A 134190-nucleotide genomic window follows, 5' to 3' on the forward strand; every position below is an offset into this window, starting at 1 on the left:
AATTCTAGTTGTGGTACATGCTTTCAAGCTATGTGAACTCGGAAAAATGTTTTCTTTTAAAATCTTTTAAGATCTCAAGCTCATCTTCTAAAAATGAGAATGACACACATCTGGGTTCCTGTGAAAGGTAAATGTCACGTTAAGGAACTTAATACACAGTAAGTGCTAAAGAAATGGCATACTTTTGCAAACATGCATTGATACTTCAAAAAAAATCAACATCTTCATCTTTTCCTATTGTTTTAAAGGTACAAATGTAGGGGGAAAGAAGGTCCATAGAGAACTAGTAACTAACTCTAGAAAAGATGTAATTGTTTATGTTCTCCTAGTAGCTTGCTAATTATTTTTGTTCTGAGAATCTTCATTTTCTGCTGTTGTTTTAAAGGTACAAATGCAGGGAGGTATCATGCCTCCGTAGATGAGAACAAGTAGCTAAGTTTAGAAAAGATGTGATGTTTATGCCTTCCGAGTAACTTACTAATTCTTTTTTTTTCTGAGAATAACCTTTCTGGGATCCTTCTTATTAATTTACATTTTAGCGAATCTCCTTGTACCTTGGAATTCTCCAGTTTAATGTCAACAGGTCAGTTACCAGAACATGTAAGAACGGTTTTTAAGAGTTCCTGGTAGCTAACAGAAACCTACGTGTTTATGGATGCTCTTCATGTGTGATGATTTTCCCAACCAGTTGTGCCTAACAGGACTGGTTTCCTGCGACACTTGGAACATCTTAACATATTCTTCACCAGGCTTCAAGATTCTGAGCAGGAGGAAACCCGGAAAGGAATGCTTTCTGATGTGGACGTTCTGACATCAGCAAAGGAACTGGGCACTCATTCAACAGCCAAGAAACAAGACGGGAAGCCAGTTTGCACAAAATTGCCTCTTTTATTTGCGTGTCATTTAAACCACTGTGGACTGACATCCTAGGGGAAACAGCCACCCTATTGAGTCTGTGCTACTTTTGTGAGATGCGATATGCGTCTCAGCCGTCTGGAACAATCTGGGCTATTTCTCCACGTCGTCTTCCTCAGCAAGCTCTGGGCAGGACCCTCGGCTCCCGGGTCCCACTCGTGACTGTATTATCTGGGATGCAATGAACGGAAAACCCAAGAAGCGGCTTGAGCAGAACAGTCCACTTGCAGCTAAGTCTGCAGACACAAGCTCCAGTGGTGCCCTAGCAATTTCATCCAGAACCTGGGCTCTGTTTTTTCCCACCCCGCCTCCCTCAGCAGCTTGTTTCTCACTTCACAGCTGCGAGGTGGCTGCCTTAGCGCAGGGAATCCCGCTTTCAGCCCTGCTTCCTGGGGAGGAAAGGCAGGGGGAAGGCCCAGAGCCCCGCCCTATGCACGTCCAGCTTCAGCGGTCAAGATTATTCCCAGCCACCATGCCCGAGTGAGAGCTTTCTCTTTTTCTCTCTGGGACCAGAACTGGGACACAGGGCCTCCCTGGCTCTCAGAAACTCAAGGCAAGTGTGACTGAGATTCTCTGACGGACTGGAGGGAGGCACTCGTGACTCATCTCCTGGGCTGCCCATACTGCTTCCCAGAATATCAGAGCCTGCTGATTAAAGAGGTGGAAGGCCATAGCAGGGAACAGAGTTAACTCTAGTGCATTCCCCTGCTGCCGTTTCCTTTTCCTGCATTTCTGAACTTCTCTTTTCCACTTCTGATATCCCCAAGCTCCTGGATGGAATCAGCCCTGGGGTGGAGAGCTGGAAAAAGTCACAGCTGAGGGGCAATGTCTGACTGGAATGACCTTGCTCCAGGGTCCCTACTGGTCACCTTGGAGGAAGTATCTGAAACGAGGAGCCAATCTAGGTTATTCAGACTTGGAGGAGGTGGACTTGTACACTTACAGACTTCCCAGGTGGCTCAGCAGTAAAGAACCCGCCTGCCAATGCAGGAGACATGGGTTATCCCTAGGCAGGGAAGATGCCCTGGAGAAGGAAATGGCAACCCACTCCAGAATCCTCGCCTGGGAAATGTCATGGACACAGGAGCCTGCATGAGTCCAATACGACTTAGCGACTAAAATAACAACAACAGCAACCTGTACACTTACAGCGGAACAGTTGTTCACCTGAGAACTCACAGAGCTTCTCTGTCCTGGCTCCAAACTCACCCTGATCCTAGGCCTGCGGTATTATCGTCGGGAGTCTGCAAACCAAACTAGCAGGCTTGCCATGCCCACTGCTCTGCTCTGCCAAGAAGGGAGAGTGATGCCTGAGGGTGGAGGGGAGGGGATCCCAGACTCTTTCCTTCCTTCCTCCCACCTGTGGCTTCAGGGCACCTCCCTCTGCTGCTCCTTCACCCCATTAGCAGCGGCAGAGGCCACATGCAGCTTTCCTAACACCTGAAGCTCCCACTTGGTCGGGTGGGCATTGAGACCAGAGCACTGGTAGAGTGGCAGTTCCTCTTGATTTCCCGAACTTGTCCCGTCCCCCAGGCACAGAGGCAGGAGAGCTTCCGGAAGCTGCTACCTGGGTGACACCTTAAGAGTTCTTTTCTCGCCCTTTCTATGACCTAGGTAACAACTCTGTATGCATTCATCTCTACGTTAAATTATACTGGTATGATTTCCATCTCTGACCTGACTTGACTCAAGTGGCATTGCCATGAAGTCACGGGCAAAGGAAAGGTCAACTTTACTAAGCCTCCAGAGAGGGCAAGTGAAGCCACTGCTTATCATCACATTGTGGCCCTGAACATACAAACACACACACACACACACACACAGAGCCCTGAGGCCATGAGCAGAGCTTCCCCGGCCCTCCACACACACAGACACATATACACCCTCTCCCCCCCACCACAGGAGCCCTGAGGCCATGAGCAGAGCCTCCCCTGCCCTGCTCCAGGGAGCCCAGCTCCCTAAGGACCTGAGCATCCACCTTTTCCCGGAACCCCTTTCTAAGCAGGAGGCCTCCCTCAAGCAAGAAGCAAATGAGAGCTGTCTCGTCACCACCTATTCTACTGGTGAATTAATATGTCTTCATTTCTCCATTTAGGAGTGGAATGGCTGAGTCATGTGACAGCCCCTTAACTTTCTGAAAACCTGCCAGACTGGTTTTCAGACAGCTCCACCATTTTCCATTTCCATCCGTGGCATACTAGGCTTCCAGTTTCCCCACACGCTCACTTCGGCGTTATCTCTTATCTGTACTTTTGACTGGAGCCACCTCAGGGAGCATGAAGTGATATCTAAAGGAGATTTTAAGTCATATTTCTCTTACTGCTAATGATGTACACCATCTTCTCGCCTACTTACTGGCCACTTGTATATTTTCTTTGGAAAAACTCTATTCATATCCTTTGCCTATCCCTAGGCTTTGAAATCTATTTTGCTTTTAGAAAGACAGCTCTGTGTCAACTGAGTGTATCCTGCGTTTTAGGTTAGGATTTTGTCTACTGAAAGCTCGGTCGTACTAAGTTCATCAAGGCTTTGAAAGAGCATCTACTCAGATGACCCATCGGCCACCTACAACCTTATCACTGAAGACAGAGAAACTACCCTCCTAGACCAAGTTACCTATTTCTCTCTCCTCTTTCAGAAACTGAATCTCTTTCCTTCAGTGCACCGTTACTTGCAGAAATCCAACACCAAAACCAGACGAAGGGAGAGCTGCTGACCACTGCCCTCCTAACCAGGGCACAGATGCTTAGTTCTTAGCCGTGGCAGGCTTCCGGATGGCTACCTACTGCAGAGACATCACTTAGTTCTCTCAACCATCTTAAAGAATATATATTCTTAGGATCTGCGTCGTGCAGCGACAAAGCCGAGGTTGAGGGGACTTGGGCCATTTGCTTAACAGGTCGGAAGGCCAGAAGGTGCAGCCAGGGATAAAGAGGTCACTCCAGAGCCCGAAATCTTAAACTCTGCACGCACCTTCCTCATCCCGAGATGCTCAGACGATTCCTCGGGGTGGCTCGGGGTCCAGGAGCCCGAGTTCATCGTTCCCCGCCTTAACGGCGACTATGGTAACGCTGTAACTGACGGTGCGGGAAGGTGGAAGCACTGTCCCCAGAACCATTTCCTCCTGGCAGTCCAGAAGGACCAGAAGGTAACTGCAAGCGGCCCGCGAGCTGCCCCGGGTCGGACAAGCCCAGCCCAGCACCAGGCCCCTAGGGTCCCGCCACGGATGCCGGCCTCGGGGCAGGAGGCGGGGGCTCGCCGTCGCGCGCAGCCTTCCCTCGGAAGCCTCTGCTACCCCCGGGTACCTCGCGGCCCCGCGAATGCACCTCAGATCCCGGCCCCTCTGCCCAGGGCGCTCCGCTCTGCCCTGCGGCCTCCCTAACCCGGGCCGCAGCTCTTCGCTTTCGCCTCGCGCCCGCCGGAAGTGACGAACCGGAAGCGTCGCTCTTCCCACGGGGGGGCGGGGAAGGAAGATGGCGGCGCCCAGCAGCCGGTGAGGAGAGAGGACACGGGGCTCCCGGGGGCGGCTGGACTCCTGCGTGATGGCCGCATCCCCGCACACTCTCTCCTCACGCCTCCTGACAGGTACTGCACCCCACCTCGGGCACGGATTTGGGGGAATTCTCTTCTCGTTGCCACGTGCTACACCGTGGTTCCGCCTGTCTGCAACCTTGGGAGCCCTTGGCGAGGTCGGCTGGGGCATCGGTGAAAGAAGTGACCTTCGGGGCGGCCTGAAGTGAAGGGACCTCGGAGCTAGGGCCTAGTCTTGCATTGGGGCTCCGGTGGCCCGACACCGCGTCCATCTCCTAGCCCCCGGAGGTGGGTAGGGGACGCGATGTCTGGTGCTTCTTTCAGTTTTCAGAGGCTGGAGGCTCAGGAGAGAGGAACCTGGGGGCTCCCCGAGCCTTTTGCCTTCTCAGGGTCTTAGGTTCTAGCGATGTGTAAGTTACTCGTACGCTGCGCTTGTAAGGACCTGGCAAGTGCTTTGCTTCAAGGCCGCCCCCCTCCCACCTCCCCCAACCCGGAAGCCTTGTTCCAATATAAAGGGTCATGATGACAGTAATAAAGACGGTGATCACCTCTGACTACGGGCCATAACCATCCCCCGCCCCCCAGGCTTTTGTCTTTCTACCATTAGCGTGGTCCCTAATAAATCCCACCAGGCCAAGGACCTGTCACAATTATACGTTTAAATGTAGATGTGCTTTCTTGCCCTTTGGCTGGGTCTCAGCTCAAATGTTTTCTGTTAAGAGAGGCCTGAGCACACTGCCTAGGTAAAACTCCCGCCCCTCTCTTATCACATCACCCTGTTTCCTTCATCATGGTTAGAACAGCCTTTGATTGCTTCCTTATAACCGATTTACTGTGTTTCTCTCAACTGCAAGATTGAATCTTGTAAAGGCTGGGACGGTTTCTCTCTGGTTCATCTCTGTGTCCCCAGTGCCCGAAACAATACCTGGTGTGCATTGTTGGTGCTGAGTAATTATTTATGAATGAATGAAATTTATCCTGATGGAGACATTAAAGAGGAGGTTGGACATTGTTTTGTCCCCAGTAGTTTAGGGTGATAACTTATGTGTGAGAAATGTGTCATTGGTTGTCCATATTGAAGATGGACTCCCTTTGGAAATCCCAGAAACTTTTTTATTGCCTGAGCCATGGGACTTGTGCGGCCTTAGTTGCCCAACCAGGGATCAAACTCAGGCCCATGGCAGTAAAAGAATGGAGTCCTAAACACTGGACCTTCAGGGAGTTCCTATCTGACAATGTTGATCACAATTACTGTGAAATTCCTTTCTTTTCTTTTCTCCTAATATTGTTATTCTGTGTGTCTCATTTGGCTGTGTGATCTCAGGGCTTATCAACTGTATTTTCTGGAACTGAGTTTACTCCTCTATAAACTGAGGCTGTTCAGCTAGATGATCTCAAAGGTCTCTTCTGGTTCAAAGGATGCGAGGAGGGAGAGAAGTGGGAGTGTGTATAGATGATGAAAACAAGATTGGCCGAGATTTGAGCGTTGTTGAACCTGGGCGATCAGTAATGGGGGCTCATTGGATTCTTCTGCCGTTGCATATGATTGGAATTTTCCACAATGAAGCATTTTGTTTGAAGGGTCTGTGGTTCTTTTTGAATTTGTTACCTTCTCCCATCCCTGACTGTAAGTGTTTGATTCTGACCTTAGACACTCATTGGTAGAGAGCTCATCCTTTCTTAGGGCTGGAATTATCTCCTCTGTAGGGAGGTTTTTTCCAGCATGCATTGTTCAAGATGGGGTGCTTTTCTGCTTTCATTTCTGTATTTTCAGCTTCCTATAGGAAAGATCTACCTCACTACTCAGAATTTCCCAGTTCAGGAATTGGGCTGCTTATGGTTCAAATGGTTTGTTGCTGGATCTGTCTTTTTGATGCTGGTATTGGAGGAATTAATAGGCAGCTTGGCTTCCTGAACCAAAAGATCTGCTATTGAGTGGTCTGTGCAGCCTGCTATGATACACTTGGAAGATCTACTGTAAGTGCTTGGTATAGAAGCAGCATGGTGGGAAGCAGGCAGAAAGGTACACTGGGACTATATCAGGTGTCTGCATGCCCACCTGGGATGGTCATGCCCGACTGTTCTTCAAAAGGTTAGTGTTTTATAGCCATAGAAAACTTTCAGAACCTTTCATTTCATATCTGTGCACTTCATTTTTAAAGCCCTACAATCTTGACTCTGTTGATGGTGAATATTGGATATGATCATTTGTGTCCAGATTTTTAATGCATTTGTTATAAGCCATGTGTACCTTCAAACCTATATTTCTTTACACAGGGCCAAAATGTCTTTAAATTTCTGGACACTGATTGTTTTGACTAAATGAAGTATTTTCATCATTTAAAAGTGCTGTTTCCAAGCTGGTTTTGTTTCCATAAAGTCTCATTTTTAGTCCACATAATCTTGAGAGATATTTTCCAAGATGGTTCTTTCCCTCCCAGGAACATACATTTCTCATTTGGACCAGTGGAACTCACAACTGGTTTTGAAATTAAGGCGTAGAACGATAAAACTTGGTGTCTTCTCTACATAACGTTTTAATATTGAAATCCTGTTATCCCAAAGAACAATGTCAAGGCAAGAAAGGAAAAATACATACCATCTAAAAAGAAGATAGACTATGAGAGGACTAAATTCAAAGGAAATTTCAATCAGTGGACTGATTTCAACACTACCATTCCTTCCCGCACACATATACAGACACCACATATTCGTGGATGTGGAAAATAAGCATGTCGTATTTACCTGAGGGCTGAGGATATGATTTCAGTGAAGAGGGGAGTTATCTCCAGTCTACGATAACTGCTGTGGTTACCATGGAGTGATGATAGCTCTCCTTCCTCCTGTCCAGGTGAGCGATGTGCGCGACCCAGTCATCAGCCCTCATCTCATTCATCTATGGAAGACAGTCTGCTAGGTGTTGTAGCAGAGGTCAGGACAGAGTCCCTGCTTTCAGTGAACTAAAGAAAAAATGATGTAGAAACAATCTGCATTAAGAAGTGCTACAAAAAAGAGTGTAAAATGATAGAGTACTTGAAAGAAACTTGGACATTTGACAGACAGAGTGGAGACAGGATGTTGCAAGCGAGGAGATGCATAATCAAAGATGAACAAACTGAAATCGTGGGGGTGGGACAGTGAGTCACACATACATGTTTGGGCAAATGATGTGTATTCTGGGCTTCAGGAAGAAACCCTCTGGCTCTGTGGGACTGGGATTGGAGAGGAAAGGAGTTCACCAAAGTCAGGACGCGTGGTTTGCATCCCACAGCTCTACGGTATCCAAGTGTGAGATGATAAGGGTCTGTATCTCTCAGTGGCAGGGAAAGAAGTGGACAGATCTGACCAGTGTTTCCGATTTGACTGGAGAATGGTTATTAGGTGATGAAGGAAGAGTTCAAGGTGGTCTTGGAATCTCCAGTAGGCGATGGTTGTATCTGCAGTAGAGGACAGAGTAGAGATAAGGGTGAGACTAAAGTGTTCTGAGAGACATATTACAAGCCATCCACGTGGAGATCCTCAGCAGATGGAAACAGGCCTAGCAACTCTAGAAATGGCTTGAAGATTAAAAATTACCCTAGGGTTTCAGGAACGGAGAAGTGATGGGTAGCTGAGAACCAGGAGTCCTCAGGGTCATGGAAGCCACAGGAGAAAAGATTTGAAAGAAGCGGGGCAGGGGTGGGGGGTTGTCTGTGCTGTGTTCGTGTTGGAGGCTTTCCCAGGATGGGGTTTTACACAGAAGCATTGGGTTTCTTGATATTTGAGAGAAGGTTTAGAGACGAATGACTAAAAGCCACATTTGGATACACCAATAATAGCTTTTTCCTAACTAGCTTGATAGAGTCACACTTTAGTGAGAGTGATTTCCTCTGTCTTTTAGTTGGCTTACCCAATATCGCCAAAATATTAATCTGAAATTTATCTTCCGGTTTACTCTTTATTTCCTGGAGGAGGAAATGGCAATCTGCTCCAATATTCTTGCCTGGAGAATCCCGTGGACAGAGAAGCCTGGCAAGCTACAGTTCATGGGGTCGCAAAGAGTTGGACATGACTGAGTGACTACACTGTCACTTTTAATGATTCTGAGATGAACAAGTTCCCTAACTCTGCTGGAGAATTGCACTAGGACAGTGAGCAGGGCCGATCGATAACCGTTTATTCATGAGTCTGGATCAGATCGTTTCAGAGTTCTGACCCATCGCACACACACTGCCCACTGTGGTGCTGGCTCTGCTTCTGGGTAGGTCCAGTCATCGCTTGGTGAGCCATAATGGCCGTTTTAATTTTTTTCCTCTTTCTTTGATAGGCTGGGGAGGAGGATGCATCTGGTATCTAGAAAGAAGAGCCACGCGGGAGTCACCTCGTAGGTTCCTGCATCTTCTCAGGAATGTCAATCAGCAGTGGGTCACATTTCAACACTTTAACTTCCTCCGGCGCATGGTAGGTTCAGAAGACCATGCTCACTGGGCTATCTGCCTTTACTTTCCCTGTACAAGGGGATTTCAGAAATTCCTGTTGTCAGAAGAGCTGCAACAAGTACTCTTTGAAAAGACTTTTGTTTCCTGCCCTCTTAAGTTTTTCCACAATTTTAACTCCTTGTTTTGATTATGCTTAACTGAAACCATAATAACTCTGGTGTCTTGAGTTTTAAAGTATGATCTCGACCTTATTGATTAAGTCTGGAGAAAGATGGAAAGCTGCTGGCATGTTTTGAGCAGGCCACAGTTAGGAAAAGTTGAACTGTTATAATTCATCTTTTTAAATTCTTTAAAGTTCTGTGAATACGTCAGTAATACAGAAATGATTGCTTTAAGAGTAGGACCTCCCTGTTATCTTACATCAGCAGTAAGATTCAAACACGCACTTCTGAACATATTCAGACAGATTGAGTTCTTGTGATTTTCTGGGCATTTTACGGTGGGCGTTCATAATATAGCTCCGTCTGTTTGTAGACCTTGGACCAGGTTGACTCCATGTTGTCGTCAGTATGGTAGCTTAGATTTGCCACTTTCTCAAATCATAAAGTATTGTAGAATGAAGAAACCACAGCTAAAAACTCATAATTTCAGTGCAAGCATGAAAGAATAGCAAATTCATAATCTGAAGTCCTATTGGACATTTCTCTCATCTTTTTTTTTTTTTAGCCTTACAATGTCCATTTTAGCTTTTAAAAGCTTTTAACTTAATAAAACTCCTTTTGATGATAGATTTTAGTTTCCAGTAATAATCAGACTTGTAAAATTGGGAATGGAGGATAATGGATATTTAGAAGAGAAACTCAAATACATGGGGTGCTTTTTTTTTTTTTATGTAAACAGGACTCTCAATTCATTCCTGAGTTTGTAACTCCTTCCTCAGACAAGTGTATGTCATTTCAAGCCTTCGCAATGAAATTGGAAAACGTCACTTAGCTAGTTATCAGGAAAGGGCTTCAGTTCTAGGAGCATCTGTAACTAACTAGTTTTCTATTCTTGGCTCTGTCAGATTGTTTCCAAGCCTTGGTTTCCTCATTTGAAAATTAAAGTGAGAGACACTAGTAATGGTCTGTCTTCTTTCACAGTTTTTGAGAAGAACGAATGAGATGTGTCTCCTATAAACTCTAAGGATATATGTTGTTTAAAACTGTAAAGTGCCTCATGGATGTTAGCCACAGTTGCTCCTTTTTGCTAGTTAAGTATCAGAGGTTGTCTGAGTCTTCAGCCCAATTCTGTCCACACACCCACTGTCCTGATGGTACTGAGCCCTGGGTTGTGGCCCCCTTGGAGCCTCTCTCTGCACTGCTCGCTGGGCAACAAGGAGAATCAGCAGGTAGACTTGGGCTCTTGAGTCTAGAAAACTTTACACTGTATTTGGAATGTTAAACCTGCAACTTCTGAGTCTGTGTCGGGGGAAATCCTGGGGGCGATGAATAAGAAATCAATTTATCTTTCTTTCAGGGAACTTAAACCACTAGGATTTTTTCTAATCATAGAATCTGAAAACCAGTTAATTGTCCTCTCCATATCTTAGGAGAGTGACCCCCACGCAAGACACTCTAATAGGAGTTATTTCAGCGAGTATTTATAAAGATGCAGGAAAATCTTTTTAAGTACTGCAGAAGCCGGATTGGTGTAAAGTATTACTGAATGGCCACTTTAGAGCATTTGGGGTCGCAGTTTCCTAAGTTATGTTTACCTTTTTTTTTTTTTTAATTCAGTATGTCACACAACTAAACAGAAGCCTCAAGCAGCAAATAAAACCGAAGCCAGAACCAGCAGAATCTCCTTTCCTTGAAAAAACTTCTTTGGATGAGACCAAAACCGAAATATGCGAGATGAGACCTCTTGTACCCCCCAGCCTGTCTCTGTCCAGAAAGCCAAGTGAAAAAGCATTGATGGAACTAGAACCCACCTCAGTAATTGAGGGCTCCAGAGCTCTGGGGAAAGAGACGAAAGAAGAGAAGCAGTGGAAAGAGATGAAGCTGCGTGCGGATGATTTGCCAGGAATTCTGGCCCGGCTGTCCAAAATCAAACTCACAGGTACTTTGGGATTTTTTTTTTTTTGTCTCGTCAGTCTTGAAACTATTCTTTTAGTTAAACAAACTACTAATTTTATTACTACCCCCAAAGGAAAACTTTAAACTGCAGGTCCTCTTATAGTATTTATTCCTCTCTTCAGCTTAATTGGGATTTGAAATCAAAATTTTGGAATTTTGTTTATGCAGAATTGTAAATAGCATTACCCTGAACATATTGTGGGCTTCCTTGGTGGCTCAGTGGTAGAGAATATGCCTGCCAGTGCAGGAAACCTGGTTCGATCCCTGGATGCAGTGGATCCCCTGAAGAAGGGAATGGCAACCCACTCCCAGCATTCTTTCCTGGAGAATTCCTGTGGACAGAGAAGCCTGGTGGGCTACAGTTCATGGGGTCGCAGAAAAGTCAGACACAACTGGGAGACTAAACAACAACAAAACATTGTACTAAAAAGAGTCTCTTTTACTTGCAGTTAAACGGAATGTCTGTCCTGCTTGTTTTGCATCCCGATTCAGTTCTGAAACCAGGAAGGGCTTCATTGCTGGGCTTGATGTGCCATGAGCCCACAGGCACTGGGACCCAGCTCACTGCTGTGGTTGCTTCTCATAGGGCCTCTGGGATTGTCCCACGTACCCAGGGATGTAGATTGCTTCTCTGCAAAGAGGTTTGGTACCAGATGTTTTTGCTGAAGCCTAGCAGACTGCAGCAAATTTTATTGTATCTGCTTGAGTATTAACCCATGAGTCATGTCGTTGGGTTGTTACAGCCACCCTGGGAGTCTGGCCGAGCTTTATCGTCACCTCATCTCACAGCTCAGCCTCAAAATGGTTTATTCTGTGCTAATCCTGTTAGAAGGCATGTTCTGGCCCACCCTGAAGACTGAAGGCCTGGTCTCTCCTTTCCTTCTTGGATAAGAATGGTGGTGGTTCAATTGCTCAGTCGTCTCTGACTCTTTGCAACCCCATGGACTACAGCCCACCAGGCTCCTCTGTCCATGGGATTTCCCAGGCAGGAATACTGGAGTGGGTTGCCGTTTCCCTTTTCCAGGGGCTCTTCCCGATCCAGGGATCAGACCTGCGTCTCCTGCATTGCAGGGGATTCTTCGCCACCAGAGCCACCAGAGAAGCCCTTGGATGAGAATAAGGTGAAGAGTACAGGTGGGGAATGGGTGGATAATATAGTAACATTGCGTATTCTTCGAGGACAGAAAGTGGTCAGTAATGTTAACTGAGGCAGAATTGGGAAAGGCACAGATGAGATGGAGCATTTTCGGAGTATAGAAAATCAGGGAAAGAGTAGTGCTTGTTTGTTTTTCGAGAGAGTTGAGCCTGAAATTCAGGGTAGAAGGAAGTGAAGAGATGATTTCTTTCCTCAGCCACCAAGCTCACCTTAAATCTTTTTTGGGGGAGTGACATAGACATAGGAATTTGACAAAGGAGCTGGGGAATCACAGGAAGACTTGCACAGGGTAATATCTGTGTGTCTCACGATGGCTGAGCAGTCCTCACATTCCTGCAGAAGTTATCTTGTGTCACGTACACAAACAGTGTGCGAATCATGTGTTGACATGTTAAGAATGACCCCAGATACGATCGTAAGGATGTCACCCCCAAGATGAGACCTCTCTGTCTGCAGGTGTCGGAAGCGAGTTCCCCCAGTAGCGGGACCATCTTTCTCTGTGTGCACTGCAGTATCTCCCTCCCACCCGGCACATTACTTCTCGTATCACCCCACTTCTGTCAGTAATACCAGCATTCTTCACTTCTCCCAGACGAGAAACCCTGGAGTCAGTCTTAATTCTTTGCTCTCCATTGAGAGCGTCATCTCCAGTCTCGCCTCCTTTGTTAGCCCTGCGAAGTTCCGCACCCACTCTCCGCGGGCTGAGGTCAGGAACCCCTGAGGCATTTGGTCCTAACCCTGTCTGTCCCATCTTCCTGCCGCACTGACTTTCCTTTTCTCATCTACTTGTAACCCACTCAAGAGTACCTTCCCTTCACGGTGCCTCCTGCCTGGACTCTGCCCGAGTTTACAGGAATGTGGTAACCTGGAATGATTAAGCTCCTCCCCAGAAACAGGCTTTTTCCCTTTCCCCTGTCCCCCGTTCCCACCCCTGTCCTAGCAGCTGGGCATGTCCCTCCTCCCTACTTTGGAGACCAGTCTGCCCCCATATCCAGTCTGCTCCATCCTCCTGCCTCCTTGGAGACCAGTCTGCCCCCATATCCAGTCAGATCCTTTCAAGGGTTTTCCCTTAGTCCTGCTGTGGCCTGCTCTTGGCAGTCAATAAATAAAGAACATCAGCATTTCATCCATCATATGCATGAAAATATTTCTGTCACGTTTTGCTTTTTCTGTGTATGATGTTTACTTGGTGATGTTTTGTTCTGTTTTATTTTGCCCGATTGGAATTGTTAACTTTCATGTATTAAGCCTTACTAGTTTTTTTAATGCTTAGAAATATTTTCACCACCCTGAGGTTTTTTTTTTTTCAGGCACTTCTGTATTTTTACTATATTCTTTAAGGTTTGCAGACCATGTCGAAGGTATTTCACTATAAGGTGTAGGGGTGACTGAGAAAACTGGTGATAGCACTGTTGAGCAAGGCTTTCCTCTTTTTGTAAATAAAGTTTTATTGGCACGTTGGAGAAGGCAATGGCACCCCACTCCAGTACTCTTGCCTGGAAAATCCCATGGACGGAGGAGCCAGGTGGGCTGCAGTCCATGGGGTCACTAAGAATCGGACACGACTGAGCGACTTCACTTTCACTTTTCACTTTCATGCACTGGAGAAGGAAATGGCAACCCACTCCAGTGTTCTTGCCTGGAGAATCCAAGGGACTGGGAGCCTGGTGGGCTGCCGTCTATGGGGTCACACAGAATTGGACACGACTGAAGCGACCTTAGCAGCATCAGCAGCAGCCATAGCTATTGGTTCTGTGCTCATGGCACACTACCTCGGCAGACCTGAGTCATTGCCTCAGAAAAGTCATGGCCTGGAAAGTGAGTGTAGTGACCTCTGGGCCAGAGTCCCTGCTCTCAAGTCATTGCTCTTACTAGTTCAGTGACCTTGAGCAAGTTCCATACCTCTGTGCCTCAGACATATCTGTTTACCCATCTGAAAAGTGGGATTAGTAATGATAACTTACTTCCTAGGGGTGTACTGAGTGTTGAATGACATCTGGAAACTGCACAGAAGTGACCATGTTAAAACCTATACACTCGTTTCTTCAGTTCAGTTCATTCGCTCAGTCGTGTCCGACTCTTTGCGACCCCATGAATCAGAATCATAGCACGCCAGGCCTCCCTGTCCATCACCAACTCCTGGAGTTCACTCAAACTCATGTCCATCGAGTCGGTGATGCCATCCAGCCATCTTGTTCTCTGTCGTCCCCTTCTCCTCCTGCCCCCAATCCTTCCCAGCATCAGACTCTTTTCCAGTGAGTCAACTCGTCGCATGAGGTGGCCAAAGTATTGGAGTTTCAGCTTTAGCATCAGTCCTTCCAATGAACACCCAGGACTGATCTCCTTTAGAATGGACTGGTTGGATCTCCTTGCAGTCCAAGGGACTCTCAAGAGTCTTCTGCAGCACCACAGTTCAAAAGCATCAATTCGGTGATCAGCTTTCTTCACAGTCCAACTCTCACATCCATACATGACCACTGGAAAAACCGTATCTTGACTAGATGGACCTTTGTTGGCAAAGTAATGTCTCTGCTTTTTAATATGCTATCTAGGTTGGTCATAACTTTTCTTCCAAGGAGTAAGCGTCTTTTAATTTCATGGCGGCAATCAGCATCCGCAGTGATTTTGGAGCCCAGAAAAATAAAGTCTGACCCTGTGTCCACTGTTTCCCCATCTATTTCCCATGACAAAAAATAAATTCATCACCCGGTGCTGTAACTTGCAGGCCCTTGAGTTTGCTGCCCTGCCCTTGGAGAACTTCCAGCCCTCTGCTTGGAAGACTGGATGAATGATTGTGTTGAGACTAAGAATGGCAGTACTGAAGGGAGGAGGACCAGGTGTGAGGGGAGGGCAGTACTGGACACACGGAATCGGAGTTGCCCAGGGAGCACTAGCTCTGAAGGACGGGACCCCCGGGCTGGAAGAGCATGGGGTCTTCAGCATAGGGTTGACTTGAAGCCATGGTGGCAAGCAGGTCAGGTGTAAAGTGGCCAGAGCAGAAAGCCGAGGACAAGACTTTGGGGCCAGTCCACTTTTAAGGACTGGGCAGAATGTGTAATGGGGCCTGCAAGGGAATATGTGGTCAGAGGAAGGGAAACAGGGGAGGGCTTCATCACGGAAAGGGCCCATAAAGGAAGCGATCAACACTTAAATGCTAGAGGTCTCCTAAGAAGCCTGGCCATGAAGTTGTTTTATCTGGCAGTTAGGAAGTCAGCATTGACAGGCTGCTAAATCAGGAACTAATTATCAGTGTTTCTTCTTCTTCGAGTCTCAAATGAGGTACTTTTGAATATTTAATTTAGAGTGACGTCTTAAAGTTTGTTTTCATAATGCTTAGTTCTTTAAGGGTATACGGGAAAGGGTGATAGTTGCTTTAGGATCAGTTTGGGGGGTTAGCGGGGAGCATCTTCCTTCCTTTCGTGTCAGCTGTTGTATTGCTTTTTCTGTTCTGTACCTTTAGAGTGTTGTGTATCCAAGCAGGGCTTCATCCTTAAAACATGGTCTGAAATCTCCAACCATGACTAAATCGCTCTTTTAGCGGCAATTTAGGGTGTATGTAGGGTGTGCGTTGACTCATCAGTTTGCTGAGAAGCACGCATGGCACATGTGTGTGTTCCCATGGCCCTTCCTGAACACCATCCCTAGGGGTCAGATCCCAGAGCCCCGGAACAGGACCCAGAGCTCTGCACCTTGGCACGGGTGCATGATCACATGCAGGTGGTCCTGGGCCACCCTTCGAGAAAGCGAGGGAGGCACCGTGCTGGCAGAGGGCCGGCCCAGACCCCCGTGGTCTGGCGGGTGTGGGGGGCTCGCCCCCTCCTTCCCGTGAGAGCCTGAGCAACCCTGGCCACGACTGGCATGGGAGCAGCTGTGGGGGGCGGGGGGAGGTCTGGACCACACAGGAGAGGTGTGCACGGGCGAGATGCACACGTGGGCCAGGGAGCAACCTCCCCTGCAGCCACAGATGGAAAAGTCCCGGCAGTAAACGTCTCTCGTATCATTTTATATATTCCCTGCCCCCGGTTTCTGGATGAGCTAATTGAATTCAAGTCATTTCCTTCTGCTTATTCCATTTAAAGAGGCAACACCCTTCGAGTGACCCCAACTCTCTTATTTGACCTCTTATCTCCCTATTTATTTTATGACTTGAATCCATACATGTCTTGGAGTCAGAAGGATTTCTTTTTTTTTTTTTAAAGAAAATCCCTGGTGTTTATCAATTGGTTTCTTTTGGACTCTTTGCATCTTGGGCAATTCATTTATAGCTCTTGATAGCCAAGGCAGAAAGAGCTGGGAGCCTGTGATCACTTTGATAGAACTTGCCTTTCTTCCTTCGCCTCGTTCGTGTATAGCTGTAACACACGGAGGATGATAAGCGGTAGACTAAGGAAGAGCCACGTAGTGACCGTGTGTCCCATTCATTTGTAGGACAGCAGAGTAGCAGCAGGATGGGGCTTTTGCATTTATACCAGGATCTGGGCCAAAGTCTGCAAGAGCTAATGCCATTTAAAGATTTTTTTTTTCTATGAAAGGAAGTAAGACTGAGTTTATAAAGAAGTTATAGTGTGTCTCCCTTGAGTTTTTCTTGCCAGCCGAGCTATTTACAATATGTTTTTGGAGTTTGTTGCAAGGACCACACTGGGGTGAAGAAATTTTATTTGGATTAGGATCATAAGACACTTTGGTGACTCAACCGAGTTAACACTTAATATGGGTCAATAAAAAGCAAAAATTTTTTCCTGAATAATGTCTGTGCTGAAAAGCTGCAGCACGTTTTTTTTTCTGAGACCAGAACACTAAAATTGTTTATTGAAGCTAATAGATCAGTCTGCTGACAGAACTGATGTGAACTGCAGCCTACCAGTTTTTGGACTTCTTTCTCCAGAACGTAGAATGCTGCTTTTTATTAAAAGGAAAAAAATAAAAACCCCAACAATAGAGGATGCAGTTTTATTTTAGGTTGCTTATAGTTTTTAAAGGTCAACATACTATAATTATCAGCTCTCAGATACCGCATAAAGGATTTTTCACATTTTCCTAAAAATATTGTGTTATAGTTTCTTAAATTTTAATATATATTTTGAAATAATTACCTTAATATTTATATGCTTGATAAATGTTAAAGCAGTATTTTCATTATTGAGTTTTATTTTTAGAACAGATAGAAAATACAGAGAAGCCAAAATGGGAAGGATGGGACTCTCCTTATAATTCTAAATATAATCATCCAAGTGATACCTGTTTTGATGATTTTGGTGTAGTCTAGAATGTTTTTCTGGGGCTTCCCAGGTGGTTCAGGAGACCTGGGTTCGATCCCTGGGTCGGAAAAATCTCCTGGAGAAGGGAATGGCTACCCAGTCCAGTATTCTTGCGTGGAGAATCAATCCCATGGACAGAGGAATCTGGTGGGCCACAGTCCATGGGGTCTCAAAGAGTCGGATACAACTAAACGACTAACACGCACACACAGAATATTTTTCTATACATGCCATTCAAATACTTTTGCTTTTTAAATGAAAATAAGATCATAATGTAAATGTTTTCTACAGTTCAAAAAAAAATCCTAATTCTGTGAATATCTTTTTGTGCCCCTGTTTTTGGTGGCCTTTTCTTTTAATAAGTGGTGTTTTGTGAAGAAGCGCATGAGAACGCCCCCCCTGTGTGACGTGGCATCCCTGGGTGCCTCTTTTGCGCTTTCAGCTCGAGGACGGAGACTCTCAGTCTGCTTCTGGTAAAACATTCCTGTGGCCTGAAGGAGATGCAGAGGGAGCTACCAGCAAGGGAACTTCTGCTCTAAAGAGGTTTTTCCAGTGTGGTTTTGAAACCACCGTGCCAGCACCCTGCTTTCCAAGTCTGGTTTCTCTCATGGTCTGCCTCCACTCTCAGCACACAGGGTGTCTGTGCTCAGCGTTTTCTCCAGCACCCCTGGCAGGCATGCCCGCTGTGGGGGGCCGTGTGGGTGGGGGCCTGCCCGTCGGGTTGAGGTCGTTCGCGTCACCTCTGCCTCGTCTCGGTGAGAACAACATCAAGGAGGGCTCTGCATCCTCTCTGCTCCAGCCCCTTCTCTCACCTTTCCAGGCGGCGCAGCTGCCCCAGTGCAGTCCTGCTGTTGCATAAAGTGGGTCCAGGTCACCACGGTTCACCCTGGCCTCTGCTCCTCACTCCTCACCCTCCACAGCAGCCAGAAAGACAGCGTCCCCTCAGATAGCCTTTGTCCCCCTCCCAGACAGCATTAGTGGTAAAGAACCCACCTGTCAATGCAGGAGGCATAAGAGACTCAGGTTCAATCCCTGGGTCAGGAAGATCCCCTGGCGAAGGGCATGGCAACCCACTCCAGTGTCCTTGTCTGGAGAATCCCATGGACAGAGGAACCCGCTGGCCTACAGTCCATAGGGTCACAAAGAGTCAGACGCAACTGAAGCAGCTCAGCACACACACAGGTCCATTTTCTCACCACTTGGTCATTTTCTGTTGTTCAAACAGTGAAGGGCACAAGTCACCCCTCAGCATCTGTCTTCTGCTTCATCTCATCCGCACTGCATTTAACAAACATTTCTTGAGGGTTTTAGTATTCACTCTTTACCTAATTTATTGCTGATGTAGGTTTTTCTCTAATTTTCATTTTTATTCCATCATTTCAGTTGGTTTCTGGTGGGAGTGGGCCATGCAGATGTTTCAGCCCGTGTTCCAAGTTAGATTAAAACGATTTTTATCTGGGCTATTCTGTTTTCTGATGATGTCACTGCTTGAAATACAGTTTGAGATTCTTTCCCAGCTGAGCTCCCAGAGAAAGAGCCCAAGATTAATTGGATTGATTTTAAGTATGAGATGGGTGGTAGATGCTAGAGGAATGTAGAGCTAAATTTCATGAAATGATAACCATTCTCAAAAATGTATTGACAACTTTTATGAAGAGAAGGAGAAAAAGCTATGAGTTGAGAATGGGCTCAGCTGCATGTAACTGAAAACTTGAAGAACAGTGACTTAAGCAGATGAAGGGTTTATATACTCTCTTGTATCAAGGAGTCTGAGATTAGGAGTCGAGAGCTAGTGCTCAGGGATTTTTTTAACATAGTTGGCCCCTGCTCTTTGCTCTGTTATCATTAGCTTCTGGCTTTTATCCTCAAGACCACAAGGTGGCTGCCACTCCCCCATCATCATGTTGTATTCCAGGCAGAAAGAATGAAGAAAGGGGATGATATGGAAAGGCAGAAACCTCCTTAACAAGACTTAGCTTTTTTAGGGAATTCGCTGGTGGCCAATGGCTAGGATTCTGTGCTTTCACTGCCAAGGGTGCGGGTTCAGTCCCTGGTCCAGGAGTTAAGATCAAGCAAGCCGGGGCAGGCTTTTTACTTGGGAGGGGAAGGTTTTGATAGGAATATCTCCTTACGTTTCATTGTCCAGGGCTGTACAGCAAGCATGGCTTCTCTAGCTAAAAGGGACGGGGTAAAGAATACCTCTATCATTTAAAAAAAGAGCATCTAAGTCCAGCCTGGTCAAAGCTGTCTGTAGCCAGCTTCCCTATGTCCTCACAGCGCCCACCAGGCTGTCTTTTTATGCATCACGTCCCCTCCCAGGAAGAGGATGCGGGCTGCCCGGCTTTCCACCTCCAGTTTTCCAAAGACAGTAGAACCACACCTCTAGATCTGCTGTGGGACCACACCACACATGCGGTTCCCATGCAGCATGTTTAAATAAAGCTACTTTGCCTTCTCGACATATACTTCCCCAGGGATGGTTATGGGTGTGTGCCTGTCTGTCGGCAGTCTTCCCCTGCTGTCTTGATCATCGGGTACATGTTTGAGACTCCTCCTGTGTGCTGGGGAATTGTCTGCACTGGACTGTGCCATGGAGGAAGACCAGCTGACCCAAGACTACACTGAATAGTTCAGGTTCATGGTGAAACTTCAGCAGAACAAAGAAGCGAGCCAGGCGGCCCCTCTTTCACTCCTTTGTTACACTTAGAAGTCACTGAGGGCCTGTCATCCTGTTAAGTTGTCTTCTTTGCCCCGGATTCCATTATCCTCCTGGAGAACTCCACTCCCTTTAGTGGTTCTGAATCGCCACGTGTGGTCTGAGCTACTTGGAGTGCTTGTTAAAATGCAGATTCCTGTGCCTCGTCTCCATAAACTCTTTCATGCTAGGTCTGGGATGGGGCCTAGGAATCTGTATTTTAAAGAAGGGCCCTGGTTGGCATGGTCCCCAGAACCTACTCTGAGAAACTATTATCCAAAGAACTCACTCAACACCCTCTCCACCACCTCGGCTTCATTCTCGTCAAAGCACCTTGCTTCCCATTTCAAACAAAAATAGCGCTTTGGTTTTCATCAAGTGGGAACTCTTGGTTTATCTGGATTCTCACAGGTCGTTGCCTTCTCTCCTCTGCCTGACTCTTCTCCCTGCCCCACCTCCTATCAGCAGCCAGCTGCATCACTCTGGACCGGGGAGTTCTCTTAGGTGCTGCACACACGCAGGCCTCCCCGCTCCCTAGTGGCTGTATTAACTGCATCTCTGGAGGGGACTGGACGATGGCTCCCCAGCCCTGCAGGTGCCTGATTATCATTCTGGGGTGTCCTCGAGGGCTTAGTTTCTAGTTCAAAGTGAAATGTGGTAGCATCTCACTTATTAAGGTTAAGGAATGAGAACTTACAGAAGTGAATTTAAAAGAGTGCTACCAGGTTATCTCTTTAAGTGCTTAAAAAGTTTTTGCACAGTAGCATTATTTTTTTATATCTTAAGCAGGGGATGGTAAATTTGGAGGTTAAGAATGAAAAGAGGCGTGCTAACATAGCAGTGTTTTGTGGAAACACAAGGCACGTTTTTTCTGTATTCACATGGGTGGTGCTCTCTGCAGAGGAGGTGGGCAGGCCGGCTGGTGCTCCCTCACCCCATGGCCCTGTGTCACTGTTTGTTCTGCCTCTTGCACTCACACCTAACCCTCCTCCCCACTCCCAGGCTAGCTTCTGCTCATCCTTCATCTTCACCTTCGACCTCCGTTTGAGCAGGTGTCTAGGTCGGGAGCCCTTATCTGTCACAGCGTCCGTGACTTCACCCTCTGACGTGCTTTCGCGCTGTGTTGTTGTGCCTGTTGGCTTGTCTGAATCTCCACCAGCCTGTGGGCACCATGAGGCAGGGACCACATTCATCTCCTTGGCCTGTTGCCTGCCCAGGGCCTCACTCCTGCCCTGCACATAATAGATACTCAAAAAATAGAAGCTGATGGGGGGAAAAAAGCTGTAATGAACTCTCTTGTGAAAATTTGTAGAATTTAAAACAGCTTAGCCTTTAAGGACAAGTAGTCATTTTCCTGTGATGTAATAGTTGAATGTTTTGTTGTTGTTCAGTCGCTAAGTTGTGTCCAGCTCTCTGCGACCCCATGGACCATGGCACGCCAGGCTTCCCTGCCCTTCACCATCTCCCAAAGTTTGCTCAAATTCATGTCCACTGAGTTGGTGATGCCATCCAACCATCTCATCCTCTTATCGCCCCCTTCTCCTCCTGCCCTCAGTCTTTCCCAGCATCAGGGTCTTTTGCAATGAGTTGGCTCTTCGCTTCAGGTGGCCAAAGTGTTGGAGCTTCAGCTTCAGCGTCAGCCCTTCCAATGAATATTTAATGGCAGCTGTAAAGTATCATACCTGCAACCGGTGACCACTGTGTTTCATATTTCTGTCTGCTTTTCACCTTGTCACCCTCACCTGTTGTCATTGATATGAAACTGAGAAAAATCTTCATTATTCTAGTAAAAACTGCTCAACTAACAGTTTCTTCTTGCCAAACTGATTTTTCAAAAGGACTGTTTTTACTTCTTAAAAGCTTAATAAGCATCAGTTTTATGGAAACTTTTTTTAGTTAATTACAAAGATCATAAAGTGTTGGTTACTGAGTGTACTGAAAAGAAATGTTTTTTTGTTGAAAAGGAAAACTAAAAATAGGATGACAAAGTATGGAGAAACTTCGATGGTTCACGGAAAAAATGTGATTGAAAGAACAATCTTAGGGTCTCACTCAGTGTTGCCTAATTGACTTGGATGCAAACAGCTCTTCTGGATGTGTTTCTTTATACAGACCTGGTGGCTGTTTCATTTCCCTCTTCTGTATGCCGTGGATGCAAACCAAGTGTTTCCTGGGGAATTTCGTGGGGACTGAATTGAGTGCTTCATTTTAATAATAGTGATGCTCAGTAAATTTGAAGTTAGGAGTTTCAATTTGGTCCTGCATTTTTAAGACCACCTCTGGTCACCGAGTATGAAAAAAATAAAGAGGAAAACTGGAAGGCCCTGCAAGTTCCTAGTTTTGCAGCTGTGTTATTAAAAATCTCCATTGGAAGTCTTTTATCTTTTAACCCGACGTGGTCATGGTTTGTAGTCAGTTACTCTCTGATTGATTGTGTTTAATGTAGCTGAGGAAAAAAGTACTGTCTCTCATCAATTAACTTTTCATCTGAACGAAACAATAAGCATAAGAATTACCACCTTCCTCCATACATGTGTGGGTAACAGAATTGTCAGAAGGTTCACGGAACGCAGCCAAGCCGTGAAGCCTATGAGACTCACTTAAATTAGAAATTGAGCCATTTGAAGCTTACGGTGTTAACAGAAATGAAAAGAGAGGAAGAAGTCATAAGTACAGCTATCAAGTAAAAAATACATGTTCGTTTGAAAATCAGAAAAGACCTAATTCCCACCTTTTAATTAAGTTGTATAGTTTTGAACTTTGAGATCCGTTAACGAAAACATTCCATTGCTTGGAGCCACCAGTGAACAAAGCCACACACAAATTCATTAACTGTCTGTTCTCTGGCTGCTTTGTACATAAAAGAGATTTAAAGAGAATACACCTCAGGTCTGTAGGATTTGGGTTATAATATTGCATAGTCATTGCTCTCAAAGGATAATGAGATATAATAGATCACAAGGATAATTTGAAATCTATAGAGTATCTCAAACTCTCATTTAGTCAGCCGTTTCCATCTTTCAAGCAAATCTTTTATCAGAGTTGATAATTATCTGAATTGGTTTATTGGAGTTTTGCTTTTCACTCTAATTCTTTTTGAGGCCAGGGCTGAAAACCAGCGAGGCAGTGAAAGAGAGAGATGAAGCAGAATGCAGAGGACCAGTTTTTTAATATCATCTTTACAGTTACTTTTAATGGACAATCTCAGAAAAGAGATAAAGTTCTTTTTAATGGATGATCTCAGAAGGTGTCTGCGCACCTTCATTATACTTGTGTTCAGAGACCAGCAGTTCTCAAAGTATTGAGCCTTTATCAAAAAAAAAAAATCATTCTTGATTAAGCCACTGCTTCAAGAAAACATCTTGCGTACTGGAAAAGGGAAAACCTTTCAGCGGTTGCTTGCAGCTCCGGAAGCAGACCGTGAGCTGGAGCTGGGGCGCCAGGACCCATGGAGCTGCCCTCTGGAGGGACGGAGCCCCCTAGGTGCAGAAGCAGGGGCATGCCTGGTGGGTGGGGCAAGGGGAACTCCTCCCCTCAGCATGGACTCCCTGCTCGGGGATATGTGGCCATTCCCCTTAGGATCTCTGCTGCAGGAGCATCATGGCTCATGTGCAAGGATGTCCTGAAAGCACAGCTGGCCTGCTGGTGGTGATGTAATCAGCTGGGTGGTGTGTATGTGTGTGTGTTTGCTCAGGTGGCTCAGTGGTAAAGAACCTGCCTGCCAATGCAGGAGAAGCAGGTTCGATCCCTGGTTCGGGAAGATCACTTGGAGAAGAGAATAGCAACTCACTCCAGTATTGCCTGGAAAATCCCATGGACAGAGGAGCCTGGCGGGCTACAGCCCGTGGGGTCACAAAGTGTTGGACACTACCGACCAGCTGAGCACAGCTGGTCTTCCCTTTCTTCAGTGGAATTTTATTCTGAAAATGCCTTTCTTTGCAGGACTTGTTACAGTATAATCCATATAGCAGAGAGCCCTATATCATTTGTAACTTGCATGACCCTTGGTCAGGCTGAGGGTTGAGTTCATCGCCCTTGGCTGACTCCTGGATCTCCACGTATAAAATCGGACATGCTACCCACCAGTGCTTGCCTTGCTACTTATTTTAGAGCAGGCCTCTCTAAAGTTTGTTAGTCGTGTATTTTATCAGTAAAAAAATTTTAAGTGCATGTGTGTGTGTTTATAAAATATTTATGCTCTTGTACATAAATGCCATGACATGTCTTAGAGTAATTAACATTAAGTAGAATATTTTCATTGCACCTAGGTTCAATATTGGAGAAGGAAATGGTAACCCACTCCAGTATTCTTACCTGGAGAATCCCATGGACGGAGAAGCCTGGTAGGCTATAGTCCACGGGGTCGCAATGAGTCGGACACGACTGAGCGACTGAACAGAACGGAACGGATATAAATGCCATATGTAACAAAAATGTATAGTTATTACTTGTAAATAAAATTCATGTGCTCTCACTGCAATATATTATATTCATTTTATGATATGCAAAATATGTGTTTTAGAAGAAAGAGTTAAAAAGTGAAATATAAATGAAAGTTGTCATGTTTTCTTCCCATAGCCCTGAAGTATCCACACACTGCTTTGAAGTGCAGTGTTTCCGGGGTTTAAATAAATGTGAAAGAACTTTGGTGTTGCAGAGTGCTCCCCAAATGTATGTTTTGTTTTTGTTATCATCATAGTTAGTCCACAGTTATTAAGGACTGAGCTGTGGTCCCTCCCCTGGATGCTATAAAACTGGGGTGCATGGAGCTTATGTGAAGTGTTTTGTTGTTTGTCAACGTTCCTTAAGGCACTCTTTTGAAACATTAAGTCTAAGCATAGTGGCTGGAAAAATAGATCATCTCAAACCACATTTTAACAGTTACCAAGAGCACCACTTTTTAGGCCCTTAGGATTTACCAGGCACTGGCCTGAGTGCTCTTGTTATGGTAGAAGCTAGTGCGTCTCTGAAAGGTGTCACTCAGTGTGGACAGGAGCGTGGAGGTCCCTTGTGGCTGGTCCCTGTGGACACGTTGCCTGGAGGGACAGGGGCTGAGGGTGGTGACATTTGCACGACTGAAGGTTGTGCAGTGTTGCCTAAGAGATCGGAGTTACACCCAGAGCTAGGTATTTCAAGGGAGTTGTCTTGACTTAGTCTGGAACAGAGGGACAGAGAGACTGAGACCCGTCCCACAGGAGGCTGCCCCTGGTGAAGCGTCCATCCCTCCATCAGGACAGAGATTAGGCTAGCTGACCCCAAGTTCCCTTTGAGCTTTGGCGATCCTTTTGTTCTCTGAGTTACTGAATTGTTTGGCTCCTTTGCTGTAATCACTTAGGCTTATTCCCTATTGAAGGCCCGTGCCTACAGGTGATTTGCTCCACCTCCATCTGCACCGCTGCTGCCGCCCTTCCCAGGCCCTGTCCCTTCCCTGAGGCCCTGAGGCCTCTCCGTGGTCCCTAAGCCGTCTTCCCTCCACTCCAGTCCGTCCTCTGTGTCCTCGAGTCTCGTCTTCCTCAGATGCCACCCTCCTTACAGTATTACTAGTTTTCTCTTGCTGCAGAACAGGGGAGCACAAGCTTTGCAGGTTAATATAGCACAAAGCTACTATTTCATAGTTTCTAAAGGTCAGAAGTTCAGGCCTGACCTGGCCGGTTCCTGCTCAGGGTCCCTCCAGGCTGAAGTCACTGTGTGGGTCAGGACCTTGCTTCTCACCTGGGGCTCAGGGCCACTTCCTGGCCCACAGTTGTTGGCAGAGTCCGTCTCTGTTCATCTTTGGAACTGAGGTCCCCAGACTGCTCTGCCCCTGGGGGCCGCCTGGGCTTCTCTACCACATGGCCCCCAGGCTGCCCACTTCAAGGAGGTTTGCTTTCTTCTGGGCCAGCCAGGGCGTGCCTGCTTGTGACTGTGTGGAATTAAATAAAAAATTTTTTTTTATTATAGAGAACATAAGAGCTTCTCCCAGAGGAGGCAGGCAGACCAGAGACCATATCTGGTGGCTCCTCATCAGTGATGTTGGCCAGTCTTAATGTCAGACCCGGCGTTGGTTCCGAACAGAGTAGAGGGCAGGGCTGGAGCTGTGCTGGAAGTCGGGGCTGCCTTCTCACCCCGTCTCTCCCCAGGTGCCTGTGGAGTTTGTGTGAGGTAGACACCCACCCACGAGCAGGGTTGCTGTGGGCGAATTCATCGGAGTGGGGGTGTCCCTCTTCCCTGGGTATCCGGCATCCCCCCTGGGACTACAGGACAGTGCTCCTGGGCCTCTACTGGATGGGTCAAGCTTCATTGGCCACATTGATTTTCTGTTTATTTGTGAAGGGACAGAATACGAGATTACCAAATAAAATATAATTTCCAGTGTTATTAATGAAAGACTATATTACATTCGCTTTTAATGAGATCCTGGTGTTGCAAAATGATTCCACGTAATGAATCCCCCGGAAATCAATGAAAAGTTTAATTACCGTCATGGCAGTGCTGTGTGAGAATATTGCTTCAGTCAATTTTACAATTTATCAATTTTCTTTCCCTTTCTCTTTCTTTAATTGCTTTGATGAAGTAAAAATACATTCTTTGTTAGCTTTTGATCTTGTTTTGGAAATGTGTTACAAAATTCAGATTTCTTCTTCTCTAGTAATAATGGCCCCTGTCATTTTTTTATGTGTTACCATTTACAATTTGTATATTTTTAAATGAGGCGGTATTTCCATTTTGTAGATTTAATCATTGTTAAGTCTTCCTAAAGCATTGTCCTTTTCTCTCAGTTTTTTTTGCAGACTACTTGCTATCTCTTCTCAGCTCAAGAGTTGACCCATTCGTCAAAAATTCGATGTTCTGTGTTTATTGCTCATCACCCAGTCAAGCTCTGGGGGCAAATAAAAAGAAAAATCATTGGTTTTGTGCTGCTACATGCCCTTTTTGATTTCAAACAAAGTGAATTTTCTTCTTACAGTATTTTTAGTTTGACATTTCACTGATTATGGTACTGTCTTTTCCACCATGATGGTAATTGATTTTTTAAACCTTTTTACATAAAGCACAGTGCAGAATGTCGACCTGGTTTTTTGGAAAGATCTAAGGTTTTTCTTAATATTGGTAACTCTAGATTTTGCTGACGATATACTGAGAAAGTCACCCCTTCTGTGTATCTGGTTCCCTATGGCACTGCCCTTGTTCCCTGTGGATTGACAGTCGAGCCTCTCAGATGGTCCCTCTGTGTGTTGTAAGTCAGGGTGCCCACTGCTCCCAGTTAAACAGCCAGTGATAGATGGCTTCTTGACCAGACGAGTGCAGACTCCTCAACTTGCCATTCTGCAGTCTGACAGCCACCACCCTGCCTCCTCGGCCCCCAGTAAATACTCCTCCTTGCCTGGCGCAGTGGGATCCCCGAAAGAGGCAGCAAGCTAGACAGTCAGGGCGCCTGCCTCCATGGAGTTTATATTCCAGGTGGAAGCCAGAGAGTGACAAGCACTGGAAAGGAAGCGCAAGGGCGCTGTCAGCCTGGAGGGCTTCCTGCACATGAGGTGATGGAGCACTTCTCCCTAAGACATGATCTCTAAGACCGGGCCTGGAAGATGAGGAGGATCCAGCCATGGGAAGAGGCAGAGGGAATAAAAAGTACAAGGACCTCGAGGCAGAATAGAGCCTAACCTGCTCAGCACAATGCCTCACGTCCAGCATTGTTCTTTCTGATTGTGGATTAGGTACACAGTGAGTGTTTGTTGAATGAATAAGTGAATGACTGGATCTGAAACACCCGTCTTAGTTTTTACTCTTGAGTGTAATGGCATTTTTCTATAATAGAGTTTTTATAATTGGAATGATGTTTTGTAAAGCTTAATTTTCCAATGAAAGGTCAGCCTGCAGGCCATGCTGTTGCCGTGGGGATTGGTCTGCCTGGAGGCGGGCTTGCGTGGCCAGGACCCTCCGCCCTGCCTGGTGACAGCCCTTGCTTTGTTTCTCTGTTGCAGCCCTGGTCGTCAGCACCACCTCTGCTGGCTTCGCCCTGGCTCCAGTGCCTTTTGACTGGTCCTGCTTCCTGCTTACGTTTGTTGGAACAGGCCTGGCTTCCTGCGCTGCCAACTCCATCAATCAGGTCAGTGCAGCACCTTTCAGCCAGGTCAGGCTGTCGTCGCTTCTTCTGAGACTGTCATATTGTGGCATTTAAAAAGAAAAAGAACCTTCCCAATTACACCCATAACTGGGAAGGTCCTGTGAGCCTGGAACGCTGTGTATCCTGCAAGGTCTGGGGCCCAGAACCAGTCTGTCTTTTTCTTTTCAGGTGAAAGGTTTTCAGGTATATTCAGAAGCGAGAGCAATAGAGTATCTTTCTCAAATGACCAGGGTTTGGGGTTGGAAAGTGTTTTAGAGCAACTTCCCTGACAGACTCTGTGCTTCCAATTCATAGGGTGCAGGTTTGATCCCTGGTTGGGGAACCAAGATCCCGCATGCCACATGGCACAGCCAAAAAAAATAAACTAATTAATTCAATTCAATTAAAATACTGTATTTTTTAAAAAGTGCTTGAGAAGAGCTGTCAGACTCTCTCCTCTTTCCCACTTCAGGCACATTCCCCAAGTTTACATTATTATGTGTTGTTCTTCCTTTGGTTTGACTCGTTTGTATTTTAAAACCACCACTATGCAAAACAGTGTATTTTAAACAGGCACATCCACCTTAAAAAAATTTTTTTTTAACTCAGTTCTTTTTTTAATTCAGTTCTCAGTAAACTTGGTCTGTGGAATCAGAATATATCAAAAAATTAATTAGCACATTATTTTTAATGCTTCTTCCCCTCCCTATTATTTTAAATGTCAAAAAATTCTCTAAAATGCCTTCCCTCCCACTCCGCCTCCTCCCCAGCCTGGGGAGTGTGTGCCCCAACCCTGTGGCTTTCTCATAAGATATTGTGGTGGAAAAGTCTTGGCTAAAATGTAAAGAAAGTCATTCTCCTAACCAGAACACCCAAGAGGAGTTGGCACGGTTTTAAAACAGGAATTGAAGTTACCAGCAGGAAAACAGCTTGGCCAAGTTAATGCATGCGCTGGTACTCTGCAAAGCATGAGCCTTTTCATTCGGGAACACCTAGAATCAGTGTACTTTTACCATGTGTTATCAGCTGCTTGGAGAAGGGTCAATGCATTTCAAATAAAGTTAATTTTCTGTTCCGATTTTATGTCAGAATAGTGCTACAGGAGGTTCAAGCAGCCCTACCCCCCCCATCCCCCAATCCCCTGCCCCTCCTGTAAACCACAAGTCGTCTCTTCCTGTTGCACCCTCCTGTGTTCCCCAGCGAAGAGATTCATGACTGTTTCACAATGAGCACGTTTTTAATGACTATTTGAATAAAAAGCAGTATAAGCAAATTAGGTTTATGTGACTATTTGTGGGTCTATTTTTCAGAATATTTTTTAAATTATCACTTATATGTATTCAGTAGTTATAAATCTGGGTCATAAGATTAATAATATCAATTGCTGTCTCCTGTTCCAGGTATATAGATTTTTAAATAGAGGCTTTGGACAAAAGTGTGGAGACTCAGAAAATAGCAACACAAGCTCATAAATATCAAATGGTCCCTAGATATTATAAAAGATGACACAGAGTGGGGGACTTCCCTGACGGTCAAGTGGTTAGGACTTTGCCTTCCAAGGCAGGAGATATGACTTCGATCCTTATTCAGGGAGCTAACATCCCACATGCCTTGGGGCCAAAAAACTAAATCATAAAACAGATGTAACAGAGTCAATAAACACTTTAAAAAATGATCTACATCATTTTAAAAAAAATGTTCTACATCAAAAACTCTTTTAAAAAAATAGACTGGCCTTCAGTTGGACCTGCCTGTTCCCCAACCCCCCCCATCACCACCAAAAGGAATAAAAACATGGTCAAGGATTCATAATGGAGTAAAACCATTCAGTTGTAGCAAAGAAATATCTGGAGGAAATAAAGTGGAATGATTTCTATTAGGCAGATGTTTATTATGGAAGCTGAACATATACCAAGGTTTTAGAAATGTTTTAACTTGAAATGCGTTTAGATGGCCATGTTATTTCACAGCTGGTAGAAACTGAAGCAAACTTCAATTCCTGAAGTTTGCTCCAGGGACCGAGTTGGGTTCTGTAGGTTTTAAACTGCTGGGGAAGCCACTGCCTCCACGGGGGGATTCTATCTGTGATGACAAATGCCAAGAGTCTTGTCCTGCCTCCTCCCCAGGCCAGTGTCCTAGCCCCACCTGCCTCATGCACACAACTGTCCCTCTCTTCTTCTAGAACTTTCTCACATCCCCCACAGGCCTCAGCAGTGTTGGGCATGGCGTCCGCCGTCAGTCAGGGCTGTTGGGCACACAGATACTTTCCTCAACCTTTCCTGTTTATCCGAATTGCTTCCCTCCACTTGTCTTGGGCTCTGATTTCATTCAGAACCCTTGTAATACTTAAAACAATCTCACTGATTTCCATCTGATTTCATCGTTATTATAGTGTCATCTTCTCAGATGACAGTATTTTCTAAATAACGTTGGGAATATTTTAATTCTAGTGTAGTTAAGCAGTCTCATAAAATTAAAATAAAGGACCACGAGGCCATTTTCATCAATGCTTTTCTTTAGCATCAAAGAGCACGAGGCTACAAGGATTTGCATGAGCTTTTGAAAGCAGGCAGAGAAAGAAACAGTCAAAAAGGAAGAGCTTCCTGCTTTGTTAAAGGAGCTGGCTGCCCTGCTAAAAGAGTGCAGAAGTGTGGTTGGTGTGCAGGACCAGTCTCCAGCTTCTGATAGAGTTCTGTGGAGTGAAAATGTCCCCTGTCACATTTATAGAAGGATTCAAGTAACATTTCATGTTTTCTTAAATACTTCTCATTGCTGTTATTCATTGAGTTCTGAGTGTTTCTTCTTTATACCCTACTTTTGTGATCTCTCTGTGTAAAAGTAGGAAAAATAAAGCTTTGGAAAGCAGTTCTTAACATTTCTTTTAAGGAAGGAAAATGAGATTTAGCTTCTGATTTATGAAGTCCTGATAAATGCATAAAGAGATACATGTATATGTAAGAAACCACTAACATGAAAATGTAAAAAGCAATTACACGCATGTTTTGTAAACCATACACATGCTTCATTTAAAGCCATAGGGCAGCTTGAGAATGGGAGTGCCTTCCAGGGATGAAAACAATCCATAAAATTCAGCGACTGGAAAATAAAATGTTATAGATGGCCTTGACTGATCTAATCTTGAAAAAAGAGAGGCCAAAAGGAAAAAGCTGAGTGAGCGCAAGTAGAATGGATTAACAAATTGAAAGATAAAAATTATCAGAAAATTATCATCATAACCATTTTGATTGTTTGACATGACAGATACTGTTTTAATAAGCTGTAAGTGGGATTATAATTGCACTCATCTCACATGCTAGTAAATAATGCTCAAAATTCTCCAAGCCAGGCTTCAGCAATACGTGAACTGTGAAATTCCAGATGTTCAAGCTGGTTTTGAAAAGGCAGAGGAACCAGAGATCAAATTGCCAACATCCGTGGGATCATCGAAAAAGCAAGAGGGTTCCAGAAAAACATCTATTTCTGCTTTATTGACTACGCCAAAGCCTTTGACTGTGTGGATCACCACGAACTGTGAAAAATTCTTGAAGAGGTGGGAATCCCAGACCACCTGACCTGCCTCTTGAGAAATCTGTATGCAGGTCAGGAAGCCACAGTTATAGCTGGACATGGAACAACAGACTGGTTCCAAATAGGAAAAGGAGTACGTCAAGGTTGTATATTGTCACCTTGCTTATTTAACTTATATGCAGAGTACATCATGAGGAACGCTGGGCTGGAAGAAGCACAAGCTGGAATCAAGATTGCTGGGAGAAATATCAATAACCTCAGATATGCAGATGACACCACCCTTATGGCAGAAGTGAAGAAGAACTAAAGAGCCTCTTGATGAAAGTGAAAGAGGAGAGTGAAAAAGTTGGCTTAAAGCTCAGCATTCAGAAAATTAAGATCATGGCATCTGGTCCCACCACTTCATGGCAAATAGATGGTGAAACAGTGGCTAACTTTAATTTTCTGGGCTCCAAAATCACTGCAGATGGTGACTGCAGCCATGAAATTAAAAGACGCTTACTCCTTGGAAGGAAAGTTACGACCAACCTAGACAGCATGTTAAAAAGCAGAGACATTACTTTGCCAATAAAGGTCCGTCTAGTCAAGGCTATGGTTTTTCCATTGGTCATGTATGGATGTGAAAGTTGCGCTATAAAGAAAGCTGAGCCCCAAAGAATTGATGCTTTTGAACTGTGGTGTTGAAGAAGACCCTTGAGAGTCCCTTGGACTGCAAGGAGATCAAACCAGTCCATCCTAAAGGAGATCAGTCCTGAGTGTTCATTGGAAGGACTGATATTGAAGCTGAAACTTCAATCTTCGGCCACTTGATGCAAAGAACTGCCTCATCTGAAAAGACCCTGATGCTGGGAAAGATTGAGGGCAGGAGGAGAAGGGGACGACAGAGAATGAGATAGTTGGATGGCATCACTGACTCAATGGACATGAGTTTGGGTAAGCTCCGGTAGTTGGTGATAGACAGGGAGGTCTGGCGTGCTACGGTCCATGGGGTCGCAAAGAGTCAGACATGACTAAGCAACTGAACTGAAGTGGGATTATTTACTTATGTTACACATACATGCATTTTTTAATAAAGATCAAGAGTGTATGTCAATAAGTACATAGGTTGGATTTTAGTAATGACGTACTGTTTTATTTCATGGCTGTGCCACAACTTCTGAGCCAATCCTCTACCATTTTAACTCTTTGCTGCTACGAGTAATGCCACACATACCTTTGTTGTTAGAGGACAAAATACTGGAAGTAAAATTGCTGGGAGGAAGGCTACCAGCCAAAGCATGTGTGAAAATGGTTTAACTCTGGAATGTATGATTTTAGCAGAATAATTAATTTCTAACATTCATGCAGTGCTTTAGCGTTTACAGAGTGTATTTACACAAATTATTATTTAAACCTTACAACCCTGTGGGATAGGTGGCATTATTTCCATTTCTATTGTTAAACATTTTATTTTACCATTGAATTATTCTTTTTTTAAAAGCAATAATGAAAAAATTATTGTGCCATTATATCCCAATAAAAAAGGTGAATCATTGTAAGTAAAAATATTAAATAAATACCATTGCTTTATGAATGTGAAAAAAAGCCACAGGAAGGAAGGAACTTATGCAAATTAAGTGTTTATTGCAAAATCTGTAAGAAACTACAAATAAGTAAAAATGACATTTAAAATTTTGTTTCTCACTTGTGCTTGGCACTGTTAAGTGTGTTTAGAGTCACCGTAGAGAAAAAGCAACAAGCCCTGCCCTTGTGGCCTGTAGCCCAGCACCAAATAGATCCACTGCTTAACATTTTGATTTATGTTATTGCTGTATAGGCCTTTTTCACACACATGCCTTCAGGCGTATATTAATATCTTACAGAAATGGTTTATGTAATATGCATAGTTTCTATATATTTTTCCTTTAAGTAGTGTATCACAAACATCTTTCCATGTCAATATTTGCCTTATAGCATGATTTTAAAAGTCTTCTGTAGATATACCTTGATTTCTTTAATCAATTTCTCCTTGTTTGACATTTTAGGGATTTTCAGTTTTTGCCCAGATAAATAATCCTGAGCTAAAATTCTTGTAACTGAATCTTTGATCCCTGTCCTTCACTATTTCTTTAGATAGATTGCTGAAACTGTGTGATTTAACTAAAAGAAAGTTAAAATTTAAAATGATGTGTGTTTTAAGTGCAGCTAAACTTCTCCCTGAAGGTCTTTTTTTGTTTGCTCTAATCTACTTATACTTCCCCTTGGTGCCATGGGCCTGCTCATCACTGACGCTGAAATCTATGCTGGGTCTTTCGGTTCCTTAGATGTTGCCCTTTAATTCAAGGTGTTCTGATTACTCAGGAGGTAGAGCTGGGTTTTTTTTGTCTAGAAACTTTTTAAATGCTTATTTGCTGTTGCTGTTTGTTAGTGTTTGCCCATTTTGCTGTGGGACATGTGCCTTTGTTCAAGAGGTCTTGCTGTCTGTAGACTGGATTAACTTTTGTCCCGAAGGGTTTGAACATGTTCTGCAGTTTTGGGGGTTTTTTTTTTGAAGTGCAGATGTTTCATATGTTAACTCAGTCAGATCTTGTAATTTTTAATAGAGGAATTCTGAGTCTCGGCACTCCTAACGGTTGGGCAGGAAAATGGTCCTTGGCACCGGGGGATGTTCCCCAGTGTCCCCGTCTTTGCCAATGGGCTGCTGTTGGCACCGACCCCCCTAGTGTGACAAATGAAAATGTCTTCAGACTTTGCCAAGTGTTCCTTGGGAACCACAGTCCCTCCGATGAGAACTGCTGCTTTGATCATTTCTCCTTCTGATTTTACTTGAGATCCCGGCTATCCTTGGGCAGCCTGGCTCACATTTCTTCTGGAGTCACTGCCCGCTGATGGCCAGGTTGACCACACGGCCTGGTTCATGCTGCTGCTCCTCGTGTAATAACTCTTCATGCCCCTTTTGACTCTCAAGTGTTCCAGTTCAGACAGGAAATCACGTCTCTATTCATAGCCCACCCATACTTCACCTCTTTCACTGTAAATGAAAGTGAAAGTCGCTCAGTCATGTCTGACTCTTTGTGACCCCATGGACTGTATAGTCCATAGAATTCTCCAGGCCAGAATACTGGAGTGCGTAGCCTTTCCCTTCTTCAGGGGATCTTCCCAACCCAGGGATCGAACCCAGGCCTCCCACATTGCTGGCGGATTCTTTACCAGCTGAGCCACAAGAGAAGCTCATGAATACTGGAGTGGGTAGCCTATCCCTTCTCCAGCGGATCTTTCCGAGCCAGGAATCAAACCGGGGTCTCCTGCATTTCAGGCAGATTTTTTTACCAGCTGAGCCACAAGGGAAGCCCTTCACTATGAATGAGTTGTGCTGGAAGCATCTTCGTATCAAAATCTCTGGGCTCAGGCGCCGGCTTTTCTCCAGTGCACCGACCGGACCCGGGCCGCCTGGCTTGCCTCAGTCACCCTCTCTGTAGGCACCTGGGGGACCTGCTGTCGCGGTGCGGTGTGAGCGCCTACAGGTCAGACAGAGATTTCCCTCTGCTACCGCGCTGCCATCAGTGAACTGTTGCAGAAGTCTGATGAATTCTTTAGTTCTTACAATATCCCTGGCAGAGATCGAGTGCTACAGTCGTCACTTGCTTGCAGGGTGCATTAGTTGCTCAGTCGTGTCTGACTCTTTGTGACCCCGTGGACTATAGCCCACCCGGCTCCTCTGTCCATGAGATTTCCCAGGCAAGAATACTGGAGTGGGTAGCCGTTCCCTTCTCCAGGGGATCTTCCCCCCCCAGCCCGACCCAGGGATGGAACCCAGAGTACCTGGCTCTATCGATGGGCAGCCTGGTGATTAGAAATGTCTTCCTTCTATTGAGCGGAGGTCGGCCTCCTTCTGCCTTCAGCCTGTGGGTCATCTCCTCCTGTCTGTGAAAGCACAGTGTCCCTTCGTGCATGTGACCAGTGCTCCCAGTCACTTTCCAACTGTGGTTCCAGGCACTTGTGTTGTTGGAGGGGAACGCTAAACTCCTTGATACCAGTAAGTAGGATTCCCTGATCTCGAGCAACCACCCCCTCTTTCCACAGCAGAGAGCGGGCCAGCAGGGTGAAATTGCCCAGGAAGTCATGCTGGAAAAAAGGAGTATTTACGGGGGAAGTGAAGGGAAGTAGCAGGAAGTTTCCATCACAACAGTAGTCACAGCTGATACTTATTTCACACCTGTCAGATGCCAAGTCATGTTCTAAGCATTTCACATGTATTAGCTAGGGTTTGTTTAAATCTAGGTTTATAAGATTTCAGAAACTGACTCTTTTGAAAGATCAAATGGATGACAAATGAATTCATAACCTAGACTTAGCCCTAAGAACTATTGATGTTCTCTGAGATGTTATTTTGGAGAAAATTACAAGAAAGGCCCAAAACGTAAGTCAAGTTTCAGATCTGAGGGGTAGGTTATAATTAGAAAGGTAAAGGCGATAAGGCTCTGTTATCTTTGGGGTCTGGTGTATCTGTGGATGTTGAAGAATTTTTATGAAAGGAAATGAAAGAGATCAAGAGGTGTGAATGAAATGGGGTCAAGAAGAGACGTGTTTTTTGTTTGATACTGACAATGCTTGAGAGACTTTTCACAGCTGAAATAAGGTAAAAAGGAAGAGCTTTGGATAAAGAGCTCTGAATTATAGGGTGGGCAGGGCAGAAGAAAATCCACAGGCTTTTAAACCGCAAGAGGGGAGACAGATAAAGATTTTCCTGTTTTCCCAGCGAATACGAGATTAATATCTAAAGCGTCTCTCTCCGTTTTCGCTTTCTCTGATGTTTCTTTTGTTTTGACTCTGCAGTCCGCCTTAAGCAATAGGAACTGACTTTCATCTTCCATGGTGGACAGAAGTGGTTAGGGAACCCGGTGTTGTATCCTGGGCGAGTCCGACTGATGTCAGCAAGCGCCGGTGATGTGATTTATAGAACATCATGTGTATAAGAAAAATCAATATACGAGAAATGTATTTTTCTCCTGAATGTTGTGACTTGTTGGACTTTGATGTTTTTACTGGTGGGCGACTCCCATTCCCTCCAAGACCTCTGAAACCCACAACTTGTGGCTCATTCAGACAACCCGGATTAGCTACTGCAGTAGGTTGGGTCTGCAGGGTCTCTGAGTAGCACATGGGAGTCTCCAGCTAAATATGTTTTTCATAGAAGGCAAATGATGAGCATTACTGAGCAACATCAGAAAGAAAACTCACATTCACTGCCGAGTCTCTTTTCCTGCATTTATATATATAAAACCCCAAATAGTTCCTAAATTACATTTGATTCTCTGCTCCAGAATGATCCAGCCGAGTCGAGTGAGTTTGGCACTGGAATTCATAACCTAAATACCTCCAGGTGAAGCTCTGCCTGCAGATGTAGAGAAGACAGCCGTCTGAACATACGTTCATAAACAGTGTTTATGATTTACGTGCCACATTAACTGGCTGTGCGGTGGCACCATCCCATTGTGTTGTAGAAGAATGAAGTGACGCTTAGCTGTGTCGTTGATCACGCACCTGAACATGGTGGGGTTGAGAGCAGAATTTGTGGATGTGACCCCCAGCTCGCTGCTTACTCCTCTCCCTTGGAATGTTTTAGTCTCAGCACCACTCAGATGAGGGCCGTTACCACTGAACAAGTCACCTTTGCTCAGGTGACTGCTGGCATTCTCGCTGTGGAGCCCCAAGGGACCTTCATGGACTGGTGACATCTCTGTCTCTAGTGAGATGGGAGGATTTGAGGCACTTATCTCTGTGAAAGTCAAGTGCTCCGTTAATGTTAGCTGTTGTGATTGTTGTTTATATAAAAGTTTGGCCTGTTTTGGGCCCACTTTGAGAATCTAGTTACCATCCATTTGTCTCCAGTTAGGGTCGTAATGGCACCCCACTCCAGTACTCTTGCCTGGAAAATCCCACGGACGGAGGAGCCTGGTAAGCTGCAGTCCATGGGGTCGCGAAGAGTCGTACAGGACTGAGCGACTTCGCTTTCACTTTTCACTTTCACGCATTGGAGAAGGAAATGGCAACCTACTCCAGTCTTCTTGCCTGGAGAATCCCAGGGACAGTGGAGCCTGGTGGGCTGCCGTCTATGGGGTCACACAGTCAGACACGACTGAAGCGACTTAGTTGTGTCGTCAGTTCCAGGAAATCTAAAAAATATCGGTGAAAATATTGGGTTTCCCTGGTGGCTCAGATGGTAAAGAATCTGCCTGCAATTCAGGAGACCCACCTTCAATCCCTGGGTCAGGAAGATCCCCTGGAGAATGGAATGGCAACCCACTCCAGTATTCTTACCTGGAAAATTCCATGGACAGAGCAATCTGGCAGGCTATAGTCCATGAGGTTACAAAGAGTCAGATATGACTGAGCGACTAACACTTGTACTATTGGTGAAAAAAGGTTGATAAATCAAAAAAGCAGATATTTAATTGAGACTCTCATGGAGATAACAGAAGTGAGGCTAATCTGGGTTTCTGGAGCTGGGCTTGGTGGCTGCATCTCTGAGTAGTGGGTCGTGCTTGACTGTGATTTGGGAGATAAAAACCTGTTTCCTCCCTGGCTGGCTCCATCTCACCAGCCGGCTGGGATCAAATTGAGTTTCTTCGCAAATTATCTTTCTTTCCCCCAAATCTTCAGTTATGTTTTGCCTTTCCCAGTAGCTTGTTCTGAATCACATCAGCTTGTCTGTTCTCTACTGTGAACCACAGACCCTCCTCCTCCTGACCCTGCTGTTTTCTAGGTTAGATGGACTCTTTATTGATGACACTGATGTTGAACCTGACCATGTAGACTGACCCTGGGAGACCATCTCATACTTTCTTTGCCTTAGTCACTGCTTTTAAAGTTTAACGCATGAAAAAAAAGTGGATGCTTTAGTCTTTATACTTTAGAATTGTAGTCATTTGATGGTTCTGAATTCCATACCAAACTCCAGACTCTTGAAGAGGAATCAGGGTGTCGGCAGTGGACAGTGGAACAGGTCTGTGAGACCTGTGCTCTTGAAAACAGACTGACTTCTGAGAATCCTTTGTCTCCTGCTATTTCTAACCAGTAAAGGAGCTCCATACTGCTTTAGGCAAGCTATCAGACCTTTAAAATATGTGTGTAAGTGATTAAAGTAAATCCTAAGATTCACATTGCCACGACCACCCAGCCCTGTCTTATCGATTTTCTAAGAAGTTTCAGAAAATACTGTTTGGCAAGAAGGGGAAATTGCTTACCTGTGTGATTAATCTTAAGGAAAACCTCGCGCTGGCGTTTCCTTTAGATGCTATGCCAGATTTCTCCCGGAAGCAGCAATCACCAGGGGGAACAAAGACATTCTGAAGGATCTGAGTGATGGAACGTAAAGATGGGATGAAACAAAAGAGAAAATTTAGTAGTGAATAAGATTTATGTATACTTGTAACACAGAGTATCTTTATACCTTAAAATACACTGTGTAACCTTACAGTGCTAAGATAATATGCTTTTATTCCAATGAGGTTCCTTTAATCCTGGAGGATGTTTACCTGCTAGCTCATAAAAAAGGAAACTAACGCTGAAATGAAAGTCTAGTGTAACATTCTAATATTTTCATTAACGTATCTGAGTAAAAATTATGTTAGTCTGGTGTTGCTTTTAGCAAAACTATGGCTGATGATCTAGAAAATTGCAGTTGTTCATATTACTGTTATTAGGTGAACTGATAAGAAGGATTAAACAGTGCCATGTAAAATTACCTTAAACAGCTTTCTGAAGATATGTGAATAAAGATTTCTCTTCCAAAGTTATTGCTGTCAACTTCTAATTTAAAATAATGGGGATTAACCAAAACATCGGGTGTTAAGCATATAAAACTATCTTAAGTCCAGATTAACAATTCTTATAAAAATATTCAGGGATTTGGTAAATTAGGGTATTAGTAAGGGACACTTGTATCAGTAAGGAACTGAGCATGGATTCTACCCCATCCCCTTGATTTTCACTTCAGTTCAGTTCAGTCGCTCAGTCGTGTCCGACTCTCCGCGACCCCATGAACCACAGCACGCCAGGCCTCCCTGTCCATCACCAACTCCCGGAGTTCACTCAAACTCATGTCCACAGAGTCAGTGATGCCATCCAGCCTTACTCTTGAATAAATGACTGAATGGCAAAATAGCTTATTTAAATAAGCATGTGGTTAACCTGGAACAATCAGACAGGCCTTCAATTCAAAGTCTGACATGTTTTCACAGAAGAAGAAAAACAGTTCCTAAGTTTTTTAGCAGAGAGAGATTTAGCCATCCTGGCTTAAGTACAGTCGGTTTGTATTAAAAAATGACCCTTTCCCTAAGTGCTCGGTGAACATTTAGGCTTCAAGACTTTGCTTTAATGCCTTTGAAAGTCAAGAATATGCGACTGAACTAGTTTTCACTTGCACAGAATTTTGTTTATTCTGCTTAGTTCAAGTCAGAATTATTAAGGGGGGGTAGGCTGTTGAAATTCCCTTGATGTTCCCCTGCCTGGTGGAAAGAAGTTCTTTAGGTAGTAGGAAATGCTCATCCAGCGTGGCCATCTCTTCTTGAAAGTTATTTCCAGGAAGGATCCTCACATGAGTATCGACTCCTTTCACGAGTGATCAAAAAGAGCAGCCCCCAGTGTGGCAGAGGAAGGCAGTTGTATAAATAAGTGCAGTAAAACAGCACAGCACGCCAGCTCTACACAGGGCAAAATTCGGGCCGTGCTGCAGGTGCATGAGGGAGGGCTCGAGAGGGGTCATTTCAGCCTCTGGAGGTCGGAAGAGCCTCCTGGAGAAGGGGCCAGAGCCTCTGAAGGTGAGGTGGGCACTCACCAGGTAGATGCTATGAGGGGAGACCTTTCCAGGCAGCGAGAAGGTCATGAGTCAAGACCCAGAGATGTGAAAAGTCAGCCAGAGGATGCATGTCCATCACAGCACAGCAGAAGCCTGAGACACAGGGTGGGGAGGATGCTGTGAGGTTCCACTGCAGGACTTTTTTGGGGGTGGGGGGTTAAGCACGCAGACTCCCCTGTAGGTGCTGGTCTACCGCTGGTGGGTGGTCATAAAGCCATCACACCCGTGCTGGCTCTCAAGCTCTTGAGAGGATAGAGAAGGAAATGCTAGCTCTGACCCGTGGACGCTGTGTGGTCTGATCCCTCTCCAGCCCCCGCTGCTTTCCACTGCAGGGATTGCAGCTCAAGTGCTAGCCACACGGCAGACACTCCCTGGGCACCTGTGTCATGTGCTGGGCTGACAGGAAGGTCGATTCTCAGAGTCTATGTGGAAAAGCAAAAGATGGGCAATAGATACTTTATCAAGGAGACACCACCAGGCACAGGGGAGGCCCGTGGTGAACAGAGGACCAGGCAGTGCAGTGGCAACGGGCCCCACCTGTCCCGACTCCTGGCCTGCATCACGCCCGCACCGTCCCTTCACGGTGCCCTTCACGATTTGTAACGATGCGTCTGATTGCCCCTGTCTGTTCATCTGGCACAAGAGAGGTGCTCAGAGAGCTCAGTAGGCTGAGGGCAGAGCCCGGGCTCGCTGACCAGGCTGGTGTGCCAGCTCTGTGTCTGCCTGTGACTTGGGCACCTAACTTTCTCAACAGAGGAAGTTGCTGAGAAAGTTAAATGACATGTTTGGTTCTTAGAGAAGGGCCTGGTACTTAGAAAGTAGGCAATTGATGTTAATTATTATTACTTTTTAATGGGCTTCCCTGGTGGCTCAGACAGTAAAGAAGCCGCCTGCAGTGCGGGAGACCTGGGTTTGATCCCTGGGTTGGGAAGATCCCCTGGAGAAGGGAACGGTTACCCTCTCTGCTATTCTTACTAATAGGAATTTATTGAATGAGGAAAGGAGGTAGGCAGATTTTCTTTCTATAAAAAATTGATTTAGCCGTTCTGTGAAGCAAAGCTTGAGGACAAACCTCTTCAGACAGGAAGCAGAGATCATGAGAGCCTGAAAGGGTGCCATTAGAAGAGATATCAAGTTAGAGAACTTGATCCTTAATTCAGTGTCCTAGTGCCGAAAAGAAAAAAGTAAAAATGTAGTCGCTCAGTCGTGTCCGACTCTTTGCAGCCCCATGGACTGCAGCACTATCTGTCCTCACTGTCTCCTGGAGCTTGCTCAAACTCATGTCCATTGAGTCGGTGATGCCATCCAACCATCTCATCCTCTGTCGCCCCCTTTGTCTCTTGCCCTAATCTTTTCCCAAAATCAGGGTCTTTTCCAGTGAGTTGACTCTTCTCATCAGATGACCAAAGTATTGGAGTTTCCGCTTCAGCATCAGTCCTTTCCTTCCAGTGGATATTCAGGGTTGATGTCCTTTAGGATTGACTGGTTTGATCTCATTGCTGTCTAAGGGACTCTCAAGTGTCTCCTCCAGCATCACAGTTCAAAAGCATCAAATTTTCGGCACTCAGCCTTCTTTATGGTCCAGCTCTCACATCTGGACATGACCACTGGAAAAAACAAATACTGGGTAGATGTGGAATGGTGGATAGAGTGTCATCTAGTGAGGTGGGAACACTGAGGAAGGAGCGGGTCTTGGCAAATAAATGATCGTTCAGTTTGGGGGTTTTTTTGTGGGGGGTGCATATTTTGGGTAGAGATGGGTAGAGGCAGCAGGAGACAGAAGGAGAACATGGAGCTGGAAACTGGAAGCTGGCGGTTTTCATCAGACAAGAGTGAAGGAGTCAGGGTAGGGGGGAGCAGCCTGGACTTGAGGACAGTGGAGGGTCTGCAGTCTGTGGGCTGGGAGTGGCGTGAACATCCAGAGTGCTTTCTGTGACGGAAAGATAAAGATCTTGGACACACTGAAGGAAGTTATGTCAGAGACGGGTGATGGATCAACTCAGAGTAAAACCCCAGGTGCCCTCTAAGGGTTTCCCTCCTCCCCCTGGCAACCTTCCTTTCCCTGCTCCAGCCACACAGCTTTTTGCCACCAACCCCTACCCCTCAGGATGTCTCCTGCCCAGGAGTCCCACAGGTTCCTGCACCCACCACCTCCTCACAGGTGTCCAGGCTTCATTCCAGCTTCCGCTTCGGTAAAGGGCACCCCACCCTCTGCACGCCTCTCCTCTCCTGTGATGAGTCCTTTGGTTTCTTGTCTGTTTCCCCCACTTGTAATGTTGGCACCACGAGAACAGAGCCTTGGTTTTATCCTTAAAAATTGGCCGACACATCGTAGGAGCTCAGCATGTGAATAAGTCGGTGATGAATGTTGCTTACTGTTTGGCGAGAGAACTCATGTCAAAAAATGACACAGAGACTTTCCTGGTGGTCCAGTGGCTAAGACTCCATGCTCCCAGTGCAGGATCCCAATGTTCCCAATGCTCCCCATGCTCCCAGTGGTCGTTGGTCAGGGAACTAAGATCCTGCAGGCTGGAACTAAGATCCTACATACTGCAACAAGATCGAAGATCCTATTAAATTTTTTTTTAATGACACAGATAAACGTAAACTCACAACCGTGGTGAGCAGTTAAGGCGTTCAGGACACACAGAGGAAGGTGATCAGGGGGTGATACTGGAAGCCTGTGCTTGACCTCAGCACTCACCTGTGTCTTCTTTTGGATGGCATCTGGGCCTGAGGAGGGGCTTCCCTGGGCACAGATCTGGCTGGGCAACCCCCTTCCCGATAGGCTGCCTAGTTCCTGGGACTCTTAACAGTGTTTATAGGAAGGAGTCTTGCTGGAAAGTGAGTATAGACATGCCTCAGAGGTGAGGGATTTTTTTTCTTAAAGCTGTTCGGTGATTGCAGGGAACCCATCTCAGTTACCCTCAGCAATTTTTTCCATTTTTAGAGGCAGATGCTTTGGACTCTCCTCCTCCCACATTTTACTTCTCATCAGGCTGCGTGGTGGCCTTGATGAGCTGGAAGGCGAGTGCCTGGACGAGGGAGCAGCTGCTACGTTTGGCCCGAATCAGAGCAGAACCCGTGCAGCTAGAACCTCCATCTTTCTTTCAGTAGACACTTGGGTTTTCCTGGGAAATTTCCTGAGTTTTCAGTGTGAAATGTTGGCTCAGTTTTTTTTTTTTTTTAATCCCATGTAGACCAGACAAAACCTGCCAGTGGATTGAATTTTCCCTGAACATTCACGGAAATTCTTTGGGCACCCCCAAGTCTGGCCTTTGAAATAGGACATAACAATTTATATATTATCATTTATCAACACTTTTTTTAAGAAGAAGAAAAAAAAATCTGCCTTCTGAAAATAGAATTCTTCACAGTTCAATGGTGGCATGTACTTTTCTCCCCTTATTTTCATCACGCCAAGAAAAGTGAAGCACAGAATATCTCAGTAGATTAGATAAAATCAAGCCACTGAATCTTTTGTTGTTGTTGTTTAGTCACTAAGTCATGTCTGATTCTTTTGAGACCCTATGGACTGTAGCCCGCCAGGCTCCTCTGCCCATGGGATTTCCCAAGCAGGAATACTGCAGTGGGTTGCCATTTCCTTCTCCAGGGGATCTTCTTGACCCAGGGATCAAACCCTTAGCAGGCAGATTCTTTACCACTGAGCCACCCCTGAATCTTAGCTTGGAGATGAAGTGCCTGGCTTTCTTGAACACCTGTGTCTTCTCAAACTGTACCATAGAAGAGCTCATTATTTTCAACTTAAAAAAAGGGGGTGTGGTACTGCTTTAGCATCCAAAAGGTAGAGTGGAGAAAGGTCAGCTGAAAATTGCTTCAAGAATCAATTTGAAATTTTTCAAATTGGAAATTTCAAATGTGTTTACAATTATTTCTCCACCAGTGGTGGTGGTGGCATTATGTTTCAGACAGTGCCATTAATTGTAAGAGAGTGCCACGCGGCATTCTATGAAATTTAAGTCCGTTGAGCACCACCACCTTCAAAGACAATAAAAATTCCAGCCTGCATTTATCCGTCCCCCTGTGAGAAGTTCCTGCAGTGGATATTGTATCATTCCACGTGAAATTCTTTACCTTAAGCGTCTCTCATTTATTTGCAGTTGTCTGAGGTCAGTTTCCCATTTTGCAGTTGTCAAACAGCTGTCAAATTAAAAGACCAGATCCTGTGTTCATTTACATTTCGTGCCGTTCCATATTAGTGCATTTCTTGGCTTAAGTATTTAAATAGTGATCAGCCTTTCCATGATTAGCCTGTTTTTTTCCCCCACAAATGTCCACCTGCAGATGAAGTATGATACTCTAAGTATCTTTATTCTTTTCTAAGCGTAGTTTTAAACAATTTGCCTGAACTTTTAACAAAATCACTTGAATTAGCCAGTTAATTACACTGTTCCTTTCACAAGAAGAGAAAATCAAATCAATATAAACATGTCATTCTTACTTTTTTTGTCATGCCTGTTTGCCTCCTTACTTTTATCACTTCTGTCAAATTGAAATCTAGTCATCGGACGTAGAATTCTGGATTTGCTTTCTAAATGTGTGTAAGAGTAAAGAACTCAGCATTCATTAATAGTTCATTGATCAAAGACTTGTCTCTAGATGTGCCACTGACGTTTTTACTACGAAGTGTCTGAGGCTGCCAGCAAATGACATTGACACTGTCACCCTCTGTGAAAGAGGTGTTAAAAGGTAAAGTGAGGTGTCTTCAATATTTTAAGAGTTTATTTGAGCAAAAATCCGTGCAAGCTAGGTGACACCAAACCAGAAGTGGTTAGGGGTGCTAACCACTAAGCAAGAACCAAGGAAAGACTTTGCACAGACAGAGGCCAATAAAACCAGGAAATGGTCTGAGATTGGCTGTGGCTGCAGGGATCACCTAATTTGGGAACCTGGCTGGCTGGTTGTGATTGGCTGTTCTTAGGTATTGAATCCTTTACCTTGAGACATTTATAGGCTTAGGCTCTGTTTTGGGTATGCATGCTGCTGAGATATTAGAGATATCTCAGTCTAATGGGCTCCTTGTTTATTGAATTCAAAAGAGGTCCACTCTCTCGGTGGTTGAGGAATACATCAGAATTAAGTAGTTTAAGGGAGAATCACAGTCATAAACGTATATAATTCTTAGGGACTTGATAGAAAACACCTTAAATGGTTTTTGTTAAGTACAGCCATTAGAGATTAGTATGTGGTAGCACAAAAATATTCCCATATTACCAATATAATTAAACTTACACTAAGATCATTTTTTTCCCAATCTATTGTTTCATCTGTTTTTATTTTTTATTTTTTCCTAATCTCTTGTTTTCTTTTTAGTCATTTTATTTTTAATTGAAGATAATTGCTTTACAATTTTGTGTTGGTTTCTGCCGTACATCAACATGAATCAGCCATAAGTATACATATTACCCCTCCCTCTTGAACCCACCTCCCACCCCATTCCACCCCTATAGATTGTCACAGAGCCGCAGTTTGTGTTCCCTGAGTCATACAGCAAATTTCCACCGGTAAAATCATTTTGATCAGTATTTGTTTAGTCCATGTTTTCCATAAACTTTTGTGTTAGGACTTCATTTAACCTCTTTTGGGTTTTTATGCCTTCTACTCTCATCTCATAATTCCTCTTTGCTTTCTGTGACACCATTTTTTAGGTTGCATGTTATGTTTTACACATCCGAATGTTCCCTAGCCTTTGAGCCCCTTTTTGGCTGTAAGGGCATTTTTTATTTATCTTAATCCCTGGCGCCCAGCACACACTGAAGGCTGTTGAATGAGAAAATGAGCTGGCAAATGATCAGGTAGCTCAGTGGTCAAAGGGGCCTAAGTCAACATTGTTGCCCTGGGCATTTGTTATTCTAACCTCATGGCAGCTGTTCGTTCAAAAAAATCACATTTTACAAGGTAGAGAAGAGGATAATCCTATTGTTTGTACAGATTGTCTCGGAAACTTATTAATCATCTTTGAAAGGTTTAGCATTAAGATTGCGATAGAACAAGTTATATTAAAATTGAGTAATACTGCAGGGGCAGATAGAATCAAGCTTAAGTTAATGATGATGTAAAAGTTATTTCTAATAGCACGGTAGGTTTTCTCACACAACACTAAAGAGTGTGTTTATTCCTTTCATCTTTGTCATTTGAAGACTTTTAAAAATTACTCTTCACCAGTTGATATTACAAAATGATTTGGAGGTCGTGAATTATGTGTTCTCTGTGCTTACAGCAAGTAGCTATTAGTGAAAACCTAGTCCACTGATGCATTTCCTCATAGAAGCTTCGTGGGGACTTCCCTGGCTGTCCAGTGGTGAAGAATCCGCCTTGCAATGCAGAAGACTTCACAGTGAATGTTCTGGGTAGTTGAAGGCATCCAGTTCACTCTCAGCCTTTAATATACACACGGGTTCTATCCTGGCCTGGGGGACTAAGTCCCCACATGCTGTGGGGCAGCTCAGCACACACGCCACAACTAGAGAAACCCGTGCATTGCAACAGAGACCCAGTGCAGCCAAAAGAGAGAGAGAAAAGAACTTCATTACCGGAGGGAAAAATCAGATAAAAAACAAGGAACCCCAGACTCTTCACACATCCTGCTGCCCACTCAGCAGTTCCGCTTGGATTTCTGTGAGATGCCAACAGAAAGGCAACTTCTAAAACCCAGCTTCTGGTTTTTCCCGAGAAATGTACTCGGACTGCCCATCTCAGCTGCTGTCAGTCCAATTGATGGTTGCTCAGGCCGGAGACGGGAGTCATCCATGGTCCCTGGTTTTCTCTGAGATCCCAGATTCAGTCCATCAGGACATTATGCTGATTGTGTGTACACACACACACACACACACATACAGCACACAGCTGTAGAGGTTGAGGAGCGGCTGGAGGATGGTTGGTATGACTTGCCTGGGTTATGATAGCCTCTCACTGGGGGTTTGCTGCTTGTCCAGCCTGTTTTCAGCACAACATTCCGGTGCTCAGTCATGTCCGACTCTTTGTGACCCCATGGACTCTAGCCCACCAGGCTCCTCTGTCCGTGGGATCTCCAGGCAAGAATACTGGAATGGGTTGCCATTTCCTACTCCAGGGTATCTTCCCAACCCAAGGATCGAACCTGCGGCTCCTGTGGTTCCTGCAATGCAGTCAGATTCATTACTGCTGAGCCACCTGGGAAGCCCCTGACATCCCAGGGTGACCTAAAACCTGAGTGAGATCAGCCATCCTCTGCTCCAAGCCTGCCAGGGACCCCCCGGGTCCTGGTGAGCATCCCACCTCCTGCCCCCAAGTTCAGTTTCTTCATATCAACCAACACACTTTTCTCATCTTACTTATCTTGAAAAAAACGAAAGTGAAAGTCACTCAGTTGTGTCTGACTCTTTTGTGACCCCATGGACTGTAGTCCATGGAATTCTCCAGGCCAGAATACTGGAATGGGTAGCCTTTCCTTTCTCCAGGGGATCTTCCCAACCCAAGGATCAAACCCAGGTCTCCATCTGCAGGCAGATTCTTTACCAACTGCACCACAAGGGAAGCCCAAGAATACTGGAGTGGGTAGCCTATCTCTTCTCCAGCAGATCTTCCTGACCCAAGAATTGAACTGGGGTCTCCTGCATTGCAGGAAGATTCTTTACCAGCTGAGCTATCAGGGAAGCATCTTAGGTCTTAAGAAACTAGTCTTACGTTTGTAATGTGTTAATTACAAGTATTTATTATTCATTGTACTTTCTTGTTTGTCAAGGACCAAGGTTGTCCTGTCATATCTTTTGTCTATTTTAGCAAGAAGACATTTTCTTTTCAAATGACATGTAAAGGCCTTTGGTGTGTGTAATAATTTGTTGCAGATATTTTTCCAAAACTGTCCTTGACATTGCCCTTTATTTACATTTATTTGTTACTTTGGAGTATGGGGAAGCCTTACATTTTTAAATATTCAAATCTGTCATTTTGTGATGGTATCTCCCTTGGGAAGGCTAACTAGAAAGGCCTTCTACCTTAAAAAAATATAGGTTATGAGGTGGTGATTTGACTTAATATGGTTTTAAATTGTTAGCTTGTCCTTCCAGGGATCATTTTGAACTGCCAGTCTTAAAATAGCTACCATTCTATTTTATTTGGATTTATTTCTGTTTCACTAATCTGTTCCTTCTGTTGTTTCCAAAACCATACCCTTTAAAGAAGCTTATCTTTGTAATGTATTTTGATATCTGTGGGGTCAGGGGCAACTCTCTCGCAGTGCAATTCTTTTTTCAAGACTTTCTTTGGGTGCTTCTCATCAGTTTATTATTTCAGATGAAGTTGAGAATCATTGTTTTGAACTGTTTTTAAGAAATGGGGTTTTCATTAGAACTGCACTGTATGTGCGAATTTATTTGTGGAAAAGGCATCTTTGCAGTCTTCAGTCTTCTTATCCAAAAGCATCTCCCAGCTCCTAAGACTATTTGCTAATCTGCCTACAATGCAGGAAGCCCAGGTTTGATCTTGGGGTCGGGAAGATTCCCTGGAGGAGGGCACTCCAGTATTCTTGTCTGGAGAATTCCATGTACAGAGGAGCCTGGTGGGCTACAGTCCGTGGGGTCACAAGGAGTAGGACACAACTTAGCAACTAAGGGCAGGAAGGTACAGATATAACATGAAACATCATTAGCTAGACCAGCCAATGTGCCGATGGATCCCGGCTCCAGAAAGTTTAAGATATAGGGGAGAAAAGCACATAGAAGAATCAAAAGAATACACAGGGTTGGTTTTTCTCCTGTTTGCTCACACTGGACTGCAAGGAGATCCAACCAGTCCACTGGGTGTTCATTGGAAGGACTGATGCTAAAGCTGAATCTCCAGTACTTTGGCCACCTCATGCAAAGAGTTGACTCCCTGGAAAAGACTCTGATGCTGGGAGGGATTGGAGGCAGGAGGAGAAGGGGATGACAGAGAATGAGATGGCTGGATGATATCACCGACTCGATGGACGTGAGTTTGAGTGAACTCCGGGAGTTGGTGATGGACAGGGAGGCCTGGCATGCTGTGATTCATGGGGTCTCAAAGAGTCGGACACGACTGAGCAACTGAACTGAACTGAACAGAAATGCAATTTCTAAACTTTAGACCTTTTCCCTTTTTTAAACATTCATTCCTAGTCAGCTCTTAGATTTTCAGTTTCTTTAAAATCAAGTCCCAGAATTTCCCTGGTGGTCCAGTGGCTAAGACTCCGTGCTCCCAATGCAGGGGGACCAGGTTCAGTCCCTGGTTAGGGAACTAGATCCCACATGCCACAACTAAGATCCAGTGCAGTCAAATAAATAAAAGCTCAAGTCCCATTTTTTCCCTGTTTTTCTGTCTATATCTGCCTGTACTCAGGTGGCTCTTACCCCCCCATACAAGTATGTTGTCATGTCTTCTTTTACTTCTTTTATGTATTGAGAATAAAAAGGAAATGCTTTCCAGAAATTACTTTTGTTATTACTGGTAGGATTTTTTTCAAACGTACACTCTACTACCTCTCGGTACTGTTTCCACTGTTCATGTGGGCAGGTTTCAGCGGCCCCACTGATGTTTCCCCCGTTTATTCCCCACTCAGCTAACAGAGGTCTCTGCAGCCCAGATCTGCCCTGGTATGGGCTGTGCAGGGTTTCACTTGAAACTGCAGGTGTAGTGATTTGCCACCGTGGGTTGTCTCCCCTTCCCACCAACTCTGCTGTTTGGGGCTCCTCGTCTGCCCCCGGGTGGTATCTCCTGGTCCCACTTCCCATATTTTATGTAAGTGTGTAGTGCATACCTTTATGGAAGCAACTGGTTCATGTGTTTGATTTGTTTTCAGCTATTTTATCTTGTATATGTTGATATTGGTCGCTGGTAAAATGCAGATGGTAATAATGGCATCTGGCTGTATTATGTGCTGGCATTGGAGTTGGGCAAATGGAACATTATGTCTGTTCTTGCAGCCTGGTGGGACATAGATACGCCTGTGTGTGCGTGCTAAGTCGCTTCAGTCGTGTCTGACTCTTTGTGACCCCATGGACTGTAGGCTGCCAAGCTCTTCTGTCCCAGGATTCTCCAGGCAAGAATCCTGGAGTGGGTTGCCATGCCCTCCTCCAGGGGATTTTCCCGACCCAGGAGTCGGGACCCGCGTCTCCTGAACTGGCAGGTGATTCTTTACCACTAGTGCCACCTCGGAAGCCCAGGAAGTAGATACACACACAGGTAACTTGGGTTGAAGGTAGAAAATAAATAAGAGAAATAAAGTTGCATAGGATGTCTCAGAAGAAAGATGGTCTCAGGCTTCTAGAGGTTTAACTTGGTAGAGTGTGCAGGATTTGAGGCTTAGGAGAGGATGGATCCAGTTGGAAGAAGTAACCTGAGCCCGGGCTTCATACAGACGTGATTGGGCAATACGAAGCTGGGAGGCCTCTGATGGCAGGAGACAGGGGAGTTGCTGGTCACAGACCGGAGCCAGGCCATCAAGTGTCACACTCTTCAGCCGGGTCTGCTTCAGTAGCAGAGTCACTGACTGGGAAGAGCCTCGAGGCGAGTGGCCAGTTAGGGTATTGTCACCATGGCCCCAGTGACTTAGGAAACAGGAACCTCAGAGATGATGGTGATAATAAAGACAAAGAAATGGATTTGGGGGAAAAAGGGGCCTTGTCTTGAGAAATTAGTTCACGCTGAGCTTTGACTATACTTGCATGCAAATGCATCTGCCGGCCTGGGTGGCAGCCACCGCACTGTGACCAGAGTCCCCTTCCTCCAGGGACACACGGGGTTGAGAACCTTGAATGAGCTCTGGCAGCCTCCAACATGAAGTCGCCGTCACCCCGCAGAGCCCCTCGGTAGCTGCCATCTATGCTGTCTCTGAGTCCTTGCTTGCCCACTTTTCATAGTTTGTCATAGTTTTATCATAGTTTCTTTGCTTAACATTTTAAAAATAGTGAAACTCAGGAGATGTTTAATACAGTTGTAAATAAGACTGTGACAAAAGGAAATATTTTTCCTGGACTTTTTTATAGTGAGGAAACGATCAACAATGCTTTTTCATAAAATTGGGGAAAAAAATTTTTTTTTTCTAAGAGACGCCAAACTTTCTCTTTAAGTCTCTTTAAGTAGTTAATTCCCTAACTTCTGCTTTCATGGAAATTTCAGAAATGTTAAAATTAGGCTGTGATAATTTTAGGCACATTCGGTCGCCTGAAGATCATTTCTTACGCATTCCTACTCTCATTTGAAGCTCCAGTGTGGTGGTTGGGGGACCACGAACTTGTCAGTTGCTGATCTGATGAGAGTGGGTCACATCAGCGAGAAATGAACGTGGCATCCTTCGTTTTGCATGATTTTTCTTTCTGTAGATGTTTTTTATTGGCACGTGTCCAATTTGACGAGGGAGCAGTGAGAGAGATGGTAGGAGGACTGCTTCTCTAAGGGGAATTGTACCTGTGGATGTCCATGAACTGTTATGAAAGCTCATCTCCCACTAAGAACCTCGCTGTTATCAGAGCTGTAAATATGGGGCTAACATTTAACTGCTGGATGCTGGCCCTTTTCTCATTCCACACAATTCTGTCTGTTCGGGTGTGTTCCCAGAAATCTGCTTTCATCTTCCATCTCATCTGCTTTTGATGTTGTTTAGTCGCTCAGTCCTGTCCAACTCTTTGCGACCCCATGGACTGTAGCCGCCAGACTCCTCTGTCCATGGGATTTCACAGGCATGAATTCTGGAGAGGGTTGCCATTTCCTTCTCCAGGAGATCTTCTTGACTTCATGGATCGAACCTGTGTCTCCTGCATTGCAGGAGGATTCTTTACCACTGAGCCACCTGGGAAGCCCCTATCTAATCTGTTACTAGATTGATTTTGAGGGTTGGTTCCTGTCCCCACTGGAGCAACATGAATGCCATATGCCTCAGGCCAGGGGTCACCCTGATTCTGCCCCTGTGCCTGCCCAGGTGTACCTCCACCCCTAAGTTCTTGTGACTCCTTCTTCCTTGTCAAGTAGGTTATGCTTTAAATAAATATATATTCAGATATATAATTTAAATATATATATATATATATATATGTATTTGCTCTGCTTGTGGCCTGCCAGGCCTCCCGCTGACTCACCGCTTCCTCTGACTTAAGCTTGTTGCTCCACAAATAACCATGATCACAATGATGCTAATAACAGCATCATTTTAGGTCGCCAAGCACTTTATGTCCATCATCTGATTTTATCTTCATAGCAACCCTGTAAGCCAAGTCTTGTTTACACCACTAGACAGATGAGAAAATGGATACTCAGGAACTTCCCTGGTGGTCTGGTAGTTAAGAATCTGCCCTTCAGTGCAGAGGACTCGGGTTCAATCCCAAGTTAAAGTAGAAAATTTAAAAAGAGAGCAGATGCTCGGAGAAGTTACTTGATTTGTCCCAGATCACTTGGCCAAATGACAGAACTGGAAGTTTGCTTGAGTTCAGAGCCCTCTTTCAACCCTGACTCACCCACCAGATTTCCAGCCTTGCTTTGACCAAATCTCAACACTGGGGATACCTGCTCCCAGAGTCTTACTGCCCCTTCACCAGCAGTGGTCTCTGGATCTGCCCTGCTCCTCTGGGGTTTCGACATGAGGACCAGAAGCCTTGCCCCATCTGTCTGCTTTCCACTCTTTCCCTGTAGTCGGAGGTCTTCTAGGCTTAGGGCTGACTGCACTCTTGGTTGGTGGCAGTGACTGTCGGGATGCTCTGAAGAAAAAAGATGCCCTTGGCCTACTGAAGGAAGTCCTGCCAAGTGACCGGGGTAGCTGAGACTCAGCCTATCGGTCATCACGAAAGCCAAGTGCTGGATGGTCCACTGACCAGCATACCATTCATTCAGTAAACCATGTTGAATTAAGTATGCATCTGTCAGAAACCAGCTAAATCCTCCCTGAACCCTAGGAAGTTGAGCTAATGTTTCTAGCGCTTGCCTTTAGGGGAGCTGCCCCTACATGGGGCCTTCCTGCTGCAAGAAGGTCTTGAGCGCAGAGGCCAAGCCCGTCCAGCTTCTGGAGAGGATGTGGATGGACAGAGGGCTGTGGGCGAGCACTGCCTGGCTTTTCGGGGGCCCCTCTCGGCACACAGAGCTGTCTCCTGAGCCCATCTTTGGCCTTCCCCCCTCCCCCCTCCCCCAGCTCTCCGAGGTGCAGGGAAAGGGGCTGAGCAGGAGCACAGCTCGGGATCCTGAGACTCAGAGTTGAACTCATCGTGCCGGGGGCACCAGAGCCCAAACTCGGCCTTCGTTTCTTCCATCATAGCACCTGTCCGCCTGTTCACAGTGCGTGCAGTGAGCATTTGGTCTGGGGAGGCGATGGTTTCAGAGCTTTTCTCTTAGGTTGCAGACTCAAAATCCTTCATCATGAATCTGAATTTCCCCAATCGTAACTCTCTTCTCAGCAGCCTCATCACAGTAATTTTCTTAAGACTGTTGGAGTCTAGAAATGGACTCACATAGGTCATATTATTGATGCACAAGCTGTGAAAATGAAAGCTTTTCTCAGAACTCAGGGCTTTTTTACCCGGAGTGGATTAAGTAGCCCGGAAAAGGATGGAGACATACGAAACTAATTTGTTTGATTAAAAAGAAAAATTTTATACCAATCATAAAACTAGGAAGGCAGTTTATAAGGAAAGGCATTCAATAGAGAATGTGAATGTTATTTCTGTGGTCTATTTGGTATGACATGCTAATGCAAATAGTGTATCCCAAAGAAACTGTGAAGTTGAGGAAGAAATCCGCTCTCCTCCAAGTTAGGCAACGTGAGACGGTGGGAGCAGGGCGTTCTGTGCAGAGAGCAGAGTTCTCATGCTCACAGGGCCAAGGAGGGGCGCCATCCTGCCAACAGCAGGTGCCTGCAGTGTGTGTGCAGAGCCCTTTAAGGATCTCTCATCCGTCTGTTTTTAAGTCAGCTCATACGATGTGCAGATGTGGACCACTGGCCCTTCATTGTCAAGTGCTTTTCCCTCTTCTCTTCTTTTCTTGGTGCCCACGTCAGTGGTACCCGGCTGTGAAACCCGACTTGCCCTGTGTTACGGAAAAGCAGATCCAGTGTTTACAGCAGTTACAGTTGATTGCATGGGGTTAGTTTCACGCCTCTCTCTCTCATGCTGCTGCCACACTGGGTCTCTAAAGAATAAATCAGGTACCTGACTCTGGTTTTCTGCTATAAATAGGTCAGTTGTTGCGTCAGATGCTGCAGAGTGACCACTCTGTTAGACTTGGACAGCTCCATCCTAGCTGTAGAAAGAGCTGCTTCATCTCTTGAACTTGGTGTAGACTTTGTGAATTGGGGGCAGCCCCTTTAGAGAGACTGGTGTTTAGTGTTTATTACACATCAGTGCCACTCCTCTAGGATGGAGCAGTGGGGGGTAGTTTCATTGAAGTGCGCCTTCTTCTAAGAACCCACCAGTAGTTTTTTCCCCCTGATTTCCATGAACGGAGGATTGCCATGAATTGATCTAGAGTTGCTTTTTTTTTTCCTCACCTCGCTCAGAACATAAGCTTGGAGGTGTTGCCGCCTGACCCACCAGCCTTTGTTGGTGGCCGTTGGTCCCTGTGGTCCATGTCACACGTGTAATTTGTTAATGGGCCTCTTGATACTTAGGATGGTGATTCATCTCATGGCACCCGTTGTTAGATGATTACTTGTGGGAATTACGTACAGAGGGGACGTGTCTGTCAGGGTCTTGCCATCAGGGGTCCACTGCCCGGCACCCTGCGTGCTCCGGGTGCCCCTCGGCTCCCCTGCCTGCCTCTCCCTGCACTGTCAAAAGTGGAATCTCCATTCTCACTCTTAGCAGCCATGTGAGGGTTGGATGTTTTCAGTCTGTGAATGTGGCAAACACTAGGGATTTTTGTTGTTGTTGTTGTTTAATGTTGACTCAGAACCAGTGTGTAAGTTATGCGTGAAACAAGTGTTCCCCAATTTTAGAAATGTTCCTTTTCACGTAGACTTGTTTCAGTCTTATTCTTTCTCCTATTGCGTTATCAGTTTTCACTTTGGTTTGAAACCCAATAGAAAATGGCCAGTAAAAGCAGGTGACAAATTGATTTATGAGACGCTGGTTGGGTTTCTTCCCCCCTGAAATGTGAACAATGAAACGTGAACTTCATCTTTAAATGTATTTACACAGGTTGTCACTGATGAATGCACCTTGGTAAAATAGCTCCAGGAATGTTTTTATCCTGTCACCTCCAGTTGAAACGTTTCATGGGGGCCACAGTTTTCAACACACACTAAAAATAGCAGGTTCTGCTCCTGCAGCTGATAGAAGGTGACAGCGTGACCTTCTGGTACCACGTTGTCATCTTATTAATAAAAATGTAATAAGGTTCCTGAAACCATCAAGAGTGAGGTTTTAGGTGCTTATTGGTGATTCTCACAGCGTTCAAGCCATTGCCAAATTAGCCTTGGACCAAGGAGGTTCATTGAAAGAAAAACATTTGGGCTATTGAAAAATAAAGTTTTACTTCCATACCAAAAACCACATTGTAAAATTTAAAACATGTTCAGAGGCCAGCGTCCAGAGCCAGACGATGAAACGAAGCTCTTTGGGGAGGAAAACAAACTGGAGCAGGGATTACAAAGGGAAATGCCTAGACTTTGAAGAGCTGAACCAGGCCTCGGGAGCCGAGGCCTGTGCGTCTCCACATCCTTTGTCCAGCCCCTGAGAAGACTTCACAGCGAATGTTCTGGGTAGTCGAAGGCATCCATTTCACTCTCAGCCTTGAAAATACACGTCAGCCCTTAAGTCGGGTAGACAGCAGCACTAATCATATTAAGCACAGTGTCTGAACTCACAGCGAATGCATAATTAACACATTGTTTTAGGAGACCCGATGTATGAGTCAAGGGCAGGCCTCCACTCACAGTCCTGCGGATGAGGAGGGGGCCGTTCCAGGGGCCGCCCCTACCACCACGGCCAACGCCGGGCGCTAAATCTATTTTGTTACACCTCTAATACGAGCCAAAGCCATCAGACAACCTCCATTAAAGTGTTCGCCACGGAGAGCCCTCTCTGGGATAGTAAATGCTAATTCAGTGTCAATTAGAAAAATGCTCCCAACAAAACACCGCGATTAATAAGGGGGTACTTGTGTTGATTCATCGCTGTTTTTTTTTTTTTTCCCCACCCCTCATTCCTTATAAGGATGCATCTTTCATTACTTTCTATTTATTATTTTAAATATGTTTAGCTTGAAGGCACTTTACCATTTTATCTTTCTTTTAAAACGTAGCCAAATGTTTACTTCTCCATCAATATCCATTTAAACTTAAGCCATTTGGGTCTCACTAATTTAAATTCCTTTAGTGGGCCCATTGAATAAAAGGTTCAGTGTATAAACTCTTGAATTACGGCATTCAAACACACTTTTAGAAGTTTTTGATTTCTATAATCCTCTTCCCCGTTTTGAAGATGTGTAGTGTATATTTTTTAAAAAATAAATCCAGCTTTAATAAACATCCTGTTACCACAACTAATTAACTGAAAGTAAATCTTTTTCTCTGCAACTTTCAGACTTTATACAGATGTGTTTAAATGTTAATAGGCCATTCTATATTTTTATTGGTATACATTTTTTAAGCCATTTAACCGAGCCAAGTGTGTTTAATGGTGACAGTGGTTGCAGTTCTGTTTTGGTTTTTCTTTTTTGATGAAAATCGTCTTTATTGAGCTCACTATTATGAGAGTGTTTATAGGGAACTGGGGGTTGTTGGATGGGACGTGTAGTAGGGTATAATTCAATGGGGTGAACTTGATAATATTCCTTTGGTAACTTGGTGTTTAATTCTCTCAAGTTCTTGCAGTATGAAAATCTATATATTTTTTGCTCCATGTGATGTTTGATTAGTTAATGTTTAAAATTGCAAGGAAATATTTAAGTATTATTCAGTATGGGCATTACTGAAATATGCTAAATCATATTGGTTTGGTTTCTGACTTGTTTTTAACTTCAGAAGAACTAGATTGTTAATAACTGTAATTCATCTTTGCTTAAATGATAGAATCCTATATCTGGTGCAGAGGACTGAAAGTCCCAGGCTTTGTATTTAAATCTTTGAAATATAATCTTGAAAGAAAATAGTTTAATTTGACCAAGACTATGGTATAAGTTTTGAATTAACTTCAGCTCTTTTAAAGAGAGTTCATTTTAAAGTAGATTATGGAGCAATGTATGAATTTAAGCAATTTGCTTTCTACTACTAAATCAGCTTCTCTACTGTAGGTATATGTTTTTGTGAGTTTAATGTTTTGAGTAACTTATTTTCTGAAGACTGTTCTTCCTGTATCTACTTTCCTGGTAGTAAAGTTATACCACTGAGACATTCGAATGGGATCGGCCACGACTCTGCCATAATAAGCATATTTCAGCTATTTATTATTCTTCCCTCAGTTTTCTGATGTTTTTACACACTGGTGGTGAAGAGAGAGAGATAAGATATATTCTAATGTAAAGCCTTAACATTTATAAATGAAAATAAGCCAGACTCACTTTAAATACTCTCTCCCTAGAGAAAGTTTTAAGATTATTGAAGAAAAGTTCAAATGCAGTAAATACATTCTACTTCTTATATTCAGATAGGTCAAGACTAAGAACTAGTTATTTGAGCTAGTGAGTTCTATTAAATAAAAATGTTATGTGTGTGAGTGTGCTTCGCTGAGAATTTATGCATTTTGCCCTATGTTTAAATTATTAATATTCTGTACTTAAAGATAAAAAGTAATTTTTTTTTTTGGTCTTGCACACTTAGGTATTGTTCTATTAATTAGATGCTACTGAGAAGTTACTCTTTTGCCTTCAGGTACCAAAACAGTCTGGTAACAGGGCCACATCAAAGTTAGCACCACCTTCAAAAGTATTTTTAATTTGTTCAAAAGTTGCATTTTTAATAGTAATTCGAATCTTTGTGTGAGTGTGTGGTTTTTAAATTACAGCATGGAACCTTAAAGCCAGTACCTCAAATTTGTTGCAGATGCTGTATATAAATCTGATTTATCCTTTTTTTTTTTATAGTGTAAACATTTTCTGTTTAATTTTACTCTTTTTGATACCTCTCATAGTTTAATAAGCAATTTCACTTAACTGAATTTTTAATTAAAAAAAGATATGAAAATTTACCATATGCTTATGAGTAGATTTTAAAACACAAAAGGGTTATAAATTAATGTTGTTTCATCTTCATTTTAATGCTATAGTTTTGAGCATTTCCATTTTCAGCAGTAATCTTTTTTTCCTTTAGTTTGTCATATACTTACAAGATAAAATGTGAGCTCTGAGCATGCTCATTTGACAAAAAGCTTTTCCTGCAGTCATTAATAAAAAACACGAAGTGTCAGATATCTTTATTTCAGCTTTGACTTGATTATAATTCATGCTTATTATACTTCTTATACCGTTTTATATTTCTGGACAGAAATAACTTCACAAATATTCTTTTGGTGAGAATAAACCATCAAAATTGAGTGACTTATGGTACAAATTATGAATTCTCCAAATAGGGTGTGCCTATTTGGGGATTCTCTAATTTTTTTTTTTTTTTTTTGCATGCGTGAATTCTTGTAAAAATACTTTCACCTCAAATATCTAGATAATTAAATAAAAAGGTTCTTGGAGGAGGCGGGCAGGGTGCTTTGAGAGGGGTCAGTTAAGTACATTACGGATGGATTTATGATTGTACAGCTGGACTGAGTTACGGCAGGAGTACAGAACCCAAACAAAAGTGTTCAGCTTTAAGAAGAGTGTATCTCAAGGTGCATTTCTAAAATCTGTATTTCTACATTTATTTTCTTTTAAGCACCCGTTTTGCATTAGTAAAAATAAATCTTTTTCTGTAGATTTAAGATACAGCCAGGCACATCAGGCTTCAGTTTTAGTTTGCACAAATGAAATTTCTTCTCTTTGATGAAATAGTACTTTGTTTTTCTGCATCACTGTGTAAATAATGTAACCTTTCCTCAGCCGATGAACCCCTTGCCATGAAGAACTATTTATTCAAGTTCCCAGTTTCTCCTACCTGAATCCCGTTGTCTGATTTCTAGTTATACCCATACTGTCTGGATCAGCTTAAAACTTCCTGTGGTAGTTGCGTCCTTTATAATCTTGGCCAGGATCTCACTCCTTGTGGTTGTTTAGGGGAGCTATATGTATTTTAGGCTTATCTGCATAAACCAGCTTCTTTCAGCCTCCTATATTTTTGTTTGCCTTTACCCTGTTTCTTCAAGGCCCTTTGAGAAAACCACTCGTAATCGCCTCAATCATTTTCTTCATTGTTCTGTAAGCCACGTGCCCCTTTAGCAAAAGAGGTGAAGATGCAGGCTATTGGTGCTCAACAAAAGCAAACTTCCTTACATGAAAAGCACGTCTGCAGGAAAGTCCACTTTTGCAGAACTTTAGCAAGAGGTCAGGATGACTCTGGGTGAAATAGAGCCAAATAGATCCGTGGCTTTGTTTTTATTTATTTATTAAAAAATAAAGATTGTAAGCCTCGTTCTCCTTTTTCAGCCTGACGATCGACTTGTATAGGAAACCCTGTAGTCGCGTATTGAGAAGCCCACATAGATTAGCTTGTGATACTCCATAGTCCCAGGTGTCCACACCTGTGAGCCTGGCATCTTCTCTCATCTCCTCTTCTCCTGGGGAAGTGGAGTGGACATGCTGAGGTCAGCCCCTGCCACTCAGGCGTTCAACAGAAGTCAAGGACGTAAAATCCTCTGGACATAAGTGGAGAGTTTTTGCTCCCCAGTTAAATTGCACTGAAGAAATAAGTATCCTGTGAATGAATGTGTTGTACCTCCCTTGGAATAATTCCTCCCCCCTGGGAAAACAGACTCCCCAGGTGGCTCCGTGGTAAAGAACCCACCTGCCAATGCAGGTGACTTGGGTTCAGTCCCTGGGTCGGGAAGAGCCCCTGGAGAAGGAAATGGCAACCCAGGTATTCTTGCCTGGAGAATCCCATGGACAGAGGAGCCTGGCAGGCTGCAGTCCATGAGGGTCACAGAGAGTCGGACACAACTGAGCAACTAACACTTTCACTTTTACTTTTCGGGGAAAACATCGCTGGCATAATTGTAAAATGTTATTATAAGTCAAGGCACTATTATATTCTTGTTATTGAGTAATTTTGCCTCGTTTAAGATAAAATCTCAGGAATGCTCATCAGTGATTGGAAGATTTGAAGCCCAAACACTGCCTCTGTAATGAGCACCTTGTTTTTAATAGACAAAAGCCCATGTAATCATCTACTGGTAAAGGTCACAAGTTTGGGAGCAGAGCAGGCCTAGAATCAAATGCCAGCTCCACTTAATAGGGGTGTTTATATGTCACTACCCACGAAACCCCAGTTTTCTCACATAGAAACTGAGGCCTTTAACGTCTGGGCCGTAGAATTTTTCTCTAAAGATTAAGTGAGGTCTGCTGGGTTTAGAACTTCCTCCTTGGCCGTCGTGCTCATCGTTGCACTTGTTTTCTTGGCCATCGTCTCTGTGGTCCTCACTGTGTCGGCTGTCTCCCATCTTAAAATTTTAAACGTCTTCCTCACAGTTAAATACACCAGCTCTCAGCTTAATCCAATAAATAGAAGTCAAAGGGTGCAAGTTTTAGGCACAGATTTTCCTTTAAAGTTTCTCTGGGAATTTCCCTGGGTGGGCTGGTGGACTCTGGGCTTGGGGAACTAAGATCTGCACGCCACACGCTGCAGCCAAAAAATAAAAGTTTCTCTGAGAATCACTAGTAAAGTAGCTACGCTTTCCATACATACACACACACACACACACACACACTCATTCACTTGGTAAATATGCGAGAAGATTCAATAAAATATTTAAATACCTTTAGTAGTAAAAAACCTAATACTACTGTTGAGACCAAACAGCAGTACAACCAAAGTCAAATGCTAGAAGATAGAAAACCACACTTGGTAACAGCTCAGATATTTTATTTGTCAGCTGATGTACAAAAGTTAGAGTTTATATCACAGAAGACCATTTTGGGGGCATCAGACATGTATAACGTGCAGACTTCTTGGGGGTCCAGTGGTTAGACTCTGAGCTCCCAATGTAGGGGGCACGGGTTCAATCCCTGGTCAGGGAACCCTGACCCCTCATGCCTCTTGGTGCAGCCAATAGAAAAAACTGTATAATGTACAATAAGGGACATCAAGGTGTTGAAGACTGTGTGTGAGATTAGAAGAATGAGTTCTCAGGACCCATTGGTTCCCATAGAGCCAAACGGTCCACTTTAAACATAGGGATAAAAACCTTGTGTGCAAAGCTGCTAGTTGGCAGACACTGGCTCTTAACCTGTGGGTTGCTAAATAAGGCAGCCTCTCCCCACCCCATCCCCTGGGACTCCAACCCAGGACTCCCTGGACCTGAAACCTGAGAGTGGGGGTGGGGGGGCAGCATCCCTTTGGATTGACCCCAGGCCCATGCTGTATTGGTGGTTAGATATTTTGAATTGCCCCCACGATGTATCTATCACTGACATGTTGTGGTTCAAAACTTGGCATCAGCAAGTCTTTTTAGCAAGAAGGACCTGCATTTTATGCAGTTAAATCTTAGCCCAAGAGAAAATCTAGAAGCAACCAAGCAGGGTATGACACACAGAGACCAAAAATGGCACAGACCTGCCTATCTTCATTTTGCCTAAGGTTTATAAAAACGTGTGTATGCAAAAACACTTCCAAGTGAAATAATGTACGTGAAAACATTATGTAAGCTGTGAAATGCCACTTAAAGGTAATTTATTAATAAATCTTTGAGCCTGAAAAATTTCAAACATTCCATAAGAATTGGTTGATTCAAACTAAAAAACTGTTGAATGCTGAGTTTAGGGTGAGGGTAAATAAGTACATAGCATATGCCAGGCGAAGAGGCTATCACTACACGCTTCCTTAATTAACCTGTGTGGCAGCTTGGAGTGCCAGGTATGGTCGTCCTGTTACAGAGACCAGGAAACAATTTGAGGAGACACCAAAAGCCCTGTCTTAGCTTGTTTCCTCTCTGTTCCCCGGCTGATTTCTTACACCCAGAGGAACTTCTCTGCCTCTGACTTTTCTCCTATCTTGGGCCCCTTTGTTGTGGTTTAGTCGTTCAGTTGAGTCTGACTCTTTGTGACCCAGTGGACTGTAGCCCACCAGGCTCCTCTGTCCATGGGATTCTCCAGGCAAGAATCCTGGAGTGGGTTGCCTTTTCCTTCTCCAGGGGATCTTCCCAACACAGGAATTGAACCTGAGTCTCCTGCATCGGCAGGTAGGTTCTTTACCGCTGAGCCACCTGGGAAGCCCCCTTGAGAACCTAGGGAGACGTTAAAACTGCCTCCATGTCTGGCAGGACCCCTTAGCAAAAAATCAAGGGAGTAGGAGAGGGAAGCTCCAATTCACAGCTCATTTTCTTCAGGGAAACTTAAGTCTTTACCCCTGGGAAGGGGCTCTCTTCTGGGCCCAGCTTTTCCCAGGGAGTTAAGGTCGCTAAATGAGACCAGGTGATCACATTGTACCATCAAATATGCTGAATGGAACCAAGGGCACAGACGGCATTCCATTTCAAATACTCAAATGGCAGTAATTCAGAAAGCAGTGATATTAAAAAAATTATGAAACAGGTTTTTCGCTGAAAATTATTATACAACATTGTCACCATGTGACAGACTCAGTGCAGTGAAGAACGCTGCTTTGTAAGTTGCAGTGCTGACGTTCATCAGCGGGGAAGGTGATTACAAAGGAGATTCTGAAACCAAAGTCAGTAGCTTGTTGACAGAGTCCCTTTCATTCAGAGGGTTTTCCAGCTAAAAAAAATTGGGGGATTAAATGATAAACTGAAGAACCAATGACTTGTTTACGACTTCTTTCTAACTAGACATTTCCTTAAGGATCTGTACATTTTCATCCATTGTATATATTTTTAAATGCTTAAGCCTGCCTTTGTCTGGGTTTCCTTTTCCATAATATTCCTCCATCCTGCGTTAGAATTTAATCACGAACAAAATGCCACATCATTCTTTATTCAAACATCATGAAATCATTGCAGATGAAATGAGGAGATAAAGTAATTGGATTAGAAATGGGTGGTTTAAGTTTACACCATTTTATTATATCAGGAATTTTTGATATTTGAGACGTAGTTCCACAGCTGTGCGATCACTTGTGCCTAAGATACTTATCTGAAACCAGGTTCCATGCTTTTGTTATTTTAAATTCCGAGGGAGGATAAGTGTAGATGGTCAAACTATTCACCTGAGAAAGTTTTATCTGAAGTTAAACAACTGATATATCAATTTTAAACAACGTGGAGGTATGATCCTTTATACCTTAACTTGATTCTCTGCTTTCTCTTACTTTGGGTTTATAAGCAATTTAATGAATGGTCGTCATGGTATATGAGCATAATAGTTTTTTCTTTTTTTAATTTTCCATCCATGATGTTCTCCTGACCTTAAAAAATAAATTTTATGTATTGTTTTCCATCTTACAATTATTTTGGCCTATTGTAGGATAGTTTTTTGATAAACTGTTGCATTTTCGCTTAGTTTAACCTCTAACCATTAAGTCATTTGAGAAGAAAAAAAATTGTTTGTTGCCTTAAGAAACTATATCAAAGAATAATCCTGGCTATTTTTACTTATTCCCTGCTTATGTTGATGCTAAATCATAGCATAAGAAATCTTTAGATAATAGATAAAAATTATGTACTGTTACTATAGACATTTAATAATCTAATGTTGGAAGAATTGTGTCATTAGAACTTTTTAATTGTTCTTATTTTGAGCTTAGTTCATTTTAGATTTTTTCCTGAAGAAAACAGTACAATTCAGTCAACTGGAGATTTTGTTGGATTTTTTTTTTTAAGCTGGAAATAAATATGCTGCTGCTGCTGCTGCTAAGTCACTTCAGTCGTGTCCGACTCTGTGTGACCCATAGCTGGCAGCCCACCAGGCTCCGCCGTCCCTGAGATTCTCCAGGCAAGAAGACTGGAGTGGGTTGCCATTTCCTTCTCCAATGCATGGAAGGGAAAAGTGAAAGTGAAGTCGCTCAGTCGTGTCTGACTCTTCTCGACCCCATGGACTGCAGCCTACCAGGCTCCTCCATCCATGGGATTTTCCAGGCAAGAGTACTGGAGTGGGGTGCCATTGCCTTCTCCGGAAATAAATATAAATTTACTTAATTCTTCATAATATTATTTTTTATATATCTTCATAATATTCTTAATTGGAAAACTAAAAAAGATTGTCTAAATAATTTTGTAAATATGATTACAATGAATAAATTATTGAAAAGATATGTTAAAAATAATCCTCAAATATAGTTTTATTTGTACTTTTAGCTACCATCTTATATTAAACAGAGACTAAGAAATGGAAGGAGAGAGGACTGTGGACCTGTCTCCACAAGGGAGAGAGACCTAGCAAGGGACCTAGCAAATCCCTTGTTTTAGATAAAGAGAAGTCAAGAAATTCCGTCTTATTCTTGATTTTGATAATTAAAAATATGTAACTTAAAATTTTTTTGTGTAGTGAAGATAAGCAGGCAAAGTGGAAAAAAAAAAGAAATAGCAGTGAAGCAAATACAATACAAAGGACAAACACAAAGACTAATAATTTCTCGTGTTTTCTTTTTCCTTTTATGTAATTTCCTCTCAGCCTTTTACAGGTTAGTTGATTGGACTGCAGTGCCAACCCTAGGAAAAGCCAGTTTTCTTTTTTTTTTTTTTAATTTATTTATTTTTAATTGAAGGATAATTACTTTACAATATTGTGTACTTTTTAAGTTAAAAATGTGTAGTGTGGTAACTCCTGCAGCTTCCCCTCTGTTGAGGGGATGTATGATGCTTGTAACATTCTTTCCAGAGGAACCAAGTGAAGCTTGGGTGAATGTGAATTTGAAAAACTCTCCTAGAATTTCCCAGCAACTTATTAAAAATAAGCCATTTATTCTCGAGGTTTCTTGATTAGAAATGACAGAATAAAACTTTAAAACTTTGTATTTTAGTAACTAGACTTTGTATCCATCTAGTTGGGTTGGATATCAAATCTACAGGTTACTTTTGTACTTTCCATGAAAATAAAAAAATCAAAGATGTCATAGCTGTAGTTTGTTGAATGTATTTTTTAAAATAACTGGAAGTATTTTAGAAATGCCTATATAGGACTAAATAAGTAAATTGTTAATAAATTACTTCTGTGACATACATTAAAGGCAGTTTTGAGGGAACCTTTGGTTATCCATTAATCTGTATTATTGCAGCTACAGTTAAATTATACTAATTTGTACTAACTAGATTTGTGAAAGCTTCAATTTATGGAATATTTCTGAAGAAATCCACTATTATTTTTCAAATTAAATCAGAATAGTAAAGTGCTTGAAGAGCTTCTTTTAATTAGGAGTCATCTTTGAGTATGGGTACTATGTCTTTGTATGCCCTTATCATGGCTAATGGTGTGATTCATTGAATTAACAAAAATGGTCTGTAATTTTACTCGATGTGTAATACAGAGTACTTGACAAAATATTAATATATTTGAAGACACTTAAACAGTTGATATCAAGTATTTTAAATGCCTGCTGTCACTACCAACACCAAATATTATTTAAAATGGTATTCTATAGAATGAAAGAGTTTTCTACGTGAATGTCAGTTTCACCCTGATTCCAGTATGGATGATGGGATTGACTCATTAAGTAAAGTTTAAACTCATGAAACTTTTATCATAGTTGAAATCAAGGAAGGAAACATCCTTTTTAAAAAAAAAAATTGTCTATAATTCAGATTTTTCATTAATTCTAATAAAATCTTAATTCATGAAGTTTTGGTCTGCTTTGACTTTGGGGGGCATAAGTGAGGCTCTGTGTTACCATATAGAAATCTTTTCTTTTTGTAAAACATGATGTAGATGCTGAATGGTTCTTTGAGTCCGTGTTAAATTGTAAATATTAATAATAATTTTTCATTTACTTGTAATTAAAAGACTTCATGATGTAGACTGCATAATGTCTTCAAACTCAACAGATGTTAATGTCCGAAGGGAAAAGCAATGCTTCTTCACAATCCATTCCATCTAGATCTTTAAAGAGTATAGTTTTTCACATTTCATCCAGTCGTCACTGACACTTGTGACCTTCTGGAATATTATTGATGATACGCTTACATGCTTGTTAACGAATTCTTAAAGAAAATCGAGATAAAAATACAAAGTTACAGTCTCTGTTTGCTTTAGTAAACAACTTGTGTGTTAGAAACTGTCTGTTTTCTGGAAAAAATTAACTGGGTCTTAGAATTACCTTAGTGGTTGCTCATATAAGGAGATGAAAAGCATCGCGTTTGTCAGATAGGGTTTCAGAGCACAGAATGACTCTGTACGAAGCCTAATTTTGCTTTGTATGTGGGACACAGATGTTTTCACCTTTAAAAAGGGATCACAAGCACATAAAAAGGAAATTAAACCTGCTCCCAAGGAATATGTGTGGTGTAGCACAGTTTCGGAGAGAATTTTGAAATCAACTGGCTTAATAAGGGCTGAAAAAGCCCGCAATGCCACTTAACTTCAGTAGCAGAAAGTACAGCTTTCAGAGTGATAGTTCTGGGCTAAATTGAATGCCCTTGGAGGTTTGTTTGTTTGTTTGTTTTTAAATTAAGCTCTTTACCTTGAAGTCATCATAGACTCACATGCAGTTGTGAGAAATGATACAGAGAGATCTCATATACACTCCACTGGATTCCCCTCCATAGTAGTGTCTTGTAAAACCATCACAACATCAGAGTCAGGATACCCACTCGCCTTTGTTTTCAGAATGCTTTTTGGTCCACACAGCCAAATTTTAGCACTGTTTTTTCCTTTCATTCTGAATAAAGAGCAACTGTGCTTAACTATGCATATAAAAATTATCTTTAAAATATATATATATATGATGAGATCTCTGTTCCTACATTGTGGGCACAAAGATTCATACTGTAAAGCCGTTCATTTGTGAAGAGTTGACTCTTAAAGATAAATTTATGTGAAATGCTCCTTTTTTTCCTGCACAGTTTAGTTCATTGGTTCTGTTGACACGTTTTATTTTATTTTTCTAAATCAGAGGAACATGCAGGTTATATTAAGTTAAACCTTTGAATAATTTTGGCAATTAACCATTACCGTAATGATAAAAGTTTCTTTGGACCTCATGCAGCTTTGTTAGGAACAAAAACGATTGGCATGTGGCAAGCACTCCACTGGTTTTAGACACTAGATTAGTAATTTTCAGGTTTTGTGGATATGAAGAATCACCTTCAGAGCTGATGGAGAAGGCAGACTCCTGTCCCCATTTCTAGATGTTCTTCTGTTTTAGAAGGTCAGGGTGGGGCCTAGGACTCTGCGTTTGTAATTAAGCATCGCAGAGTATTCCCGTGCACACAGCCCCTGAACTGCACTTTGAAAAAACGCTGTATTAGACATTGAGACTCTCTAGCATTATACTGTAGAAGCAATAAAATATTTACACTTTTCTCTAAATGTATATAAAGAACATCATCTTCATTTTTTAGAGTCTTGTCTAAATTTGGAATTACTGTTTCTCATCATCTTACTACTTAACCTATTGGAATTTTTAGATTTCTTTTTAAGCTGAGATATAATTGACATGTAGCATTATATTAGTTTCATGTGTATAATATAAGGATTTGATATTTATATATATTACAAAATGATCACCCTATAGTTTCAGATTTGTTTTCCTTGTGAAGAGGATTTTTAAGATCTATTCTCTTAGCAACATTTAAATATACAGTACAGTCTTATTGTAGTCACTATGTTGTATATCAGATCCCCAGGATTTATTTCTTCACTGGACTTTTGTACCTTTTGACCACCTTCACCCATTTCAGCCATATTGAAACTTTTAGATTTCAGGACTGCAAGTCAGTCACACCTCTGATTGAAATCTTTTTCAAACCTCGAAATGTTTGGCATTTGCACAGTAAACAAAAGAGGTTGGAATAGAGATTGAGAACTACCCTAAAAGCTCTGCCTTTGATAACTGCATTTAATCAAGTATATAAGATACAATATTTAATCAAGTAGTTTGGTTGTTTTTTTTTTTCTTTCACTTCTAGTCTTTTTTGTGTTTAAGTAAGGACAGAAAATTAAAAGTAGTAAGTTAAGGGTTAGAGATGAAGATGAAGAAGAAAACGCTGGCGTTAAACAAAAAAGGAAAACAAAGGTGATATATTTTTAAAAGCTGAGGAATTAGAGCAATCTGTGAAGGCAGGCACCCTCAGTTATTGCAGACAATGTCAGACGAGACTCAGAAGTAAATAGTTTTGAAAGCTCAGAAATAGAAATTTTAGAAACATTTCCATCAAAATTTGACTTTAATTTTACAAACATTTGGTTATTCAAAATAGAAAATTACTGTTAATCTAGAAAATTAATTTGTGTGCAGCAGTTTCTTTTTCAGATATGACAGAAAAATGAGGTGTGACTTACGCACTTGACCTTTGAGTAATAAGCGTCCTTTCAAGGAAAGACTGGGTAATTACATAGACATCTTTCCAGACGTTTCTCTCGCTGTTAACCCAAACGTCTAGATTTGCTTTCATGCATTACCAGTCTGCTTCACCCTCTTTTTTGCAGTTGTCTTGGTTGCAACTGTATACTGATATTTTCAGAAAATTTCTCACCCTAAAGCCCAGTTGAGTCTTTGGTTGGTTGACTGCTGTACTTACTTGTATTCTTGATATGTGCATGTCAAAACTTAGAGTGAATCTCCTCCTTCAAAACACAGTTTTTGCCAGGGTGTTCTCTTTTTTGTAATGATCTTATTTATGAGGTTAGCAGAACAAGATGTCTACCTTGACTCACAATGTTAGGAATTAATTTAGGAATTAATTATAGTGAAAGAAGACAGAGAAAAACATGAACATACAGATATTTGCAGGTGCTGATGGCTTCATTTTCACAATCAGTGCTTTATTAACTTAAGCCTTTTCATAAAGTTGTAAAGTTTAGTTTATCTCCTGTGTTGAAATTTTTTAAAATCAGTGAGAAGCCACATGTGGTGATAAACAACTAAATAGGTAAATGTGCTTTCGTTTTGTTTTTCTCTTTTTTTTTTAATTGTTTTACATAATGTTAGTGAGAACACTGGAAGGCAGGCCCTCTCAGTGCTGTGGAGAATATAAATTGAGACAATCTTTCTGGAGGGAAGTTTCGGTAGTTTAAAATTGTTAAAAATGTATATTCTCTTCAACCAAGAAAGTCCATTTCTAGAAATGTTTTAAAGTAAATTATCAAGATACCTGCAAATAGGATATGTATTAAAATCTGTTGGACATGATTTCAACATATAAAATGGACTCAGTTAAATTATGTTTTATCCATATAATGGCATATTATGAATATCGTAAAAGTCAGCATTTCCAAATAACACTTAATGACATGGGAAGTTTGTGAGTATTATAAAACAAATATTAGATTATTAGAGTGAACACAATACATGTATGTCTGAGTGGTAGATCCAAAAGTATTTATAGCTTTTAACCTAGTAATTTTCCTTTTGGAAATGAATATATACAAAGTGGAAGTAAACAATTAACACTTCTTTTAAAACATTGAGCAAAGATAAGGAGAATAAAAATAATTCTCCCTGCAAGAGTTACCATATATTTAATGTTTTAATACAGAAAATCTTAAGGATAGTGTTAAGAGTATGATTAGGAGTCTGATGCATGCTTATCTATAGATTATGAGAGCTTCCTAAAGCAAATCACTTAAACTAAATAGCATTAAGGTAGACCGAAAAAGCCATGTTCTGGGTGTCCGAGGACAGGAGGATTTGAGTCCTGACATTCTAGGCAGTGGAGTGGAGTGGTTTTCAGTCCGATATTGGGAAATCACTGCTATTTTCAGCTGTCAAGTGCAGTTTATGTCTAGATTCATCAGCATGTTCTTAAATAAATTGCTTATATTTCTGGGTTTTTCTTTCACTCCATGCAGACCTACAGTTTTGTGATTTTTATCAGAGCTCTTTAATTCCAAGCCGTTCTTAAATAACAGAGACATTCAAAACATTTCTTTAACATATTTCTGCAACCTAGCAATTTTACTACATTATTGTTTAGCCGCTAAGTCATGTCCCACTCTTTTGTGACCCCATAAGCTGTCCATGGGATTCTCCAGGCAAGAATACTGGAGTGAGTTGCCATTTCCTTCTCCAGGGGGTCTTCCCGACCCAGGAATCGAACCCACAGCTCCTGCCAAATCTACCGCATCACAGGCGGGTTGTTTACTCTTGAGCCACCAGGGAAGTCCTTTACTGCATTAAAATAAACTAAATCACAATTCTCTGCTTTCAGTTCTTTCAAGTATTTCATACAGTGATGACCATTAAAGGGACACGCATTAATAAAATTTCCTTTCAGTTCAGTTCCGTTCAGTTGCTCAGTCATGTCTGATTGTTTGCGACCCCATGCCAGGCCTCCCGGTCTATCACCAGCTCCTGGAATTTACTCAAACTCATGTCCATTGAGTCAGTGATGCCATCCAACCGTTTCATCCTCTGTTGTCCCCTTCTCCTCCCAACTTCAGTCTTTCCCAGCATCAGGGTCTTTTCAAATAAGTCAGTTCTTCGCATCAGGTGTCCAAAGTATTGGAGTTTCAGCTTCAGCATCAGTCCTTCCAATGAATATTCAGGATTGATTTCCTTTAGGATGGACTGGTTGGATCTCCTTGCAGTCCAAGGGACTCTCAAGAGTCTTCTCCAACACCACAGTTCAAAAGGATCAATTCTTCGGTGCTCAGCTTTTTTTATAGCCCAACTCTCACATCCATATATGACTACTAGAAAAACCATAGCTTTGACTAGACAGACCTTTGCTGGCAAAGTAATGTCATTGCTTTTTAATATGCTGTCTAGGTAGGTCATAACTTTTCTTCCAAGGAGTAAGCATCTTTTAATTTCACAGTTGCAGTCACCATCTGCAGTGATTTTGGAGCCCGAAGGAAATAAAGTCTCTCACTGTTTCCCCATCTATTTGCCATGAGGTGATGGGACCAGATACCATGATTTTAGCTTTCTGAATGTTGAGCTTTAAGCCAACTTTTTCACTCTCCTCTTTCACTTTCATCAAGAGGCTCTTTAGTTCTTCTTCACTTTCTGCCATAAGGGTGGTGTCGTCTGCATATCTGAGGTTATTGATGTTTCTCCCAGCAATCTTGATTCCAGCTTGTGCTTCCTCCAGCCCAGCTGTTTCTCATGATGTACTCTGCATATAAGTTAAATAAGCAGGGTGACAGTATACGGCCTTGACGTACTCCTTTCCCTATTTGGAACCAGTCTGTTGTTCCATGTCCAGTTCTAACTGTTGCTTCCTGACCTGCATACAGGTTTCTCAAGAGGCAGGTCAGGCGGTCTGGTATTCCCATCTCTTTAAGAATTTTTCACAGTTTGTGGTGATCCACATAGTCAAAGGCTTTGGCATAGTCAATAAAGCAGAGATAGATGTTTTTCTGGAACTCTTTTGCTTTTTTGATGATCCAGTGGATGTTGGCAATTTAATCTCTGGTTCCTCTGCCTTTTCTAAAACCAACTTGAATATCTGGAAGTTCACAATTCACGTACTCTTGAAGCCTGACTTGGAGAATTTTGAGCATTACTTTAGAAAGGAGTATATATTGGTTTACAGCTCTTGTCTAATCTTTTTCAATACACATACACAGGTGTTATATTATATATGGCGTGTCATTTTATTTTTTCTCTTAATACCAAATCATGAACTTCCCATGTTACTAAATATTATTTGCTTTTAAAAGGTTTTTTTATCAATTTTGTATGTTACGCTGTTTCATAAATAAAGCAAAATTTGCATTAACTAAGCCCACATTGTTTCTATATTGGAATTGTGTCCAATAATTTATAACTGATTCCACTGCAAGTGAGCATATCTTTGGTTCTTTTTGAAAAGAATAAGATCATTTGAAATGTAGTCTCCAGATTATTGTGTTATACCCCTAATGATAACTGCCATATTGGTGGCAAGAAATGTTACTTTAGGTTCTTATTTCTTACTTGTGAAGGGTTAGCCCAACTATTCTTAAGCAGTAGCTGGACAAGTAAACATAGAATATTAAAAAAAAAATTTATTGGAGTATAGTTGCTTTACAATGTTGTGTTAGTTTCTGCTGTACAGCTGAGTGAATCAGCTATACACAAATATATTTCCTCTTTTTGGATTTCCTTCCCACTTAGATCTAGATCACTGCAGAATATTCAGTAGAGTTTCCTGGGCTGTACAGTATGTTCTCATTAGTTACCTATTTAATACATAGTATCGATAGTGTAAGTATTTAATACATAGATATCGATAGTATCAAGCCCAGTTTCTCAATCCATCCTATCTCCCCCCCTTCCCCCTTGGTATCCATACATTTTTCTCTATGTCTGGGTCTCTGGTTCATTTTTGCAAATAATTTCATCTGTTCTATTTTTCTTGATTGCACTTATAAGTGACATTATACAATATTTTTTTTAATTTTTTTTTTATACAATATTTTAAACATAAACTTTTGCTAAAAGTTCTCAGGAATGTTGTACCCCAGTCCTGGTGGGCCAAATTTTGGACATACCGGTCTTGAGACTCAGTCTTTCCTCCCCCTGAACCTGACTCTCGGCAGTTATCATCTTCATTTCTGTGAATCTTACCATGTTGCCTCTTATTAAATTATAAATTAAGGATCTTAGGGTTGGATGATATCACCGACTCAATGGACATGAGTTTGAGCAAACTCCGGGAGATGGTGAAGGACAGGGAAGCCTGGCATGCTGCAGTTCATGGGGTCGCAAAGAGTCGGACACAACTTAGCGTTTGATCTGGAGCCAGGGTCTCTGTCTCATGGCACCTGAGAACCTCCTCATCCCTGGAGTGTCTCGTGCTGAGGCCTCCGGTGCTGGATAGTGTGTAGGACCATGATTGAGCACAGGGACTCAGCCTGCCCGGTTTCAAATCCAAGCCTTAACAACCTTGGTTAATTCCTTGTCTGGGCCTCAGTTACCTCATCTTTCAAAGGAACACAATGGTAATACTTATCTAACAGAGATAAGGCTTGGGATTTCCCTGACAGTTCAGTGGTTAAGACTTCACCTTCCAATGCAGGGGTTATGTGTTCAATTAATCAAGACTTCGAAAATAGTCCATGATTTTAAAAATATATATTTAAAAAAGAAGATGGGGAGGGTGGGAGATGGGATAAGACAATGCACAAAACACTGAGCCCAGGCGTGGAAATAGTAAACCCCGTGTGAGTGACAGCCACTAACGGGACGTTATTCCTGATTCATTCAGAATAAGTCAGTGCATTGCTTTAGCCTTATCAGTGTTAAGAAGGCGCTATCCCATTGCTGTTCTGTGTTTGCTTCTCCGTTACATTCATTTGGTTATGAAACCTCTTATAGGTCTTCACCTGCCTCGCGTTGTGACTGGTTATTATGAGAAGCAACTATTGCCTGGAAAATTCCATGGACAGAGGAGCCTTGCAGGCTACAGTGCATGGGGTCGCAAAGAGTCGGACACAACTGAACGACTTCACTTTCTTTTTCACAGGATTAGCCAGGATCTGTCCATTATTTCTTTCATAACAAATTTTAAGAATGTTTCAAAGGGAGTTACCTATCTATTTTCATAGTGTCTAAACAAGACAGTGGTTTTTTTTGAAAGTAAAATAAATTACATAGTGATTACAGGCTTAGCTATTTTGTTCCTCAGCATCACAGCTCAGAGTGGGAAACTGCGGGTGTGCACACCTGAGGCTTTCTGTTGGCACCTAGAAGAATCCCTCTGTTGCCTCTAATATTTAATATTGGAAAGGGTTTCAGCTTGTAGTCCTAGCTTGCTGGTCTCAGTGTCTGTAAATTCTTAAGCACATTAGAACATGTTGTAAAAGTAAAAAATAAAAATTCTGAGAAATATGGCCTTAGCAAACTACATCCATGAATAAACAGATAAAGCTATGGAAAATATAATTTAAAGGAGAGTTCTTAAAAGTGAAGAAACCTTTTCTAAAAGGAACTTCTTCTCGAAGTCTGTTTGACCTACGATGTTCATAAAGACTTTCTCCCTCAAACTAACCTTCAGAAAAGCATTTGTGATGAAGCTTCTACGTATCTAATGTGTTTTGGAAAACCTAAAATATTTAATGTTGTTGGGAAAATGTAACGTAACATTTAATTTTTAAAAAATATTCCCAGACCATCTGCAAATCTTTTTAAATGTAGCCACATGTATCTGAATAGTTTATTCTCTGTGCTTATTATTTTTCTCATTATTACAATAAAAACAAAATTTGGGAAACAGAGCAAAAACCCATAGACCCAGCATTCCAGACAAATTATAAATTATAAACTGCATTGTTAGTGTTTGAAGCATTTTTCCAGACTATTAAAGTCTTAATTATCATTTTTAATGACCACCTGATAGTCCATAAAGTTGTCTTACCACATTTTAACCATTTCTTTAATTCCCTTCCAGCGTTTATCTGTTAGAAGCAACTGCAGCAGACACTTAACTTTTAAAAAATATTTATTTATTATTTATTTTGGCTGCATCGGATCCTAGTTGTGGCATCTTTTGTTGCAGCTCTCGGGCTTAATTACCCTGTGGCATCTGGGATCTTAGTTCTCTGAACGGGGATCGAACTAGTGTGCCCCCTGCATTGGGAGGTGGATTCTTAACCATTGGACCACTAGGAAAGTCCCCATTTAAATTTTCATCATGTAGTTTTCTCCTCTACTTCTAGATCATTTCCTTAATATGTTGTTTGTTGCAGAAGTGGAATTTATTAAAAACGAACTAAACTCATTCAGTTTCGAGTTCCTTTACTGCCCTTCATAAGAATGTTTTCTTTTTCTTTTGTAAGTGATATTGAAATAATATATTCTTATTTTCATGTTCCTGTTTGTTTTTATTTTAATTTCAATCATTTTATATTCTTAATAGTAATTTCATTGACATCTTATGAAGCAATACAACATTTAGATTACTCAGTATTATGTAATATCTGTGGCCAGTAACCTTCAACCAGCCTGTTCATTTAATTGCAGTATTTAATTGCACTATTACATCTGATCTCTTGGTTGCATAGCTTTCGAAATCTTGATTTGTGATGGTAATTTTCTTTTAAAAAAATAAACTTCCAATAGAATTGATTTTAATTTTTAAAAATTAAAAATGTTTGTCAGTATGATAAAATGATGTCTCAAATGTATTTGATTATAACAGCTATCATTTTGAAAAATATGTTAGTATAAACTAGATTCTGCTTTATTTCTGTTCCTCATACATTCTGCCAAGAATTCATATGCAAATATTTTCTAGGATCTTTAAGCCTAATTGTAAGTCATTGTGCTGGTTTACCTGTAAAAGATCAATTGACAAAATCCCAACCCTTTCTTCCAAGAATGACTTGTCTTGTTAATCTGTATTATCCCTGTGAAGACTGCCTTTTAAAGAATGAGAAGTATGTTAATCGCGTCTCACTGAGGAGTAAAAGTCACTGTCAACTGATAAACTAAAATAAATGTCTTAATGGTTAGGTAATTTGGCAGACTGTTTTTTATAAAGACACTTATTATCTAACATTGATTTTTTATCATGACATTTAATTATAAAGGGTCTGTTTACCTTTCCATTTGTTGTGGATTTTGAGGGGGTGGTCGTGGTTGTTGTTACTTACTATTAATATTTTATCCTGGCACATAAATGTAGGATTTCAATACCTCACAGGAGAGAAGCAGTACCTGATATGGAAGATTTTTTAAAATACAGGAGAGTTGTGGTCCATTTGGTATTTCTAAAGTAAAATCTCTGATTGAATGTGCATTCAAAGAAGTTCTTACATGTTTTACGTGTAAATTGTGACCCTGGGTACTGGTTAGCATTTGCCTGGTGCCAGCACCTCGTCGTCATTTGCTACTGTACCCATCGCCACATGGAGGCTTCCTTCTGCTGTTGTCCCACATCACCAGCAGTAAAGAGGGAGGGACACACATCTCAGAAAACCTGCCCTCCCACGTGCCGTGCCAACTCCCTTCAGTTACATCCTACTCTTTGCAACTCTGTGGAAGGTAGCCCACCAGGCTCCTCTATCCATGGGATTTCCCAGGCAAGAATATCGGAGTGGGTTGCCATGCCCTCCTCCAGGGAATCTTCCAGACCCAGGGATCGAACCCGTGTCTCTTACATCTCCTGCAATGGCAGACAGATTCTTTACCACTCGGCCACCTGGGAAGCCCTCCCACTCGAGTGTATTTAAAAAGAAAGTGGAAAGAAAGGTGCTCATTAAAATCAAAACCTTTTCTTAATAAGTGTTTCATTGAGACATTAATTCTCTTAGAAAACTAGATTGCCACTTCACACAGATTCACACAGATAGTTGTGCAGACATAGAGAAGCATGTATATTCCCAATATTCTAAGAATTGCCTCTGAGGCAGTAATACAGACAGAAAATACATGGATATGTCATCAGTTACAGTTCTTTAAGTATTGGGATTTGATGGCCGATAAGTGGCTTCGCCATTCATCTAAGCTGCATAATCATACAAATAAATTCACAGACACTAGTCAACTACTGTAATTCATGGGCATTTTTAAATGTTTGCCCACTTTCTGGGATTGCATTAGTATTTAACAGAAAGGTTAGGCATATTTAAGTTCTCTATATGCTGTGTTTAATTAAGTTAAAACTTTTAAAAAGTTTTCGTTGAAAAACTCAAAATGAACCTCAGAACTCTATTCTACCTTTTCTTCCTAGAAACTCTGAGTAATCTGGAATTTTTATCCACACATCTTAGAAAAGGAAACATGTATTCCACAGGAGGGCTGAAAGTATTCTGTGTACAGATGGAAAGCTTTTTCTTCTGTGGATTGACCACTGTGTTATTTCAGGGTTTTTTCAGGGTCATTCTGTAAGGTGGTCAGTGCACATGTTCTGCTCTCAGAAAATGGAAACCATGTTGCATCGGTAGTTTTTGCTTAGCTTCTCAGGAAAGAAGTTATATGTACTTCAACTTTTGAGGATCCTGGGAAGTTACCCAATATCCCATCCTTGTGCATGACAGGTGTCTTGCCCTACCAAAAGGATTTTCAGCCGTTTCCTGTCTTTCAGCAAAGGAACCATAGGCCCAAGTCTATGCTGAGATATATATTCTGAATATATCAGACACAGAATTGAGGCATGTCCAGTCATCAGACTGAAAGAAAAGCAGTGGGAATAGAGGAACAGAAAAGACTGTGAAAAGCTGTCGAAAGTGTTCCACTTAGTGACAACTTATACATGTAACACCTGTGTTCCCTTAAGGCTTTGAAAATGTGCCAGTATATTTTATGTGCTATTTTATTTTTTGATACAAGTATTTTATCTTTATTACTATTTTGATGTAATATTCATTGTTTTTATTCACCATTCCAGTTTTTTTCTCTTTCACTTAAGTTCCTGAAGAAGCACATTTTGTAATACACCTGCTTTTAACAAAGACTTTCAAAAGCTTATTTAAAAATAATTTTAGCTAATTGACAGGAGACTATTTGAGAATTATCTGGGAAAATGGGCAGCAGAGAAATTTTATTGGAGTTGAAATGCATCTGTAATTGTACCCCCATCGTAGAATCTCAGTGACAGAAGGAAACAGGATCATTCAAGAGAGTTTTGAGCCACCTTGCTTAGGATAATATAGTGAATGAGGTAGTTGCTTACTCAAAAACATCTCCCTTTGCACCCTCTAGGATCTCAAGTTCAAAAAATAAACTGTAATCTTAGAAGAAATGTGTTAATCTTCTAACGCATTATTGAACATTTACAGAAAGCACATGTAACTATTTTTTTTAAGGTATACATTCTCTGATAGGCAAAATGAATGAGACGTATTTTTCCCTATTCCCCTGGCCTCCTCCTCTCCGCACCCCCACCGCCTTGGGTGTCTGGAGTAATGCGATGATTAAACCAACAGGTGCCTGGGTGCTGGCGCAGGCTGGCTCCTGGCCACATCCAGTCAGTTGAGATTCTGTGTCACTCCAGGTTCCAGCATATCGCCATGTCCTCACTGGAGAAGGGATCACCCAGTTGAAATACATACTGCAACCCCTCAGGGATTAAGTGTATTTCCTTCGCTTTATAGTTCAGAATTTTACAGTTTCTTTGTTTGGAGCGTCTCAGATGGCTTAATGATTTCTCTGGCTCCCACCCCCCGACCCCGCTGGGACCAGTTGTTATTATGGCAGCATCTGAGCCTTTGCAGATTGGCCAGTTTTATTTCTCAACTTGTGATACCACCTTTTCATGTCTAGTGTCATCATTCTTCTGCTGTGGATTACTCTATAGACACAGGTGATTTTACTTATTTCTTGCCTTTTAAAATGTTCATCTTCTATGCTCTGGGTGGCATTTAAACTCTGTATTTAGGGGACTATTTCAGAGGTCGGACTGTTGTCGTATTATCACCGTTAATGGTTTCAGTGAACATGCCTGTTTTTTTAATAGTTGTGGAGGAATCCACAAGAATTTATTAACTTGCTAGTCTTGTGTCCTCATTAGATTAGAATGAAGTATCACTACTTGAGGAAAGGTTTTTTTTTTAATCTGTGAAATCCGAGTTCAAAGCTGGGCTTAAAGAAAATATTTGCAATTTAGTCTGTTCACATAAGTCTCCTTTAGTGGACATTCGTGCATTTATTTATTGTTCTCCAAAACTGGCCATCAGAATTAACTATTTTAAAAATGGTTTCTGCAAAGATAGGATTATAGTTCTTGGCAGCTGTTAGAATAGAAATTCCTTGGAGCTTATTGGGAGATTTCTGGAGGGTTCTTAACCTTGCCACGGACCCCTCCTGCTACTAATTGTGCTGGCTAAGATGAGGGCCCCAGACTTCACGTCGTGTTAGAGACCATTTCCTTTGTCGTGTTAGAGACCATTTCCTTTGTCGTGTTAGAGACCATTTCCTTTCGTTTCCAAACGCTCACCTTGTGCTCACATCAGCTGATGACGTCAGGAGATGTGCGGGGTTGGAGGAAATGAAGCACGTTGAGGTATGGATAGGAACAATGCAGCTAAAAGGTGCAGACCGGATGTGCTATAGGGAAAGGGCTGACACGTGGAACAGGTGTTCTGGGAGGTGGGAGGGAATGGGGTCGCCAGCCCAGGTGGAGGGAAGGCGGAGGTTGCATGTGGGTTGAGAATGCATCCTGCCAAACCGCTTCAGTCGTGTCCGACTATATTCAACCCTCTGGACTGCGCCCAGCGAGTCTCCTCGGTCCATGGGGAGGGTTGAGAACGAACCAGACTAAAAACCAACTCTGTGGAGAGGAGCAGAGCCAGTGGGCTCAAGAGGTCAAAGTGGATGGTCCGGGAGTGAGTGGTACAAGCCCCTTGGACGCTGGTGACTGTGAACTTGTGAATCCTTACGGTCCTGTGGGTGGTTGTTGGGCAGAGCTCCACAGCTGAGGTCCACACAGAACACCAGAATTCTGGGCAGACCCCTGCCCCAAGTCCTTCACTGATGACGGATGTGGCCTGGCAACAACGATGGGTCCCTGCAGAGAAACGTGGAGACTGTGGAAGAACTGACAGCAAACCGAGGGCCCAACAAGCAGTTCAGACCCTGGGAACAGAGCATGTTGGGAAGAAAAGAGAAGGGTGCAGGAGGCAAAGGGGCCGGAGCTTCTGTGAAGGGCTTTCCATGCCATGTGCGAGCGCTGGACTTGACTCTCTGGGCAGGAGGGAGCCATGGAGAGTTTTGTGCTGGGAACTAGAATAATCAGGTCTGTACCTGAAAAGATGGTGTTGGCTGTTGTGTGAGAAATTGATGGGTGGGTGGGGAGTGGTCAATACTGCAGACAGGGAGTGTTGGGAGGTGTTGTAATCTAGGCCAAATGATAAAATAGTTGCCTGAATGAAAGAAGTGGCACAGAGGATGGGGAAATGGGTGTCCCTGGGAAATATTTAGGATCCACTTTTCACTCTGTGGTTCTTTCTCGGGGGAACAAGGTTCACTTTGTTGGCTAAGGCTTCACTAATATGGGCTTTATACTGGATACATTTGGTAATTCTTTATTGGTTAATCTAAAGAGAGTCTGTTCAAGTTTTGTATTTGTCTCATGTAGGTAAAAATTTTTATTAATTTTACCCCCTAAGTAGATAATACATGGTCTTTATAGACAGTTGTAAGATACAAAAAGAGTAGTCACCCCTTCATCCTCTCTACCCAGTTGTAAATATTTCTATGTACTTTCCTTCCATCTATTTTCAGAAAGCAGTGTTATAAATTGAGATCCCTCTGGTAGGAGAAAGAGTTGACGTAGAACAGCATTTCTGAATCTCCTCAAAACCAGTGTGACTTTTTGAGTTTTCTTTTACTCACAGGATGTGGTCGTTTAGTGCTCTAATAAGTGTTATGTGACCTTTTGGGGTGAAGCCTTAAAACCTAGCTTAATGAATGATGGCTTGAGTAGCAGATGTGAACACACCCACCTTATTTCAGATACCTCATGGGGAAGAATCAATGGCAACAGAGTCCCATTTAGTTTGTTGATTCTTGGGGTGGCAGTGGGACACTGGTACCAACCAGCGAGCCAGGCTGAGTGCATACCTTAACTGACTTGTGAGCTGCGAGCAGTAGTATGTGACACCCTGCTGGATAAGGTGCCCCTCCCAGGACTTTAACTTATTTATTTAACATCCCTTTTAACTTGATCTGAGACATTATCTTGGACCTGGGAGGCTTTGGGCCGTCTTGGAGTGACAAACACTTGTTGACAGCTTTGAGAAAATGGATGGAAAAGCAAACTCCAACAAGGTTCATGCGTTTGTTTTTCTTTTGAGTCTTTAGAAGAACGTTGCTGCTGTTATTTAGCATGGAGAAAGAAAAAAGTTGCACCTCATTATCAAAGTCAGTATTTCCTGAGCCCAACTTAAGGACAGCTCTAGAATATGTCTACTTTTTGCATAACGTATAATTAATCAGAGTGGGAATAGGAAATTCATCACATGGGCTGAGTTATATTTCTCTCCATTTTGGGTGCCTATTTCATTTTAGCTCACAAAAATTCAGTAGTATCTTACGTATATAATTATCTGTTAGAAGGGTTAATAGGTATGTTTTATATCAGAGCAACATCTCTTTGGAGTAATAATAATTATCTACTAATGTAAAAAGCATGGTGTAATAGAAAAGTGAGGATCTCATGTTTATTGTTGTTTAATCGCTCAGTCGTGTCCAACTCTTTGTGACCTCACAGACGGTAGCCCACCAGCCAGGCTCCTCTGTCCATGGGATTTCCCAAGCAAGACTACTGGAGCTGGTCGCCATCTCCTTCTCCAGGGGATCTTCCCGACTCAGAGATCAAACCCGCATCTCCTGTACTGCAGTCATATTCTTTACCACTGAGCTAACCAGGGAAGCCCATGTTAGGCATCTAATAAATATTTATCTATTGGTATAATAGTGACTTGTATCTGCATGGCTATGAGGAGGAAAAAATGATCCATTTACCACTCTATTAAACAGATAGAACTCTTTGATTCCCAAACTGATTCTGAGACAAGATTAATGTAAATTATTTATTACGTTTCTATTGATTAATGCTTCTCAGTCTTAAACTAGGACGAATGTGGGCAAGTTATTTTATAGGTACGACGTGTGAAATGAAATGATTTGGGGCCGTGAGCTTCGCAGTGAGTTAGAGATCATTTCACTGCGTCTGTCTATCTCCCGTCTTCCTGTTTTCTTCTGGTGATAGAGTTGTCTTGGAGAAGGCAGTCCTCGTCGTTTGAGTGGGGTGCTGTGTCTTTGTGTCTCTCCACCTGCTCCCTCCCTGCGGTCACATCACCCCCTCGTCCCTGGAATTCATGGCCATGGTGGTTCTGGACTTCTGTTTTGGAGCTGTCAGGAAATAAACTTTTCTGCTGGGGTCACTAGGAGCTTGAGCGTCTAGGGCTGCCAGGGCCATTTTGCTTCCTGGAAGACCTCTGCATGCGGGAGCACCCGGAGGAGACTCGGGAGATGGAAAGAGCCAGAATCATGGCAGTACATGTGGCCTCAGACTCAGAAATCCCTAAAGCAGGCACAGCCCCGTTACAGGACACAAAGGCCCATTTTTCTCTGAGCTGGTTTCAGTTGTGTTTCTGCCATTTTACTACCCTAAGAGTCTGCCTCGTAGAACAGCTCCTGGGATAGTGCAGGGCAGGAAATGGGGGAGGAGCATCTGAGAGATGGGAAAGTGGGTGGTGGGGTTGGCACCTGGGTAAGAGGGGAGATTTTCAATGAAAGGAGTTCCAAAAGGTGGATGGGTTTTTACAAGGGAAAGAAACTGGGACAAAAACTTCCTTTGGAAATGAATATAAGCAGAAAAGAAGTTGCTGAGGAAAAGCACATATCATTCCCTCCTGGACAATGCAACTGCTCTCATGTTTGACTCCTTACGGTCTTCCTCTGTTGAGATGTTGGAATTAAAGGCATAGACCCATATTGGGTTGGCTTAAGCTGGAGATCCCCTGGAGGAGAGCATGGTAACCCACTCCAGTATTCTTGCCTGGAGAATCCCATGGGCAGAGGAGCCTGGCGGGCTACAGTCCATAGGGTCACAAAGAGTCCGACGTGACTGAGTGACTTAACACGCATGCACGCAAGGCTAGAAAAGTGGAGATGGAGCCTTGGAGGTAATGGATCCAAGGCATCAACGTAGGACCTCTCCTCCATTTCCATTTATCCTGCTCCGTGGCCACAGACAACCCAAGAGGAGGGAGACATACTTTCCTGGGCTTTTGGTTTGTTAAATCCCCAAGCAGAGACTCTGTTTGAATCAGATACCCGCTCAGTAAACCAGTGACTGTGTCCAGGGTGGGGTAAAGCACGGGGTGACATGGCCATTTGAGACCTAATGACCGGAGCCTTCAGGGGAGCGGCCTGAGAGGATGGGCCTGGGCTGAGCGATTGTCCACGTGCATTCCCCGAAGCAGCGAACCACTGCGGGCGTTATTCAAAGCAGGGAGGATGCATAAAAAAGCTGGTGAACAGTATGTTCGAAGGGCTGGTAAGACTGCATTGGTATTTTATATTCAACATCAGTTGTAGAGGTTTTACTTCTCTGGCTCCAAGTAGTTGGAGTCAACTGAAACAATAATATTATGAAAGGATGATAAAGCACAGGGGGATAAAAGTGTGAGAAGATGAAGCCAACTCTGTGTTCTAAAGTGCTTAAATGTCTCACCTGAAGATACACTGCTTCATGTTCTGGGAACATGGCTTCGATAGCCAGACCAAAGCCGTGACCCTAACTGAAAAGCATTATAGAAAATGCATGAGAAGCAGCATAACAAGCTCTGATCCCATGGTGCTGGGAGGACTTGTCGATCCCTCCCTGGAAGGACCCGAAGGTCTTGGTTAGCTGCCATTTCTACCCAGATGTTGCTTGTCCTGATACATTTCAGCATCCGTGAGAGTCAGGAGCTGGTGCCAAGTTGTGGCACCCTGGGGGCCAGTCGCTGCATCCTAGACCTCAGTTCCCATCTCTGGATGGCTGACTTGCCAGGAACATAGAAACAATAACATCTCTTTTTCATCCAGATGAAAATTTTCAGTAGAATTCCTGAACTGAGTGTGTGTGTGGGCACGTGCGCACAGACACTCGAGAACTGCCAAGAAAGTTATTTACACAAGAGTCTCTGTGTTATATTGGATAACACCTCACCCACATTTAAATAACATGATTTGTAATTGGATTCCTCATTAGTCCTGTGAAATCAAATTAATAGGTCATGAAGGAAAGATTACTAGAAATACTTACAGAATGTGTTTGAATACCGAGGGAGGGAGGGAAGGTGAGCAGACGGGATGTGTGTAACTTGAACTCCTTCAGTAGGGAATATAGACTCTCACAGGCAAAGAATTTTTTAACACTTGTAAATCATTTTAAAGTGTAACTCACTCTACAAATGGATTTATTTTCAGGGATGGTTTATTTACTGTGTCATTTATTGAGTGCCTATTTGGATAGCTCTCTTTGACATTAAGGATGATAAATTCGCAAGTCTTAGGAAGCCTGTCATTGAGATCATAGATAAGGTGGACATATTGAACAGTTTTGTTGTGTTGTTTAGTCGCTCAGTCGTGTCCGACTCTTTGCAGCCCCATGGGCTGTAGCCCACCAGGCTCCTCTGTCCGTGGGATTCCCCCGGCAAGAATACTGGAATGAGTAGCCATTCCCTTCTCCAAGGGGAACTTCCCAACCCAGGGATCAAGCCCACAACTCCTGCATGGCAGGTAGATTCTTTGCCACTGAGCCACCATTAACTACTTTTTTAAACAGTGGGCCTGTTGAAAGTAGTAGAGAAGAGGTCTGTATCAGTTAAGGTTTGATCAGGATGCGGTACTGTGAGCGATACGAGGGTCTACCATAGGGGTTAGGCCTGGTGCAGATCCTGGTAAGGATGCTGTGGGCTGGTGCAACCCTGGGTATGATGCAGGCCTTGGATCTGGTGCTGGGCCTGGGGAAGGCAGAGGAGAGCAGACGGGAGTGATCCTCCCAGATGTAGGAGAGCAAACTGGACCACGGTGTCCGTTTCCCGCTGCTTTCACACCTGCACCTTTGGTGATGCAGGTGCCCTGCACGAGAGCGGTGCGCCTGGCGATGGAGCAGCGCACAGACGTGGCCTGAGGTCGTGAGACGCGGACGAGCTTGGGCGTGGGCTGCAGCCCGCGGAGGTCCAGCAGGAGCCGGGGCAGCTGCGGGCCCAGTGTCCCTCAGGGCCAGCAGTGCAAGCCGACAGGCCCCAGCTGCTGCGTGTAGCCACAGTCATACCTGACCTCACGCCAATTTTGCAGGTGTAAACATGTCCACTCCTGCATTCCCACCTTCCAGGTGCTTCTGCAGGTGCCCCAGACTAGAGCTGGGAGGAGGGGGCATCTGGGCGGCCTCATTCCCGGTGAGCTGAATGGACATGGCACTGACCCCTCAGGGCTCGCCCTGGTCGGCCTGGCGCTCAACACACCCTTCAGTCATACTTTCAGATAAAGTGATGGCAAAATAATTGTATTAATAAACAGGATTAAATTCCCCCCCTTACAACCAACAAGTCACTGATAGACTCCTTGAAAGAGAAGGCAAAGCCCCTTTATTCATCTCTAGGGCATGTTCATTTCTCTTCCGGCTGAGTCGCAGTGTCCCTTGGTTCTCTGTCACTGTAATCCTGTAGCACAAGGTAAATACTATTAACATATACTCAGTGCTGTGATTCATGGGGTCGCAAAGAGTCGGACATGACTGAGCGACTGAACTGAACTGAACAGGTTGGTCCACGGAGAAGGCAATGGCAAGCGACTCCAGTACTCTTGCCTAGAAAATCCCATGGATGGAGGAGCCTGGTAGGCTGCAGTCTGTGGGGTCGCTAAGGGTCGGACACGACTGAGCGACTTCACTTTCACTTTTCACTTTCACACATTGGAGAAGGAAATGGCAACCCACTTCAGTGTTCTTGCCTGGAGAATCCCAGGGACGGGGGAGCCTGGTGGGCTGCCGTCTGTGGGGTCACACAGAGTCGGACAAGACTGAAGTGACTTAGCAGCAGCAGCAGCAGTGGTAGGAAATGGGGGGCTTCCCTGGTGGCTCAGTGGCAAAGAATCCACCTGCCAAGCAGGAGACGCAGGTTCGATCCCTGGGTCGGGAAGATCCCCTGGGGAGGGAATGGCAACCCCCTCCAGTACTAATAGGCAAAACTGAGAAACAACCCCAGTAACCCCAGTATTCAGCACATTAATGGATGTCCGGCTGAGTCACGGTCTCCCTCTATCCTTTGTAACTTCGATACTGAAATGTGAGAGCAAATGCTGTTGACATTTATTCAGTGGTAGGAGAATGGGAGACGGTTAAATGCTTGTGTACAGCCCCATCTGACTTATTAATATTTCCTTCAGACCTGGCCTTTGACTCCAGCAGCCCATTTTCTGAGGTCAGCTGATTAAACTTGGTTGATTCACAGTCTTCGGGATGCGTGAAAGATTCTGAAATTGTGTACGGCACTAATGCTGTAAACCTGAAACAGTGGCTTTGACTAACACAACCATGTACTTAACCTGTGGTTTTCAAAGTTATTGCATGTTCGGACAGAGAACTTTTCTCTCAAGAGTACCAAGAGTATTCACAGTATCAAAATTAAAACAAAATTTGCTTTGGAAAAAGCTGTAGAACTAAAGCAGAAAGAAAATAACTGTTTCATGTTGTATTTAATTTTTTTTTCAATCTTTTTGCAGTTTTTTGAGGTTCCATTTGATTCAAACATGAACAGGACAAAGAACAGACCTCTGGTTCGTGGACAGATCAGGTAAAATCATGAATGTCTGTCTCTTCCATGTTACAAAACGGTCCATTGCGCATCCGTCCCAAATCATTTCCTTGTATTTTTTTAAAGTATTTATATATTTATTTGGCTGCATCAGGTCTTGACTGTGTCCTGCAGGATCTTTCCTGGCAGTGGTCTGACTCTCTCACAGTGGCACGTGGGCTTAGTGGCTGCGCAGCGTGTGGGACCTTAGGTCCCCGACCAGGGATGGAACCCTGGTCCCCTGCATTGCAAGGCAGATTCTTCACCACTGGACCACCAGGGAAGTCCCCTGTTCCCTGTATTTTGCCTTGACTAGTGAAGGGAGAAGAATACCGCCATGCCCCACCCCGGCCCCTGGCCTCACAGCACAGCCAGAGTCCACGCCTGTGTCATCAGCGTGAAGACAGAAGGGCATCCACCCTCTGGACATAGAACCCTCTTAGTTCTCCACCTCTCGCCTCTGCAGAGTTGTCTTGGAGGCAGATACTCTGAGGGCCCAGCCCTGTAAATACAGACTGTTTTCTTCTGTTCCCTCTTAATTTAACTCAGCCATCCTCAGACTTCAGTGAACCTAGTCATCGTTTCCCAGAACTGTGCATACATAAGCCTGTGTGTCCTTTATGGTGACTTCAGGGGATCATGAAGGATGATTCTGAGTGGAATCCACTTCCTCCGCCTTAGGGCTGACCTGCATGGGCTGAGTGGACTGCGGCTCGCAGCGTCTTGAGAAAGTCCCCCCGGGGCTTCGTTCGCCAGACTTTGTGCTCATGCCTTGCTTTTTACCGAGCTACTGTTTGTCTCTGACGCTTCAGATATTGGAAAAACTGACATTGAACACATACTTGATAAACAAGGCATATTGAGATAACTGGCTAAATTTTGAAGTAGTTACAGTGAAAGCATACCTTTTACATCTTAGACCACAAAAAATTTCTCTAACATTTTTGAGAATCAGAGGGAAAAAAATCTTTACAGCTAAAATGCCATTTCATGGCCATACACATCCATGACATTGCATTATTCTTTACTTCGTTTTCCCAAGGAGAATACAGAGGACAGCACTTTTAACTATCTGTCGGTTACCTACATAAAATGCCAATTCTGCGTGTCTAAAATTTTTAAGGTTAAAAAAAAAAAGGCATTAACTATTTGGGAAAAGACTGATTCTTACATCTTTAGCAGAAAGAAGTGTTTTTATATTAAGATGACATCTGTGAATCCCTCCTCACTCTCGCAGGGCCGGTTGTGAGTTTCTTTGGTGGTCTCGTCTGGAGAGCAGTAATTGCAGGTGACTGATTCGGTTTCCTGTGGAAACACTTGACCCCGAGGCCCTCTGCTTTTTACTCTGGCTCCGGGCCTCTGGGGCAGAATTATCTATCAGAGTCTTTAATGGCTCAGGGGCCACCTGATGAACTTGAGTACAGTGTCCTCCACATCACTGAGGAAGCATTTCAGCCCAAGGCTGGACCAGAGTCTCGGTGCATTTGGTAGAGAGCTTGGCGTCTGTGTCTGAGGACATCTGGAGAGAGGCGCTCCGGGGTCAGAACGGCGCTCATACATACCCCAGGGTCAGCTCCTCCCCGCAGAATTGACCTCTGTTAACTGGGACCCATACCCTCACATCTGTGCCTCTGAGGCCGAGTGTCAGCATGGCCCAGGCTGTGCCCAGGGGACCAGGGCTCTGGAGCCTGGATGACGCCAGGGGAAGGGGGGCAATGTGAGGGGAGCAGGCAAAATCAAGACAGAGTTTGATGCTCCAAGCCGTCTGTTCTTCTGTTGTTTTACAGCCTCATGAGTATCCTCCTTCCTTCTTACCTGTCACTCACGTATCCAGTGTCCCTGAACACCTTGCATGTGATGAAGCTCTGAGTTTTGCTTGCAGCACTGATCCTAACTGGATAAAGAGGACTCTGGTTTTTAAGTGCCAGAAGGGAGGGCTCAGAGAATGACGAGTGGTCCAGAGTGAATGTCCTCAGAACTCCTCCTCAGGTAGCCCTTGTTTCTTCCGGGAGGATGGGACCAGGGGTCGTCCACCGCAGGTTATCTCCGCCAGAATCTGACACCTGTTTTTGGCAGCTGGGGACCCTGTTTCTGCCTTCTGATCCCCAAACTCAGAGCCTGGAGAGCAGCTTGCAGAGTGCGGGTCCTCAGTTCAGCCTCCCTGGGCCTCCAAGCTCTTCTGCCAGCCCTGCTACTCCACTGGGTCCTTCCCCTCTGACTTCATATCTGGATGAGCAGTCCTTCTGTCACAGAGAGGAGCCTGTTCAGTCAGCTACTCCATCTGGTTTTTCTTTCCTTCTCCTCTTTTTACCACCAGTCTTCTAGAAGGCGTGGTCCCCTCATCCCTTCCACCCCAGTATCCAGGCTACTGTTTGCTTCCACCTCATTCCTCTGCATGTTGGGTCTTCAAGCCCGAAGCATGCATGCTAAGTCACTTCAGTTGTGTCCGACTGTGCAACCCTATAGATGTAGCCCACCAGGCTCCTCTGTGCATGGGATTCTCCTGGCAAGAATACTGGAGTAGGTTGCCATGCCCTCCTCCAGGGGATCTTTCTGAACCAGGGATCAAACCCTCCTGTTTTATGTCTCCTGCATTGGCAGGTGGGTTCCTTACCACTAGTGCCTCCTGGGAAGCCCCTTCAAACCCTGCTTCCACTTAAATTGACTCATCATCAAACTGGGAACCTCGGCCTTGACCCCCGGGCCTGCTGGCCGAGTCCTCTGTGTCAGGTCTAAGGTCCAGCGAGAGAAGGTTTGCTGGCTGAGCCCCGGTCCAGTGCCCAGGGCCAAGGGCAAGGCATGGAGGACAGTTAAGCATGGGCAGGGGTCTCGCTGGGGGATAGCACCCAGGCCACTCCTACGTGGCTGCTTTATCCAGGAGCCTGCGCTGCCCTTGGCCCTGGTTCTACTTGGTCACCTTCTAACTGGGGTCTGCTCCCCAACCCAGAGCACCCTCTGCATGTCCCAGTCCTTCTCTGACTCATAGTCTGAGCCTCGGGGAGACGTTCTGAGGGGTGATGTCAGGTGCACGCCTCCTGGACCGGGCCGCTCTTCTGTAGGAGCATTTCCTGGTTCTAGTTGGGATTTTCTGTCTTCTCTTCACTCTCCTGTTAGTTTTCAGACAGAACAGAGATACACGTCTTTCTTTAACTTGAAATCCTGCAGACTCATATTTCTAAGGTATATATATATATATATAGCTTGTGTATTTTTTTTTTCTAAGTAATAACCTTTTTTCCTGGTCTCTCCTAACTAAAATTAATCTTAAGGATGTCAAGACCAAATGTTTCTCTGTGTTTTAGAATTAAATAATTCCCTTGTTTAATTCAATTCATTAAGAATGTATTGATTACCTAGAGTGGAACCGGCACTGTCAGTTTTATTGTTAAATCATGCTCAAAAGGCCTCGAGTCTGGGTGGAAAAATTATGCCAAATGCAAAAAGTGCTTAGCAGATGAGATGGGGCAGCCCATAAACATGGATCAAGGGAAATGGAATGAGTTGATACAAACGAGAAGTTCTCCGGGAGGTCAGAAAGGGAAGACTCAGATAAAGAGCAGCTGGGCAGTGAAAGCTCCCTGAAGAAATCAGACATGGGCTGGGCCTTCTCGGTTATTTTCATTTCGTCTCCTTTGAATTATCCATTTTCCAGCTCCCTCACGTTGACAGGGAAAGAATACATGTCAGCTTTACTTTTCCCAACTTAATGGATCCAACGAGAGTGATCCAGAACTTGTAAGCTTTAGGTGGGGGCTGTGAGCGGAGAGATGAAGTGATAAGAGCAGAGAGGAAAGTTATTCTTCGAGGGGATAAATTAAAACACTCGGAATTGGGGGCAGCCCATACCTGGTTGTGAAATGAGTGATGAAGATTGAGTTTTCGAAGTGAAATGAGTGGATTGTTTAGTTGGCATTATTAACTTAAAGAACGAGGTTTAGCCAAAGTATTATAGGGATTTACAGGAGACATTTTTCACATTTACTGAAGGTTTTACCAGTAAGCACTTAAGCAAATGTAAACATTTAGCAGGCTGCAGGGGACCTGGGAATGTTATTCATCCCCCTGTCATGCTGGTCTAGTAGACACGTACCGGCCTGGATGAAGCTCTGCAGGGTCTGGGTGGTTATGATTAGTCTCTCGGTGTGTATATACTGCAAATGTAATAAGAGCATAAACATTTTATAAGTGTAGAAATTTCTTTTTATTTAGTGTTCACCAGTCATTAAAAGTGGCAGAAAGAACAGATTTGGTCTCAACTTTAAGAACAGTGGTGCTAATGTCCAGAACTTTGTCCTTAAAATAAAATCATCTCATCTTGCTGAACCATAGTAGGAAGAATAGGCAGAAGAAAGTCTGTTTTCATATCATCATTCAGAGTCGTCACAGTGGGTGAATGAGAGGGACTCGGGTGTCTCCTCAACGTTAATCTCTCTCTCTTTCTCTCATTGTCATAAGAAGGAAGAATGCATTCATGGCTTTTAGGAAGCATCATGAGTTGTGAATATATGTTGACAGCAGTCCTGGGCATGGGAGATCCTTTGGGCCCCAGGCCCCTGTTTACAACCAGAAAATACCTACAATATTGTAAGAACCATGAATATAAAGAGTTAACTATGACATCACAGTTACACAGCCAATCGCTTGCAGTCACGTGAGAAATAAGTCATAGGAGCAAACACCTTTATTAATACCTGGAGTCGTTTGGTCTAACCTCCTGTCACTTCACTTCCTCTCTTTTCAAAGGTGCTATGCTAAGTCGCTTCAGTTGTGTCTAACTCTTTGCAACCCCATGCACTCTAGCTGCCAGGCTCGTCTGTCCATGGGATTCTCCAGGCAAGAATACTGGAGTGGGTTGCCATTTCCTTTCAAATAAGACGATGTAAAAAGATTTGTCATCATCCTATGCTACTCCCTTTGATTGATGTTACGGGAGCAGTCATCTTAAGATCACATTCTCTGTCTTGCCTGATTTGTAAAGGTTTGTTTCAGTCAACATTTTGGGCCTGAGCCTTAGGTACAGGGCATATAAAGATGAATGGTACAATGTCCATCAGCAGATGAATGGATAAAGGTGTGGTACGTATATACCATGGAATACTACTCAGCCATAAAAAGAAGTGAAATTGCATCATTTGTGGAGACATGGGTGGACCTAGAGTCTGTCATACAGAATAAAATAAGTCAGAAAAAGAAAAACAAGTATCATATATTAAACTATATATTTATACAGAATCTAGGGAAATGGTACTGATGAACCCATTTGCAGGGCAGGAGTAGAGACACAGGCATAGAGAAGGGGCTGTGCATTCAGTCGGGGAAGGAGAGGAGGGTACGAATTGAGGTAAGAGCATTGACATATATACATTCAGTTCAGTTCAGTTCAGTTCAGTCGCTCAGTCGTGTCCGACTCTCCGCGACCCCATGAATCACAGCACGCCAGGACTCCCTGTCCATCACCAACTCCCGGAGTACACTCAAACTCATGTCCACAGAGTCGGTGATGCCATCCAGCCATCTCATTCTCCGTCGTCCCCTTCTCCTCCCTTTACCATGTGTAAAATAGCTAGCTACCCGGAAGCTGCTGTCTAGCCCAGGGAGCTGAGCTCAGTGCTCTGTGATGACCTAGAGGGCTGGGATCGGGGGTGGGATGGGAAGGAGGCTCCAGAGGGAGGGGATACATGTATACATACAGCTGATTCACATTGTTGTGCAGCAGAGACTAACACAGCGTTGTAAAGCAGGTATACTCCAATGAAAAAAGAATGTGCAGTTTGCACCAAGGTTCTGGAATTCTTAAGGAGAAGATTCCTATTGTTCATTTCTGTCCATGAAGACCAAGTTTCCAGTGTAGTGGTCCAATCTCAGTGTTTTCTCACGCCCATGAGGGCAGGGACCACCTACTGAATTCCTCTATGATCCCCAGGTCCCTGGAAGATCCGGGATCCCTGTCTCACCCGTTCACCTGCTTTTATGATCTTTCCTTCATAAATTCGTTTCAGCAATATCCACTTAGAGAGATATTAATTCCCCGGTTCTCAATAAAACCCATCACAGTTAATGTGGTAGATTTGTAAGAGTACCTCTTTTCAAAACAGTTATTTGTGGAGACTTCTCCAAAAAAACTCAGGTCAAAGCTCAAATGTGGGATTTATTCAGGAAATTAAAGTTAAATTGGCTTGGTTTGATTACACTTTTGAGTTTTCTTTTGGTTTTGAAGAAAGGGGATTTTATTTTATAATTTAAAAATCATTTATTCTGCAAAAATGACCACGCAGTATGAGATTAGTTTTTGTGTAAACCAATTACCTGCAGAGCTGCTTAGAATATAACGCCTTGATTTCTTGATTTCATATAACATTTCATAGCCCTCTCTGACACTTTGCTTAAACAGAAAGGCCACATTTCTCCAGTAACTCATGTAAAAGTCAGGCAATTTAAATTGTGTTTAAATGGAATAAGTAGGTATCAAATTAAAGCTTGTATATTCTCATTTGTTCCTAATTTCTATAGAAAATTACACTTAGATAGAGATACTAAAGGTTGGTGTTTAGTAAACAAAGAAGTACTAGATTTTATGGGAAGAATAAATAATTCATAGAAACGTGTTAGCAAATTTCCCCCCACTCGGATCTATTAGTTTCTTTTCCGTGGTAGCCTTGGGCAGGAAATGCCCGAGTAGAAAGACCTCACACTGGTGCTCAGTAGAAAGGTCTCTCCATTTAAAATGTAATTCAGTTTTGGATGTGAGTTTGAAAATGAACCATCATTCTACCCTCAGCATGAGCCATGAATCTATTTGCATGAATGAGTAAACGGATATGAAAGAATTTTTTTTTTTTGTTAGTTCAAGAAAATTGCTGGACCTTTTCCCACCTCCGTTCCCCATCCATCAAGTAATGCTGTTTTCCTTATTTGTATTTTTTTTCCTGTTTTATTGACAATTAGAAATGTTCACAGCGTCGTCACGCCCATTCACCTGCTTTTATGATCTCTCCTTCATAAATTCGTTTCAGCAGTATCCACTCACAAACATATTAATTCCTCAGTTCTCAATGAAAGCCATCACAGGTACTGTGGTAGATTTGTAAGAGCACATTTTAAAAAAAAATGTTTTGCATGTGATCAACCTAGTTTTTTCTGGCTCTGATTTATATTTTTGTAATTTGCTATAATCAAATTCTTGATTTAAAGTTGTAATTGAAGATAGAAATATTCTTCAGTTATAATTGTTATCTTTAGAAACATGTTTCAAGCCATCTTACCTTTATAATTTATAATTAAAAATAGACATTCTGGAGGCCCTCTTTCTCTGGGGTCACCCCCAGCCCAGGGAAACACAAGGAAGCTTCCTTATTAACCTTCCTTCCGGTCTTAGGTCTAGAAATCAGGCCTCAGAGTAGCACTTGAAGTGGAGATGAACTGCTAAAGAAATTAAATGATGAATGGAGCAAAAAAGAATGATTAAAATGTAAACAAAAATTTTGAATGAAGAATAACTGATAAAAGGAGAAATAACGGGGCAAAGAGTGTCCTTCTCCAGGTTCAGGGTACTTACCAGAACCCACAGGAACAGGGAGAGGAGGTGGGTCTTTTGATCAAGGGCTAAGCAGTATGATTAGGAGAAAGAGTATGATAAATAATTTACCTAAAATAATAAGAAATCAGTGTTTGACAAAATTGCCCTTCAAGTCTTTGAGATTTAGCTCTGAGCATATTTTATGAGAGTAAGGCAGAAAACCATATTTATATGTAACCAAGATGAGACATGATCATACATTTCTAATCTTTCTCTATATCACAAACAGATGTCTTTATTAAAACAGCTAAACTTAAGCAACTTTAGTATCACCATGATATTTAAAGATTTCATGGTAAATCAGAATTTTGAAAAAATAACCCAGACACCCTGCTTGATTTTTGTTTTGAATTATTTTTTAATTAATTAATTAATTTTATTTTACAATATTCTATTGGTTTTGCCATACATTGACTTGAATCCGCCAAGAGTGTACATGTGTTCCCCATCCTGAACCCCCCTCCCACCTCCCTCCCCATATCATCCCTCGGGGTCATCCCAGTGCACCAGCCCTGAGCACCCTGTATCATGAATCAAATCTGGACTGGCGATTCATTTCACATATGATATTTAACATGTTTCAATGCTATTCTCCCATATCATCCCACCCTCGCCCTCTCCCACAGAATCCGAAAGACTGTTCTATAAATCTGTGTCTCTTTTGCTGTCTCGCATACAGGGTTATTGTTACCATCTTTCTAAATTGCATATATATGCGTTAGTATACTATATTGGTGTTTTTCTTTCTGACTTACTTCACTCTGTATAATAGGCTCCAGTTTCATCCACCTCATTAGAACTGATTCAAATGCATTCTTGTTCATGGCTGAGTAATATTCCACTGTGTATATGTACCACATATACATTTCTTATCCATTCATCTGCTGATGGACATCTAGGTTGCTTCCATGTCCTGGCTATTATAAACAGTGCTGCGATGAACATTGAAGTACACGTGTCTCTTTCAATTCTGGTTTCCTCGGTGTGTATGCCCAGCAGTGGGATTGCTGGGTCGTATGGCAGTTCTATTTCCAGTTTTTTAAGAAATCTTCACATTGTTCTCCATAGTGGCTGTACTAGTTTCCATTCCTACCAACAGTGTAGAAGGGTTCCCTTTTCTCCACACCCTCTCCAACATTTATTGCTTATAGACTTTTGGATAGCAGCCATTCTGACTGGCATGAAATGGTACCTCATTGTGGTTTTGATTTGCATTTCTCTGATAATGAGTGATGTTGAGCATCTTTTCATGTGTTTGTTAGCCATCTGTATGTCTTCTTTGGAGAAATGTCTGTTTAGTTCTTTCGTCCACTTTTTGATTGGGTCTTTTATTTTTCTGGAATTGAGCTGCAGGAGTTGCTTGTATATTTTTTAGATTAATTCTTTGTCTGTTGCTTCATTTGCTATTATTTTCTCCCATTCTGAAGGCTGTCTTTTCACCTTGCTTATAGTTTCCTTTGTTGTGCAGAAGCTTTTAATTTTAATTAGGTCCCATTTGTTTATTTTTGCTTTTATTTCCAATATACTGGGAGGTGGGTCATAGAGGATCCTGCTGTGGTTTATGTCCGAGAGTGTTTTGCCTATGTTTTCCTCTAGGAGTTTAGTAGTTTCTGGTCTTACATTTAGATCTTTAATCCATTTTGAGTTTATTTTTGTGTATGGTGTTAGAAAGTGTTTATTTTCTCTTTATTCTTGCTCCTCCTCTTCCTGTTTCCAGTCTCAAAAAGATCCCTTTGCTTCTTTCACTGATGTATTTTCACTATAAACAAAGATTCTAACCAAAACCCTCACTTTTCTTTTATTCTGCCTTATTTCAAACAAGGCTTCCTTTAACTTGTAAGGTATGTAAAATGTAACAAAATCGTCCAGGAAAAAAGTCAAAAAAAAAAAAAGAAGCCTTGAGAGAGACAGCCCTGGTGTCAGTCTACCCAAGGCCACTGGGCAGAAGGGGGGCCTGCTCCCTGCCACCCTACTTCTTTCCATGTGGGTTTGGGGGCATCTAGAGGGTAGATTACAGGCTGTTGTTTGTTGTTGTTTAGTCAATCAGTTGTGTCCAACTCTGCAACCCCATGGACTGTAGCCTGCCAGGCTCTCTGTCCATGGGATTCTCCAGGTTGCCATGCCCTCCTCCAGGGGATCTTCCTGACCCAGGAATTGAACCCAAGTCTCCTGCATTTTAGGCAGATTCTTTACCATCTGAGCCATGGGAAGCCCTCTCTCAAGTAAGCTTGTGATTAAAATTGTATACTGGGGTGATGGCAAGTCACTTTCCTCAAAAAAAACACCTAATGTGGACTTCTTCTGAGAGGCAAGTGAATGGCATCCCCCCTGGCAGGCAGAGGGCTCCTTCTCAGAAGCAGGTCAGACCCTTTTCTTCCTCGATTTAAGAAGCAAAAAGGACTTCTGCCCAGAGGCCTCCCCCATGGCCTCCGCGACCTATGCCTCTGACCCCTTCCACCCCTGAAACACACTTCCCCACCCTTTGTCTGCCCCCACATCTGTCCATCCAGGCTTGGCTTAAAAGTCGCTGAACCTCCTGTGTCCACCCCCAAACCCCTGAACTGGGTTCCTGCTCCCTGGCGGCTTGCTCCCCACTCGACTGTGCTGCCTATCTTACTGTCTCCCACCCCAGGATAATCCCCCCAGGATAAAGACCATGTCTGTCTTGCACAGTGTATTATATCCCAGGTCTGCCCCTTTTTATGAAAATCATTTGTGCCTCCCAGTCATTTCCATCTCAGGGGACGCAGCAGGAAGTTAGGCTACGTATGCAGTGGCGTGAACTAAAGGAACTGCGAGCACACGGGAGGCTGCTCTGAATCAGAGGCCACCAGCATAAAGACCCCAGCAGACCCCAGGAGTGGTCAGTAAGTGGCATTAGACCAGTGCCCCCACGGACTGGTTAGAGGGGAACCCCCAGGGTACATGAATGAGCCCGGAAGGAAACCTGAGTACAGGTTCTGGTTCCGAATCTCAGTTTCTCATCTGTAAAAGGGGGATAAGACTGTCTCAACGAACTTGTTTGCGTTTGTTCAGTTTTGTTTTGAATTTCATGCCCAGTATTGATACAGATCCTGGGAATAGACTTTCTCATACACTGCTGGGAGGGAGGTAAAGAGTATAAACTCTCAAGTACAGGCTGGAGTACAAGTCAAAACCCCTAAAAATGTGCACGTCATCTGCCCCAGTGACCTGGGAACCTAGTCTCAGAATTTATTGTAATCAGAGCTGTAAATACTGACCTGTCTGTAACATATTCATCCCAACATTATTTCTAATTAAAACAATGGAAAAATACTAAGTGGACATACTGATTGAATTTATCATGGCCTGCCACCAAATAGGCCATGTAGCTATTAATGATAATTGCAGGAGGATTCTTTACCAGCTGAGCCACAGGGGAAGCCCAAGAATACTGGAGTGGTTAGCCTCTCCCTTCCCCAGTGGATCTTCCTGACCCTACATTGCAGGCGGATTCTTTACCACCTGAGCTATCAGGGAAAGCCCCATTAATGATAATGATGTAAAGTTATTCTTAATGGCATAGGGAGATTATTAAGATATATTGAAAATAGAATAACAAAGCCACAGTTCATTGTGTTCTCAGTTGTTTTTAAAGTAGACATATCATTGGAAAAAAAGCTAGAAAGATAGAAACCAGCACGTTTCTTTGAATAGCTAATTTAGAATATTTTGTATGATTTTCTAAATTTAGTTCTACATATGCTGAAGTGAATGTATGTTACTTTTATAACATGGTTTTTTACCACCCTCCCTTTTCTCAAATGTAGGGTGAGAATATATACTTTTTATTTTATTTTTTAAAAGTTTTCATTGGAGTATAGTTGGTTTATAGTATGTTAGTGTCAGGTATACAGCAGAGTGAATCAGTTATACATATACATATAATCGCTCTTTTTTAAGGCTCTTTTCCCATATAGGTCATTACAGAGCACTGGGTAGAATTCCCTGTGCTATTCAGTAGGTTCTTACTAGTTATCTACCTTACCTACAGTAGTGTGAATGTCAGTCCCAGTCTCCCAGTTTATCCCCCGCTCCATCCCTTGGTAACCATAAGCTTGTTTTCTGCCTCTGTACTGTTCTTCTGTTTTGTAAATAAGTTTGTCTGCATCATTTTTTTTTTAGATTCCACGTATCGTATGGCATTTGTCTTTCTCTGTCTGACTTACCTCACTTAGTCTAATAATCTCTAGGGCCACCTGTGTTGCTGCAAGTGGTATTCCTTTATTCTCCTTTATGGCTGAGTAATATTCCATTGTGTGTGTGTGTGTGTAAAGCACCTTCTTTATCCATCCCTCTGTTGATAAGCATATATGCTTATGAAAAGCAAACCACAGGAAAATAAACTTCACAGAATTAGCCACTGGGGCACCTTTGCCCACAACATGAGCCGACCCCGGCTCCTTGGACCAGCAGGAAGTGGGTCCCCCAAGGATCCAGGTGCTGAGGATGGTTGTGACTTCCTGGGTATATATCCTTGTTCTTGTTTACGTGCCTTGTCAGCCTCTCCGGTTTTCATTTGTGCCCCTGAGCGTAGATTTAAACACCAGACTTGAACCTCATGATTCTCTGTGATTCTGACAAGGGTCAGAAACTAAACTTCCAGGTAAAGTCACTGATCTCAATCAATTAAATTCGAATGTGCTTTTGTGAAAGATCTTTTCATAACACTAATACCTTTGAATTGATGGCCTTCCAGAGCCCTTGGAGAAGGAGTGAACATTTTTTATTTTTTTAACACAAGGTCCAATTCAGGAAAAATAAAAATGTTTATGAGCCACATTTTTCTCCCACCCAAAATAAAACTAGCTTTTTAGAGTGCCATAGGGAAAAAATATCTTTCTTATAAGCTGTAAACTACCTGATCGAAAGAAGAGCAGATACAATGCTTGCCCTGCTTTTCAACCATTTGGGGTCTTTTTTCTAGAGCAGTGTGAGAAGTGACCCCAGGCAGCCCCCCTCCCCTTGCCTCTGGAAGATTGTGTTTTCTGCCCAACAGGAACACTAGGGACTCCAACTCCATGGTGTGGCAGGCCCAGAGGGTGTGCAGCAGGAGATGGGGGGACCAGGAGGTGGAACAGCAGGCACATCACTCTGTGGGCAGGCTCAGCCTCGGAGAGGATGGCTGGAACCTTGGGGGAAGGGTGAACAAGGCCGTTGAGGTGAGGATATGGGCGCTCAGTAGCCGTGGAGGCAGAAGGTAAAAGCCGGACCAGGGAGGGGATTACGCAAGAGCAAAACCGGAGAGTCTACCTTGAAAAATGAGAGAGAAAATTGGGGGGGGGGGCGGTGGAAGAAGTCAAGATGAGGGCATCTGTCACTCTTACAGAAGAGCGAAAGCTGTCTCTTGAAGGGCCGGAGTCTGAGAAGGCAGGAGAGGCGCTGCAACCATCACTCTGAGGATCAGGAAGGGAGATGAGCCCTTCGGGTGGGAGGGATGCAGCGGGGACAGGGCAGCTTGAGCGGCCTCTAGGGGGCATCACAGATGCGAGATGCAAAGGAGGTTGGGGGAAGGGGATGGCAACTCACTCAGACTGAACACGCACCAAGTCTCAGGTGTGGTTAGAGGGTCTCCATCACCGTTGCCAGGACAACATTCCCCTCGGATACTCTTCTCTTTCCATCAAGACTCCCATTTCATTGACTTCTACCTGCAGGCCCAAGCAGTCATAGCCTGGGAGAGAGGGGTCAGTGCTGGTCCCCAGGTCAGCATGGGAGCCAGGATTCTGCGAGGGTCCTACCCCCTTCACATGCCAGTAGCTCGACACCCCCTGGTCTCCAGCAGGTGGGCTCTGCTGCCCTCCTGCCCCAACCTCAGCTCGTCTTGTTCCTTGAGAGGCAGGCGGGCAATGTCCCAGACACAGGCCATGCCTGCAGGGGACAGATGGCCACCCTCGCCCTGATGGCCTCGCCAAAACCAGAGACCCTCAGAGCTGCGCACTGGCGACTCCCAGGTCCCTGTGGGCACATACTGGGGCCTGGGAGTGAACCGTGGCTTCTCCTTGAGGAAGCAGGCTTGAGCACCTGCTTAGATTGCTTTGGGAAGAATGAGGACAGGCAGGTGCTGGTGGACCCAGTTCATCCAGGCTCCCACGAAGCCTTTCACAAGATGCCACACAAAGTCCACTTCAGAAAGCGGGCTCTGGTGAGGACCAGGCTTGCGGTCATCTTTACGCTGTAGACGTCTATTTGACATACAGCCTTGTGCGACCTCTTTCGAAGTCACATGTCCAGAAACTGCGCTCTGGCCCAGGAAGTGCTGTCGCTGCGGACAGTCTTCTCGTTGTGTGGAGCTGGTGCCATGCTGAGCCTGTAATTTATTATACGTAGCTGTACTCAGACACACTAGTCTTACCCATTATTACTAACTCTGCGAAGTTTTTAAATAAAGGATAAATAAATGGGGAGAACTCTGCCAGAAGTAAGATGCTGGTTGTGTCCATATCTTAAATACTGGGTTCCGAGGGGTTCATCCGTCATACCCATTTGCTTCCCACCAGCTGTGCAGCCAAACCGTGTGCAGAACAGGCACAAATCGGGCGGCTCCCCCCTCAGCCCAGGGAGGAGGGGGCCGTCGTCGCTCCTGCCCAGATGAGCATGGGGTGGTCGGGACAACCCCCAGCCAGGGAGGGGTGGGGCAGGGCCTCCCTTCAAACCCAGGGTTCAGAGGCCTCCGCCCTCCTTGCTTTGTGAACCCCAATTGGCAAATACAGGAGGAGCAGCTGCGCTCCGGCAGGAAAGTCCCTACTCGTGTTAAATGACGTCCAGAGGATGTCCTGGGCTCAGGAGAAGGCCAGGCCAGCGCTGCCCCCAGCTCACTCCCCACCCCGGGCCTGATCGCCCCTGCTCGGCTCTGACCCTGCACACTGGCCCCCCAGAGCTGACCATCTGACAGCGCCGTGTGCTCTGCTCTCTCTTCCAGCCCGCTGCTCGCCGTGTCCTTCGCCACATGCTGTGCGGTACCCGGAGTCGCCCTGCTGACCTGGGGCGTGAACCCGCTCACGGGCGCCCTGGGCCTCTTCAACATCTTCCTGTACACCTGCTGCTACACCCCACTCAAGAGGGTCAGCATCGCCAATACGTGGGTGGGGGCGGTCGTGGGGGCCATCCCCCCCGTCATGGGCTGGACCGCAGCCACGGGCAGCCTGGATGCTGGTGAGTGTTTCAGCGTCTTTCTCCGCAGGCCCAAGGCGTGGGTGCCCCCTGCGTCAGCTCCCACGGGCAGCCACCGCGAGTCGGAGTCTGCTTCCTTCCCTGGGCTGCGGTACTTGGTGGTAGACGTTTTAGTCTGTGCTAGTGCTTTGCCAGGGGCTTCCCCGGTGGCTCAGTGGTAAAGAATCCACCTGCCAATGTAGGAGACACAGGTTTGATCCCTGAATCTGGAGGAGGAAATGGCAGCCCACTCCAGAATTTTTGCCTGGAGAGTCCCATGGCCAGAGGAGCCTGGTGGGCTACAGTCTATGGGGTCGCAAAGAGTCGGACAGGACTTAGCAGCTAAACAACGACAGCAGTTCTTCAGCAAGAGCACGAATGTGGCCAAAGGAAGCAGCTGCAGGGCGACCGTGCGGCCTGGCCTCTGGGTGAGCAGACGCTCTCTGCATAGGGAACGGCTGGGAGGAAACAGGGCGGCACGTAGAATGAGAAGAAAGGGCCTGAAAGTCAGCAGCCAAGTGAGGCCTGTCTGCGGAGGGTCAGCCCACATCCTGAGGAGGTGTCGGGGCTGGGCCCCCGCCCGCCTGGCTCAGCAGGTTCCTCCCTCCCCCAGAACCAGGTCATTTCCCCCTCTTCAGAGATGACAGACTATTTTCATTAGTTTCTAATTTATTTTTATATGATTTGCTTAAATTGTTCATGCTGTCTACAATAAAACCATTGAAACGCTCCTCCAGGTTTTTGGCTGGGATGTCACGGCTAAATTTGTGGGGTGAAAACAGGTCCTTCTTACCATCTGTAAGGGAAGTTTCACAGTCTAATTAGTCAAGTAATTAGTGTTCCTGACCGACACTTAGGAAGGAAGTGGTGAGGTTTCTTGCAGTCTGTGTAAGTACATATTTTTCAAATGAGCGATCAGAAGGCCGGTGACCATAAACCGTTGCCCCAGAAGCCACATCCCTGAGACTTTCATAAAAGCCCTTACACTCCATCCCGGCGAGCTCACAAAGGTGAGGACACCTTCACTGGATGGTCTCTTAGAGAGGCTTTGATATCCTGTAACGGCATTGTCTCACGAATCTGCAAATATATATCCTAACGCGTACTTGCCGGTCTGTTCTGTGATGAACCTGAAACCAGAGTCTCTTGCAAGTGGGAGGCAATGGTGGCCCTGGGGGAGGGGGCCTGGGTTTGGAACCCTGGCGCCCCTTCCCCTCTTAGCTTTTGCCCTTCAGAGAAGAACCTCACCTCCTCAGGCAGCCATCTCCTCGCCTCCCACATGAGGCTGTCACGGCCCGTCTCTCCTGGAGCTATTGTGAAGACTGAGTTGTTCTTAAGTCTTCCTCATTCACAGAGATGGTGTATTAGTGCAGATGAAGGAAGGTCGTGAGATTTCATTCTTCTGCAGACTCTGGCTGTGGCTTTGCAGACAGGGAGATGTCTACTGGCTTAGTAGGGAAGAGCGCTGGGGTCCATTGTCGTTCTTCAGTCACTAAGTCATGTCCGACTCTTTGCAACCCCATACCATCTCATCCTGTTGCCCCGTTCTTCCTCTGCCCTCAGTCTTTCCCAGCATCAGGGTCTCTTCCAATGAGTTGTCTCTTCACATCAAGTGGCCAAAGTATTGGAAGCTTCGACTTCAGCATCAATCCTTCCAGTGGATATTCAGGGTTGATTTCCTTTATGATTGACTGGTTTGACCTCCTTGCTGTCTCAAGAGTTTTCTCCAGCACCACAGTTTGAAAGCATCAGTTCTTTAGCGCTCAGACTTCTTTATGGTCCAACTCTCACATCTGCACATGACCACTGGAAAACCAGGTCACTAACAGGGTCCGATAGTGGCCTCTGTCTTGGGTGAGGGAAGAGGGAGGGGAGGGCACAGGTCTGGCATCCCTGGACTGGATGACGTGTGAGTTTCTCCCCCGGTTTTCAATTGTAAACTTTTAAGTGCACATCTGGGCACCTCCTGGTCAGATTCCTGCTGCTCAGCTCTGCCTGGAGCCCCAACCTTGACCCAACTAGCCTCTCCCGCCCCTCCCCTCCAAGCCTTTCTAGTGATGCCCAGACATTGGAAAGCAAGCAGCTCCCCGGCTCTGCCTCTCCCATGTGCTCCATTCCCGCCCGGGTCCTGCTGCCCCAACACGTGGACGCCTGTGCCAGGCCATCTGCCCATCTGTTGGACGCAGCCCCCAGTCCTATTCAGTTTCCTCAAACCTGGCACAAGGAGCAAGGCACCCCAAATTGCCTTTGCTGTCTAGGGAATCCCAACCAGGGCCAGGGTCAGGGCCAAGTGTGACAGCACCAGGGGCAGGTACCTCTGGAGGGATGCAAGGGCAGTCAGTCTGGGGCCATGGAGAACTCGGCCAGCTCTTCGTGCAGGGTCCAAGGACCCAGGTTCCCCCTGAAGGCCCCATCATCCTCCCAGCAGTTTCCCGCAAGGAGCTTGGGCCTCAGGACATGTCGGCTTGAGCCAAGTCCCCTGAGGCCAGAGAGCGAGCGCTCCTCAGGTCCTCCCACTTAGGACGCATGTCCAGGCAGAGCCCTTGTTCAGCCACAGTCTGGATCTGGCTAAATGGCTAGCAGTCATATTTAAAGTAAATTTTTTTTTCCTTGAATTTGAGTTATAGTGTTTCTGCAATCCAGATCTCATCATTTGTGTACAAACTCATTCACACAGAGCGGCTCAGGCCAAGCTGTGCTTTGTTTAGACCGCAGCCCGAGAATGCCCGTTCAGTCCTAAGCAACAAGCCTTTGACTGCCTGAATTGACCCTGGTGTAGCGCACAGCAGCCTGACAGGCTGTGTAACCACACATGCAAGGTCCTTCTGCGGCCTTTGAGACTGACTGCTATTACATCCCTTTGCTGTAGATCTCTAAGATGAACTGAGGGGCACACAGTAACGGCATGGTTTACTGCCCGCAAATCCTAATCCAGCACAGATCAAATCATACACCTAAAGCCTCATTGGGCTTTCCCAGATGGCTCAGTGGTAAAGAATCCACCTGCCAATGCAAGAGACGTGAGTTTGATCCCCGGGTCAGGACGATCCCCTGGAGAAGGAAATGGCAACCTACTCCCGTATTCTTGCCTGGGAAAGCCCATGGACAGAGGAGCCTGGAGGGCTACAGTCCATGGGGTCACAAAGAGTCAGACAACTTGGTGACTAAAACAACAAAAAGCCTTGTCAGGTTTATACAAAAAGAGTGATACGACTTCATGTGATGCTGCAGATGCTTCAGAAGTTTCAGAACATTGACTCGATAGGCAGAGCCAACTCAAGCTAAGCCATAAATCTTTGAATGAATTGGATAAATGAAATAACGAATCAGTGAATAAGTACCTTCCATTTTAGAGATGGAAAAATTAACATATTCTGAAGTCAGTCACCAGATATCGATCGACAAGTACTGAGCATCAGCTGTGAGTACAGGAGAAAATGACACACAGAAAAATAAGGCAGAATCTGAGAGAATACAGTTGTAAGATTTATATTCCTGGGACTTTAGGGACTAAGTTGGCTAGCATTTTATATAGTTTTGTCACCTTCTAGAACTGCATTTTCTATTATGGATGTCACCAGCTGGAGTCCAAAATGATGGTTCTCAAACTTCAGTGTCCCTGGATGGAGGGCTTGTTAAAACTAGGTTCCTGGGCCCTGCCCCCAGAGCTTTGATTCAGACGGTCTGGGATGGGGCCTGGGAACCTGCATTTCTAACAAGTTCCCACGTGATGCTCATGCCCCTGATCCAGGGACCACATTTGAGAACCGCCAATCTGAACAGACAGAACCGGAGAGCATTCTCACTGCTAGAATGCCCCGGAAACACCGAGGGATTTGGACTGAGGGCGTTGCAGATGGTCCTGTCACTGATGCGGTATCGGGGCCATTTCTGTTATCCACCAAGGTGGTCATATCTCTTCTGGGTTCTTATCGTAGGGGTCGTGTTTGTTTGAAGGAGCCCTTCTGAGGGGAAAAAAAATTCTTCTGTGGTATCTCCAACCCTTCTTGTCTTTAAACCTCTGAAGACTGATCACCGTGGAGCAGCCGTGAGGACAGAAGTGTTTGGAAATCTCTGCTGAACTTGCTGCTGGGGGACATGGTGGAGGGGGCGTTTGCAGAGAGGGGCAAGGTGGTGATAAAGGCCTGGCTGCTGGGCTCACCCCCTGCTGTACTCTCCCCACAACTGACTCCATGCAAGACCCTGAGAGATGCAGTCACCAAAACCCAGTCCAGTTCCCACAGACTCCTCCTGTCTCAGCATCTTCAGGGAGAGGCAGGCAGGCGATCACTGAGCGAAGAGCTTTAGCAGGGCCTCTGGGCTCTCTTAAATTGGCCCCCCAAGTCTGTCCACGAAGACTTTGCAGCCAGGTGACTTCTGAGATAAGTCATGGCCCATTTACTTGAAGAGGGGAAGTGTTTTCCAAGAAGAAGAGAGCGTGTGCATGGGGGCTGGGAGGCATGAGTGCCTACACGGGGACGTCCTCCACGCCCTCCCCACTCCAGCTCACTGTCCCCAGCTGGTCAGCCAGGACTGCACACTCCAGCTCCGACACTCTATAGACACTGCCCTGACCAGGCAGACCTGTGCTAAAGCCCTTTCCTGGGGCTCGGTGGATAGTGGTCACAAATGAGGGGCTGCAGCTGGGAGCCATGTGGGATGGGGATCCCCACACCTCACCTTGAAGGTCCTGCCTCGAAGGAACTGGCCACCCCATTGGGAGGAAAGATACCAGATTAAGTAGCTGCAGAAAACTGAGTGCTTCACAGACAACTGATGGAGTAAAGAAATCCCGTGCTTGGAATTACCCTTCCCCCTTCTTGGCATCTAATCCTTTCCCCTTGTGGCTCAGAGGTTAAAGCGTCTGCCTTCAATGCGGGAGACCTGGGTCCAGTCCCTGGGCCAGGAAGATCCCCTGGAGAAGGAAATGGCAACCCACTCCAGTACTCTTGCCTGGAAAATTCCATGGACTGAGGAGCCTGATAGGCTACAGTCCATCGGGTCATAAAGAGTTGGACACGACTGAGCGACTTCACTTCACTTCTTAGCATCTGGATCTTTCTGTGGTTTCGTGGTGGCCACGGGGCCATCAAGACCTCAGGGCCCCGAGCACTAAAGGGCCTGCTGTCTGGCCTCCAGCGAAGATGTAAGATGAGCGTGAGGACAGCCCTGGGCTCTAGTTTCTTTTCCCCACGATGGCATTGTTGCTGTTTGCTTTGTTTTCATCACGCGTGAGAGAGAACTCTCCCCGTGGTGGTCTCGATGCCCCAGTGGTGAGGGTACAAAGCCTGTGCTGACCCGCCCCTTGGGAATCCAGCCCAGGGTGAGGGGTGATTGTGAAGCAGGATTGGGGGGCCAGGTGGAAGGTGAAGACAAACAGATTAATGGGTGGAAATCATAAAAGCTAAACAAACACTAGGTGTTCCTGGTGTCTGCTCTTTTGCAGCTGCACAAAGAACGGTAAACAGGTGGCTCTTCTCTCCCAGGGGAATTTTGGTTTCAGAGGAGCCAGCCCCAGCCAGGGCTCAGCCTGAAAACACTCTTTTTTGTGCCAATAAAGGTGACCATGACAAGGGTTTTTTTCCTGTGTCCATTCTCCTCTGAGACCCTTCCTCCCACCTGCCCAATGACTTTGCTGCCTTTTTTTTTTTGGCTTCATTGCTGTTAGCAGAAAATATAAAAAATGCTTACCACCTAAAACTCAGGAAGATTGAGTGAGAGGGCCAGCCCCTAGCACAGCAGCTCGCTTTCTGAGGCGTGGAAGTGCTTGGTTTGACCCTGCAGGCAGTGACCAGCGAGGAGAGTGGTGACCGGAGGGCCGTAGGGAGGGTCGGGGGGCGGGGGGGACCGTGGTAAGGGCCCAACAGCAGACACTCTGGCTCTGGAGCCACACGCATTAGCCTCTTGACAGTGTTTACCTCCAGAGACCGTCTAGTTTATCTCAGAGGCTTCAGGCTAAGGTCCCTGACCTCCCCTCCTCCTCCTCCATGCCAAAGCCACCTCTCTTCCCATTGCCCCCCCCCACCCCCAGTTCTTAAAAAGGCTAAGCTTCTGTTTTGTCATTTCCCTAAGTCTGAGTAAGTCCCAGGTCTTGGGAGTTTATGGGATGGGTCTGGTGACTGGCTTGTAGAGGTTTGTGACTCGCCTTTGGTCTGTAATTCCAATGTCATTGTGTGGTTGACATTAATTATGTCAGCCAACTTTCAGGTACAAATGAGGACTCGTGAACAAGCTCTTATCAGAAAGTGACACGCAACAGACGGATGGTTCTAGCAACAAAAAGAGAATGAGGATTTTTAGCCCCTGCTGGTAAACTACAAAATGTTAGATACTGCCTCACCTTATTTACCTCCTTTATTCCAGGATGAGAAGGTAGGACAGAACTCATTCACTCATTCATTCCACAGATATTTATTGAGGGCTTACAAGTACCAGGTGCCGTTTAACCCAAGCACTTCTGAAGATTCTCTTTAAAATGCTGCCTCGCTTCTAAACCAGACTAGAAAACGAGTAAGCTCCTTTCGTGTGAGATTTTTCCATACCTAGCCTTAGACCACGAGACTGATTAAGATAAATGACATTTCTAAAGACAGGGTGAACAGGGAACATTATGGGAATATTAGCAAACCAAATAATACTTAGAACTCTATTCTCTTCAAAGCCGAAAAAACAAACTCCTAAGCAGGAAGGGATGAGAAACACACCACTAGCCGGAGGTCAGCAGTATAACTGGTGACCATTGGGTACACAGTGTCCAGCCTTGTCACCCCTGGGCCACATATCTGGTCAGGATCACAGGATCTGGGCCTCGGTGGACTCCGCCCGGCACGGAGTACAGAGTCAGTTCTGTTCAGCAAGCAGATTCATGCTTGTGTGATAAAGGGACAGACCTTCAGGTGTGAGCTGAGGCGTGCGGAGTGGGTGAGGAAACCCCCAGGGACCAGGAGGAAGGGGAGGGAAGCCCTGATTTCCTGGGAGTCAGGGCTCTGTGCTGCCTCTGCTCTAGACTTCGTTTCAAACAAAACTTGGAGTGGCTGCTCATGGATGGCGGGCGGGGACCATGACAGGGGAGGGGGGAAAGGGTGAGCATCTCCCCCTCCTTGCCTTGCCTCTCGATCCCTCTCAGTCCCTTCCAGAGAACCTTCAAGAGCAGGTGGCCATTGCCAACCCCGTTTCCTATTTTCAGGGGACTTTTCACCTTCCCTGTGCCGCCATGCACCTTCTGCAGCATCCTGGAGGCTTGTCACACGGAAGAGGCTGATCGGTCTCACGGGCGCCTTCGTGTTCACCCTCAGAAACAAGGCTTTGAAATCGTTGGCTGTGAAGCTTCACCCCCAGCCAGCCCCCAGTTTACATGAGCTCATCACCCCGAAGCTCCCAAGGGGTGGGGGCCGTGTGGAGAGGGAGCCCATTGTCCGGGGAGGGAGGACCCCTGAGCCCAGCACAGACTTCGCTGCCACCGTGTCTCTTCCTTCTTTTCACGGCCCTGCGTGGACAGTGGTTGGGGTCCGAGTGGGAAGGGCTGAATGTGAGCCCACAGGGCAGCAGAGAGAGCAAGCGAACTGAAACCACTGAAGTCCATTCCGGAGGGATTAGTTTCTGGAAGAGTTCCAACAGAGCTGGAGCTCTAGCTTGGTGCATCTCCACCTCCGCTGTGTTGGGAACTCGCTCGGCTGGGATCACCTTGACTCGGTTTGCCACAAAACACAGAAGTGCCTCACGCTATGGGCCCCAGCACAGGGTGGGGCGGGCTCTCCGCACGTCAGGGCAGTGTGGAGGTGGCTGAGAGAGGCTTTGAGAGTATTTTCCAGGAGTGGCTGGGAAGACTCCGGCTGGCCTTGCTCACCTAGGTGCCCCCCAATCGGGGAGGGGCCAGGAGACAGGGGTTCTCCTCACGTCTGCACACACAGCACAGTCAGCGAGCTCCCGTGTTCTCTGTGTGTGCAGAGGGAAGGAAGGAAGGCCCCCAACCCCCGAACCTTCTCCGGAATTGCCTGCAAACAGGATCGTGGAGTCGTCCATCCTCTGGAGAGTCATAGGCACAGTTGCGGCAAGCATCACAGACTGCCGTATTCTGTGTATTCATCGACCCACAGATATTTGATTAAAAGAAAGGAAGCAGACATGCCTTCTGGATACGATTAAACCCAGTAGATACGAAGATTCTGCAGCTAGGCAGGAAAATGAGGGAATACATTGAAAAGGAGAATACACATGGCTTGTGTGAATGGACTGAAACTCAAAGAGACCATCTTCAGATCTCAGGTCACATATCACCTCTTACAGGAAGCCCTCCCTGACCTCCCCAAGGCTGACTGAGTTCTTGCTCCTATGAGCTCCCCTCAAGCCCCTCACCGAAGGTGACATCCCCCAGGCTGTGCCTCGTGTGTTGCTCTGTCCTTGGGCAGACTCTAGCAGAGAGAGGGCCTCAAGGGCAGACCAAGCCTGCCCTGTAGTGGGTGTGCAGTCAATATCTGTTGTCACAGAACACAGGCCCAATACAAGCTGACTGCTCTGTGGGGGCAAGCGTGAGCAGAGGCCTTCGAGTCAGGAAACTGAGGGCTTTATGTTTCCCCCACAAGGAAGGTGGGTTCCCCCAAGGCCCCCAGACTAATTCCAGGCTTCCTGTGCTCGATCGCCTTATCTCGATGGAGACAGTCATTTGTTTCACATCTTTCATAGGAGCTGAGGCCGCTGCAGCCAATGGAGGAGAATTGTGTCGGGTGGGGACGTGTGATTACAATCCATTAAGGCTAAGCTGTGATTTCTAAAGCTCTTTTCATTTGTGACAGGAGCCAAACCCCTACCCCAATTTCCTCCTCCCCTGCCCCGGAGGAAGCAGCATGCTACTCTTAGGAAAATGATTTTTTTTTAATTATGTTATTTTAAGGAGAAGCATAACTGAAAATGTGTATTGAGCAAAACAGAACACTCTGGCTGGCACACGAAAAAAGAGGGCTTTCGAGAAAGACAAGCGAGACTCCACGTGGGAGCCTGATGTTTCCACCGTTTCCAGCCTGGCTTCCCAGCTCCGTTGGCTCTTTCTCAGCCATTTCAAGAGCAGCACAGCTCCCGAGCCCTGGCTTACCTGTCCCCTCCCCCACCTCTACATGAGCGCGATGCCTGCCCCCAGGGAACACAACTTGGTCCTGTTGGTCCCCCTTGGGCTGGCGCTGTGCTCAGAACCTCCCAGTGGCCGCTGCCCCAAGAACCAGTCACACTGCCTCCTCCATGCTGGTCCCTCCGACATCCGGAGACGGCTCTACTTTGTCATCAGACCACAAGGGAGAAGTGGGCCTTCTGTCGCCCTGTTTTCCACTTCACTTGTACCTGGGTGGTCCACCCTTGCCTTCTGTCTCGGCTAATTCCCGGAGGGTGCTCACTGTCAAGAAGAATATCGTCTGTGTGTTTGTAGGAGAACAAACTATTTTATTAAGGTGCCAGCACTCATCTTAATAAATGGACTTTGTCCGTCCAACAAGCCTTCCTCTCCTCCCAAATGTAGCTAACATTCTGATGACCACCAGGCATGCGTGTGTGCTAAGTCTCTTTAGTCGTGTCTGACTCTTTGCGACCCCATGGACTGTAGCCCACCAGGCTCCTCTGTCCATGAGATTCTCCAGGCAAAGAATACTGGAGTGGGTTGCCCTGCCCTCCTCCAGGGGATCTTCCCGCTTCCCAACTCGGCGACGGAACCCACATATCATGTCTCCTGTATTTGCATGAGGATTATAAAATCTGCCTAAAGTCCTGCAGTCACATTAAGTCAGGTGACAGAGTGTCTGTTAGTAGGAGGTGCTCAGTAACTGGTAGCCTTCACCCCAGGGTGTTTTAGGGAAGAGCCAGCTCCAGAGAAGAGATGCTCAGGTGTTCACCTGTCCTAAAAAACTGCAGATAACAGGCAGGTGACTGCCCTGCCTTGGGCCCTGCACCCCTGCGCCGCTCGGGGTTCTCCACTCCCACTGTGGCGTACCCCGCCCTCCCGGCGGTGAGAGCCCTGTACCCATGTGCCCCGTCTGTGGCGCCCACCCCCGCATCTCCCGGGCTGCCCACGGCACTCCAGTTCTGTCTGTGGTGCCCAGTAGGGAGCTGCCGGGAGGGTCCTTGCATCTCTCACCCAAGCCCCTCATTCGCAAGCCAGCTGGGGGAAGCAGAGAGAAAAGCGCAGCCCAGCGTTCTCACCGGGACAGTTCTGCCCTTGAACATGTCCTCTCTTGTCGTGGTGTAGGCACGTGGTGGCGGGGGCGGGGGTGCGGGCAGGAGCCGCAGGTCCTCAGCCCCTTGGGAGCCCAGGTGCCCAGCCTCCCGCCCCCGCCGTGAGGACATGGGTTGCGGGAGAGGATTCAGCTCCCCGGTCCCTCTCCTCCTCCATCTCCATCTTGGCTTCTGGGCAGAGGACCCGGGCGAGGCTGGGGAGGCGGTGGGAGGGGGCGCAGCGACCAGACCTGGCCGCCGCCGTCGGGGGGGCGGAAGGGATCCCTGTGTAAACCTCTGACGACAGCCTGTCTTGCTTCCCCGTCTCCCCCGCCTCCCCCTCCGTGCAGGGGCCTGTCTTCTGGGAGGAATCCTCTACTCCTGGCAGTTCCCTCACTTCAACGCGCTGAGCTGGGGCCTCCGTGAGGACTACTCCCGAGGCGGCTACTGCATGATGTCCGTCACCCACCCGGCCCTGTGCCGGCGCGTCGCCCTGCGCCACTGCCTGGCACTGCTTGCCATGTGCGCCGCCGCGCCCGCCCTGGACGTCACCACCTGGACCTTCCCGGTCATCGCCCTGCCCATCAACCTGTACATCTCCTACCTCGGCTTCCGGTTCTACCGGGACGCAGACCGGAAGAGCTCCCGGAAGCTGTTCTTCTGCAGCCTCTGGCACCTGCCTCTGCTCCTGCTGCTGATGCTCACCTGCAAGCGGCGGGCGCAGGAGGAGGGCGTGGGGGCGCCGCAGAGCTGACGGCCACCCACTCTGGGAAAAGCAGAAGACGTCCAGGGAGACTCGCCGGGTTTTCTGTTTTGTTTTGTTTTTTTAACTCTGCTGTTAGGCAAGAAATATTTCGGTTATTCCAAAGCACCAGGAGCAAACTCTCAGCGTTTGAAACGAGGCTGTAAAATAACTTGGTGCTCAGTGACCACTGGACAACTTTTTTCATGGTGAAATCCAAAATGTTCCCCAAATGAGAATCGGGGTGGCTCTGTAGATTGACACAAGGAGAGGATGGGATTTTTGCTTGTTTGCTTGTTTTCCTTTGAGGGTTGTTACAGAGGCCTTCCTCCGACCCCACCACTTGGTTCATCTTCTCCCTCAGGTCGAAGTGCAGGTTCACCTTGCTTCTTGGCCCTCCCCACCTGCCGGCCAGGGAGGCCAGACAAGGTGCTCACTCGCACGCTGGTATCTGTGGTTCCGTGGCCTGTGGTCCCTCACAGGCTGCGTCAGAGTAAATGCAGCTGCCGGCCGCAGTCGCCCTTCTGTGAATGAGCCAGGCCCAGCTCCTTCTGCCCTACATGTTCTCAGCCTCATACCCCCTCAAATGCTAATAGAACACCAAGTACTGGCTGCTGCCCACCTTCTCAGGGAGGATTCAAACGGTTGCCTGGGAATCTCAGACCGGCCCTTGTCCCCATCCTGTTAGGTAGCAGCATTTCAGAAACCCCAGGGAACCGAGGGCATCTTTGAAGTCCACTGTACCACACAGGTGGTGTCAGAGCGTTCTTTCTAGAAGGGGCATGCTAGACTTAAAGCCAGAAGCCCCTCTGGCTCTGACCCACCTCTCCCTCTTCAACCACTGCTGCTGTCGTCAGCTGGGCTCAGGGCCCAGTCAGAAGGGAAGTCAGAAGGGGCTGAGCTGGGCCAGCCAGCCCTCACAACTCACATCCTTGTTCCTTTGGTGAAAAACACATTTCCACCCTGCTATCTTCAGGACTCAGAAATTAGCCTCCACGCAGCCAGCTGCTTGGAGAGCCAGAAGCAAGAGCCAGACCCCTGGTGGGGATGCTTCTGGCCCCCCCGGGAGGGGTGGGGGGTGCATGGGTCCCCGCAGGTAGGGGTGGCGTCCGACACCAGCGGTTCCCCCAGGCCCCCAAGTCCGCTTCATCATCCAGTTCCCGGACGTCCCATTTGCCCGAAGGCCTTGAAGCTTAACAGGATGTTTTAGTTACTCGCCTCCGGGGCACTGCTGCCCTGGGAGGAATTTGTTTGGGAGTTTAAGCCACAAACAGCCCTGGCAACATGTCCCTTCTGTGAAAGCTGCCCAAAGTGATTGCAGGTAGCATCTGATTTTCGACTGCACTTACTTGGTTGTGTTCAGGTCGCGCTGCGGGAACTGACAAAGTTGCGTCTGGCGGGCGGTCCCCAGCCCGCAGATCTGTAAGGCGCATGGGTTCTCTCTGCTGCAATAAACCTGCACCACGAGCCGCAGTGTGTGTGGCGTCATTCCACCTTGTCTGCGGCTCCTGGCAGAACGGTGACACTTGCCTGGCTGTCAAGAGCGGCCATGGGACCGGCAGGCGCGGGGGTGGAAAGGAGCCGGCGCGCCTGAAGGAATCCCCGCCCCCACCCTCTGCTCAGTCACCCAGTCTCCCTTGCATCGCCCTGGAAGTGGGCCTGGGGGCCTCCCTGACCTCCTGACCTATTGTTCTCCTGCTTGGAATCTACAGTGCCCGCTGCACCATCTGCACAACGAGCGGTGCCCCTGCTTCTCGGTGCTCAGACCAGGACGGGAGAGAACCTTCCACGAGAACCCCTCACTGCCCCGCCTTCGTCGCTCTCACACCTCCCGGGGGCCACCCTCCGAGGACCACTTTCCCAAACCCTGTCCCCTGGTCCTCACGGGAATGTGGAATTCATGCTCCCAAGAGCCCAGACCGCTGCTCGCTCATCCAGCCCTCTGGACATCCTGGGGCTTCACCTGCAGAGCTGGGGGCTCTGGCCCTGACCGCTGACCGCCAGCGCTTGCCAGGCGGATGAAGCCCGGGCCCCTGAGCATCCCCCTGGCAGGTCTCTGGGTAAGCCCTGAGGGGGCGGCACAAGCATGGGCAGAAGGTCTCCTGAGACTCAAAGCTAAAGACAGGAAGGCCTGAGTTTGCTCACCCCAGTGTTTTCCTGCCCATGTCGGTAGCCCAGCCTGGGATGCACGGTCTGGATGTGAGTGTCACTCAGCCATAAGGCCATCAGGCCCCCGGGCTGCAAGGGGCAGCAGGGGCCATGCAGGTAGGAGCAGGAGCCTGAGCTTCGACACAGGATTGCACTTAAATTTGGGTTATTTCATAATAGAGCAAACTAATGACAAGGAAAACGGTCGTTCCAATTCCCTATTTAGGTTTTGTAAAAAGACGACTCAACACAATGTTCCTTCAGACTCGGAAAATTGTACCAGCTTCCTTTTAGTAAAAACACTGTATCCATTATGGATCAAACCTAATTTCACCCACTGTATCCATTATGGATCAAACCTAATTTCACCCACTGTATCCATTATGGATCAAACCTAATTTCACCCAGGGTCCCTTTCGGTGGGCCCACAGTGAGGGGGACGCTGTTGTCCGTTCCCACAGTTGGTTTGTCTTTTCAAACAGAAAAATAGTGTGCATCTTGCCCAATACAAGTATCTTCACTGCACTTCAAATACATTTTGAGTGCCCCAGGCCCTGTTGCTGGAGGAGAAATACAAGGCTGTTGGAGACTGCTTTGCTCTGAGGATGTGTGGAGTTGAATTTCCCTCTGACAGTTTATTTTTCTGTCAATCCATCCTCATCTGTTGTTTGTTTTGCTGAGAAAATAGCTTGGGACTCAGGGCTTCCCAGGTAGCACAGTAGTAAGAAATCTGCCTCTAATGCAGGAGACATAAGAGACACAGATTCCATCCCTGGGTTGGGAAAATCCCCGGGAGGTAGGAAATGTCAGCCCACTCCAATATTCTTGCCTGGGAAATTCCATGGGCAGAGGAGCTGGTGGGCTGCAGTCCATGGGGTCGCAAAGAGTCAGGCCTAACTGAGCACACACACACGCACACACACCACTCCTGTGCCCCGTGCAATGCCAGGACCTGAGCAGAGCTTGTTCTGCTTGATGACTCCAGTGTGATGCGAGACTCACACCTCTGAATTTAGTCAGAGCTGGAGAGTGTCCTCTGACACCGACCCACCCCTTCTGGACATACTCTAAACAATAGGACCCTTGTAACTGACCGCAAGAGGAACTCACGGGATAAAAGATTTGGGGAAATGCCCACTTGACCTTTCTAACAACATGCTCAGAGCCCAAGAGAACGCAGTTGACTTAAGAAGTAGGTCAGAGTGCTGCTGCCTTGGTGTTTTCTCTGCCATGATCGGCCAGCTAGCAATCCCCCACAATGCACTTCATCTGTCAAGGGCACACTTTCTCTATCCGTCTTGTAGGATCAATGGTGACAACCAACAGGCAGCTAAATACAAAGCAAGTGGAAGACAAACAGGGTCCAGTGATTGCCTTCAGTTTTGCCACGCATGCTTTTGCTCTTCTCCCATCAGCTGTCAAACATTTTAAATAAGTTTATAAACTGCCAAGAGGAAAAGTTAAGTGGGAGCAGTATACCTTTGCTTCTTTTTTTGGCCTCGCTCCTTGCAGGATCTTAGTTACCCAACCGGGGATCCAACGCACACCCCTTTGCAGTAGAAGTGCAGGGTCCTAACCATTGGACCATGAGGGAAGGCCCTACTTGCTTCTTTTTTGTTGAAAACCCACGCATAATTGACCTCATGCTGGACAGATTACAATTTCCAACCAAATGTAAGAGGTAAAGAGGTGTTCGGAGTCAAAGAATCTCCGACACTCGCTTCCTAATCAGGTTCCGTCACTCTGTTGCGGGTCCCCACTCTGCACATCACAGGATGTCTGGGAGGCCCAGCGCCTGGTCACAGGTTGAGCCCCCTGTAAACTTTCTTCGTGCCTGAGCTCCCCTCACTTCCTCCACTGCCACCCTCATGGCCTCGTAATTTCTCTCTCCCTTGTCCCCACCACTGAGTGGTCCACGTAGCAGCCATTGTGATCCTGCCAAGGTTCCAGGCAGATCATGACATGCCCCTGTTCTCCGTCCCCCAAGGGCTCCTCTTCACTCCACGAATAAAATGCAGAATCTCTACAGGGCCTGTGAGGCCCTCCGTGATGTGGCCCTGCCACCCACTCTGATCATAGAACCACCTCCCCCCGCCACTGCCCCCCCAAGTCCCCCGCACCATCCTGGCCATTTTTCCACAATTCTCAAATGCCGGAAGCTTCTCGTTCCCTCTCCCTGGGCTCCTCTCCCACCCCTCCCCCTGGATCACCCCCTGGCCTCACTGAAATGGCTGTAAGACACTCTGGGTCCATCTCTGTATTTATCTCATGACTAGTTCATTATCTGTCTCTGTAGAGCATAAGCCCCGTGGAGGCAGGGCCGTCATCTCCGCAGCACTTTCTCCAGTGATTCTCAGCCCAGACTATGTGCTCAGCAAGTGCTTGCTTTCTTTTCTTGTTACAAGCACATTATTTGTTTTCTCTTAAATGTTTCATTTTGTATTGGGGTATAGCTGATTAACAATGTTGTGATAGTTCCAGGTGGATATCAAAAGGACTCGGCCATACATATACATGTATCCATTCTCCCCCAAACTCCCCTCCCATCCAGGCTGCCACATAACATTAAGCAGAGTTCCCTGTGCTATATAGTAGGTCTCTGTGGGTTCTTTATTTTAAATAGAGCAGAGTGTACAAGTCCATCCCAAACCCCCTAACTATCCTTTCGCCCCTTTCTTCCCCCTGCTGGTAACCATAAGCTCATTCTCTAAGTCTGTGAGTCTCTTTCTGTTTTGTAAGTTCATTTGTATAATTTATTTTTTGATTCCACATATAAAGGATGTCATAATGATATTTCTCCTTCTCTGTCCAACTTATTTCCCTCAGTATGATAATCTCTAGGTTCATCCATTTTGCTGCAAATGACATTATTTCATTCTCTTTAATGGCTGAGTAATTGGCAATGCACTCCAGTATTCTTGCCTGGAGAATCCCATGGACAGAGGAGCCTAGCAAGCTGCAGTCCATGGGGTCACGTAGAGTCGGACACAACTGAGCAACTGAGCATGCGTGAGCAATATTCCATTATGTCTATGAACACATCTTTATTCAAGGAAGTGCTTTTTGAGTGAATAACCCCTTCTTGGCTACAAGAGGCCCCTGTATTCAGTCTGTTAGCCCAGGATCAAGACAGAAATGACTTGGAAAGCCGTTTATAACAGGTGAGAGAAGATGGCTTGTAAACCGCCCTCACCCCACTGCTGGGGCGGTCCTTGTTCTGACCCCCACCTCGCACATGATAGTCTAGGGCTGCACTAACCAGAGGCCCTCCCCCTGCTTCCAGGCCACCACCCACAGCTTCTCTCATTTATGCGGTCTGCCTTCTCTAACTGCAGACCACCCCCCACCCGCTGCCATTCCTGCGGTGTCTCCTGGAGCACCTGTCAGTGTGCAGCCGGCAGGTGTCACTCACCTGTCCATTTACGGTTTCCCCGCCTCCCCTCGCCACGACCATCAGATCCCAAGCTCAGTGAGGAAAACACGTCAGCTTTTCATTGCTGGGTCCACCAGCATCTGGAATGGAAGGGACTCAGTAGTAACCATACGGTGGTGCCTCTTCAGTGAGCAAAGGAGCCAATGGGTGGCTTTAGGGAAGGGGCCAGAGCAGGAGGAATACTTGTCTCTGCTCCACTGGGACCAGCACGAGGTGGGGGCATGGGGTACAGGCCCTGTGGGACTAAGTCCAGGGCAGATACAGCTCTCACTGTTTCAGGAAGAAAATGGCCAGAGTCCAGCCAAGATGAGTTACTATCATTCCTTCCTTAAGTCACTCAGCCTGTGTTTTCCAAAGTGCAGTGTATGTTCACTCTTTCCTGGATCTTCAGGGCTGTCTTGGCCCAACGCCCAGCAACTTAGCAGCAAGGTGTTCTTAGTCAAGTTGGCTTCTTGGCCACAATTTCTCTCTTTCTCTCTCCTTTTGCTTTTTCAAACACATTCACATAGAATCTACTGTCTGGTTGCAACTTCTCCCTTAATCATCACCCAGTTCCGGCAGGTGAGAGCCAACACGTGCATCCAGGTCAGCTTAAAGAAATGGGACCCCCAACCCAGCTCATGAGTTGGAGGTGCTGCCTAGGAAGTGGAAACTGAAAGGAGGAGGACCCCAAGTGCAAGACAGCAGGTCAGCTAGACTCGGGGGTGAAGATGGTGCGTCAGGATCTCGGGAGAAGCCCGTCTGTCCTCAGCAGATGGCCAGCTCTACCCACAGCTCCTCTCTCTAAAGCAAAGTCCAGAACAGAGCCACCGGGGCTGTTCAGGGTGGGGGTGAGGGGAGGGGGAAGTGGGGGTTGAGACAGGAAACTCTGAAGGAGGCAGAGAGGAGTGCCTGGCAGAGTAACCCCATCCCAAACATCTAAAGAGGAGCCAGGCGACAAGACAATCCCCAGAGCATTAGCCAGGCTAAGACAAACAAGCCCCCCACCCCAGCTTCAGCAAACAGACAAACACAAATCAAACACAGCGTCCTCGAGGGAAGAAGCCTGCCCCTCTCGTCCACTGAGCAAGTGACCGTCCAGGTGCCACGAGCTGGGCCTGGTGTGGGACAAAGGGGCAAACCCAGCCTCAGCCCCGACCCCAGGAGCTTATGCTCTGGAGAGTTCTGGGGCAAGGGGGGTTGGGGATTGCGGCAGAAGCAGGAAGTAGACACACAGGCCATTCCTGCTTCTGCCCTGCAGTCCTTGGGTTCTAGGTTCTTTGACCAAATAACTAACTGGTCATAAGGCAACTCTGCTAGAAAAATTAAAGGGGGACTTTAAAAAGAACACAATGAGAAATGAATAACAAAATTAGACTACTGCAAAATCAAAATACCTGAATATATTTAAAAGATGTGTAGGGAATTCCCTGGCAGCCCAGTGGTTAGTTCTCAGCATTTCACCGCCGGGGGGCCTGGGTTCAATCCCTGGTTGGGGAACTAAGATACCAAAAGCTGTGTGGCATGGCTAAAATTTTTGAAAATAAATAAAAGATTTTAAATTAAAAAAAGTAAAAGATACATAGATTCATGGGCAATACTGTGCAAATAACTTAATTTCCTTTGTGGACTGGACTTCAGTGCTAGTCTTCCAAGTCTTTCATTCATGGTATTAGCCTTTTTTTTTCTTATTTTGTTTGCAGATTCATCTCCTCATTTGGCGTCATGCTGCTTATTTTTCATTAAAATTTTTCCTTGCAGTAAGAGACATGTCAGTTTCCAGACCTGAGTTTGCACCAAGCTCCATCTCGTGCTATGAGCCCCTCTCCTGCTCAGTGCCCTGGACACGGGGTCAGGTGGCCTCTGTACAGACGTTCCAAGTCCTACAGGAAACCGGGGTCCGGGGGCGCACCTTCAAGACCCTCGGCCTCTCTCCCCTCCAGTGCAGCGAGTTTCAAGATAAAAAACCAACTCGGGACAAAGCACTGTGACTCTTTGTGCTTTAGAAAAAGGACTCAGGCCTTGGAGTGACAGGAAGTCGGGAGGATGGAGGAGGGGAGAGACCCCAAGGGGCTCTGGGCAGAAGAGTGCGGGGCACAGAAAGAGGTCCACACCTTGCGGGGGGAGAGGAGCCTGCAGAGGGCAGGTCCCAGGCTGTTCCCAGGCCAGGGAGGCTGGGTGGTGCCACTCCCCAAGAGGGGGCGCCCTTCCAGCTCGTGTCCTCTTGCTGTCTGTAGTCACTGTTGACTCAGACTGCTGGGCCTACCCTCTGTGGGAACCACGCCCCACCTCACCCTGTCCTCCAGCCCTGATCCACACCTAATCCAGCCTCCCTGAAACAGTCCTTCCCTGGTGGCTCAGATGGTAAAGAATCTGCCTGCAAAGCAGGAGACCTTAGTTCGACACCTGGGTCAGGAAGTCACACAGCAACCCACTCCAGTATTCTTGACTGGAGAATTCCATGGACAGAGGAGCCTGGCGGAGTCGCAAAGAGTTGCACACGACTTAGCAACGAACACTCATTTTTCACTGATCCCCCAAGCATAATAGGATGGCCTAGGATCCTATGCCTCTGCCCAAAAGTTTCCAGAGCAGGAATTACTTCCCCACACTCCTCCCTTCCCTCCCTCTCCCCACCTGCTGAGTCCCTCCAATCTGAATGATCCAGTGACCTATCCACCCAGAGGACCTGAGCTCACTTTGCAAATAAGGATGGAACTGTTTGCCCTAAAACCTACCTAAATCATGCCAGAAACTCATTCAGGCCTCTCAGACTGAATTTGGCATTTGTTCACATCCAGATGTAGATAATCTATACAGAACTGGAAGAATTTACAGCTAATGTCATAGCAGAGTATGTCCTCATTAGTTAACCTTTAACCTACCTTCCTGTACCAATTTAGATTCATAATTACCAGTGACAGGAAACTTGACTGAAACTGGCTTACCAGAAGGAATGTATTGGTTCCTGTAGTTGAAAGATGCAGAAACTTCTGACTTCAGGCACGGCTCGATCCAGGCGACAGAATGTTCTCTCCGCTTGTCATTGGCCCCACTCATAGCAGGCTCTCTCCCCTTAAGAAGCAGATATCCCCTGGACACTCGCTCTTTCCTCTATTCACAAATATCTGTCTACTCGGTACCTTGGGCCGGGTGCTGGGGGTGCCACGGTGAACAAAGCAAACCTCCCTGCCTTCTGCCTGCCACACCTCGAGAAGAAACAAGAAGCCCTGGGAACTGTGCTCCCGTCTGTGGTGGGCGGCTGGGTGACTAGCGACAGCTTCTTGTTCGAGACTAGAGAGGAAGGAAGTCTTGACATTGAGATGCTGGCCCCGATTGGCCTGACTTAGAGTTTGGGCTTATTCCTCATCCGATCAGCCTGGTTCATGTCCATCAGCCCACGTACAGGACACAACTGTCCCCGCCCATCATGAAGTTTTGAGGAACCTGCTAAGAAGGGGCTGGGCAAAGGGGAATTGCTTTGCAGTGTGGTCCTCAGAGAGGCCTTGCGGTCCCGACGGTGAAGAAATGGACCCCAGGAGAGGCCCAGCAAAGGAAGTGCCCAGCGACTGCAGATCCTTAGATGCCCAGCACCACGAGGGCAAGCCTGATCATATACCACCTGTGGTCCCCAACTCATTATAAGGAAAAACCTCGTTATATACAGGCATGGGTGAAGGTCCATTTATTCCAAGGCCATTAACAAGGTGAAAACCCAGGGCGTCTCACTACCTGCTCTTTACAGCAAGTCAGCCGCACCCATGGGACTTCCCAGGCCTCTTCAGAGAGGCAGAGCCATCCTTAAAGCTCAGTCAGTTCCCGTCAAGACTGTTTGCATCAGCACCTTTCAACATCAGCTGCTTTCTTCTTCAAGTAAAGTGCTTCTTGGAAGACACTTCCACATTCTCAGGAAATTGTTTAGGAAACACTTTGGATGGAAGAGTCAGGAACGAGCCAGGCAGGTCCATCGTCCAGCTGCTCTGACCCTGAGCTTCTGTGAGCATCAGGTTCCCCTCTACTCAGCTTCTGCCCAGAAACTCAGGACACGAAAGCATCTGCCGAGAGCCCAGCACCCCCACCCTGGGCTGTGGTCCCCTCCCTTGGAATTGTCCCCACTCCCTCAGCTAGAAAGGGACACTGGACATTCTCTGTGAGGCTTTTTAATGCTAATTTATTGAGTCCAAAAAGAGGAGCCCAACAGACGTGGTCCGCTGGGTGGGATGTAGTGCGTTTATTAGGCGGTGTGAGAGGCTCCTTGGCAGGATATTAAATATTACCCTGGCTATTCACAAGCACTTCATATTTCAAGAAAGGAAGGGAGGCTAAGGCTGCATCCCATAAATCAGCCTTTCAAACAGGCAGAAAGAGGCAAACATTTGATAAATCTATGTCATCGTGCTCGGAGATCAAAGGCGCTGACGTCTGCACTCGCGCACCCGGAGCTCCGGCAGCAGCTCCAACACTGAGGCTGGGCAGCTGGGAAGGGAGGGCTTAGCCGGTTCTGATCTGAGATCAGCCGGGACTCAGGAGAGGAGGAAGGCCTCCCCCTTTAGATTCTCAGTTGGGACCGTGGTCCCGCTGCTCCCTGAGCCCACTACACTGTGAAATAAATTAGACCAGAGACAGACCCACAGCCGCCAGCATCGACAAGGTGAAAACATATTGGCTGCTGGGCACAGCAGGAGGCCAGGTGGCCAGCCCCCTCTAAGGAAGCTCCCATCTAGCCTGGGGCTCCCTGGGTCTCAGGCTACACTTGCCCCACCCTACCCCGGGCCCCCATCCCCTCCGGTTTAGCGCCTCCCCCACAGCCAGGTCCCTTTTCTTACTCTTGCATCCCCTCCCTTTGCTTCCCCCCAGCTTCTATTTGACACAAAGGTACTATTGGGAGCCCCACAGAATGAAGGAGCTCCAGAAGCTCTGACCCTGGTGCCCATCTGGACAAAGGGACAGTAAGTACAGACGGGTGGATAACTTCCTCCAAACACTGCAGCTTAGAACTGATGGGAGATGCTGAGCCACTTGGCTCACCACGTGCTTCTTTGCTTCACCAAGAAGCCACTTTGCTTCACCAAGACCTACAGGCCTGTGCCCACCGTCTGGTATATCAACTATCAACCAAGATCTAGATTTAGAAGCTGGCCACTAGGATATTCCTACCTCATTACTTGGGACCTAAAATGGTCCCTTTGATGATTATAATCCCTGATTCACAGATAAATGGGCTGGAAGTTTGGCTTCAGCTCCAGGAGAATTTAAGGAAGCAGGAGGAACCTATGGCCTCTTGCTGACCTTGAAGTGCCCACAGGTGTTCCTAGCTGCTAGATTGTGAGCAGGCTCAGCAGACACGGACAGAAATCTTCTTTCTTTGGAGGACACAGATGACAGCTCCCGTGAATGCATTCTAGTCTTAGAACAGAGCTTCGCGTCCTCAGCTCGACTGACGTGTGCGTGTGCTAAGTCAACCCAGTCATGTCCTACTCTTTGCAACCCCATAGACTGTAGCCGGCCAGGCTCCTTTGTTCAAGGGATTCTCCAGGCAAGAATACTGGAGTGGGTTGCCATTTCCTTCCCTCAGGGATCTTCCAGAGCCGGGGATTGAACCCAGGTGATTTTTTTTTTTTTACCACTAGCACCATGTGGAAAGCGCCAGGTTTCTGGTTTCTCCACCTTTAGGCAATTCTTGAGGATGTTTAGGGCTTGAAGGACGAGAAGGAGGTCTGGAAGGGGAATTCACTGTAGAGGGAGTGGGACCCTCTTCCTCTGGGTCTGGAGGGGGTGAGCCAGTGGGTAAAGCAGCAGATGGTATGATGGTCAGCTTGGGGTGTGTGTGTTTAAGTGAAACACAGCTGACTTACAATGTTGTCTCAGTTTCAGGCGTATAGCAAAGTGAATCAGTTACACATGTGTGTTCTTTCTCAGATTCTTTTCCCTTAAAGATTATACAAGATTTTGCATCCAGCTCCCTGTGCTGCAAAGGAGGCACTTGTTGTTTACCTGTGTTACCTGTAGTAGTATACGCCTGTTAATCCCAAACTCCTACTTTATCCCCCCACCCCAAGAGACCCCTGCCCCGTGTGGTGGTCAATTTTATGTGTCAACTTGACTGGGCTGCAGGGGGCCAGATCGCTATCTGTGCAGATGTCATTCTGGGTGTATCTGTGCAGATGTTTCTGGGTGAGATGGACATTTGGATCAGTGGGCTGAGTTCAGCAGCTTACCCTCCCCAGTGCGGGTGGTCCGGTCCAGTCCGTGGAAGGCGGGAATAGAACACAGAGGTGAGGGGGGAGAGTGGCCCTCTGCGCCCTGTTCTTCACCTGGAGCATCCCCTGACTTTAGATCCTGTCGTCGGCTCTCCTGCGTCGGCCAGCTCTGCAGGTCTTAGGACTTATTCTCCACAACTCTGGGAGCCAATTCCTTACCAACCAGCCAATCCATCAGTCCTTTTGGTTCTGCTCCTCTGGAGAACTTAGGCTAGTCCAGGTAGGTTTTAGCAGAACAAACGTGTAAGGAGGATACCCTTGCCTGACGCTGACTGAAGCTTTCTCTCCTTCACTCTGCTGCACTTCTCTGATATAGAGGAGGCTACCAGTTTATTTTATTTTTTAAATAATATTTATTTGGTTATGCTGGGTCTTAGTTGTGGCCTGTGGAATCTAGTTCCCCTACCAGGGATCGAACCCTGGCCCACCGCCCTGGGAATGCGGAGTCTTAGCCACTGGACCACCAGAGAAGTCCCCACCCTGTTTATTAACCTTTGTCACCTCACTAAGAAGGGATCCTAGCAGTTTAGAAAGTTTCAGTGAGATGAGCAGGGCTGCAGACACAAGGCAGTAAAGAGTTTTAATAGAGTCTTTATGTAATTGTCAAGGACTTGGCAACTTCTGGGTTTCCTCTCAGTGGGCAGCTTTTATATCTTTATATCACACCTACATGTGACCAGAACTGCCCGGACGGAGGCTGCCGAGGCTGAAAAATAAAACAAAAATATTTATATGTCAATTTTATAGACTCTTCCCAAAGCACCATCTTTCTTTGTGGGTTATGGGCAGTCAGCTAGATTTAGAAAGACTGATGGTTACTCATAACACTTGGCACAGTGTCTTATGTCTAGAGCAGTCAGACTAATGTATTTTGAGGCTCCCATAAGAGGTAACACCATTGCCACCTAGAAAATGAACCCATGCCCCTATAATTTTGCAATTTCAGAGGGTCCATGCACCCCCCCTCCAGGTCTCTAATACAGGGCGTGCGTGCATTTGTGCCCACTTGTGTCTGACTCTTTGCGAGCCCATGGACTGTAGCCCACCAGGCTTCTCTGTCCATGAAAGTGTCCTGGCAAGAATATTGACATGGGTTGCCATTTCCTTCTCAAGGGGGTCTTCCCAACCCCAGGATGGAACCTGCATCTCCTGTGCCTCTTGCATTGGCAAGCGGATATTTTCTCACTGAACCACCTGGGAAGCCCCCTAATATGCGGAGGTGGCTCTTAAGAGATTTTCCTTCACTCTTTTCAAGTGTCTTACTTAACGCTGACATGTGTTTCATCTTGGGCTGACTGCCTTAGAGATTTCCAAGACCATATATATCCATTCCATCCACACACTGATGGAGAAACCACGCAATTAGGAGGCAGACAGATCTGAACGTGAATCCAGGTCTGTCTGGCCCTGGGCGCTGTGATGGCAGGGTGTGTTCCCACCTCTCTGGGTTCCCATCTGTAAAGTGGGCACAATTCTTGGCATTTCAGAAGTCGCGGGAGGGGAAACTGGAGTAAAGAATTCGTATGCTTTGCTCTGTACTGGGCTGCCCTGTGGAACTGTTTGACGAATGATTTCCCTGAGTTGCCCAATTGTTCTGGCCTCAGGCAGACACCGCCAGCGGCTCTGAAGTAGAGTGAGATTGGAAACAGAGCCGCAAAGCCTCCCTCCAAGTGTGGGCACGTGTGTCTGCCCCGCAGGGCGTCTACCTGAGTCCCACCGCCCCCTCCTTGCAGGCGTCTGGTCCCTTCTCTTTCTGTTCTGGTGCTGAGTTCGCCTTCACACAACAGCGCCTCCTACAGGGGACCTCAGTCTTTCACGCACCCCACCTCCTCCTCAGATCTCTCCTGCGCGTTTGGCACTTCATATTTCTGTTCTTGTCTTTCAAGGCTGAGCACGTGCAGTTTGCAGCGGCCGATGGCATCGGCTGCAGAACATGTTTATGGGGTGGAATCCTCGTCCCTCCACCCCCGCTTCGCTTTCCTCTACACGAGCCCCCAAGTCCTCCTGCAGGAGCCATGACTTGGGGCCAACCAGTCCTGTGTGCTCAGTCACTTCAGTCTTGCCCAGCTCTTTGTGGCCCTATGACCATAGCCCACCAGGCTCCTCTGTCCACGGGATTTTCTTGGAAAGAATACTGGAGCAGGTTGCTGTGTCCTCCTTCTGGGGATCTTCCCGACCCAGGGACTAAAGCTGCATATCCTGCATTGCAAGCGGATTCTTTACCACTCACGCCACCTGGGAAACCAACCCTTACCCCATATGTGTGAGATCCCTAGGGTTGCTGTAACCAATGACCACAAACGGAGGGGCTTAAAAATGACAGAAACATGTTCTCTCACAGTTCTGAAGGTCCAAAGTCTTAAGTCACTGAGCTGAAATAGAGGTGACAGGAGTAACCACCCTCCGCAGCCTCTGGGGAGGCTCCCTCCTCACCTCCTCCAGCCTCTGCCTCTCCTTGGTTTATGGCTTATGACCATCACACTCCAGTCTCGGCCTCCTCTGACACATTGCCGTCTCCCGTGTGTGTGTGTGTGTGTGTGTGTGACTCTCCGCCACCGCCAACCTCTCTCATAGAAGGACATGTACATCCTAAGCCAGGACCGAGCCAGACAACCCAGGTCAGCCTCCCCATCTCAACACCCTTACCTTAATCACATCTTTTGCTGTCTAAGATATTAGTCACAGTTTCTGGGAGTTGGGGCCTAACATCTTTGGGGCATGTTTTTCAATGCCATCATCAGCACGTAAAGCTCCCGCCATTCATTCATCTGCTCAGTTCTTGCCAGATAATCCCCATCAATAGTTCCTTCCTGCCCTCCTTGGGTCATCTCAACCCTGTATTTATGTCTCTTTTTCTCTCCCCATCCTGCCACTGTCTGCATGGACAACAGCCTCCATTTTTAATGAGCCAGTGACTCCCTTTGATCTCACAGCCCCCAGCCTCCACTCACTTTTCTTCCAACCTCACTCTCCACCTGGCGCTTGCACACAGACCTGCTCCTTAGGTGTCCTGCCCCCTCCACGCAGGTCTGCAGGAGGAGCTGGGACACACACTTGCTTTCCTGCTGTCTCCTCTGCTGCCTCTTCCTCTCCTGGTCTTTGTGTGGACAGCCCCGCGGGTGTATTCGTTCATGTGCTGATCCTAGAGCCACTGTCACAGATGACCACACGCTTGGTGGCTTAAAGCAGTGAAATTTTCTCACTCGCATCCTGACCCTCGTGGCGTGGGTGGCCGCACTGCTTCCGGAGCCTCTGGTGGAGGACGGGTCCCTGGCTCCTCTAGCTTCTGGGGGCCCCTCGGCTCCTGGCTGCAAACTCCAGGCTCTGCCTCCAACTTCATGTGGACTTTTCTCTGTCCTCCCCTTTCCTCTGAGGACACTTGTCATCAGATGTTGGGTTCACCCTGATCCAGAATGATCTCAACTCAGGGTCCTTACCTTCATGACATCCATAGAGACCCTTTATCCAAACAGAGCTGCATTCTCAAGTTGTGGGTGGGCATTCCTTCTGGGAGACTGCCATGCAGACCTCTGTGCCTGCCCAACTTCAAATCCGAAAAACACAGCACACAGCACTGCTGCCGCCAGGTAATGCAGGCTGGAAGGCTGAGGAAGTCACTCCCAGCTGATGAACCTTGACCAGTGTGGGACGAGAGAAAGAGAAACCCCCCTCCAGTGGTAGATAAACCTCCATCCCATACCTCTTTCCACTCTTCTGAAGATGGCTAGTGGGAAATAAAATAAAAATAAAGGAGTCTAATGAGCCAGTCAGCCCATCTCTTTCAGCTCTTCTCTAAGTCACCGCCCACAAACTACTGGCTCTCCTCTCCTTCCCTGGTCTCACGTCCCGTGGCCACTTATAAGGACATCTGCATTTGCTATTTGGATTCTGTGCATCTTATAGATTTTTTTTTGGTCCCTCATTTCCTCCATTATTACCATCTCTTATGTTTAGTTGATTTTTTTTTGTAGTGACACACTTCCATTTGTGTATCTTCTATAGATCTTTTCCTTTTTAAAAAAGAAAACTTATTTTGTATTGGGGTATAACCTATTAACGATGATGTTATAGTTTCAGGTGAACAGCAAAAGGACTCAGCCATACATATACGTGTATCCATTCTCCCCCAAATTCCCCTCCATCCAGGCTGCCATATAGCATTGAGCAGAGTTCCATGTACCTAGAGATCTTTTCTTGATGGTTACTGTGACACATTTAAAGTCTTAAAATTATAACAATCTAATTGCAATTGCTATCAACTTAACTTCAGCAGCACATTCTCTGCTCTCATACAATTCCTTATCCACCTCTTTAATGTTACCATTGTTACAAAAGATTATGGTCTGTACACTGTGTCCAACATCATATGATATTGATTTTTATGTGTTTGTCTTTTAAAACATATAAAAAATAAAATAATACTGACTTTTCTATTGGCCCATGTATTTACTTTTATCGAAGATCTTTATTTATCCAACTTTAAGTGGCTCTCCAGCATCCTTTCATTTCAGCGTGAGGGACTCCCTTTATCATTTCTTATAGAGCAAGCCTGAATTCACCAAAGCAAACTTTCTCTGGACTTCCCCAGTGGGATCTAATTGCTTGAATCATTGCTAGGTAGTATCTGTGTTTATACTCAGGAGTCCTTGAGGCCAAAGACAGATGGAAGGTCATGAAATGCTGCTTTCAAAGGTCATTAATTCCTTCCTGGATGGAGCCAGTGACGTCACTCAGTCATGTCCGACTCTTTGTGACCCCATGGACTGTAGCCTACCAGGGTCCTCTATTCATGGGATTTTCCAGGCAATAGTACAGGATTGGATTGCCCTTGCCTTCTCCAGGGGATCTTCCCAACCCAGGGATTGAACCAAGGTCTCCCACATTGTAGACAAACGCTTTACCGTCTGAGCCACCAGGACCAAATCCTCTTCCAGATCTGTGTTCCTACAATGCCAGCTCGCAGTGCAGGAATCATTCAGGCTTCCTCTGTTTCTTTAGGGAATAGCTGTTTGTCTCTGAGTCACTAGTTAGGAGGGCCAGGAAGTGGGGAGAGATTCCATGTCTATGGCTATCTGTTTCCAACGGAATTCACCCTTAGTGTCCATGTATTAAGCTAATCTGTCTTCTTCATTTGTATAATGAATAGATACCTTTATTATATCTATATTTAAAGCTATCAAGATGGTTCTGCAGATTGTGAGTTGTGTGAAGGCATGTACTGAATTTCTACGTATTTATTTTTGGAAAAGATTTATTTATCTTTGGGAAAGACCCTACTTCTGGGAAAGATTGAAGGCAGGAGGAGAAGGGGACAACAGAGGATGAGACGGTTGGATGGCATCACTGATTCAATGGAGATGAATCTGAGCAAACTCTGGGAGATAATGGAGAAGCCAGGTGAGCCTGGTTGCTGCAGTCCACGGGGTCACAGAGTTGAACACGACTTATCAACTAAATGGCAAATTTTTATTTAAAAATTTTTTTGGCCACACGATGTGGAATCTTCGTTCCTTGATCAGGGATCGGAACCATGCCCGCTGCATTGGGAGCATGGAGTCAACCACAGGCCACCAGAGAAAGACTGCATTTCTGTTACTAACACAGGGACTAGCCAGAGAGGTAGCTCGAGAAAATACAAATACATGAATGGATAAATGAATGACTCAAGACTTGGAGCTAGTGGAAGATCCAGAATCTCACTCACTTTAAAATGCGGGAGCTCTAAAGCAGACCACAGACTGACATTAAAAAGTATTTAAGTGGGCCATTAAGTAAGTTATTACTCTCATGCAATAACCCAATGTGCTTAATTACTTTAATTACCTTGAGTAACAACAATTTGTTGGCCACTGACTGATGGTGCCAGGCGCCAGGGCAGGGTTGGAGGAGGGTTTTCACAAAGTGGGAGGGTTGGTCTGTGGATAATGATGAAATGTACCAACAGGAGAAAGTCAACCATCGACAATGGCCCAGGCTTCTCCCTGAGGGAGGCTGGACTGGGAGTCACTTGCACGGTGAAATGGGGGCCATGGGGGATGAAGCTCTGTCTGGCCCCTTTTGCTGCAGCTTAGATGACCTTCACTTTGTTGGAAATCAGTGTTCACTTCTGTTAATGAGAGTCAGAAGTCTTTTTGACTCAAACATTGTCATTTCTGCTTGGGCTCAGGAACTCTCTGGAAGAAACAGAGGTTTGTAAAGGCCAGAGGTTACCAGTTGGAGTTTCTTGGTCTGATCTACTTGTGTTTGGCTTAATGACCCCCAAGGCTCTTTTAAAATTTTATTTCAAACATGTAACTTTTAAAAATCCCCTCCCATATAAAATGCAGGCAATTTCACATAAAAACCCAGTTTTCTATTTTAGCTTTGCTGGAAAAATTAGAAGATCTGGCAACACCGACCTACCAGCCCAGAGTGCACCTGCTGCTTTTCTGTTTCCTCAGCCTTCCTCTCTCACCCGGCCAGGCAAGGTCTACACTGTCGGCCAAGTTTCAGGACATGTATCTGAACAGGAGGCATTCAAGTGATGCTCGTAGGGGAATGTCCGTGGGGGTGGAGGGCGGGAGGGTGCTCCCTGGGGAGTTAGATCAGAACATCTGAGTGTGTTTTCAGCTCCAGAGGTTCTGAAGGCACCCCCTCTCTACTTGTTCATCTGAGAATCACGGGCCATCATGAGTTACAGAACAGAGGAGGGCGTTGTGGCAAGGGAGAGTGAAGTGACAGTCGTTTACTTCTGATGCGGACAGCCAGCATATCCTAGATGCCAGCATGGGGCTGGGACTGCTCTAAGCCCTGACGGCATTACCACCCATTTTACAGAAGGAAATTGAGGCACAGAGAGATTACTAACTTTCCAAAGAGTTGTGGGAAAGCAGGTGACAGAACCAGATAGTCTCGTCCAGATGAAATCAGAATTGAGAGAGCCACAAGTGCACACAACCAAGAACCACTCTGAGCAGGAGAGGGACAGGCAGAAATTAGTGATGATGAGTGCAGTTAATTAAGATGAACACAGCAGAGCCTGTGGGCTAGACGCCCATTGAATTAATGATAACAGCGATTTCCTCAGAGAGAACTTTTCTCCAGGACAGTGTGTTACTTTCAACACACAAGTAACTTCCTCAGGACACAGAATTAGGGAAACCAAGTAAGAAGCTGCTCTGGGTTTTATAAACTAAGCTGGTTCTTCGGTAGACTCGCTTTTGTACTTTTGTACCTTCCAGATGGAAATGGGGTTGAAAGTCTGATGCTGGGAGTTTAAGAGGTGGGCAGACCATTTTGGGGACAAAGCCCACCTTTCAGGCTCAGAACTAATTGTCATGCGTGGATGATGGACGTCAGCATCACTATTCTATATTCACACTCTTACTTCACAAAAAGTACCAGGCGTTCCTGTTCCGAGTGGGTTTCCCAAAAGTTCAAAATTCATCAAGCGCTAATGGAAGGCAACAGGAAATCCATCTTTGTTGATTGTACAGCCAGTTTTTTTCCATAATGCACTTAGCAAAGCCAGGGAGACGGGGCGGGGCAGGGAGTGGCGTTTATGGTGACGGGCAACTCACTTATCTGTTGCGTCTGTCTGTTTGCTGACTGTTGGGAATTGGAAATGAGGAATAGGTTATGAAGGTGATTTCCAGAGGGAGAAGTGGAAAGCAGAAAAGAACGGTCAGAATCGAAAGAGGACAGACTATCCATCGTGAAGTGGGTGTGACACTGGCATGAGACTAAAGGGCCGGTGAAGCAGAGCTGGAAACCCCTGGAATCAGCAGCCTTTTGGATGCAAGAGAGAACAAGAGGTAGTGTGCGCCTGCCTTTGTCAAAGGCACGCCGGAGAAACTGGTGATGATATGCAAAAACAGGGTCACAAACACCCGGCTCTGGGGACAGTTCCAGGCTGAACATGTCTCAGGATTTAGAAGGGATTGCAAGTTATATTTCAGCGGCTTTGGTCTGAGAAAAACCTGTGTGTGATACAGCAAGTCTGTGGCTGTTGGTCCACATGACACTGTGTCCAGTGACTTCCTGCCACTTTAAGAGGAATCAGCAGAAAATATCTAGAACCATATACAGACCTTTGGGAGATAAGTTATAGGAAGCACTGGTGCCCCCAGACACCGCTGAGGATTCTCAGGTTCCTCTTTAGCCAATAAGCAAGGAGAATCTGCTCAAAGGTTTTCAGGTGGCCACCTGCTACTTGAAAAGCTCTTTAAATTCCCTGAGCGGATGACTGTAGGGCATTCACACTCCTGGCTGTGGTTTCTACCATTTTCTAGGTGCACAGTAAGAAGCTGTCTCTGAAGGTGGGTTTCAGTACAGACCAGATGGGTATCTGAAAAAGGTCCTATTGTGATGGCTGAAAAATACAAGTAGGTCAGGATTTTAAGGGTATTCGTAAAGAACCTGGATTCGTGTTCTGTTTTTTAAATTAAATGCTGATGTGATTGAAACTTCCCCATCTGTATTACATCAGATGCCCCCATCCATTCTATAAGCGGGGCTTATAAACTATGTAAAGTTTATCCTATGAATGTGTAAAAATACTGCAAGGTGCCCTAATTATTAAAGAAATGTAAATTAAAAAACACAGTGAGGTCTCACCCATTAGGATGGCTGCTATGAGAAAAAATAAGATAATGATTGTTGGTGAGGGTGTGGAGAAAGTGAAACCTTTGTTTTCACTTTGGTGAAAGTGAAACCTTTGTTTTCACTTTGGTGAAAGTGAAACATTCCTGCCCTGTTGGTAGGAATGTAACACAGGGCAGATGCAACCGAAAACAGTATGGCTGTTGCTCAAAAAGTGAAACAGAATTACCACAGGATCTAGCAATTCCACTCCTGGGTAGATATCCAGAATAATTGAAAGGAAGGTCTTGAAGAAATATGGCTATACATAATAGCCAAAAGTGGAAGCAACTCCACTGTCCAGTGATGGATAAATGGATAAATAAAGTGTGGCTTATACGATAGAATATTGTTCCATCCCTAAATCGTGTCTAACCCTTTGCAATCCTTTGGACTGCAGCATGCCAGGCTTCCTTTTCCTTCACTATCTCCTGGAGATTGCTTAAATTCATGTCCATGGAGTCCATGATGTCATCCATGGTTTAAGGATAGAATATTATCCATTCTCAAAAAGGAAGGACATTCTGACACATGGCACAACAGAGAGAGGGAGGCTTGCTTGCTCGTGTGCTCAGTCACGTCCTACTCTTTGTGACCCCATGGACTACAGCCTGCCAGGCTCCTTCTGTCCATGGGATTCTCCAGGCAAGAATATTGGAGTGGGGCTGCCATTTCCTCCTCTAGGGGATCTTCCTGACACAGAGATCGAACCCCTATCTCTTATGTCTCCTGCATTGGCAGGCGGGTTCTTTACCACTTGAGCCACTGGGGAAGAGCTAGAGAGGGAGGGAAATACATCAGGTTGGGCTCCTGGACAAGCGTGCAGGTTTCCCTGGGATCAACACCTGGAGGAGGAGGAGGCGAGGCAGCTTGGGCAGAGGGAGACTCCAGCTGCCAAGCTCCACATGCTCTGCCCACCCAGCAGGAGGCCCTCAGAGACGCCTGGAGCTGACTAGGATGACCAGGCCTTATCCTCCTGCATGGTCATTGGATGTCCCCACCCCCCACCCCTGCTTGGGAAAGGGCGTGACCTCCAGCCTCTGCAGGGACCCTCTGCAATCTGGAGGGACTGACAGCTGGAGGCTGTGGGCCAGCAGCACGCCAGCAGCTGAGACAGCTCATCCTTCACTGAGCGGGACTGGGTGGCCTGTCTGTGTCCACACAGAAGGGCTGATGATTCATGGG

At 45.4% G+C, this 134190-nt stretch overlaps 1 protein-coding gene across 1 annotated transcript; it reads left to right on the forward strand.

Moving 5' to 3' along the window:
* The first annotated feature begins 4366 nt into the window (after nt 1-4366).
* Nucleotides 4367-114033, forward strand: COX10 (cytochrome c oxidase assembly factor heme A:farnesyltransferase COX10). The gene is made up of 7 exons (XM_055407319.2): nt 4367-4500; nt 8753-8886; nt 10643-10964; nt 28055-28179; nt 86811-86881; nt 101401-101633; nt 112175-114033. The coding sequence occupies exons 1-7, from the start codon at nt 4458-4460 to the stop codon at nt 112576-112578; spliced, it is 1332 nt and encodes a 443-aa protein (XP_055263294.2). The 5' UTR covers nt 4367-4457; the 3' UTR covers nt 112579-114033.
* Nucleotides 114034-134190: the final 20157 nt, after the last annotated feature.

This window comes from Moschus berezovskii, chromosome 20 (genome assembly GCF_049115385.1).
Source record: "Moschus berezovskii isolate FMDL1 chromosome 20, NW_MosBer_1.0, whole genome shotgun sequence".
Lineage (NCBI taxonomy): Eukaryota > Metazoa > Chordata > Mammalia > Artiodactyla > Moschidae > Moschus > Moschus berezovskii.

Coding starts and splice junctions, on each gene's coding strand:
- COX10 (XM_055407319.2), top strand. CDS start 4,458: ATGGCCGCATCCCCGCACACTCTCTCCTCACGCCTCCTGACAG. Junction 10,965..28,054: donor GTCCAAAATCAAACTCACAG/GTACTTTGGGAT, acceptor TCTCTGTTGCAG/CCCTGGTCGTCAGCACCACC. Junction 86,882..101,400: donor CTGGTTCGTGGACAGATCAG/GTAAAATCATGA, acceptor TCTCTCTTCCAG/CCCGCTGCTCGCCGTGTCCT.